The 144,179-nt window shown below is 42.7% G+C and overlaps 3 protein-coding genes across 3 annotated transcripts; 1 reads left to right on the forward strand and 2 right to left on the reverse strand.

Moving 5' to 3' along the window:
* The first annotated feature begins 14,775 nt into the window (after positions 1-14,775).
* On the forward strand, positions 14,776-18,762 carry LOC139467774 (zonadhesin-like). Its single transcript, XM_071249281.1, has 2 exons — positions 14,776-14,789; positions 17,196-18,762. The coding sequence occupies exons 1-2, from the start codon at positions 14,776-14,778 to the stop codon at positions 18,760-18,762; spliced, it is 1,581 nt and encodes a 526-aa protein (XP_071105382.1).
* Positions 18,763-18,814: 52 nt separating this feature from the next.
* Positions 18,815-44,113, reverse strand: LOC139467775 (uncharacterized). Its single transcript, XM_071249282.1, has 9 exons — positions 43,908-44,113; positions 38,893-39,033; positions 37,498-38,824; positions 36,869-37,308; positions 36,489-36,645; positions 36,193-36,368; positions 35,463-35,637; positions 19,624-21,074; positions 18,815-18,968 (listed from the first exon to the last, which is right to left on the reverse strand). The coding sequence occupies exons 1-9, from the start codon at positions 44,111-44,113 to the stop codon at positions 18,815-18,817; spliced, it is 4,227 nt and encodes a 1,408-aa protein (XP_071105383.1).
* A 272-nt stretch (positions 44,114-44,385) lies between these two features.
* LOC139469760 (neprilysin-2-like) lies at positions 44,386-63,658 on the reverse strand. Its single transcript, XM_071252042.1, has 7 exons — positions 63,563-63,658; positions 51,933-52,049; positions 51,359-51,489; positions 49,774-49,839; positions 48,766-48,861; positions 45,446-45,531; positions 44,386-44,576 (listed from the first exon to the last, which is right to left on the reverse strand). Exons 1-7 carry the CDS (start codon positions 63,633-63,635, stop codon positions 44,477-44,479), a joined length of 669 nt encoding a protein of 222 aa, XP_071108143.1. The 5' UTR covers positions 63,636-63,658; the 3' UTR covers positions 44,386-44,476.
* Between the last annotated feature and the right edge of the window lie 80,521 nt (positions 63,659-144,179).

The raw sequence follows: 144,179 nt of genomic DNA on the forward strand, positions 1-144,179 counted from the left end.
CTTGACTTCCATCGAGAGTGACGTGGCATCGACTGAAGTGTAGTGTTGTGACCTAGCGGCCCCGAGACGTTCCACAATTGAGGCATGGTTCGAATAACTTAAGTTGTGAAATTACACCACATATATGCTAATACTTCATGAAACGCTATTGTTTAAATTACTGCCATACAGTTTCAAATATGTTACAAGACATTGTTCAATATTATTTAGTTTTATCTTGTTCCAGGAACTTATTTTTGGGTGACTTGCTTTTCCCCAAAGAAGTTATTGGATTATGTCTTTATTTCACATGGCCAAGTCATAATGTATCACACAATGTTCACATTAAGTGTGAAACAATTTCCATGTGTTTGTTTTCTAAATGGAGAAAACATTTATTTGGAAATGATAAATAAAATGATTCACCACTCGTGCATATTTTTTCGAAAATATTAACCTCGTCCCGTTAATCAGACATGCATCAACCAAGTCAGGAGCCTGACCACCCGACCCCGTTAGTTGCCTCTTATGACAAGCATAGTCGCCTTTTACGGCAAGCATGGGTTGCTGAAGACCTATTCTACCCCAGATCTCCACGGGTCGTAGCCCACGTAGTGAATACGAGAACAGCTGAAGATGAGCGATGAACGGATGAGGAGATAATTCTATGTACGGGATATACTCAACCGCAGGAACATGACACGCCATCAACCAGGTCACCGGGCCACCCCACCCATTACGTCTACGCCTACGACGATCACATGTTGCCGGGGACGTCTTCCATCCCGGAATAACGCCTCCCGTTTGATATCTGTCGAAATACATTCGTTATACTAAAAGCAGGATCTAATGGGAACTCGTTTGGTAATCTATCTACTTAACTCGGTTATTTTGAGCCATTTGGACCAAAGCAAGAGGATTCGTAACGACTTCGTGTGTTCAATATTGGAAATATCATCAGTCTCGGATAATCGATCTTTGCCTATTACAACGAGACGGGGTTGATATTTCCTATGTCCAAACACACAAGTGGGGAAATCTATCATTTTCACCTTCGCGTTCCCGTATCTAGCGCTGCGACTGTCGTAAGTCATTGAGAAAGTCTGACAGTTACTATCGTCTTATCGCCATGACTATCGTAAGTCTTTGATAGAGTGTGATAGTTACTATCGTCTTATCAAACAGACATACTTTTTTCGTATAAGAGGTCATGAATCCTAGTGTACAATGTATGTATAACAGGTACAAAACATAAGTGAGCGTCATTTGTTCTAAGCTTGAAAACTTTATCTGTGTACAGAGATAAATTCAACAATGTATTTTCGTCGTTTGTGGTACACAAATGAACAATATTTCGTTGATTTGGAAAAACATAATAATAGCGGAGTATATATTTTAATCTTAAATGCACGTGTTTTGAACAGAAAGTCAAGCTATGATATTCATGTTCAAGGCATTCACTACACTGTTAAAAAGGGCATCAACTTGATTTTTTAATTTTAGAACGCCTATTTTTTTAATTTTGAGATTATTGTAACCTGTTCTAAACTGCGTAATGATAGATTGTTTATGCAATTTAGAAATAATTCCGGTTGGAGAGAGGTCTTGATGTTTCAATTTGTTTCTAAAGTAGCTCTTTTACAGATCCTGGATGTTCATTCGTGTACATTAGTATCTTGCAATCTCCGAGTAACTACAGACATGAAAACTGTAACATCACTAACTTCTTGCGCCACCCATTCAAAACCAAAGCCATACATAAACCAAGTTTATAGCCATTGTCATAAGGTTGCAACATAATGTAATACTCCTTGGTATACTGAGTCTGTGGTGATCTCCTTAACCTGATGGGTATCGACCACATTCTCCAAGGACTGCGTTGTTTGAGGCTCTATATTCAATTTTTAGTGAGAATTTACAGAATTTTGTGTTAGTACTTTCAGTTGGTTTTCTAATTATGCCACCCCAAATATCCGGGCCATATCAAAATACTCGCTATATATTGCAGTCAAAGATTTTGAAGGCCGCCTGTACAGGCATCCAGAAACGTATCCCACATGCTTTACCACAGTGAGGGCCTTTCCTGCCTGCTTTGCTAAAGTATAACAGGCTTTTGAAAGAATATTTCTATAAGAAAAGATCCTACCTAAATATTATAATACAACAAAACATCGGCCTGTTTATCATCATTTATTCATTTTTGGACACAATTTACTACCATACCTCACTCTAGCGCTACGATTGTTGTAAGTCATTGATAAAGTGTGATAGTTACTATCGTCTTGGCGCCACGACTGTCGTAAGTTATTGATGAAGTGAGATAGTTACCATCGTCTTAGCGCTACAACTGTCATAAGTCTTTGATAAAGTGTGATAGTTACCATCGTCTTAGCGCTACAACTGTCATAAGTCTTTGATAAAGTGTGATAGTTACCATCGTCTTAGCGCTACGACTGTCGTAAGTCATTGATAAAGTGTGATAGTTACCATCGTCTTGGCGCTACGACTGTCGTAAGTTATTGATAAAGTGTGATAGTTACTGTCGTCATAGCGCTACGACTGTCGTAAGTCATTTTGTATTTTTCTATAGCATTTGCACGGCTTTGCATAACAATTCATTCAAAGAAATAAAACATGACAGCTTGACCAAAGCGTATTGAAACAATCTCAATTACAATCAATGATGGAAGTATGCTTTGTCAACTTATACAATTCGGCGAGCCCCTTCTGTATAACTTGAAATCTTGATGGATAGTTATTAGTTGAAAATGATTCGTTTTGACAAATAATGAAAAGGAAAGATAGTTTTTTTTTCGACAGATAACCCAAAAGAACATTTTCTATTGATATGCTTACCGAGCTTTGCATTTCGTGTGACATCCAAGTTTCCATGTCTCGCCAGATGGAGCTCACTTTGGTGCATTCCGAGGATATATGTACACCATCTTCTGTTTCATTAAAACAGTAGCTACATCTTGTACCGTCAACGTATCTCCATCGTAAGAAGACAGTTTGTTGGCAACGTATGATGTAAAATCTGATACTGGAACCAGCGCAGTTGAGTCACGTTCGTGCAACTAAACGGAACAGAATTGATATTCTTCCTGCCATTTCCCTCAATATCGTGGCCAAGTTAGCATTCCCATTTGTCAAAATGATTATTTCTCTTACAATATGAGTATTTTATTGAGATACTGTGAACCTTTAATATTTGTTCAGATGATATGATTATATGACATGGTAAGGGGATAGGAGATTATAGGATAACGTCTAATTTTGGAAATCGTTGGCTTCGACAGTTCTGTTTAACAGCGTGAAACACGGTTTGAAAGGTTTCGAATGACCTGAATTGTTCCGCTATTTTCAATAAGATCATTTACTAAACGTATCACTTTTACAAACCATTCTTTATTCACATACTGGTATTCCCTATTTTTTATGTTCTCGTTGTACCATATATTTGGTAATAGGCTACCCTCGTCATTTATACGCTCGACATGGACATTTCCACCAGGCCTTAATAAGTATACAGTGGTATACATAACTCTAGCCGGTTCAATTCTGTCCAAACATTTGATTGTATAACTTTGTACACCACTATCCCACATGACAAACTTAAGGGAAAACTTTATTCCTTGATCCATTTGGCTGTTGTTACAAAACGTGGTGACCATAGCTTAAGTTACATATGTATCTTCAGGGGTTCAGGTAAATGTATCAAACATAAAAGAAATTGTCATCCGATGTTTCTTGAGATAACAATATGTGAAATACTGAACTTCCTCATTGATAACATCAATGTACAATTTTGGGTTGACATTTCGGCAAGAAGTAGTCATCCCATGGGCACTCGACCCTGGCTGCATGGTTAAGACTACAACATTCAAGGCCCCAGTAAAGTTTTCAAATCGTTTTGTGGTAGACATGTGGAGGACATTTCCAAATTTGACGCATCAGTGACAAAATGATGTCTGATGCAATTCCCTATTTTCACTTGTACCATATGTCCCCGTGTTTTTCAGGTGAACAATTGACTTGACTTTTCGTGTGTTTGTGACGATTGCCACCGGGGCAGGATACGTCCAGCTTTTCGCGAGCGCCTGGTGTCATGACAAATTGATATTGATTCATAAACACATGCTCATGATATAGTCAGAATCGTACATCCGACTCTGACAGATTTATTTTGGATATGGAAAGGATTTGGTGGTTTTTATTTATTATCTTGGAATTTATTTGTAATCTTAATATCTTACGAGTAATTTCGAATGGATTATAGGGTCCATAACGAGGTATTTTAAAAATGAATAATGGACACCACTTTGACAGCAGTTTTGATGCTCTACGTACCTCTGGTACATGTTGCATGTGTATTAAGTCCAGCAAATTGGGACAAGTTACACCTCCATCTGATGTTTCACATACAATTTGACTTCTCTGTACTATATCGTGTTTTTCTTCCCAAATGAATAAGAAACACCTTTTTCAAAACATTTAAGTTTAGTATATGATAGATCGGATAGAGCGCTGACAAACCTAGAAACATAATCGGGGCGAACCAGGATTCGAACCCATAATCATAGGTTTCTGGCGTGCAACACAGCCCAGCGAATCGCGGCGCCTTAGACGACTGGGCCACCCGTGCCCCCTGGCGTCGTTCTGAAGGGTCTGCAAATTGTCAGTAAATATTCAGTATTACCAATCTCAATACGTTTTATGTTATTGTTGTTTCTTATCATTATTCCTAGTATCTCAGCCCATAATATAACACGTCCCATATTAACTCTGGAAACCCAATAGTTCAGAAACTCTACGGTCTTTGCCCAGTCTCGGTCAAAGGTATTTACAAAATTAAACATTCTGTTTTCATCGGAACATACTAAGGAAGGAAATATGAAAAAAAAATTTTTCAAAAACTCAGTATTTACACTATGTCGCAGTGTTACGGGTGGTGAAGACTGGCCTATGGGTAGGCCCATGGGCGAGAATATGTTCCTTTACTTAAAACATATGTTTTTGTTTCGCAAATGAGCTTGATATAACTACAGGTAATACATAACGAAACATACTTCACATAGCAACTGATTGATTAGCAAACAATAAAAGTGAAACTTCAGTAAATAAATGAACACATATATGATTCGTAGACAAAAATGATCCGGTTATCGTAAGCAGTCTTCATCGCTTCATGAGCTAATCTATTCAATAAGCTCATTTTACACACAGGCAAAAGGTAATTACCACATCATGACATCCGGTTCCTACTTCAGCCAACTCTCTTGTGTTAGGTTTATGTTTCAGATAGCTGAGAACATGGGGAGGAAGGGCATATTTGCGTTTATAATGTTCAAATCCTGCCATCCTACGACCAAGGATTATCAAATTAACTATGCAGAATAACTCATAGATATTATATGGCACTGTGATCTGTTGTTAAAAAATGTTATAATTGTATTACATTGTTTCTGTTGAGATTCAGTAAAAAATCATAGCATTGTGCTTTGACAATAGTTAGTTGTCAGGAATGTATAACTATCTAATGGAAGCAGTGGTGTGGAAAGTCCTTTATTTAGATGCTTTTGGAGTCAGTTGTAATTTGGAATCTTCTAGAATAGCTAGACTATCCCAGCACTGTGTACAATCTTATAGGAGGTATTTAGACTATATAAGACTAAAACGAATGTGGCTCCCTCATCTCACATTACATCTCTCATTATAGCAAGACCACCGGTAGTGGTCTCACTCTGGATATCCTGATTATGTCTACTTTGGGAGCATGGCCACTGTTGCTGTGTGGTGAATATTATTATCACTGCTATTATATTTCTTACTGTCATTGTAATTGTACTGCCAATGAGGCTCATGAGGATCAATGTTACAGTTGCAATCATGCAACTAAAGAGATGACCACTGATAAACACACTAGTAGATGAAACCAAGAAACCAAGATGTGAGATGAGGTGAGTTTTACGTCACGTTCAAGATTATTAGGTACCTTGTGTGAAGCTCATTTACGGTGTGATATTGCTGGAATATTGCGTAAAGCGGCGTAAAACCATAGTCACACACGCAAGATTATTGCACCTTTAACGTACTACTCCACAATAATGCTGGTTTTATAGTATCAGACCCCTTAGACACGATGCCGCACATGACCGCCTCCGTGCTCTAGTGGTAGAGCGTCCGCCCGGAGATCGGAAGGTCCGGGGTTCGTATACGGCACAGTATACTGATTTCGTGTCGATCAGTCCCAGCTTTATCCCCCAAAATACCTAACACCAGACCAGGCAACAATAAGTAACATCTTTTGACGTCTTTTAATATGACGCGGGCGGAAATCGAACCACTGCCCTTCCGCTCTCTGGGCAGAGCCTTTATCCACTAGGCCACGGAGGCAGTTGCTAACATGGGATGACTCATGTTCGACGTAGTTTTCCGAGCCTGACATCTGAATGGATGAATGTCACCTTGAACTGTCATAAAAACTAGAGCTACACCTACTTAATCACATATAAAAAGTCAGAGAATAACAAGTCTCGATTACCTCGCGTAATTCAGTGTTATATTATACAGTGTTACGGGTGGTGACATATGGTGAGATCAATCAATAAAGTCGTTGCATAATTTTGATTATGCACTCATCTCACATTCACGTAATTAAGTTAGTATCGGACAGCCAATTTGAAAAGAAATCTGATCAGATTAGTGAAAAAGATTTACTTGTCCCCAAGAGTCACGTATGATCTACCTGATCGTGTGAATGAATAACCCTAACCGTTTTACATTTTGTCGCAAAATGATTTCAAAATGTGCGGCCACAACATCTAAACGTGAGTCAATCGTGATTTACAGTACTGAAAAGGCCATAGGCTAGAGTACATACATGCATACAGTATCAATGGGTGCAATAGGAATAAATATATCGGAAATAATATCACATCTATAATACAGAAGATCTGTTGTACATTGCATGGTATATATACACTGCAAGATATTGTATGACTATTTTATTTTTAGATGACATGAGGATATAAAATGGGCCTATTCGAGGATTCAAGTAAAAATATTTCTTTATCTATTCTTTTCTGATATCTGCATATAAATGGTTAAAGAAGCAAAAAAATGGTATTCATCTCATGACAAATACAATATTTACACAATCGGATTTTCTTTGATATCTCTAAATGTCTACCCTTTTCAATTAGGTCATGAAAACTACATCTGAAACAGGATAGCGCTGTTCAAAATGTCTTAATATTTATGACTTAAAGATATTTTTAGTAAGAATGAATACTTTAAAACACGAGTAATGGTTGTGTAAACATAGTGAAGAGTACCACTTTTGAAAATACATATCTTTTGGCCTTGGTCTTAAATTAAATAATAAATGATCTGACGCTTTTACATGTTGTTCTATCCAAATGTCATCATACCAAGATTGGAGTTTCTTTCTGACAACTGATGCCCAGTTAAGTTTACCTCCGCTATCGTAAAGAATCAACATGTTTCGGCATTTCTTTGGGATTCTTGTATTTGGCATTTTAAACAATTTTATCTCATATTTTATTACTTTTATGTAACTAAATACCTCCATATCGTATCTCCCACATTCTTCATAAACTGTAACATTTGGAGTGTTGGAATTTACGACTAAAATCTTTTACACGAAGATGTACCTTCTCTATTGTATCATAGTTTTCTAGACCCCATACTTCAGCACAATAGAGTAGAATTTCTGGGTCGAAATCCTTAAAATAGTGCTAAATTGTATCCAAGCTGTAAAATGACAATTAAAATCGTTTTGCTTCCAGAGCAGTTTTGTTGCAATGCAGTCAACAGGTTAGTCGATTTGTAATATGTACACCTAAATATTTGTAACTTCTCAACCTCAAGTATTCCACCCTTATAGGACCATTTGATGAGTTCCCTCCCTTCTTTGAAAACTGTAGACTTTGTCTTATCAATATTGCCATTATTTTTTTTTATAACAATAGCATTTAAGTTCATTTATAAACTTTTGAAGTCCAGGCACTGTGCTCGATAACAGAACTATAACATCAACACAAATAAGTAGAAAAGTTAAACAGTATATAATTTTAGTTTATAATTTTAATATATTTGTAGCGAAAGTTCATTTATGAAAAACGAAAACAAAATGAAATTAGAATACATCCTTGTCTTACCCCAATATTACAATAGAAGGAATTACAATAGAAGCGTTCGCTCGTCACGCCGAAGACCCGCGTTCGATTCTCGACATGGGTACAATGTGTGAAGCCCATTTCTGGTGTCCCCCGCCGTGATATTGCTGGAATATTGCTAAAAGCGGCGTAAAACCATACTCACTCACACACTCACATTGTGATATGTGCATCATAATAATTTACCAACCAAGGTACCGATACCTTGAGATTTACAAAGTGACCAGCATGTTTCTGTTAAAAGAGTAAAACGCTTTGACAAAATATACATATGTGGCATGCATTTTTTCTCCTTTTTGTGTCAAGTATCTCTGCACAAGTGTAGGCAATAAAAATGTATTATCAATTACAGAAACCGGCTCGTGCTTCATCTTCATACATGAGTCGCCGCCATATTGTAAGCAAATTGTTTTCAAGGTCGATTTCACATGTGGCACCTCGATTATACACGCATTATAAACATAATACAACTACTGAAAACATCAGCTTCAATTCTAAGATGATGACAGCAATACCTTTGTTTTTCCCCCTCACTGGAACTGTGAATAGTGGCACAACTATTGGTTTGCTGAAATAGTATTTTCCGTGTGTGTCCTGTACATGAGTAAGTATGTTTTTTACGCAGCTTTTAGCAATATTCCAGCAATATCACGGTGGGGGACACCAGAAATGGGTTTCACACATTGTACCCATGTCGGGAATCGAACCCTGGTCTTTGGCGTGACGAGAGAACGCTTTAACCACTAGGCTACCCGACCGCCCGTTCTGTACATGAAGCCAGCAGTCATTGTACGAGGTAACTGACAACTACGGAGACTAAGTATCACCTTGTCTGCAACCCCAAGATATTCTGAAAAATGAGGATCCAAAGTCATCAACTAGTACACAAGACTGAATTTCGTTGCAAAAGGTTTGTATCTATCTTCTTATTGAAATTCCAAAGCTAAGTGTTTCGTCTATAAATTCCAAATCAATTGTAGGAAATGCCTTTTCAAAATCTACAAGTAATAATAAACCTGGGATCTGATAGATATCGGTGTAGTCTAGTAGATCACCGATTTGTCTCGCTATTTCGCCAATGTATCCTTTTTGTTCCTTGTTGAACAGGAGGTTGAACGCAGAATGTTTATGACGCACTGGATTATCGAGGTCGCATATATAACTGCTTGTACACAAATGTGCTTGAATGCCCGGACGGAGGCTCCGGTAGTATTTATGCTGTCCACACCGTGTTCACATACATACAGGGTTCACATACTGATCATGTTCACATGGAGACCGTTTTCACAGACAAACAGTATTAACATAGGGACCATGCCATTCGTCACTACTCGGCCCTTTCCGTAACCTGCATGATGACTCGCCCCCTTATCGATGATTGTTATGTGCGAAAATACGACAAACCAATCAAAATGCGTGTATGACTGTTCTGTCAAAGAATCCCTCAGGAATATTTTTTTTATTTTAAATATACCTTGCATCTAAAATATACCCGATACAGTTAAATATGTTCAATCATACTGTAAAATACAACATGTCCCGATATGCTTTGAATATCATGTGAACTACATATAATATATGGGGAAATATACATGCCTTGTGCTTAGACGGAACCCGGTCGCAAAAATGGCCACGACCGGGTCACGAGTCGCTATTTGGCTTGTTCTGGAATAACACGAATGGAAACCTCACGCATCAATATCCTACGATGAGGAATCTGCTGTAAACAAATGCTTACAGGATCCATATCAGCATAAATATAATTGACAGCCTGAACATTCCTGAAGCTCTCGGGTCTTGCATTCGTCATCTTAATACAAGAAAGTATATCTACAGATCCTACGCCGCGCTCCCGACAGTTTGGTGTACTGATTGCTAATATGTACACCGCACAGATATCTATCTTAATTATACCTTCTATCCGAGAGAGGAGTTATGTTACTCTAGGGTTACGCTGTATCGATGGATCTTCGTCAAGGGCACTCCTTGTATACTGAACAAAACAAGTTAGGGATCGTGAATATGTTTGGGGACATTTTATGAAATTGTGTTTTTTGTCTCACTACCAAATAATTCTCCAAAATCTTCATGACACCGAACTTTTTTGTTCAGTATACATGTGCACATAACCGTATAGTGAGAGGACATGGCATCATGTGTAGACGTGTAGGCATCATGTGTAGACGTGTAGGCATCATGTGTAGACGTGTAGGCATCATGTGTAGACGTGTAGGCATCACGTGTAGACATGTTGGAATCAGGCTTAGACGTGGAGGATTCATGTGTAGACGTGTAGGCATTATATGTAGACATGTTGGAATCATGCGTAGACGTGTAGGCATCGTGTAGACATCATGTGTTGGCACGTTCGAATCGAACATAGACGTGGAGGAATCATGTGTAGACGTGTAGGCACCACGTGTAGACATGTTGGAATCATGCGTAGACGTGTAGGCATCGTGTAGACGTTAAGGCATCATGTGTTGGCACGTTCGTATCGTGCATAGACGTGGAGGAATCATGGGTAGACATGTTGGCATCATGTGTAGACGTGTAGGCATCATGTGTAGACTCGTAGGCATCATGCGTAGACGTGTAGGCATCATGCGTAGACGTGTAGGCATCATGCATAGACATGTAGGCATCATGCATAGACTTGTAGGCATCATGCGTAGACGTGTAGGCATCATGTGTAGACTTGTAGGCATCATGCGTAGACGCGTTGGAATCATGCGTAGACGTGTTGTAATCCTGCATAGACGTGCAGGAATCATGTGTAGATATGTAGGAATCATGCATAAACATGCAGGAGTCATATGTAGATATGTTGGAATCATGCGCAGACGTGTTGGAATCATGCGTAGACGTCTTGGAATCATACGTAGACGTGATGGCATCATGCGTACACGTGTTGGAATCAGGCATAGATGTGTTAGGATCATGAATAGACGATTTGGAATCATGCGAAGATGAGTTGGCATAATGCGTAGGCGTGATAGGACCGTGCACGTGCGTAGTCGTGTTGAAATAATGTGTACACAAGTTGGAATCATACATTGACGTGACGGGATAATGCGTGGACGTGTTTGAATCATGTGTAGACCTGTTGGATTCATGCAAACAAGTGTCGAGATCCTGCGTAGACGCTATCAGCCACACTGCGAAACAACTACTAGGGCACTCGACTGCACAGTTGCTGCAAATTATTCCCAATTCAATTTGCCACAATGCACTGAAGAAATGTCCCCCGTCGTACATTGCTATGAGACAGTGCCATCAGTTGTAAATTGCTTTGTGGTAAACGTATTTATAACGACGTCTCATTATCCGGAAGTGATTTGGTGTGTGAAGGACGATGGGCGAGACAGGGGCTTATCGAGACATCACTGATCCCATGGCCGACACGAGGCGAAGCTAGCCGCCTGCAGCATGTATACAGCTCATCACAAAGTGAACATCAAACTTGATTTGATAGCCCTATCCCGCAGTGTTAAAGTCCGATTCCCTTGTTCTTACACGATAGATAACTGGTTGGTGCTCGTTCCTGTCTACTCGTCGTTGATGGCATTGGCCTTTCATCACAAACACTGCACAAAGTGATGTGCAACCGCCGCCCCCGCTCTCCCCCTCGATTGTCTAATCAAGTTAGAGATAAAATATTGTTCTACGCCACTTCCTTCAATATAACATCTATTTCACGACAGCATGTGATAATGTTCCGCTACCACCAATACCACATCTATATCACGACCGAGTGTGTGCCCTTCCTGGACTCTTCTGAGTTATGTCCCCTGGAGTTCAAATCCTCAAGCTCCTCACAGCGATAGTACGTTCCCGGAGCTCTCTATACTATCGCTGCCACCAGTCAAAACTCCCCACTGCGAATAGGTGGCCATAACCATGCTTGGAGTTGAACTTGCAACCGAATGACGGTTATGTTTACAAACAAGTGACGCCGAATACACGTATAGCTGCTAAATTACTTTCTTCGTTTGTCAGTTTGAATTTCTGTTTCATTAAAACTATCGTTTTATTGATGTAGTAAGAATGTAAGGGAGAAGTTGGTTGATTTTCCGTTAGTCTGCAATCTCGAACCAATCTGATTATCAAAACAACAAAGTAAATTCATCTGTAAAACATGGTCAGTCGTAAACCTTTTCAAATTGAAATATGATGGCATTCCCAAAGACATAAACAAAAGTATAAACGTTACTACATATGGGGTTGGAGGGCAAATTTCAAGATTCTTGTAATGGCCGCGCCCACACTGGTGGCAGGGATGTTACCGAGAGTGTAACGAAGGTGTCACGCGCTGGGAAGGAGCTTGTCAAATCATTACATCGGCGTTGCGCTACTCCAGACAGTGTTTCCGGGAAGACAACTGCAGTTTGATTTATTCCCAAAGAATCCTATATTTTAAAGGACCAAAAGCCTGATTTATTTATTTTTCACCCATTATTTTCTAGTATAGTATCTTCTCTACATGGCCTCTCCCTATACACTCTCGGCTGTGAGGGTCAGACAACTCTCGGGGTTCCCAAGCCAGAAAAACCCTGCATGAACGATATCGACTGTAGCAGACCGGAGGGAAACGTAAATCTTTTCAATCTGGGATCTTCTGGAAGGGTGTTCACAACCCATGAATCTATTTTATTATCTCACCTTTGAATCGTTTTCTTTAAAAATAATAACGTTAAAGTTCCATTACCCCTGCTAGCACCTTAGGCCTAGTCCTTTTTATCCAATTACGGAAAACGCTGATTCAATATTCAGCCCGCTACCGGATTGCAACACTGACAAGGCAATTTTTACAGTTTTTCGTACCCACCCGTCAACGACGAGACCGGAGACTAGTATCATAGAGAGGCCCACAAAAAGGAAACATCTTCCAAGCGTGTGTCCTAATATAAATCTGGTACCTGAATTCAATGCCGAGGTGATTACCCGGGGCACGTGACAACAAAGCAGTATTCGTTTGTTTGTTGTTCGCCGCCGCAACAATATGATAGGGACGAGAAAAATCCAGTGATTGATATCATGAGCAACGATCCCCGCCCTCTGGGTACGATTACATACAATGAACCAAGTCACCGATCCAACAAGTCTCGCCTCTTACCACAAGCATAGGTTGCTGTGGTCCATTTCTTATCCGGAATTCTCAAACATATGGCTTTAAATATATGACCCAATATTCTCAAACAATATATAAATAACATAATTAATTTGACGTAACATATCAAAGTACGTTTCAAAGAACTTCATTCATTACTTTTGTATTTTAGTTGTAGTGTACAGAGAACGGTTGTATAAAGTGGTTGTGGATAGAGAAAGGTTGTATTGAGTGGTAGTGTATAGAGAAAGGTTTATTAAGTGACAGTGCATAGAGAAAGGTTGTATTAAGCGGGAGTGTATAGAGAAAGGTTGTATTAAGTGACAGTGTATAGAGAAAGGTTGTATTAAGCGGGAGTGTATAGAGAAAGGTTGTATTAAGTGGTAGTTTATAGAGAAAGGATATTGAGTGGTAGTGTATAGAGAAAGGCTTATTAAGTGTTAGTGTATAGAGAAAGGTTGTATTAAGCGGGAGTGTATAGAGAAAGGTTGTATTAAGTGGTAGTGTATAGAGAAAGGATATTGAGTGGTAGTGTATAGAGAAAGGCTTATTAAGTGTTAGTGTATAGAGAAAGGTTGTATTAAGTGGAAGTGTATAGAGAAAGGTTGTATTGAGTCGTAGTGTATAGAGAAAGGTTGTATTAAGTGTTAGTGTATAGAGAAAGGTTGTATTAAGTGGAAGTGTATAGAGAAAGGTTGTATTGAGTCGTAGTGTATAGAGAAAGGTTGTATTAAGTGATAGTTTATAGAGAAAGGTTGTATTAAGTGGTAGTGTATAGAGAAAGGTTGTATTGAGTGATAGTTTATAGAGAAAGGTTGTATTAAGTAGTTGTGTATAGAGAAAGGTTGTATTGAGTGATAGTTTATAGAGAAAGGTTGTATTAAGGAGTTGTGTATAGAGAAAGGTTGTATTAAGTGGTCGTGTATAGAGAAAGGTTGTATTAAGTGGCAGCAGTGTAAGAGTGTTTGTTTGTTGTTTAACGTCACTCACTGTTCTTTAAGTTTTGACGGCGGTCTGTAAATATTCGAGTCTTGACCAGGCAATCCATTCATTGACATCATGAGCATCGATCCACGCAAATGGGATATGGTGTTCATCATCCGAGCCAGTGAGCCTGACCACCTGATCCCGTTAGTCGCCTGTTACCACAAGCAGGGGTTGCTGAAAACCTATTCTAACCCGGATCCTCAAGGGTCTGCAGTGTAAGAGACAACTACTGGTACACCAGGATAAGTTCAACCAACTCACAACACCCTTTTAAGACAAGTAGGGGGCGCACAAAATTTGGGCAAATATATTTGGTCTGTTACAGGAAGAGAGGGTGTACGCATGTTGTGCACGTTCAGGTCATGATGGTGAAATTGAATACGCTTCCTTTTTTTACACACGTGTCGCTCATAAGACTATTAATAGGTCGGTGTGAAAAGTCGATACTCGAATTTCTCTAAAAGCCGTTTTATAAAATTTAATTACAAACAAATAAACATGTTAAAAGCCAGGTAGGTATATGGCCACATCATACATTCGCAGGGCCGGGAAGTGGCCTTGTATAATATAATAGTATAATTGCATGAAGAAAGAACGTACAACTAAATCACCACTTATAATGTACCCCGTGTTATACTGCTATACAACTTACTGGCAGGACAAGCAACAGGATGACCACATCATCTACGACCAAGTCGTCGGGGTATGATGCTACACCGTCCGCCCAGCCACACAACGAGCCGACCTGACTACACGTAGACATGTGCTTTTATGTAACCTCTCTGCAAACGAAGCAATCTGATTGACCCTGTGCCGATGGCAATCTCATCAGCCTTTCACCGGGAAAGCCCTTTGAAGTGTGGAGTTACGATCATTTAACGAGCAGGTTTGTGAGATCCCAGCGCAGACATTAAAGTTTCATTCCGACTTCCATTACAAATCTAATGAAATGTGAGGCTGATTCCCCCTTCCAAACATCAACATCTGAGAGCTGCAAGGGAGGTTGGGTTAGCAGAGGACCTGGGGAACTGAAGATGAGGTGTTACTTATTGCACACGAAGACAGGTGTCGTCCTCTATCCAAAAACACCATCATTACCAGTGAAACATTTTAAACTACACGGATAACCATAAATAACTGTCACTTGTTGGAGACACGCTCATACGTCACCTGTGCGCACACCGACGTACTGCAGAATACGATGTTGCTACTGATCGAGAGGTGTAGGCAGTGTTCGAAATAGCTGTTGTAGCCAAGCTGTAGTCAGGTAGCAAAGTACTGCACGATTGAGACAAATGCTTTTCATTGGCGTATTCTGATGAAGCCAAATGCTGTACACTGGCGTCTTCTGATGTATCCAATTGCTGCACAGTGGCGTATTCTAATGTAACCAATTGCTGTACATTGGCGTATTCTGATTTAGCCAATTGCTACACATTGGCGTATTCTGATTTATCCAATTGCTGCCTAGTGGCGCATTCTGATGTGGCCAACAGCTGTACAGTGGCGTATTCCGATGGAGTCAACTGCTGTATAGTGGCGTATTCTGATTTAGCCAACTGCTGTATAGTGGCGTATTCTGATGGAGCCAACTGCTGTACAGTGGCGTATTCTGATGAAGCCAATTGCTGTACAGTGGCGTATTACGATGTAACCAATTGCTGTACAGTGGCGTATTGTGATGGAGCCAACTGTTGTACAGTGGCGTATTCTGATGGAGCCAACTGCTGTACAGTGGCGTATTCTGCTTTAGCCAATTGTTGTACAGTGGCGTATTTTGATTAAGCCAGTTGCTGTACATTGGCGTATTCTGATGAAGCCAATTGCTACACAGTGGCGTATTCTGATTTATCCAATTGCTGCCTAGTGGCGCATTCTGATGTGGCCAACAGCTGTACAGTGGCGTATTCCGATGGCGTCAACTGCTGTATAGTGGCATATTCCGATGTAACCAATTGCTGTACAGTGGCGTATTCTGATGTAGCGAATAGCTGTACAGTGGCGTATTCTGATGTAGCCAATTGTTGTACAGTGGCGTATTCTGATTTATCCAATTGCTGCATAGTGGCGAATTCTGAGGTAACCAATTGCTGTACAGTGGCGTGTACCGATTTAGTCAGTTGCTGCAAAGTGATGTGTTGTTGTAGACATGTGATGTTGAGGCAGTTCTATAAGAATTCTTATGTCGAGCTAATCGATCTAAGTCTGTCAAACAACCGAACGAGAAGAAAGTGAAACATTTGACACAAGTGTTACACAGACAGAAATCTATTATCTCTTTGTCACATCATCCGATTCTTGCACCACATCGATCAACGTCTCATTTCCGCTTTACCTCCACCAGACACCGTGGTGTAGTACTTCCAGGAGGTACCTAACACTGTGTGGGACTGTTTTATGTCTCTAAGCCAACACGGTCTAACCGATTGTTTCCTTCTGTTGAAAGGTTTAATAAACATTCCTGATGATTGGACTGTAAAGTAGTGGGAACCGCTGCCCACGCGGGCATGGGAAGCCATGAGAGTCCTAAACATAGGGGAAAGGCAGTTCAATGAGAGTCATATATAGAGAGATATAGAGTCTGGGTCGGGGGGGGGGGGGGGGAGTTCGTACCATGAGATTAATATATAGCGAGATATAGAGTCTGTGGGGAAGGTAGTTCCATGAGATTAATATATAGCGAGATATAGAGTCTGGGGGGAAGATAGTTACATGAGATTTATATAGAGAGATATAGAGTCTGGGGAGAAGGTAGTTCCATGGGATTTATATAGAGAGATATAGAGTCTGGGGGTAAGGTAGTTCCATGAGATTTATATATAGAGAGATATAGAGTCTGGGGGGAAGGTAGTTCCATGAGATTTATATAGAGAGCGATATAGAGTCTGGGGGAAGGTAGTTCCATGAGATTTATATAGAGGAAAACCAAAATGCGTGTACAACATCCCTCTAGTCAAACAAGGAATACCAACATTCGTGTACAACTTCCCTCTAGTCAAACAAGGAATACCAACATTCGTGTACAACATCCCTCTAGTCAAACAAGGAATACCAAAATGCGTGTACAACACCCCTCTAGTCAAACCAGGAATACCAAAATGCGTGTACAAAATCCCTCCAGTCAAACCAGGAATACCAACATTCGTGTACAACAACCCTCTACTCAAACAAGGAAAACCAAAATGCGTGTACAACATCCCTCTAGTCAAACCAGGAATACCAAAATGCGTGTACAACTTCCCTCTAGTCCAACAAGGAATACCAACCTGCGTGTACAACACCCCTCTAGTCAAACCAGGAATACCAACCTGCGTGTACAACACCCCTCTAGTCAAACCAGGAATACCAACCTGCGTGTACAACTTCCCTCTAGTCAAACCAGGAATACCAACCTGCGTGTACAACACCCCTCTAGTCAAACAAGGAATACCAACCTGCGTGTACAACACCCCTCTAGTCAAACCAGGAATACCAACCTGCGTGTACAACTTCCCTCTAGTCAAACCAGGAATACCAACCTGCGTGTACAACACCCCTTTAGTCAAACCAGGAATACCAACCTGCGTGTACAACTTCCCTCTAGTCAAACAAGGAATACCAACATGCGTGTACAACATCCCTCTAGTCAAACAAGGAATACCAAAATGTGTGTACAACACCCCTCTAGTCAAACCAGGAATACCAACATGGGTGTACAACACCCCTCTAGTCAAACCAGGAATACCAACCTGCGTGTACAACACCCCTCTAGTCAAACAAGGAATACCAACCTGCGTGTACAACACCCCTCTAGTCAAACCAGGAATACCAACCTGCGTGTACAACTTCCCTCTAGTCAAACCAGGAATACCAACCTGCGTGTACAACACCCCTTTAGTCAAACCAGGAATACCAACATGGGTGTACAACACCCCTCTAGTCAAACCAGGAATACCAACCTGCGTGTACAACACCCCTCTAGTCAAACAAGGAATACCAACCTGCGTGTACAACACCCCTCTAGTCAAACCAGGAATACCAACCTGCGTGTACAACACCCCTCTAGTCAAACAAGGAATACCAACCTGCGTGTACAACACCCCTCTAGTCAAACCAGGAATACCAACCTGCGTGTACAACTTCCCTCTAGTCAAACCAGGAATACCAACCTGCGTGTACAACACCCCTTTAGTCAAACCAGGAATACCAACCTGCGTGTACAACTTCCCTCTAGTCAAACAAGGAATACCAACATGCGTGTACAACATCCCTCTAGTCAAACAAGGAATACCAAAATGTGTGTACAACACCCCTCTAGTCAAACCAGGAATACCAACCTGCGTGTACAACTTCCCTCTAGTCAAACCAGGAATACCAACCTGCGTGTACAACACCCCTTTAGTCAAACCAGGAATACCAACCTGCGTGCACTATATCCCTCTAGTCAAACAAGGAATACCAACACACGTGAGACTGCCATCATTGAACCGAACCGAACCGAACTGAACTTTACCTCCAATCTAAGTAACGTTGATGCGTACATGGTGTACTTATGATATCAGTACGAAGATGTTGAACTCGGCACATGCACTCGGGATTTGTCCACCGGGAGACATGGGTTGGTGTACCCGTCGGGGAACACTGCTGACAGGTGATAGGGCAGGAATGTGAGAGGATGCATCAGCCATGTCTCCCGATGGACCGGTGGACAACTTATAATATACAATATTCAAACAACGTTTCGCTTAACACAGTAAACACTGAACTCTGTTATGTGGTATAGGCTGAGGGGAAGATCCAGCCGTACTTATACCGGGTATTTATTATACATGTACAGGTGAGTAACTAACACATGAAAGTACAATTCCAAACTTTCTTTTGGGGGAGTTTTTACTTTAAAAAGTGTTGCCAGCGCAACAATACAGTGATTGATGTCATGAGCATCGATCTACGCAATTGGGAAACGATAACATGACGATGACATCAACCAAGTCAGCGAGCCTGACCCCCGACCCCGTCAGCAGCCTCTTGCGACAAGCATAGTCGCCTGTTACGGCAAGCATGGGTTGCTGGAGACCTATTCTACCCCGGATCTTCACAGGTCTCAATAATGTAAGACAAAGAGACCTCTTGTTAAAACTGCGAGCGTATGAAACAGCCCCATTGCCTCTGAAACATCCGTTCATTCATCCGGGAAACCACGTGGAAACTGATAAAACCAGACGTCGTTCGATTGTTGGGTCTGGATAGCCTCCTCGGTGTTGGTCATCACGAGGACCGGCCGCCTCAAGGTTCCTGCTACAAGATATTTCACGCGAAATTACAATGAAGGAGTGAATGGTGGTCGATGTAGGAGTGTATTGTTACCGATGAAGGAGAGAATGGTGGTCGATGTAGGAGTGTATTGTGACCGATGTAGGAGTGTATTGTGACCGATGAAGGAGAGAATGGTGGTCGATGTAGGAGTGTATTGTGACCGATGAAGGAGTGAATGGTTGTCGATGTAGGAGTGTATTGTGACCGATGAAGGAGTGAATGGTGGTCGATGAAGGAGTGTATTGTGACCGATGAAGGAGAAAATGGTGGTCGATGTAGGAGTGTATTGTGACCGATGAAGGAGTGAATGGTGGTCGATGAAGGAGTGTATTGTTACCGATGAAGGAGCGAATGGTGGTCGATGTAGGAGTGTATTGTGACCGATGTAGGAGTGTATTGTGACCGATGAAGGAGAGAATGGTGGTCGATGAAGGAGTGTATTGTGACCGATGAAGGAGTGAATGGTGGTCGATGTAGGAGTGTATTGTGACCGATGAAGGAGTGAATGGTGGTCGATGAAGGAGTGTATTGTGACCGATGAAGGAGTGAATGGTGGTCGATGTAGGAGTGTATTGCAACCGATGAAGGAGTGAATGGTGGTCGATGTAGGAGTGTATTGTGACCGATGAAGGAGTGAATGGTGGTCGATGTAAGAGTGTATTGTGACCGATGAAGGAGTGAACGGTGACTGATGAAGGAGTGAATGGCGGCCGATGAAGGAGTGAATAGTGACCGATGAAGGAGTGAATGGCGGCCGATGAAGGAGTGAATAGTGACCGATGAAGGAGTGAATGGTGGTCGATGTAGGAGTGAATGGTGACCGATGAAGGAGTGAATGGTGACCGATGAAGGAGTGAATGGTGGTCGATGTAGGAGTGTATTGCGACCGATGAAGGAGTGAACGGTGACCGATGAAGGAGTGAATGGCGGCCGATGAAGGAGTGAATAGTGACCGATGAAGGAGTGAATGGTGGTCGATGTAGGAGTGAATGGTGACCGATGAAGGAGTGAATGGTGACCGATGAAGGAGTGAATGGTGGTTGATGTAGGAGTGTATTGTGACCGATGGAGGAGTGAATGGCTGCCGATGAAGGAGTGGATGATGGCCGATGAGGGAGTGAATGGCGGCCGATGAAGGAGTGAATGATGGCCGATGAGGGAGTGAATGGCGGCCGATGAAGGAGTGAATAGTGACCGATGAAGGAGTGAATGGTGGTCGATGTAGGAGTGAATGGTGACTGATGAAGGAGTGAATAGTGACCGATGAAGGAGTGAATGGCGGCCGATGAAGGCGTGAATGGTGACCGATGAAGGAGTGAATGGCGGCCGATGAAGGAGTGAATGGCGGCCGATAAAGGAGTGAATGGTGGTTGATGTAGGAGTGTATTGTGACCGATGAAGGAGTGAATGGCGGCCGATGAAGGAGTGAATGATGGCCGATGAGGGAGTGAATGGCGGCCGATGAAGGAGTGAATGATGGCCGATGAGGGAGTGAATGGCGGCTGAGGAAAGAGTGAATGACTGCCACCGTCTCAAGGCTTATGCTGGGAACTTCGTAAACCAACTCTGTGACATCATGATTCAAACACTATTGACAATTTCAATGAATAAAGTATCTAAAGACAATTCCGTATTAAAGAGTCTATGATTGAGCTGTCCAATATCTCAACCGTGTGTTTGTATTTTGTTGTCAATTGTACAGCAAGGTGCAGCGTTTTCCTGACAGATACATTTGCACACACGTAAAACTACCTTCACGACGTACGTCATTATCTTGCGTGGTTGAAATGTTTTCCTTGTACAGAATGCGACACGTCAGGGCCATGTTTCAAAGCTTTCACTTCAATTTGTATGGGTAACACATTCATAGTAATGTACACTGACAATATAACATGTACTCGCCTGTTCCAAGTGCTCAGGCCTGGAAAACACTGTTGATTTACACAAGGAAAGAGGGCATTACTTGGTAAAACAAGTCTTTCTTTCTTGTGACATTTCAGACAAACTCATACAAAGGGATGTAATGTCGCAAGAGAATCGAAAGAAGAAAGAGTGTTGTGTGTCTGCCCCCGGACGTCTGAACACAGCGGCCGGAAGTTCAAACATCTCGGCCTGAAGGCGCGCGCATCAGTAGTGATGGTGGTTCCGGTTTGTTAGACAATGGCACACACACAATAGACCGAAGTACAACACACGTTTTCACCTTCTACTTGTGGCGCTGAACATGCAAACTGTTTTAACATACGGACTTGACCCCACGTACACGACAACGACTTCATCTACTTAATGCCCTGGTCTCAGGACAGGTCAAGATTAAACAACAGTTACTTCAGGATTCATCAAAGGGTTTGCCTCGCAAAATTATGTACATGTGCGGCCTAACGCCGCAGCTGTCGCTCTGAAACAAGCCCTTTGTGGCCATGGCGTTACACCGTCAATAACATATCTCAATGAGGTTGAGAGACTGCGCCAGAATGACCCTACAGAGCGTTGAATTGTGTGCAGCACACATCAAAGTCATATCTCACTCTTGTTACTTCAATTCAAGAACGAGGATAAAACATTTTCTCGATGGAGTAATGTTTCTCACGCCAAATCTTCAGCTGCTGAGAAAGGGATAATGATGTTTCTCCACTACTCCATCTGACAAGACTGAACTGAGGACCACCATGCAACGAGTTTTATGAACAACTTACTGGTGCTTAAGTCAAGTGTAAGTGGATGTTTGTGTTCACCTTGAGAAAGATTGGGCACTTTGTATACAAGCAGGAGAGTGTAGGAGCAGGCGCAATATTGTCATGCAGTATATTTTCCGATATGGAGCCACCAAAAAAACAGCCGCCTCAGGTGAACAGAAGTAGGTCATAACCCACAACATTTCTTTCCAATAAACTCAGTTTTATTTTTTTTCATCTACTTTACTTATTCCTTATTGTCGTAAACGTACTATAAATAAACTATATCAAAGGAGATGAGACATGAAAGGAACAATTCAATACACAGTGAAATCTTCTAATCGCCTTTTAAAATCCAAACATGACGCCAGACATGTCCAAATGACCACCGTGATTACATCAGTGAGCGAGTAAGTGTGTTGGGTTTTACGCCGCTTTTAACAGTATTCCAGTTATATCGCGCGTGTTAGTTTAATGTGGGAGGAAAGCCCGAAGTGATGCAGGTCTCAGACGTTGACCACTTCGGTGAAACCCACGAGCACGGGTATGGTGCTGACAAACCTAGAAACCGTGATTATATCAATGACTGGAAAATAAGAAGGAATGGGTAGAACAAGTGGAAATAAAATATCGGATGTATTATAATCTGTCACTTAGCTGTCAATAATATAGTTAACTTTGTTAACTTAAGTTAAAGTCAGAGCCGCCCAGATAAACTGCCGGCCAAAAGAAAGTACACACTCGCGTTTGGTGGCGGCCAAAACTGAAAGCCACAAGAAATGATTTTCCGATGGGGATGTTTTGGACCTTAAGTTTGCAGTGTTTAGACGGCTGTTTTCATCCGAGTAATAACGTGTGGAATGTTTAGGTCAAATCTAATTGTCAAGTGTATACATTCTTTTTCCAGGTATTTTCGTCCAGTACATTCAGTTTTCAGCTGTTTGTGCATGGGGGCGTGATCAAGTGTAAGTTCATGTTTCACACCGTCGGTTCAACATGACATTCCGGGCAACGAATACTCAACAACACCTGCAGATCTGAGGACACAAGATGTTTATCTCCTAATTTCATATGCCTGTTTTCCAAATTCGTTAGCAATCTTGAAAACAGCAGCCCTATTGAAACAAAATAACTAACCCCATATTCAGAAATACCCGGAAAGGTTATAAGCAGCATACTGTGGAGCCAGGCTTGGAGCCAGATCCATGCATTCCGTGGCTCCCTGTCAGGACCGGCCAAGGGCCTGGCAGCAAGCTGTGGGATCTATGAGGACAGCTGTAATGGGAGTATTGATGACATTAACGCAATCTACTTTTCAAGTCATCTATCGTTCTCTGTCTGACAATGCGACCCTGACATTTACGTGTAATTTCAACATGATTCGTCAGGTTTTATTAGATGACTACTTTGATGTCATAAATCTCTTTAATGTTTGTGGTTAATTAAATCTAGCGAAACTCCGATACGTATTCCTTTTCAGAATGTATCTGATGTCATGCCATACGTGGATTATCGTGCATCATAAGACGGAGCTGAAGTGATCGTTTGATTAGCTGGTTACGTGATCAGGACTGAGCTGACGTTTAATCAACATGTAATCAATGTCGGCATCCAGAATGACCTACAACGTCTGTTGGCATTCCCTGTAGCGTGGTCACACACACAGATGGCACTGTCATTTGTAGGAATTTATGCGAATGACTTTAAAGGTAGATGGCTGAGTATAAACATGAATTGTGCCGTGTGTAGATGGCAGGTGGACGTGGCTGTGTATATAGGCGGTTTGCTGTGTATATAGGTGGGTGGTTGTGTATATAGGCGGATGGTTGTGTATATAGATGAGTGGTGGTATATATAGATGTGTGTTTGTGTATATAGGCGGGTGGTTGTGTATATAGATGAGTGGTGGTGTATATAGGTGAGTGTTTGTGTATATAGGTGGGTGATTGTGTATATAGGTGGGTGGTTGTGTATATAGGCGGGTGGTTGTGTATATAGGTGGGTGGTTGTGTATATAGGCGGGTGGTTGTGTATATAGATGAGTGGTGGTGTATATAGGTGGGTGGCTGTGTATATAGGCGGGTGGTTGTGTATATAGATGAGTGGTGGTGTATATAGGTGAGTGTTTGTGTATATAGGTGGGTGGTTGTGTATAAAGGTAGGTGGTTGTGTATATAGGTGGGGGTTGTGTATATAGGTGGATGGTGGTGTATATAGGTAGGTGGTTGTGTATATATGTGGGGGGGGGGTTGTCTATATAGGTGGGGGTTGTGTAAATAGGTGGATGGTGGTGTATATAGGTAGGTGGTTGTGTATATATGTGGGGGTTGTGTATATAGGTGGGGGTTGTGTATATAGGTGGGGGTTGTGTATGTAGGTTGGGGTTGTGTATATAGATGAGTGGCTGTGTATATGGGTGGGTAGTTATGTATATAGGCGGATGGTTGTGTATATAGGTGGGTGGTTGTGTATATAGGCGGCTGGTTGTGTATATAGGTGGGTGATTGTGTACATAGGTGGGTGATTGTGTATATAGGGAGGTGGTTGTGTACATAGGTGGGTGGTTGTGTATATAGGTGAGTAGCTGTGTATATAAGTGGGTGGCTGTGTATATGGGCGGGTGGTTGTGAATATTGGTGGTTGGCTGGTGTATATAGGTGGGTGGCTGTGTATATGGGTGGGTGGCTGTGTATATAGGTGGGTGGTTGTGTATATAGGTAGGTAGTTGTGTATATTGGTGGGTGGCTTTGTATATAGGTGGGTGACTGTGTATAAAGGCGGGTGGTTGTGTATATAGGTAGGTAGTAGTGTATATTGGTGGTTGGCTGTGTATATAGGTTGGTGCTTGATTTTTCAGGTTGGTGGTTCTTTGTGTATATAGTCGGGTGGTTGTATATATAGGTGAGTGACTGTGTATATAGGTAGGTGGTTGTGTATATATAGGTGTGTGGTTGTGTATAAAGGCAGGTTGTTGTGTAAAAAGGTGGGTGGTTGTTGATATAGGAGGGTGGTTGTGTATATAGATGGGTGGTTGTGTATATAGGTGAGTGGTTGTGTATATGGGTGGGTGGTTGTTTTTTCCGGTGGGTGGTTGTTTATTCCGGTGGACGTTGTGTATATAGTTGACTGGTTGTGTATTTAGGCAGGTGGTTGTGTATATGGTTAGGTTGTTGTGCGTATAGGTGAGTGGTTCTGTATATAGATGAGTGGTTGTGTATTTAGGCAGGTGGTTGTGTTTATAGATGGGTGGTTGTAGTCAATCAAACTTGATAACGGTGTAAGAATTCACATCGAAAGGTCGCAAAATGCTATAAAGAGGAAGTTTTAATCCATTAAGTTTATGTTTTATGATTCATATGTATGTGGGTGGTTGAGTATATTGGGGATGGTTGTATTGGAATGCTGATGTGTGGGAGTGTTGAAGAAGCAAAATGACTTACGTGTCGGACTGGTAAGGGCCAAACGATTTTGTACAGGTCATCCAATATTTGATACAATAATGATCGTGTTTAGTCGCCGTGTGTTGACCTGTGTGTAAACGAGAGAGGCCTTCAGACAGGAAGATGCATAAGTACAAAGAGAACGCTGCTAGACAGATGAGTCTTGTCATGCTTGTTGAGACCACTAACGTTCAATGCCGAGGAAACCGATACGTTCAAGATTATTTCCGTACAAGTCGAAGCTAAACACTGGTGTTGTGTTCCGTGTGCTGGAGGGCGGGGAGGCTGCCAGACGTCTGCTGCCCGCGTACCCTGTGTGTACAGAACTGTATCGGACCGCCACACTAGACACTGTAAACATCCACACTTGAAATCAGTAGGCCACATCCATCCTCTGTCATTGTGCTGGTTGCCAGGTTGACCAAAAGGTCAGTGTAATCAAAACTTCTCTGATTTGAAATGACGCGATATCTCCAGAGGCGGTGGAATAGGGTATTGCAAAAATAAACTCATGTCAGCAAGTCCATATTATTACAAACACGTAACATGTTGTCATGTAAGGTGTCAAAAGAAGAGGTTGCACACCCCTGCTCCCACATTCACCCCGACCCCTATTTGGTACCGCCAGGGATGTCGGCGGCCTGCATCCAAGAGGTCGCCTACAGATCCATGTGGAGCGATACAAGTGATTGGTCGGCCGCTTCACCAGCTTGTCCCGATGCAACTGGAATTAATATACAATCAGAAAAGAAACAAGTGTAAGGTGAGCGTGCACGGAGAATTAAGATAACATTAAAGAATTAACGTCGAGGTCGCTAATAATAATATGCCATTTGCATTGCTCGTATTTCCACACCACTCATTCTCAGCTCCCTGGGAAGTATACAACCCATGCTGCCTGTTAGGCACTAGAAGGTTAACAACCACACTGCCAGCTCATCCTACCGGGTACCCATTCACTGCTAGGCGAACAAAGGCACATTTTGAACAAAGTCACTTACCCAAGGAGACACCACATGTGCAACAATGTGCTTCAGTGTGGGGCAGAACCGAAGCTCTAGAAACTCTCAGGAGCCAAGCTGCCGAAACACGGTCACCCATCCAAGGACTCTCCGCGACCGACCCGACGTTGCTTAACTCATCAGTGCGCTGTGGTGTAATACACCAGGAATGTTCATGACCGTATTTTGAAGTGTCGACTGGGGATTTAAGAGCAGAATAGGTCCCGAGCACCCCGGTCTTGACCAAAGGTTCCGTGGACTAGAGATCGAGTGGTGACAATGATGTCATCATGCACTTATGGCGTGGACTGTTCTCATGCTGTCAACCTCTGGTTATGCAGGTCTCCGTAATATGGCCGTACTTATGCTGACTGTTGTGTAAAACAATATACACTCCCTCAGTGTCACCCATGTGCCTAGGATGTCTCAATACATGTTCAAACATCACCGAATGGCCCAGATTATCACAAATAATAGCGGCAACATGTTTCTATAATCATAAGACATATCTACTAAAATCAGAGTTCGTTGTACGATTCCGACTATTTCTTTAAGATGTGTTTATGAAACTTTATTAAATAGTCATGATATCAGGTGTTTGCGAAAAGATGTTTATCCTGCCCCACCGGTGGCACGTGCACCCGTCACAGACACATGTAAAGACAAGTCTGTCGTATTCTATAGTCAGTATTTGTGAAGGCCAACGGCTCATTGAACAACTGATTGTACACAAACATGGCTGTATTTCTAACGACATTTCTAGGTTTGCTAAGATGACATAAGAATATTAAACTCAGATAATGTCAGGTGGAATATACTGCTGTCGAAGGTAACCATCCGTGTTATAGATTAACCCGTTTCCATATGTAAAGAATCAGCAGAATCGGGTCATTGCCATTTTTAAGTCATCTAGATTTTAAAAAAAGAAGTTTGATTCAAAAAGATCAAAATGACGCATCTATACCAACAGTTGCTTAATGTCAGCCGTGATTATAGGACGTTTGTAAACGTGTTACAAATTCAGAAACAAACAATTTATGTAAATCAGTTCTGTTACAGACCTTGTGTTCACCTAATTCTTAGTGTAACTATGACGACTAAGGATTGCTACTGCAACCCCTAGTGTAAACATGTGAACACTCAGCGTCAGTGTCACTGAAACTGTAGGGGTTGATATTGCAGCCGTTAGTGTTATCTTTTGAACACTAAGGGTTGACGATGTGCATACATCGTGTAGTTGTAACTCTTATATATCAGTGTTCACATTTATAGATGAAAATTGAAACTAGTTTTTGTGACATACGGGTCTTATAAAGCAGATTACAATTCAATAATTTTCTTTGTTGAGAAAAGTTACCAAAATATCTTGGTATTGGTATTTTTTTTTATCAATGCTCAGAATACCCAAACTATAAAACTAGTCATTTGTATGTAATATCAAATAATAAGAGTTCGATTCAAATAGCCATAATTAAACAGCCAACTGACGCCGCATTTTGTTTTGAGAATAGCTCGTCCACTTCCAGGTCTATGACTATAATATACCATGTATGAGACATATAGGTCTGGGGAATTCGTTTGACGTGTGTAATGTCTCAGTGAGGTCATGGTCAAGTTAACTCATATGATGAAAACCTCGTTACCAAGTAACCGAAAAACCCGTTAGTTCAAATTTCACGAAACTTATCTCCGCTAAGGTTGCGAGCCTAGTGACTTTTTACGGAAGGTCAAATAGAGGTCAAAACATTTGAAAAACCTTGTTACGAACTTTCCGAGTAAATTTAATTTCAAATTTCAAGAAACCCTTCATATGCCATCTCTACAATGAGGTTGCGAGCCCATCTACTTTTGACGTAAACTGTTCTGAAGGTCAAGGTCACGCAGAGTTCGAAACTGTAGGAAAATCGCTTTATTAAAAGTTTCTTTCTTTTCACTCAGATGATGTTAGTTTTGGAAGGCGTTTTTATGTATGTGCGGGTCATAGAAAGGTCCATCTAAGATGATTCTGGTAGGAAAAAACTACTGGTTATGATTTTATGACACTTGGCACAAGTCATCTCTATGCTAAAGTTGTGGGCCAAGTGACTTTTGTCGGAAAAAAAGATCACATGGTTTGAAACCTTATGGAATAAAGCTCTTTGTTCGAATTTTCTCTTTTAGCTTGTTAATCATTTAGCAACATGCAAACCGACTGAATCGAGGAAAGAGGGGTCCTGTCAGTGTTTGCCGAACAAACACCGTTTATAAGTGACGATAATTTCGAAATGTTTCCATATGTAAATGTAAATCATTTACCTTTACCAGACAAAAGCGACGGTTTCATATTCATGGTATAACAATTCGTAAAGCGTGAAAGATGCCATCATGAAAAGCTGTAAAAATATTGAATCCTTGAACATTTTGACAAGTTTTTATCGGGGTAAGTTACTTTACTTTTAAAGTTTCTGCCAAGTCTATGATATACAATAACGACTGAGCATATTACACGGATGAAAGACATTGGGGTCATCATACAGAGTATTACCAAAAAATTAAGTTTTTTAACCATTTCTCACTTGAGGCTTGGTCAAATTTTGATCTGCAATATGCTCGTTAATGTGGTTCCTGGTATGATTCCTGACACTATCATACCGAGGAAGCGGATAAGGAAAAGGTTTATCGGGAGTAGGGTTTTTGGTGTAATGGAAGGAACATCAAATAATGTGAATTTAATTTGGTTTCCAAAAAGTAGGTATACAGACTTTTGGGATGCAGCTGTCTGAGAATATATTGCCACTAATTACGGTTAGTATTTTCTAAACAAGTATTATGTTGAAAGAGGTTTTCATAAACACAACTGCATAACTTTCCATACATAGATATTACACCATGGTGGGCAAAAGGACACTAGCAATTGCAAATGTAACCCTTAGTGTCACAATATGTTTTTTGTTTTTTATTTACCGCCGCACTCAGCAATATTCCAGCTATATGGAGGAGGTCTGTAAATAATCGAATCTGGACCTGACAATCCAGTGATTGATATCATGAGCATCAATATACACAATTGGGATACGATGACATGGATCAACCAAGTCAGCGAGCCTGACCACCCTATCCCGTTAGTCGCCTCTTACGACAAGCATGGTTTGTCACCATATTAACACTAGGGTTTGCAGTATCAACAATTAGATTTAACTTTTGAAATTAATGGGTAATTACTACCTTGGCATATGATGTCATATTATCGGAACCATTCCTCATTGCGGGCTTGGCCAAATTTTCTTCTGTAAAATGTTCGTTCATGTGGTTCAAATATGACACAGGGACTATTTTACTCTCAAACTATATAAGGAAACGGCTCATCGGAAGCAAAGTTAGGATTAATCGATGAAACACCAAATATCATCAAGCTTAGGGGATGCAGTAGTAGTGGTGACTGTTGAAACGAAATGCATATTTCTGTAGATATTAATTGGTTTTGTTCCACCTTGGCATACTTGGCCTGTGGGTCACGGCGTTAGGTCTCAGATTGGTTAGCTGTATGGCTGTGATCGCACAAGGTTTTTTTCCGCACAGTAGCCGTTTAGCGTCATATTTTACTGCCAGTCTATAACTGCCGTCAACTGCCCGACGAAGGATTGCTGATAAGACCTCGGGGTTCTGCAAATAATGCCCTGGATGCCGTTGTACAAAACAACCTTAGCGCCTCGACTGTCGCAAGTCTTTGTTAAGGTATGGGAGTTACGATCACCTCAGCGTAAAGATCGCTCTGTACAACGGCACCCTGAAAAAATAACGTTAAGTCCTGTAAGAGAACTTTGTATATGACGTAAGTCACAGTACTGGATATTTCATTTAACATAGAAAAGTGTATATTGTTTATAATGACCGGTTACAAACTGGCGGTAAAAAATGTCGCTGAAGGGAAATACGGTGTGGTAAAATCTGTTCACGCTTTGGTTACGCTGTGACTTATGGCCGTGGTATGTGCGGTTACGCACGTTCCATTGCTCTGCTACTTGTTGGGGGCGGTCGGGTAGCCTAGTGGTTAAAGCGTTCGCTCGTTACGCCGAAGACCCGGGTTCGATTCCCGACATGGTTACAATGTGTGAAGCCCATTTCTTGTGTCCCCCGCCGTGATATTGCTCACTGATACTTGTTGTTTATATGTTTTATTTAACGTCGGCTTCATATATACAATGCATTTCGCCAATGTTCGCTCTGCTGCGCTGCGTGCGGTTACTGTGCAAGACAAGCGCTCATAGGCTGGTGGACAGGTCATATCCTTCCCGTATGCATACCCGCCAGGATATGTCCACATGCATACGTACCAACACAGGTAGCACACGGATAAACACCAACACGCCTACTCAGACATAAACAGACATATTTACAATCATATATAAGTTTTCTAGACAATGTTGACCTTCTTTTCATATCAATAAAAGTTGTTCACTCAGATACATGAACACTAAAAAAAAAATTAAGAATTTGACAAACGGAAACACCTCCAGTGACCTTGACCTTGTGCGGTCATATCCTAAAAGCTAACCATTCTGAGACCTGACACCGTGGCCCGTACACCAGCACGTTAGCAGGACACAGTCATTCTTACACACGTCCCCTACTACAGTGCTTTAGCTATTCACTTGGGGAATCTACCTTCTTGAAACGATGTGAAACAAAACCACAATTCAATCTATTAAACTGACGAGCAAAAGAAAGTATAGACATGTTTTATGGTAGCTAAAAATGAAATGGTTATTCGATGGTGATAGGGGTTTCGCAGTTGTGTTTTCGACCCTTTAGCTTGCAGTGTTTCAGCGACTGTTTTCGGCCCAGTAATGTTGTCATAACGTTTGTAAGTTTATGGTCAATTAGATTTTTTCAGTGTATACAATTTTTTGCTTGATAGTTTTTGTCTCCTTTCCAGCATCATGTCCTGGGGTCGTGAAAGCCAAGCCCCTCATCCCCACCCCGCAGCCTCACACGCGGAAACACAAGAAGCGCACGTACAATCCGTAGTTTGAACTGCTGGGCAGGTGAAACGACTGTTCGATAGTTCGACGAAAGGACATAAAAGTTGATGTAACACTTTCTGTCCACAATGATGATTACAGCTTTATATGTTACGTTTCGTATGGTTACGTCATCAGAAAAGTGTCTCCTGCCGTCAGCCCTCCAATGCCAGAGTTGGGATTTCACAATAACCAGTAGGGAATAAGAATAGTGTACCAGGATAGTGCGCCAGGGTAGTGTACAAGGATAGTGCACCAGAATAGTGCACCGGGGTAGTGTACCAGGATAGTGCGCCAGGATAGTGCACCAGGATAGTGTACTAGGATAGTGCACCAAGACAGTGCACCAGGGAAGTGTACCAGGATAGTGTACCAGGATAGTGCACTAGGATAGTGTAGAAGGATAGTGTACCAGGATAGTGCGCCAGGGTAGTGTACAAGGATAGTGCACCAGAATAGTGCACCGGGGTAGTGTACCAGGATAGTGCGCAAGGATAGTGCACCAGGGTAGTGTACCAGGATAGTGCACCAGAATAGTGCACCAGGGTAGTGTACCAGGATAGTGCGCCAGAATAGTGCATCAGGGTAGTGTACCAGGATAGTGCACCAGGATAGTGCACCAGGGTAGTGTACCAGGATAGTGCGCCAGGGTAGTGCACCAGGATAGTGCACCAGGGTAGTGTATCAGGGTAGTGCACCAAGGTAGTGTAGAAGGATAGTGCACCAGGGAAGTGTACCAAGATAGTGAACCAGGATAGTGCGCCAGGGTAGTGCACCAGGATAGTGCACCAGGATAGTGTATCAGGGTAGTGTACCAGGATAGTGTAGAAGGATAGTGCACCAGGGAAGTGTAGCAGGATAGTGTCCCAGGATAGTGCGCCAGGGCAGTGCACCAGGATAGTGCACCAGGGTAGTGTATCAGGGTAGTGTACCAGGATAGTGTAGAAGGAGAGTGCACCAGGGAAGTGTAGCAGGATAGTGTACCAGGGTAGTGTATCAGGGTAGTGTACCAGGGTAGTGCACCAGGATAGTGTAGAAGGATAGTGTACCACAGTAGTGCACCAGGGCAGTGTACCAGGATAGTGTACCAGGGGAGTGTAGAAGGATAGTGTACCAAGATAGTGCACCAGAATAGTGTACCAGGGTAGTGTACCAGGATAGTGTACCAGAATAGTGTATCAGGGTAGTGTACCAGGATAGTAAACCAGGATAGTGCACCAGGGAGGTGTACCAGGATAGTGTACCAGGATAGTGCACCAGGATAGTATACCAGAATAGTGTATCAGGGTAGTGTACCAGGATAGTATACCAGGATAGTGCACCAGGGAAGTGCACCAGGGAAGTGCATCAGGATAGTGTACCAGGATAGTGTATCAGGGTAGTGTACCAGGATAGTGCACCAGGATAGCGTACCAGGGTAGTGTACCAGGATAGTGTACCAGGGTAGTATACCAAGATAGTGTACCAGTGTGATAGGTCTGTTGTCTAGTGAATTTAGTTCTGTTGTGTAGTACTGCCGCTTGACTAATACTGTCTAGTGATGGTTTACTAGTACTACCGAGTGACGCTTTACTTGCACTGCTGCGTGATGTTTTACTAGTACTGCCGAGTTATGTTTTACTTGCACTGCCGAGTTATGTTTTACTTGCACTGCCGAGTGATGTTTTACTTGCACTGCTGCCTGATGTTTTATTAGTACTGCCATGTTATGTTTTACTAGTACTGCTGTGTGGTGTTTACTAGTTCTGCTGTGTGATGTTTTACCAGTACCGCTGTGTGTTGTTTTACTAGTACTGCTATGTGGTGTTTTACTAGTACAGTTGTGTGATGTTTTACTAGTACTTCTGTGTGGTGTTTTACTAGTACAGTTGTGTGATGTTTTACTAGTACTTCTGTGTGGTGTTTTACTAGTACAGTTGTGTGATGTTTTACTAGTACTGCTGTGTGGTGTTTTACTAGTACAGTTGTGTGATGTTTTACGAGTACTTCTGTGTGGTATTTTATAAACACTGCTATGTGGTGTTTCACTATTTCTGCTGTGTGGTGTTGTATTTGTACTGCTGTGTGGTGTTGTATTTGTACTGCTGTGTGGTGTTTTACTAGTACAGTTGTGTGATGTTTTACGAGTACTTCTGTGTGGTATTTTATAAACACTGCTATGTGGTGTTTCACTATTTCTGCTGTGTGGTGTTGTATTTGTACTACTGTGTGGTGTTGTATTTGTACTACTGTGTGGTGTTGTATTTGTACTACTGTGTGGTGTTGTATTTGTACTGCTGTGTGGTGTTGTATTTGTACTGCTGTGTGGTGTTGTATTTGTACTGCTGTGTGGTGTTGTATTTGTACTACTGTGTGGTGTTGTATTTGTACTGCTGTGTTGTGTTGTATTTGTACTGCTGTGTGGTGTTGTATTTGTACTGCTGTGTGGTGTTGTATTTGTACTACTCTGTGGTGTTGTATTTGTACTACTGTGTGGTGTTGTATTTGTACTGCTGTGTGGTGTTGTATTTGTACTACTGTGTGGTGTTGTATTTGTACTGCTGTGTGGTGTTGTATTTGTACTGCTGTGTGGTGTTGTATTTGTACTACTGTGTGGCGTTGTATTTGTACTGCTGTGTGGTGTTGTATTTGTACTGCGGTGTGGTGTTGTATTTGTACTGCTGTGTGGTGTTGTATTTGTACTGCTGTGTGGTGTTGTATTTGTACTACTGTGTGGTGTTGTATTTGTACTACTGTGTGGTGTTGTATTTGTACTGCTGTGTGGTGTTGTATTTGTACTACTGTGTGGTGTTGTATTTGTACTACTGTGTGGTGTTGTATTTGTACTACTGTGTGGTGTTGTATTTGTACTGCTGTGTGGTGTTGTATTTGTACTACTGTGTGGTGTTGTATTTGTACTACTCTGTGGTGTTGTATTTGTACTACTGTGTGGTGTTGTATTTGTACTGCTGTGTGGTGTTGTATTTGTACTACTGTGTGGTGTTGTATTTGTACTGCTGTGTGGTGTTGTATTTGTACTGCTGTGTGGTGTTGTATTTGTACTACTGTGTGGTGTTGTATTTGTACTACTGTGTGGTGTTGTATTTGTACTGCTGTGTGGTGTTGTATTTGTACTACTGTGTGGTGTTGTATTTGTACTGCTGTGTGGTGTTGTATTTGTACTACTGTGTGGTGTTGTATTTGTACTGCTGTGTGGTGTTGTATTTGTACTACTGTGTGGTGTTTTACTAGTATTGTTGTATGGTGTTTGACTTGCACTGCTGTGTGGTGTTTTACTAGTCCCGCTGTGTGATGTTTTACTGTTACAATATGTTAACATAAAAAAGTTTGCCAGTGTGCGCTGTAGGATTTATAGCGCGCTACTCATCTCCAATTGGCTATAAGTAATAAGTACTGTAATATTATTTAAAAACTATACCAATCTCATCCATAATCACTTCGATATACCTAGTCTTTATTTCGTCGATAACGAAAACTAAAGATGAATTTCATAAACCTGTAACGGTTCTCGTTTTTCATGCCACAGCGCACAATGTGAGACAGCCCAACACTGTGAAACAGCGCACATTGTGAGACAGCGCACATTGTGAGACAGCGCACATTGTGAGACAGCGCACATTGTGAGACAGCGCAACACTGTGAGACAGCGCACATTGTGAAACAGCGCACATTGTGAGGCAGTGCAACACTGTGAGACAGCGCACATAGTGAGACAGCGCAACACTGTGAGAGAGCGCACATTGTGAGACAGCGCAACACTGTGAAACAGCGCACATTGTGAGACAGCGCACATTGTGAGACAGTGCAACACTGTGAGACAGCGAACATTGTGAGACAGCGCAACACTGTGAGACAGCGCACATTGTGAGACAGCGCACATTGTGAGACAGCGCACATTGTGAGACAGTGCAACACTGTGAGACAGCGCACATTGTGAGACAGTGCAACACTGTGAGACAGCGCACATTGTGAGACAGTGCAACACTGTGAGACAGTGCACATTGTGAGACAGCGCACATTCTGAGACAGTGCAACACTGTCAGACAGCGCACATTGTGAGACAGTGCAACACTGTGAGACAGCGCACATTGTGAGACAGTGCAACACTGTGAGACAGTGCACATTGTGAGACAGCGCACATTGTGAGACAGCGCAACACTGTGAGACAGCGCAACACTTTGAAACAGTGCACATTGTGAGACAGTGCAACACTGTGAGACAGCGCAACACGGTGAAACAGCGCACATTGTAAGACAGCGCACATTGTGACACAGCGCACATTGTGAAACAGCGCACATTGTGAGACAGTGCAACACTGTGAGTCAGCGCACATTGTGAGACAGCGCACATTGTGAAAGAGCGCACATTGTGAGACAGCGCACATTGTGAGACAGCGCACATTCTGAGACAGTGCAACACTGTGAGACAGCGCACATTGTGAGACAGCGCAACACTGTGAGACAGCGCTCATTCTGAGACAGCGCAACACTGTGAGACAGCGCACATTGTGAGACAGCGCAACACTGTGAGATAGCGCACATTCTGAGACAGCGTGACACTGTGAGACAGCGCACATTCTGAGACAGCGCACATACTGAGACAGTGCAACACTGTGAGACAGCGCACATTGTGAGACAGCGCAACACTGTGAGACAGCGCACATTGTGAGACAGCGCAACACTGTGAATCAGCGCACATTGTGAGACAGCGCACATTGTGAGACAGCGCACATTTTGAGACAGCGCAACCCTGTGAGACAGTTCACACTGTGAGACAGCGCAACACTGTGAGACAGCGCACCTTGTGAGACAGCGCACCCTGTGAGACAGCGCACACTGTGAGACAGTGCACATTCTGAGACAGCGCAACATTGTAAGACAGCGCACATTCTGAGACAGCGCACATTCTGAGACAGTGCAACACTGTGAGACAGCGCACATTCTGAGACAGCGCAACACTGTGAGACAGTGCACATTGTGAGACAGTGCAACACTATGAAACAGCGCACATTGTGAGACAGCGCACATTGTGAGACAGTGCAACACTGTGAATCAGCGCACATTGTGAGACAGCGCACACTGTGAGACAGCGCAACACTGTGAGACAGCGGACATTGTGAGACAGCGCACATTGTGAGTCAGCGCACATTGTGAGACAGCGCACATTGTGAGACAGCGCACATTGTGAGACAGCGCAACACTGTGAGACAGCGCACATTGTGAGACAGTGCAACACTGTGAAACAGCGCACATTGTGAGACAGCGCACATTGTGAGACAGCGCAACACTGTGAGACAGCGCAACACTTTGAGACAGCGCAACACTGTGAGACAGCGCAACACTGTGAGACAGCGCAACACTGTGAGACAGCGCACACTGTGAGACAGCGCAACACTGTGAGACAGCGCACATTCTGAGACAGCGCACACTGTGAGACAGCGCAACACTGTGAGACAGCGCACATTCTGAGACAGCGCACACTGTGAGACAGCGCAACACTGTGAGACAGCGCACATTCTGAGACAGCGCACACTGTGAGACAGCGCAACACTGTGAGACAGCGCAACACTGTGAGACAGCGCAACACTGTGAGACAGCGCACATTCTGAGACAGCGCAACACTGTGAGACAGTGCACATTGTGAGACAGTGCAACACTATGAAACAGCGCACATTGTGAGACAGCGCACATTGTGAGACAGTGCAACACTGTGAATCAGCGCACATTGTGAGACAGCGCACACTGTGAGACAGCGCAACACTGTGAGACAGCGGACATTGTGAGACAGCGCACATTGTGAGTCAGCGCACATTGTGAGACAGCGCACATTGTGAGACAGCGCACATTGTGAGACAGCGCAACACTGTGAGACAGCGCACATTGTGAGACAGTGCAACACTGTGAAACAGCGCACATTGTGAGACAGCGCACATTGTGAGACAGCGCAACACTGTGAGACAGCGCAACACTTTGAGACAGCGCAACACTGTGAGACAGCGCAACACTGTGAGACAGCGCAACACTGTGAGACAGCGCACACTGTGAGACAGCGCAACACTGTGAGACAGCGCACATTCTGAGACAGCGCACACTGTGAGACAGCGCAACACTGTGAGACAGCGCACATTCTGAGACAGCGCACACTGTGAGACAGCGCAACACTGTGAGACAGCGCACATTCTGAGACAGCGCACACTGTGAGACAGCGCAACACTGTGAGACAGCGCAACACTGTGAGACAGCGCAACACTGTGAGACAGCGCACACTGTGAGACAGCGCAACACTGTGAGACAGCGCACATTCTGAGACAGCGCAACACTGTGCGACAGCGCAACACTGTGAGACAGCGCAACACTGTGAGACAGCGCAACACTGTGAGACAGCGCACACTGTGAGACAGCGCACACTGTGAGACAGTGCAACACTGTGAGACAGCGCACATTCTGAGACAGCGCACACTGTGAGACAGCGCAACACTGTGAGACAGCGCACATTGTGAGACAGTGCAACACTGTGAGACAGCGCACACTGTGAGACAGCGCACATTGTGAGACAGCGCACACTGTGAGACAGCGCAACACTGTGAGACAGCGCAACACTGTGAGACAGCGCACACTGTGAGACAGCGCACACTGTGAGACAGCGCAACACTGTGAGACAGCTTACATTGTGAGACAGCGCACATTGTGAGACAGCGCACATTGTGAGACAGCGCAACACTGTGAGAGAGCGCACATTCTGAGACAGCGCAACACTGTGAGAGAGCGCACATTCTGAGACAGCGCAAGTCTGTGAGACAGCGCACATTGTAAGACAGCGCAACACTGTGAAACAGCGCACATTGTGAGACAGTGCAACACTGTGAATCAGCGCACATTGTGAGACAGTGCAACACCTTGAAACAGCGCACATTGTGAGACAGTGACACACCTTGAAACAGCGCACATTGTGAGACAGCGCACATTGTGAGACAGCGCAACACTGTGAGACAGCGCACATTGTGAGACAGCGCACATTGTGAGACAGCGCACATTGTGAGACAGCGCAACACTGTGAGACAGCGCACATTGTGAGACAGCGCACATTGTGAGACAGCGCACACTGTGAGACAGCGCACATTGTGAGACAGCGCAACACTGTGAGACAGTGCACATTGTGAGACAGTGCAACAATGTGAATCAGCGCACATTGTGAGACAGCGCACATTGTGACACAGCGCGACACTGTGAGACAGCGCACATTGTGAGACAGCGCAACACTGTGAGACAGCGTACACTGTGAGATGGTGCACACTGTGAGACAGCGCACACTGTGAGACAGCGCAACACTGTGAGACAGCGCAACACTGTGAGACAGCGCACATTGTGAGACAGCGCGACACTGTGAGACAGCGCACATTGTGAGACAGCGCGCATTACAGGGAAACGTGCAATGTTCAGGTAATGTTTGCGAGAGATGAGAACAGGTTTTTCGACGACAGAATATAACAATGACATTATATGATAAAAAGGTTACCACGCTTGTGTGTTTTGTGATGTAAGTGTCCTGTATTAGGAATAAACAATATGTATATCTCGCCAAGCATCGCTCAATACATATATTATTTCATATATATAGGATGTATACCATCCCAAAACGCAATCACGTGATACCCTTAATAGAATTGTACAACCTGTATTGTCAGCTTTAGATGCAGTAAAACACAAACATCCTCTCTGTTTTCAGTTTGTTTTATTTGTCAAAAGTATATACAAATTGATATGTTAGCATGTACAAAATAAAAGACACGAAGTCTCTAGTCTCAAAACTATAGCCTCACTCACACGGATAGAAATGTACTCTATCTGAAACTAGTCACTTTGAAACGTCTCCAGAATGGAACGTATTGACACTTCTAACATCCAACATGGGATGTATTGATACAACTGACCTTTAACACGGGATGTATTGATACAACTACCCTTCAATGCGTGATGTATTGATACAACTACCCTTCAATGCGTGATGTATTGATACGACTACCCCCTAGCGCGGGATGCATTGATACAACTACCCTCCAGCGCGGGATGAATTGATACAACTACCCTCCAGCGCGGGATGTATTGATACAGCTGACCTCCAACGCGGGGTGTATTGATACAACTGCCCTCCAGCGCGGGATGTATTGATACAACTAGTGTGTGACGTATGGAGAAGGTGGAATACCGCGAGATGTACGCACGCCATCTTCCTCCATCATTACACCAATGACAATCTAGTAAGGCAACCAGACGTGTAATTTGGCGGACATTGAACAGTTATTACGTTAATTTCGGCTGACTGATCTGAGAGACATTCTCGTTAGGCTTTGTATTGTGATGGCGCTATCATCGTGGCGAACGGTCAGCACTTTAATGTTGCTACAAGCGCAGGGTCAACCAACCGCTAGAACAATGTCTGTAATAGCGGAAGTGACCTGTTGCATGCCGGGAGGGAACAGATTCACAACAGACATATCCAACAAACATTGACAGGACATCCTTTTTACAACTAGGCTGGTCTGTGTTGTGTCCAAACAAGTAATCAGCATCAATAATGATTGCAAATAATCACATAGTATTCATGATTGATAAGAAATCCATATTATCATGTATGTTATGGCTGTGGGGTGGCATCGACACGTATTTCTCTGGCTCTTTCATACACTATGTTATAACACATGCTATATAACGCTCTCTTCCTTCTAGTGTATAACATATAAATACAATGTTTATAACAACACGTTATTTAACGCACACTCCCTTCTATGTTACAAGTACATATAAAGTTTATTCAACATGTAACATAGCACACTCTTGCTTCTAGTGTATATGAAGGATATAAGCTTTTATAACAACCTATGTTTGATGTAACGACCTGGGAATTCTTGTCCACATTTAATTGAAAAAACAACTGTCCTGTTTGTTAAACCAACCATTTGAACTTACTCCAGCGACATGTTTTAACATTCTCTTCCTTGGACTGTATATCAAGAACATACACAGTTTATAACAACATTCGTGTAACACATTCTTCCTTCTCATGTATATCAAGGATAACCACAGTCTATAACAACATATTTAGATCTCTCCCTATTCATGAATATCAGGTACACAACATGTTTCATAACGCACATTTTCTTCTTGCATACATAGAGGGCATATAATGTTTATAACTTCATGTTTCATAAGGAACTTTTCCTCCTTGTATACAAAGAGGGTATATAATTTTATAACATGTTTCATAACGCACTTTCACTTCTTGTATATATAGAGGGTATATGATTTTATAACAACATGTTTCAAAAGGAACTTTTCCTTCTTGTATACATAGAGGGTATATAATTTATAACATGTTTCAGAGCGCACTTCTCCTTCTTGTATACGTAGCGGGTATATAATTTTTATAACAACATATTTCATAACGCACATTTTCTTCTTGTCTCGCATACATAGAGGGTATATCATTTTATAACATGGTTCATAGCGCACTTTTCCTTCTTGTTTCCATAGAGGGTATATAATTTTTTTAACAACATGTTTCATAGCGCACTTTTCCTTCTAGTGTACATGGAGTATACATACATAATATGTGGAATGCTAAACTCGCTCACGTGTTATGCCATTTTCAAATAACAGAACTATTCACGAGTTTCATAGAATTGGAATAACACGGGAACGAGTTGAGTATTTTATTTATTACTTGCCGCATATATTTTTTTGTTGAAAATTTCACTGTCGTTTATGAATAGACAGACATCTACGCGATCCACAGTATAATCCTATTGAATTTAACAGAATCCTACTTCAAACTCGTCAAACGTTGACACGTATTAATTTAATACCATCCAAAGGCCTACCTTTATACAGGTGATCCTAACTCCCATAGTTTAACTTAAACTTACGATTGTCCTTGCGCTGCAACCGCCGTGGAACGGGGCCCTGTACCACAAATTAAAGTTTACAATCACGTCACAATACCCTACGACGTAATTTGTTACAAGATCCACCGGCGAAACAATGCCATGAGACGTCAGACTCGCAACAGGGTGCTGTGATCATCGAGTGTGCATAAGCTCCTATCAGTGATCTATCATCTCTACACGCAATGTCGTTGAATAAGCTGAGAGATGTTAGGAGTTTACAATATTTGTTAGTGAAACTTCTATTCCCGTAGTATATAGTTACTGTAGTTATACAGCTGTATGTTTATTAAACGGGTGATCTCTTCACGGGCAAGTAATAAATAATGCTTAAAACAACATGTTTTTATGACGCACTTTTCCTATGTATATAGTTGGTATACAATGTTTATAACAACATATTTCAAACGCACTTTACCTTCTAGTGTACAAAGATGGTATATGATGTTTATAACAACGTGTTTCATAACGCACTTTTCCTTTTAGTGTACAAAGATGGTATATAATATAATGTTTATAAGAACGTGTTTCATAACGCACTTTTTCTTCCAGTGTACATAGATGGTATATAATGTTTATAACAACATATTTCAAACGCACTTTACCTTCTAGTGTACAAAGATGGTATATAATGTTTATAACAACGTGTTTCATAACGCACTTTTCCTTCTAGTGTACATAGATTGTATATAATGTTTATAACAACATATTTCATACGCACTTTACCTTCTAGTGTACACAGATGGTATATAATGTTTATAACAACGTGTTTCATAACGCACTTTTCCTTCTAGTGTACATAGATTGTATATAATGTTTATAACAACGTGTTTCAAACGCACTTTACCTTCTAGTGTACATAGATTGTATATAATGTTTATAACAACGTGTTTCATAACGCACTTTTCCTTCTAGTGTACATAGATTGCATATAATGTTTATAACAACGTGTTTCATAACGCACTTTTCTTTCCAGTGTACATAGATTGTATATAATGTTTATAACAACGTGTTTCATAACGCACTTTACCTTCTATTGTACATAGATGGTATATAATGTATATAACAACATGTTTCATAACACACTTTTCCTTCCAGTGTACATGGATGGTATATAATGTTTATAACAACATGTCATACGCACTTTTACCTTTTAGTGTACAAAGATGGTATATAATGTTTATAACAACATGTTTCATAGCGCACTGGTCCCTCTAGAGTACATAGAGGATATATGATGTTATATGATGTCCCTTTCAGTGTATATCCTGTATATGCTGCGTTCACACTAACATGTTGGAATCTTCATTATTGTGCATATCAAGGGTATACAATATTCATTACAACCTATTTCCGATGAAATGACCCAGTAATTCTTGTCAGCTTTGAAAAGAAAATTAATATTTTTCAAAATTCCTTTCATCAAACATTTGAAACAGCAAAATAAACAAGGAATGACAATGGATATATAATGAGGTATGTATAAAACAACTAGATACAATGAGTTAGGCATGAACTAACTAGATACAATGAGGTATGCATGAAATAACAAGATATAATGTGGTATGCATGAAACAACTTGATGCAATGTGACATGCATGAAACAACGAGATACAGTGTGTTCTGCATGAAATAACTAGAAACAATGAGGTATGCAAGAAATAACAAGATATAATGTGGTATGCATGAAACAATTCGATGCAATGTGACATGCATGAAACAACTAGATGCATTGTGATATGCATGAAATAACTAGAAACAATGAGGTATGCATGAAACAACTAGATACTGTGAGGTATGCATGAAACAACTAGATGAGGTTAGATGAGGTATGGCGATGGTGGACATTGATGTCGGGCAACTGGACGAGAAGAATATAGATGCTGTGTTGCTGGACAATGTTGGTGTACAATGAGGTATGACAAGTGTAAATATGCTATCTTATAACGAACCGTGGCCGTATAATGATATGCTGCGTTAAAACGACGAACGCTGATATCTTTTTGGACAACGAGAAATGGGCAATGTTCTTGCACAATTATAATGCGGGATCTTTGTTGTGAAATATATTAATATTTAAAACAGGGATATGAAACGGATGATGTGTGTTTGAAGTACTTGAGATATGATTAGGGTATGGGTGAGTCGGATATGATTGACACGTGCAATAAGTCCTGCACATATAGAACTGAGGTGTTCTACTTATGGGGTTTGCCGGACATTGTTATTGTTGGATGCGTGGCCATGGTTGTGCTGTGGAACCATTGATGTGAATCTACCGGCTGAAGGTATTCTCTCCACGTAGTGTTGACCTCTGACCTGGAGGTATTCCTTCACGTAGTGTTGACCTCTGACCTGAAGGTATACACTCCACGTAGTGTGTGACCTCTGACCTGAAGGCATCCCCTCTGTGGCGTTTTGACCTCCGACCTGAAGGTATTCTCTCCATGTAGTGTTGACCTCTGACTTGAAGGTATTCCTCCATGGTGTGTTGGCCTCTGCCCTGAGGGCATCCCCTCCGTAGTGTGTGACCTCTGACCTGAAGGCATCCCCTCTGTGGCGTTTTGACCTCTGACCTGAAGATATCCCTGCAAGGCGCGTTGACCTCTGACCAGAAGGTATCCCGTGAGGTGTGTTGACCTTTGACCTAAAGGTATCCCCGTGAGGTGTGTTGACCTCTGACCTGAAGGTATCCCGCGAGGTGTGTTGACCTCTGACCTAAAGGTATCCACGCGAGGTTTGTTGACCTCTGACCTGAAGGTATCCCGTGAGGTTTGTTGACCTCTGACATGAAAGAGTGGTATCATCAATGTCTTGCTAATCACGTTGTGAAAGTGGTGCAGCATCTCTAGAATATTTGGCACTTTTCTGATGGGTTCATCCGAGAGTCAGGTCGGCACTTGAAGGCAGCGGCGAATGGACGGAAGTTCATCAGCGCCCCATGGACTCTGAAACACGCATTGTACGTATATAACAATGACGATAGGTCGTGATACGGTTATGGTACTACCAAAGTGAGTGAGTATGGTTTTACGCCGCTTTTAGCAATATTACAGCAATATCACGTCGGGGGACACAAGAAATGAGCTTCACACAATGTACCCATGTCGAGAATCGAACCAGGGTCTTCGACGTCACCAGCGAGTGCTTTAACCAAGAGGCTACTTAACCGCCCCTGGTACTACAAGAGTATGTAGCGAGATGTGCAGGAGTTATAGACTGACATTTAGTTCCAGAAATATATTTACCTTATTTAAGAATATTATATCTACAAAATTCAAAAATAAGATCTAAATAGAGCGCAGAACAATAATTAATTTCAGGCTTAGACTTGTGTTGGACTCCTTTTTCAATAATTTATTCTCTTGGGTATGGGAGACAGACAAGAATAGATATTGTAGTGTGCGGGAGTGGCTCGCGAGATGTTGAAGAGTAGATAGCCAGAAGTGTAGATATTGCCCTGGGGATGAGGGGATTGGGTGGGGCGGAGTTAACGTGTTATGGGGCAGGGGTACTAGTGAAGTGTGGGGTTGTGAACACTGGAGAGGGGGGGGGGGTGTGGTAAAGGGAGGGGGTAGGGGGTAGAAGGTGGGGGTAGGGGGTAGAGGGACGGGGAGGGGGTAGAAGGTGGGGGTAGGGGGTAGAGGGATGGGGAGGGGGTAGAAGGTGGGGGTAGGGGGTAGAGGGACGGGGAGGGGCTAGAAGGTGGGGTAGGGGGTAGAGGGACGGGGAGGGGGTAGAAGGTGGGGGTAGGGGGTATAGAGGGACGGGGAGAGGGTAGAAGGTGGGGGAAGGGGGTAGAAGGTGGGGCACTCACCTGAACCTCCCTGGAGGGGTCACCTCGGAGTCGTCGTTGATGTAGTATTCTATCAACCCTCGTCGGCTGACTTTCTCACACATAGTCTGGAAGAAAACGCCATAAAGTCTATTAGCATGATATTCTGTATCAGTGTAATGCCGTCACTATTGCCATAGCTTTCTTTTAGAAATATATTTAAACAAGTAATATATGTAAATTAATATCACTATTCTTGAAAGTCAAGTTAGTGTAGATAATGCACTAACTGACCGTCGCATACCAGTAATTTATATTTCACATATACAGCAGGAGACACTGTCACTACAGCTGTGAGTGGGTGAGTGTGGTTTTACGCCGCTTTCAGCAATATTCCAGTAATATCACGGTGGGGAACACCAGAAATGGGCTTCACACTTTATACCCATTTGGGGAATCGAACACGGGCCTTCGGCGTGAAGAGCGAACGCTTTAACCACTAGGCTACCCGACCGCCCATCACTCCAGCTGTGAGCCAGAGGCCACTGCAAGTCTACCAGCCCGGACTGACACAGGGGTCACGCTCTCTCCGAGACAGTGATTAGTGTGGAAAATTCACGCTACTGGCTGTGTCCGACAGTGAGACAAGGGTCAGCTGGACCTTCCGGAACGTAATTATTAAATATTGTCGTAATCAGCCATGATTACAGTCGATAAACCGCTGACACCTACACTCAACTCCCAACAGAAACGCGGTGAGTGATGTCATAAAACTGAAGGGAGGTAAAATTATGAAATGATTCCATTTTCTTTCACATGATAACATTCCCCCAAACTCGGCTTGCAATTCCTGCTCGAAATTCTGGAAATTGCATAAAAAGTTGAACGCGCTATTACCAGAAGTTTCGACGTTTTCCTTGGATCTCTTGTCAGCTGTTGGGTTTGAAGTTTGATTTTAACTTGGACACCAAAATACCATACTCCAACTTACTCGGGAAAACAGGTTGAGACCAATCGGTCATACTGAGAGAGTGAGTGAGTGAGTTGAGTTTAGCGCCGCTTTGAACAGTATTCCAGTTGTCGCGACGTGTCAGCTTGATGTTGGAGGTAAGCCCGAAGTGATGCAGGTCTCAGACGTTTACCACTTCGGTGAAACCCACGAGCACGGGTATTGTACTGACAAACCTAGAAACATAATCGGGGTGAACCCCAACCATAGGTTTCTGGCGTACCCAAGGGACGCAACTCTGCACAGCGAATTACGTCGCCTTAGACGACTGGGCCCCCTGTGCCCCCTTAGGTCTTATTGAAGCTGACTCTTTGATGTCCATCAGTCCTCAGTGTACAGGCTTCAGGAACATCATCACTTGGCCAACAACGCAGATGATGGCCACGAACCTGTCCCATCTACGCGATAGCAACAAGAACTGCTCGAATGACGTAATGGACCACACTCCGGTGCAGTGGTGACTCAGCATAACACCACTACCGCAGACTAATTTGCACATCACGTGACCTAATGTAAGCCTTTCGGTGCGCATTACATATTGCTACTACAACTGCGACAGCGAGGTGTATAACACCATATACTAGTAATCTATACATCAAAGTGGCCGTATACATCAAAGTGGTTCAGATAAAGGCACGTGGAGCCAAACAAACAATGTAAACAAAGGATAACTACGCAAATGGAAATATTTTTCTTTATCATACAATGGGTAGGTTTCTCGGCAGGATAAAGCCAACGGATAAAAACGATATCCGTTGGGGTCATATGCGGATAGAGATGCAAATATCAAAGGTCAAGTAGGGACTACTTTCACTGTTTATAAACAAACATGGCGTCGCACTCGTCATTCGGCGATCGAGTCAGAATTAACCATCGGGAATCTGGATAAACTACAGGGATAATTGCTACAATTATCAAAAGAACAGTCTAATATACTGAAAATCAGTGTCGAACTGCGACGTAACTAAGGCATTTTATACGTTTTGGCAACTTTGGAGATATAAATTTCGAAACAATTTGGCGAGGGCACGAGGCCTAGCCAAGTGGGATCAGTAGCCATATCTGTGCTTGTAGACCTCTGCGGCTTAAAACCTCCTCCACAAATTAAAATAGTTGGATTTGGCGGAAATATGTTTGAATTGTTACCTTGTTTCGTTTTGTCGCTGTGTGTACATTTGACTACAATTCTTATCGTTATGACAGGACAGACCGACTGTCAACAACATCTGACCGTGGCCGTGACGTCTCATAGTATAGGGTTAGAGTAGCTTCCCTTTGACAAAGGACAGTTACTCTAGCGGACAGACCGATGGATTGCCGCGAAAGGCAATTAAAAAAAATTGTTGTTTTGCGTATATGTTGCTTCGCCACTGTATAAGAAACCTATTTCAGTTGGAACTATATTGGCTACTGTCACTGTCTGACAGACACATCACTTACCCTGTGAGGTAATAATTATTAATGCGCGCATTCCAGGAAAACTCGCAATGTTTCGGTTATGTTTGTGAGAGAGGGAAAGCGATTTTGAAGCACAGAATTAAAGAATGACATTATATGATAAAGAGGTTATCACGCTTGTGTGTTTGGGGATGGTAAATATCCTGTATTAGGAATAAACACTATGTATTTAGCTCGCCAAGGCTCGCTAAATACAATGTTTATTCCTAATGCAGGATATTTACCATCCCCAAACACACTCGCGTGATAACCTCTATTTACGTTTCAGGATATTTTCTTAATGAAAGTTAACCATTTTATGACATATGTTTATTATATGTGTAGACGTGTCAAAAATGAAACGGGGCGGTCAGGTAGCCTAGTGGTTATAGCACTCGCTCGTCACGCCGAAGACCCGGGTTCGATTCCCGACATGGTTACAATGTGTGAAGCCCATTTCTGGTGTCCCCCCGCCGTGATATTGCTGGAATAGTGCTAAAAGCGGCGTAAAACCATACTCACTCACTCACTCACTCAAAAATGAAACAGATGACAAACATATGCAATATCTTGAATGGACTGTGTAAGATGTGACGCGTGGTCGCATGGTGCTGAATTGTGGCAGAGGCACCGTGCTGGCTGTCGGTCTCTGGGTAGGAGATGTGACAATCAGCGGTCGACATGGCTTGCGAGGTGTCAATCGCCAGTGTCATCGACCTTACGTGGGACAACGTTTATACTACGTCACCGCCGCACACGGCGGGTAGTGGCACAATGTGATCGGATTGACAGAAGCTCAACGCTGAACACGTTCTCTGGCGTGAACTGTGCACTCCAACTGCAAGTACTTGTCCTGTGTGCATAGGTGTAATAACAACAACTTACCCTGCATCTACGTCTACTATCACTATCTCACCTGTGCATAGAGTATGAAGAAGATTTGTTCCTCGCTGTACTTGAGACCGGGAATAATCACCTCTTTTGTCTGACTGGACTTGTCATATCTCCAGTTCTGTGAACAACAAGAAAGGAATATACATCCTCATGTCATCTGCGACTGTGGGGAATACTAATACGACCGCCATCTGTTACTGAAAGGAATACATCCCTCATCTGTGACTGACAGGAACACGAATACGTCCGTCTTCTGTGACTGAGAGGAATACACACACGTCCGTCTTCTGTGACAGAGGAATACGAATAGGTCCCTCTTCTGTGACTGAGAGGAATACTAATACGTCCGTCATCTGTGACTGAGAGGAATACGTCCATCTTCCGTGACTGAGAGGAATACGATCGTCTTCTGTGACTGAGAGGAATACGAATACGTCCGTCGTCTATGACTGAGAGGAATATACACACGTCCGTCATCTGTGACTGAGACTAATACGTCCGTCATCTGTGACTGAGGGGAATACGTCTTTCTTCTGTGACTGAGAAGAATACGACCGTCGTCTGTGACTGAGAGGAATACACACACGTCCGTCATCTGTGACTGAGACTAATACGTCCGTAATCTGTGACAGAGGAATACACACACGTCCGTCAACTGTGACTGAGAGGAATGCGCATAAAGGGTAAAGGAGGCTTTGATCAGCATGTAATGTAACGCCGATTTTAGTGAAAAAACTGAAAACTGAAAACGGGTATTGGTGATCATGAATCCATAAGCATTAGTATGGTGCTGACATCTCAGCTAAAACCAAGAGAATCGGATCAAGACACTGCCAGGGGAAGCAACTCTGCGGCGCCTCAGTTCGCCAATAGATACATACAGATGCTTCTTTTATGTAAAACAGTTTTGTAATTATTGACATGTGGCGTGCGTATTCTTGTTCTTTATAATTCACTGTTCTTGTTTTATTGACATGTGGTGTTTGTGTTTGACTTTTGTCCTCGGTTGAATGTCCGGAGACACACTCACCTCGTAAGCAACTTTCAATGACAGGTGATCCTTCCAGTTCTCGTTTTTGGCAACAGCTCCTCTCACCTGTAACAGTGAGAGATGACGTCAGGTACACCAGTACACGTACATCATCACAGGTACATTACTACAGGTACATCATCACAAGTACATCACTGCAGGCATATCACTACAGGCATATCACTACAGGTACATCAGTACTGGTACATCACTACATGTAAATCACTACAGGTACATCAGTACCGGTACATCACTACAGGTAAATCACTACAGGTACATCAGTACACGTACATCATCACAGGTACATTACTACAGGTACATCATCACAGGTACATTACTACAGGTACATCATCACAAGTACATCACTACAGGTATATCACTACAGGCATATCACTACAGGTACATCAGTACCGGTACATCACTACAGGTAAATCACTACAGGTACATCAGTACTGGTACATCACTACAGGTAAATCACTACAGGTACATCAGTACTGGTACATCACCACGGGTACAGTACTACAGGTACATCATCTAGGTACATTACTACAGGTACATCATCACAAGTACATCACTACAGGTATATCACTACAGGTACATCAGTACTGGTACATCACTACAGGTACATCATCACAGGTACATTGCTACAGGTACATCATCACAAGTACATCACTACAGGTATATCACTACTGGTAAATCACTACAGGTACATCAGTACCGGTACATCACTACATGTAAATCACTACAGGTACATCAGTACTGGTACATCACTACAGGTACATCACTACAGGTACATCAGTACTGGTACATCAGTACTGTTACATCACTACAGGTACATCACTACAGGTACATCAGTACTGATACATCACTACATGTAAATCACTACAGGTACATCAGTACCGGTACATCAGTACTGGTACATCAGTACTGGTACATCACTACAGGTACATCAGTACTGGTACATCAGTACTGGTACATCACTACAGGTACATCAGTACTGGTACATCAGTACTGGTACATCACTACAGGTACATCAGTACTGGTACATCAGTACTGGTACATCACAACTGGTACATCACTACAGGTACATCACTACTGGCCATGGTACATCACAATTGGTACATCACCACAAATCAAATCATGATCACCATGTTGCCCTGTCTTACTCACCTTGGGGAGGGGGGGGGGGGGGTCGGGGGGAGGGGGGCACGGGTGGCCCAGCCGTCTAAGGCGCCGCAATTCGCTGTGCAGAGTAGCGTCCCTTGCGCATGCCAGAAACCTATGATTGTGGGTTCGAATCCCGGTTCACCCCTATTATGTTTCTAGGTTTGTCAGCACCATACCCGTGCTCGTGGGTTTCACCGAAGTGGTAAACACCGTGTTGCCCTGTCTGACTCACCTTGAACACCGTGTTGCCCTGTCTGACTCACCTTGAACACCGTGTTGCCCTGTCTGACTCACCTTGAACACCGTGTTGCCCTGTCTGACTCACCTTGAACACCGTGTTGCCCTGTCTGACTCACCTTGAACACCGTGTTGCCCTGTCTGACTCACCTTGAACACCGTGTTGCCCTGTCTGACTCACCTTGAACACCGTGTTGCCCTGTCGCAGAATTTCAAAATTGTTGTAGAGGTCGACAAGACACTGCAGCCTAATGGCGAGGTACAAAACCGCGCTGTCGTTCAGGATGTCGTCTGCGTAGTGGTCCAGCAACACTGAAGGTACAAGAAAGGTGAGGTAAGGTGAGGTGAAAGGGGTTTAACGTCGCGTTCAAGAGTATTATCATTTATATTGCGAAGTTTAACGTCGCGTTCAAGAGTATTATCATTTATATTGCGAAGTGTGTGTGTGTGTGTGTGTGTGTGTGTGTGTGTGTGTGTGTGTGTGTGTGTGTGTGTGTGTGTGTGTGTGTGTGTTAACATGACTCCAAGCCGACTAGTATTTGTTTTAGCCCTTAAATGCAGAGCGCCAGGCAAGGTAACAACATGTACCATCTTTTTACGTCTTTTGGTATGACGCGGCCGGAGATTGAAATCCCGACCTTCCGCTCTCCGGGCCACGAATGTGGTCACAAGAAAGGTGTTGTCACTGCCATCGTGGACTTAAAAACCTATAAGAACATCAATTATCCGTAACTGTCTCGCCATGTTCAACTTACCCTGGATGTCGAGCTGGTCAGAGATGTCGCGGGCGAGGTAGGTGCCGAGGGAGGCGTAGTGGATGTAGGAGGGGTTTGGGGAGGGGAACCACACGCCGCCATATGGAAACCCCAGCTCTGGAACATACAGACAAAGCATAGTTGTATATCTAAAAACCTACATAGTGAAACGTGTTCAGGGAAAGCAAACATGTGTATGTATACAGGGCTTGCATTATCGGCTTTGAAAGCTCCAGTTGTAATAAATGGACTGGAATAATAACAGTACATATCCATCACAAAGAAAATTTGAACAGTTAATGAACAGCAAAAATAGCCATATTCTTCTCAGACTTGCAGTTTGTGTTTATAAGATATTTGAAAGAAGGATAATACATCGAATATATATAAAACTGTGTACACCTATTTAGCTACAATCTAATCAGTATACAAGTGGTGCTTCACGACGAATTTTCTTACAACAAAATGACATTGTGCTCTGGCCTCATGGCCACACACACGAAATAAATCTGTCTGTCTGTATAACAGTTCTATAACTACTACTACCACTACTAGTAATAATAAATACTACTGCTACTAGTAGGCCACTTGATTGTGCCCCGTGTTAAAGGGGACTCTATTGCTACGTATAAATAGAGGTCATCACGTTGTAGAAGGGGTCGAGTATGTTCCTTGATCGCGAGACCTTCATCACAATAAGCTGACACATCGTCATATACTGCGGTGTTAAACCAAACTCCCCATATTGAAAACGAAAAAATGCCCCTATGTCATTATCAACCAACATGGGAGTTACGATCACCTCAGAGCTAAGATCACTTTGTACAACGGCACTCTGGACACTGAAACACACGATGTATATTCGGGGCTGAATGATCTTCTAGGCATGGTGATACCAGGAAACGTTCTTCAAAGAATGATTTGGAAAACAGCATGCTGTGGAAGCATGGAAGCAGAAAACGCTTACTATGGCTACACTGACACAGAAACAGAAGGATAGAAGCCAGAACACGGACGACGTTGCTCAAGGGGGTGAATACGGCTAGGACGGACACACTGTTATTCAATCACGTGCTGGAAACATACACGGATGTTGTGAGTCCGACGTCATGTAGGTTTGACGTCATGTGTTATGAAGTCCCTGAAACTACAGCAAACCAAAACACCAGCCATGTTCGCGTTATTGTGTCTGTTAACGACATTGCGAGAGATGACGATAATCTTCCAGCCACATAGGGAGTCAGGTGATTGTATCTAAGTTACCTATTTCCTATATTCCATATTTGGCTTAAACCCCAGAATTGTAAAAGGACAAACTGACAGTTAAAATTGGTTTCAGTCAGGAAATACAAAATCCTAATGAGCCCAACGGTTGGTCCGTATCGGTGCCTGTCAGATGTCTAGTGGGACTGTCTGGTGACCAAACGCGTAAACACTCGTGCAGATGCTCGCCTCCCACGCCAAGCTGAAGGCCTCATGCAGTGTCTTCCACGTCTAGCCGGGGGCCTCATGCAGAGTCTTCCACGTCAAGCTACATGCCCTATTCAGTGTCTCCAACGTCAAGCTGCAGGCCTCATGCAGTGTCTTCCTCGTCTAGCCGGGGGTCTCATGCAGTGCCTGCCACGTCAAACTGAAGGCCTCATGCAGTGTTTCCTATGTGAAGCTACATGCCTCCCGCAGTGTCTCCCATGCCAAGCTACATGCCCTATTCAGTGTCTCCAACGTCAAGCTACAGGCCTCATGCAGTGTCTTCCTCGTCTAGCCGGGGGCCTCATGCAGTGCCTGCCACGTCAAACTGAAGGCCTCATGCAGTGTTTCCTATGTGAAGCTGCATGCCTCATGCAGTGTCTCCTATGCCAAGCTACATGCCCTATTCAGTGTCTCCCACGTCAAGCTGCAGGCCTCATGCAGTGTCTCCCTCGTCTAGCCGGGGGTCTCATGCAGTGCCTGCCACGTCAAACTGAAGGCCTCATGCAGTGTTTCCTATGTGAAGCTGCATGCCTCATGCAGTGTCTCCTATGCCAAGCTACATGCCCTATTCAGTGTCTCCCACGTCAAGCTGCAGGCCTCATGCAGTGTCTCCCACGCCAAGCTACATGCCCTATGGAGTATCTCCCACGCCAAGCTACATGCCCCATAGAGTGTCTCCCACGCCAAGCTACATGCCCTATGGAGTATCTCCCACGCCAAGCTACATGCCCCATGGAGAGTCTCCCACGACAAGCTGCATGCCCTATTCAGTGTCTCCCATGTCAAGCTGCAGGCCCCATGCAGTGTCTCCCACGTCACACTGAAGGCCCCACGCAGTGTCTCCACGTCAAGCTGAAGGCCCCACGCAGCGTCTCCACGTCAAGCTACAGGCCCCATGCAGTGTCTCCACGTCAAGCTGAAGGCCCCACGCAGTGTCTCCACGTCAAGCTACAGGCCTCATGCAGTGTCTCCACGTCAAGCTGAAGGCCCCACGCAGTGTCTCCACGTTAAGCTACAGGCCCCATGCAGTGTCTCCACGTCAAGCTGAAGGCCCCACGCAGTGTCTCCACGTCAAGCTACAGGCCTCATGCAGTGTCTCCACGTCAAGCTGAAGGCCCCACGCAGTGTCTCCACGTTAAGCTACAGGCCTCACGCAGTGTCTTCCACGTCAAGCTACAGGCCCCATGCAGTGTCTCCACGTCAAGCTGAAGGCCTCATGCAGTGTCTCCACGTCAAGCTGAAGGCCTCATGCAGTGTCTCCACGTCAAGCTACAGGCCTCACGCAGTGTCTCCACGTCAAGCTGCAGGCCTCGAGCACTGATCACCACGTCATGTAGGTTTGACGTCATGTGTTATGAAGTCCCTGAAACTACAGCAAACCAAAACACCAGCCATGTTCGCGTTATTGTGTCTGTTAACGACATTGCGAGAGATGACGATAATCTTCCAGCCACATAGGGAGTCAGGTGATTGTATCTAAGTTACCTATTTCCTATATTCCATATTTGGCTTAAACCCCAGAATTGTAAAAGGACAAACTGACAGTTAAAATTGGTTTCAGTCAGGAAATACAAAATCCTAATGAGCCCAACGGTTGGTCCGTATCGGTGCCTGTCAGATGTCTAGTGGGACTGTCTGGTGACCAAACGCGTAAACACTCGTGCAGATGCTCGTCTCCCACGCCAAGCTGAAGGCCTCATGCAGTGTCTTCCACGTCTAGCCGGGGGCCTCATGCAGAGTCTTCCACGTCAAGCTACATGCCCTATTCAGTGTCTCCAACGTCAAGCTGCAGGCCTCATGCAGTGTCTTCCTCGTCTAGCCGGGGGTCTCATGCAGTGCCTGCCACGTCAAACTGAAGGCCTCATGCAGTGTTTCCTATGTGAAGCTACATGCCTCCTGCAGTGTCTCCCATGCCAAGCTACATGCCCTATTCAGTGTCTCCAACGTCAAGCTACAGGCCTCATGCAGTGTCTTCCTCGTCTAGCCGGGGGCCTCATGCAGTGCCTGCCACGTCAAACTGAAGGCCTCATGCAGTGTTTCCTATGTGAAGCTGCATGCCTCATGCAGTGTCTCCTATGCCAAGCTACATGCCCTATTCAGTGTCTCCCACGTCAAGCTGCAGGCCTCATGCAGTGTCTCCCACGCCAAGCTACATGCCCTATGGAGTATCTCCCACGCCAAGCTACATGCCCCATAGAGTGTCTCCCACGCCAAGCTACATGCCCTATGGAGTATCTCCCACGCCAAGCTACATGCCCCATGGAGAGTCTCCCACGACAAGCTGCATGCCCTATTCAGTGTCTCCCATGTCAAGCTGCAGGCCCCATGCAGTGTCTCCCACGTCACACTGAAGGCCCCACGCAGTGTCTCCACGTCAAGCTGAAGGCCCCACGCAGCGTCTCCACGTCAAGCTACAGGCCCCATGCAGTGTCTCCACGTCAAGCTGAAGGCCCCACGCAGTGTCTCCACGTCAAGCTACAGGCCTCATGCAGTGTCTCCACGTCAAGCTGAAGGCCCCACGCAGTGTCTCCACGTTAAGCTACAGGCCCCATGCAGTGTCTCCACGTCAAGCTGAAGGCCCCACGCAGTGTCTCCACGTCAAGCTACAGGCCTCATGCAGTGTCTCCACGTCAAGCTGAAGGCCCCACGCAGTGTCTCCACGTCAAGCTACAGGCCTCACGCAGTGTCTTCCACGTCAAGCTACAGGCCCCATGCAGTGTCTCCACGTCAAGCTGAAGGCCTCATGCAGTGTCTCCACGTCAAGCTGAAGGCCTCATGCAGTGTCTCCACGTCAAGCTACAGGCCTCACGCAGTGTCTCCACGTCAAGCTGCAGGCCTCGAGCACTGATCACCACACCACTTGTATTTACAACTGGCTGGCCAATATTCAATTCTTTTCTGATTAGATTTAGTAGCTATTAACGGAACATGTGTCGTCATCAAGGTCACGTGCTTCTACCCACGCGCAGAACAATCATCCCATACACATGACGTCATCATACACATTGACCAACTTTGTGCTGTGCTTGGAAACAAACACCTCGATATGATCTTTGACAGAAACTCACCATTGGCACACCATCGTAATGAACATTCTTCGGTGTTACACAACTTACACATCTGCACATGCGCAGGAAGAACGCATCAACATGCATCTAAATAAAACCCAGTTATACGAGTTACGTTAAAAGTCAACCGCCTAAGAAAAATTCTTTAAAAGTATTTGTATTCAAAGACATTCCAATAAAGAAAACGTATTTATAGTCCTTAAACTGCTCTTAAGGCATTGATCGCAAAACTTGAATGGCTCGGTAAATTGATTATTTTTGGAAAAGTACAATTTAACAACCTTTGGGAATGCTTAAGCAAGAGTTTTAAAAGCCAAAAGAAGTATCTAACTTTAGCTAATGATCCTGACATACATCGTCAAGGAACGAACAACATAAGATATGTTTTTGCACGTTAGGCGGTCCAGGTGCAGGTCACATGGTCGGCGATTGGAGAATGTATTTATCGGTGTCTGGCTCGAACTGGTTTGGATTCAGTGACGCTAACGGTACTGAAGAACTACATGTCAAACACATTCCATGATGTCAATATTTAAATACATGACAAGAACTTAATGGACGTGTTTTTTTTGGCCATTTGTAACCATTACCGCATAAAACTAAAGTGCTTATCTTTTATCCTGGAACTTGCCTGGATGTCTTCTTGAACAATCATACGTTGATAATTGCCACACAATTCCCACACAAGTGAATGTACCTCAGATACGATAAATAGAAGCAACGGTACTGGTGAAACCAAATTAATATGTTTGTGGTGATGAAGCTGTAGTGTTATGTCTGATACGCAGTGATCCTCTCGGCTCTAGGTGGTGAAGTGATCCCGCGGTGTTGGGGCATTGATCCGGCGGTCCGACACCGCTTGCCCACACAAACGCCAGTCAGATAAATAGCTTAACTAGTCAGCGCTAATCTTCAGTTACACGCCCGACATCACTACACAAACATATCAACCTCATACTCGCCTTTGAACACACACTCGCTAAATGTTAAGTCTAAATTTGTCCCGGGTTTCGCTCCAGCGCTAAAATACATGTTATCTTATTTGGTTATGTTTGAATTAGCGCTCTCGGCGACCGAACCAAAGTAACATTAGTGCGATAAGTTGTCAGGGAAATACCTGCAAGAAAAGAAGGAGAGGGGTTTTATCGCTTGAAGAATGACAAAGTAGCGTTAGTTGGACAGCGACAATCGATGCGTATTGCCAGAAAGTTTGCACAATTTATTGGTAGATTTTCTAGAGTTCGACAACGCGTGTGGGGTTCAAGAAACGTGCCTTCCCCGAAGAACATTGACAGTTACTGAGAACAGCCTTAAGTCACATTTCTAAACGCCAATAGAAGTTAGCCTCAAGTTTTCTTTTAATGTCACTATAAACTATACAATGTGCTTCTTCAAGGTGATGTTGGAAGGACAAGATGTCCATTCTGAGCAGCAGGCCTCACACGGAACCATTTTATCCTCACGAGCCGACATAACTATGAACTCATGGAATGCCCTACTCGGTCACTTTTCATTCAAACTTTGGTCAGGATAATTAATCAGAATGAAATAATTACCGATTACATGTGCGCGTGTACACATTGTTTATTGCGGACAACTCTGTTCGCCGTCAGCTCGTGATGTATGCCCGGTAATGGCGACATTTTGCGACATCAGCAGGGCAGTGAAACTGTGAGATGGACACCGAGTGAGACCAGATGTGCAGGAGATCAACTTTTTACAACTTGTACGAACCTGTACGTTTCATAAAGTATTGATATGAAAGATTATCCTAATAAGTTATACATGTATTTTTCTTATGTGTTTCTATACTTCAGAATCAACCAAAGCCGACTCAATGTTGACCAACTGTCGATACCACAAAACACGGAACCGTCTCTCACATAAATCTACAGTGTATGCAAATATAGCCATATCTATTTCGTCCAAGTCAAATAAAATAATTGATGTGCTGACAGTCTAGTTAGGTTTCTACCTGGCCTGCATGCAGACAGACAAGTATATCCCGACATATATGGAGTCTAGACAGCTGCCATGTGATATATGTACTTACATACAAGTCAGAGTTATGTTCCAGTCATATCGAGTAAAAGAATTCGAGCTATAATTGACATCGTCATTTACCGCGTGCGTAGGTTGGACCTAAATTGAGATGGACATTTCATAGTTTGTAGAAGTGATGGATGGGTCACGTGATACTTGAGGAAGTGATGGATGGGTCACGTGATACTTGTGAAAGTGATAGGTGGGTCACGTGATTCTTGTGAAAGTGATGGGTGGATCACGTGCGCAACAAGGACATGGTGTTCGATAGGTAAACGTGTCGTGACGAGGTGGGTAGGTTGATGTTTGGTGACGTGGCGATAAGGTTGGTGTTTGGTGACGAGGTGGTTAGGTTGATGTTTGGTGACATGGTGGTAAAGATGACATTTGGTGACGTGGTGTTGAGGCTGATATTTGGTGACGAGGTAAGGATGATATTTTGGTGACGACGTGGTAAGGTTGATATTTGGTGACGTGGTGTTAAGGACGATATTTGGTGACGTGGTGTTAAGGATGATGTTTGGTGATGTGACGGTGAGGTTAATAATTGATGGCAGGGTAAGGTTTATGTCTGGTGACGTGGTGTTAAGGTTGATGCTTGGTGACGTGGTAAGGTTGATATTTGGTGACGTGGTGATATGTATGTTGATATCATAACTGTGCTCGGGTGATATATACCTATGATACCCAATCACAGCGGAAGTTTTCTTCTTATTGGGGTTTACTTGTACACTCCATTATATTTTAAGTTTATTACCAAACGCAGCATACTGACTCTTAGCCGACCAGTTCTGGTTATGCCCTTAATGTCGAGTGCATAGTCGGGGAAACAACAAGTACATCTTTAAACGTCTTACGGTATGACACAGACAGAGCATCGAACCCATTACTGACATCACTAGCACCAGGTTCGGCATAACATTTTCGTCTTGAGGAAAAGAAAGATCCCCATGTTTGTAACATTCCCCGGAAATGCTTACCAAACATGACATTTCACATTGAACACATTTCAAGGGCCTACTTCAATTATTGCACAACGTTATAAGGCCAAATCTAACTGATTTGTTTTTGTTCGTAGGAGTTTCAGTGAATACATAATCAAATGATGAGTAACTGAATGCGCCATTTTACATCATGGTATAATTACTTTTCAAATTTGGAAAACAAGGAAAACAAGGTGTTACTGCGAACAAATCTATTTGTTGGGTACTTGCATTCGTTTCAAAGCGCTAATCTCCCGAAAAATATGTCTGTGGCTGGAGATGTCACGTTCACTGCATTCATCCTTGTATAGCATTAGTTCAACTTTCTAGATTGGTCAGACACTCGGCAATAATCATATATCATTAAGTGACGCGACAACCTTAAATGAAATTGACCTCGAGAACATTACCGAATGTCTAGGTCAACGTTTTCACACCTTTGCCGAAATGCGTTAACAGAATGAACCATATATCACAAATTATGTCATTTTCAGTTACTGTACGTGCCAGCTAGACCATATTATCAGTACAAATGAACTACACACTGACTGAACGCTGACTGGCTGTTTCCTCGTTACTGTTTAACACACGTGAAACGGTTGGTCGAATGGACATGTAACAACACTAAAATACAAAACATGAACATATAAAGGTTTCCACTACAATTACTAGTTTCTTATAAATCTTATATGTTATTTTTTCACATTTTCGTTCTAAAATTAGACTTCATTTTTCTCTTCCCACTCCAAGTCACTTCCTTCATATGGAATTCCACCGACCATGTTCGTGACTTTCTGCTATAAAAACTCGGCCTAGTTCAATCAATGCGCATCTGAGGTCACATTCCTCATATTGTTAGTATTTCTACCGTTTTTCCCTCATCGCAAACGTTAATTCCAACTTAGACAGCTAATCCATAACTCCTTGTACCACTTGTGTTTCTCGGCTATCGACGGTTATATATGGCGGACATGCGAGGCTAGCGTAGGTCCACTTACGCCGTCTAATGGAGGCAGTCATGTTATATATGTATGTAACAAAATAGCATATCGTCACGGTCATTTATGAATGATTGCTGTATGACACCGTAGACAACAGTATATCCTGCATAGCGTGGCAGTTGTCACGTGCAGACACATGTATATCATGTATTTCGTGGTGGTTTTGGTGGTGTAGACAGCAGTGTATGGCGGTGGTTGTGGGGTACAGACAGATGTATATGGCGGTGGTTATGGGGTGCAGACAGATGTATATGGCGGTGGTTGTGGGGTGCAGACAGGTGTATATGGCGGTGGTTGTGTGGTGCAGGCAGGTGTATATGGCGGTGGTTGTGGGGTGCAGACAGGTGTATATGGCGGTGGTTGTGGGGTGCAGACAGATGTATATGGCGGTGGTTGTGGGGTGCAGACAGGTGTATATGGTGGTGGTTGTGGGGTACAGACAGGTGTATATGGCGGTGGTTGTGGGGTGCAGACAGGTGTATATGGCCGTTGTTGTGGGGTGCAGACAGGTGTATATGGCGGTGGTTGTGGAGTTCAGGCAGGTGTATATGGCGGTGGTTGTGGGGTGCAGACAGATGTATATTGCGGTGGTTGTGTGGTGCAGACAGGTGTATATGGCGGTGGTTGTGGGGTTCAGACAGGTGTATATGGCGGTGGTTGTGGGGTGCAGACAGGTGTATATGGCGGTGGTTGTGGGGTGCAGACAGGTGTATATGGCGGTGGTTGTGGGGTGCAGACAGGTGTATATGGCGGTGGTTGTGTGGTGCAGACAGGTGTATATGGCCGTTGTTGTGGGGTGCAGACAGGTGTATATGGCGGTGGTTGTGGGGTTCAGGCAGGTGTGTATGGCGGTGGTTGTGGGGTGCAGACAGATGTATATTGCGGTGGTTGTGGAATTCAGACAGTTATATCATGTATGTCGTGGTGGTTGTGAGGTGCGCACAACAGTATATGGCGGTGGTTGGAGTGAGTGAGTGAGTATGATTTTACGCCGCTTTTAGAAATATTCCAGCAATATCACGGCGGGGGACACCAGAAATGGGCTTCACACATTGTACCCATGTCGGGAATCGAACCCGGGTCTTCGGCGTGACGTGCGAACGCTTTAACCACTAGGCTACCCGACCGCCCACGGTGGTTGGAAGATACAGACAGATGTATATGGCGGCGGTGAGTTAGGCGTTGACAGCAGAGTATCGTGTATGTCATGGTGATTGTGAGCACACTTTGTTGAACTATTTGAACAAAAGAACGTCGTCCGACACGTAACGCTCAGATGCTTGGCCGGTTAAAACAAGGCTGATCGCATCTGTGTCCAGACAAGGCGCCCGGCTCTTATGTCTTATGTAGGAGATGTTACGAATAGAAAAATTATTTGTTTTTCGCAGCTTTTCCTTTCCCTTTCATGGGATTTCAAAATTGTGAAGCTCCACCAGTCCCGAATCCTCGTCTTCCTGAGGCAAGGTAGTAAACTGACTAAAAAGGTCCAGTTTCCACCCTTGCCGAACTAGGCTGGAATATTGAGCTATATTTTGGCTGGACTGATGAGTTGATGCATAGGCCAATCAAAATCGCGTAACGAAATCGACATCCGGTTCGTAAACCGCCGTGCATGTTTCGGTCGATACAGGATTTGCAAAGAATGTGTACCGCCAACTCGTCGTCAATAGATATTTTCCAAATTTTTGTCATGTTTTAATCAAGGTGCTTACGTGATTTGATGCACTCTTCGGAATCAGAATAGATTCAATATAGATATAGATTATGGATCAGATCGTCCTGACTGGGCACGGCCATGTTTGAAGCAAATGCAAGTGACATGAGAAGAGGAATCTGATTGGTCAATAGGAAGGGAACATAGAAGGGACATAACTCGTAGCGCCCCTGTTGAAATTCAAGTCGAGGTCGACAAGAATGGAGCCGGGCTTTTACAGTCACTTAACTCCCTTGCCTCGGGAAGATGCGAACCCTTGGTTGAGACAAGCTTTCCCCTCGGTCGTCCTCCATTCAAACGATCAGGCCATCATGTGGCAACCTTACTTAATAAATGGGAGACTATGACTAACATCCTCCTCACGCATCCCGGCTGCAGACTCGTGCAGTGATCAACAGCTTGAGTTTCAATATCTTCAATAGGCATTTTCATTCATAACTACAACAAGCAGCCGTCATTTATTCTTTGCAAATATATGTGCTGTGTTGAGAATCCAAACATGAAGGCCACACTCGGATTGCTTTCGATGCTAAGCTGCTCTGTCACACAAGACGAGAAACATAAACGAACCAATTTCCTTGTTCCGTGTTCGTTTATGATAACTTGAAATTGCTTTTGTGCATATTAAATTGTATGTTGCGGTGTCTTCTTTTGGTCCTGACTTAAAGAAACACAATTGCGAAGTTGTGAGGATTTGTGAAGAAAATGCTTATTGAGTAAAAATGTTCATGTGGTACATACATGCAGACCCGTAAGTGTATCGGCAAGAGGCAGTTTAGTTATAGTGAGTGAGTGAGTGAATATGGTTTTACGCCGCTTTTAGCAATATTCCAGCAATATCACGGCGGGGGACAAGTTAAGCTATACATATTATTGACGCCTATGTCCCGCTATCCTGATTCCCAAATACATCAACCTCGGTCCGAGTGTTAACACAAATACAGGATGGAACATGCAAGAACAGATTACAACAAGCAGAAACAGGTAGGAACAGGTTAAAACAAGAAGGAACACGTAGGAAGAGGTTAAAACAGGCAGGAATAGGTTAAAACAGGTAGGAACAGGTTAAAACAAGTAGGAACTGGTAAAAACAGGTAGAAACAGGGTAAAACAAGTAGGGAACAGGTGGGAACACGTAGCAACATGTAGAACAAATAGGAAATTATCGTATGTGTGATGTATGCACATTTAGTGCACAAGTTTGTATTATAGCATGCAACATTCTGTTACTACAAAAGGTGGCTACATATCAATGAGGTTATAGGATAGACTCCTTCCCGAGACCCATTTATACAGGTAGGCGCGGGATGTCGCCTCCAGCAGACAGAAACAGATGTGAAGTGTGACCTACCCTTGCATCCCGCCAGCACCCCGAGGACGCTGGGGATAACGGGGTTGTATGGTCGTGGCGCCTCCCCCCTCATGTACCGTAGCGTCCTCAGCTTGATCAGCCCAATAAAGTTAGACAGGTACGACTGATGAGACGGCTGCTGCTGGCCGAGGCGGACATCACTCTCCTGCAAGGGCAGCACGCTCAGCCACTGGCGCGACACACTAGACACCGTCTCATTGGCAATCTTATAGGTCTCATCTGAAGTTATTCCGAACAAGATGGATAACGTCTCGGACAAGGATCTTTTCAGATTGAAAAACACAGTCTCCATGGTGTATTGGGCCTGACTAAACCGAGACGGACTTGTCTCACAAAGCAAGGAGTTCGGCAGAAGCTGCGTCAAAGTATGAACGCACTGTTCTTCTACGCTTCCTGTTTCTTGACCATATCGCCCGAACGTGCTCAGCTGCCGCCGTAAGGAGGTGGATTTGGGAAGCAGAGAGAAGACCTTGGTGTTAAGGAGTGTGTGGATGAGGATGTAGCGCTTGAGGACGTAGGACGGGGTGTTGGCGAGCAGCTCCTGCACGGCCGCACTAAGGTGGATGTGGCAGACAGTGACGGAGTTGATGTCGACACCGCCAAGTACCCGTATGAGAAAGTCCGACCACATGAGCTGGTATCCTCCAAAGTTGGTCTCCAGTGTGTGAATGGGAGACTTGTGGCCTTTCCAACAAGCTCTGACGTCATCCTCTGTCCAGTCGATGTCGTCGTCGTACAACACCTGCAACAACGTTAGAGGCGTTGTCAGTACTCGTAGCAAAATACGTGTAAACACACAGACAGTCGGAATACACACCCACACACCGCAGTCAGTACGCAGATACATAGACACACAGCCAGAACACACAGACACACAGTCAGAACACACAGACACACACTCCGAACACACAGACACTGAGTCAGAACACACAGACACAGAGTCAGAACTCACAGACACAGAGTCAGAACACACAGTCACACAGTTTCAGAAAATGCAAAATGAAAGCTCTTGCTTCACCTGGAGCACAGTTAGCACGCACACACACACACACACACACACACACACACACACACACACACACACACACACACACACACACACACACACACACACACACACACACACACACACACACACACACACACACACGACACAGTCATGGCACACACAGTTATAGTCAGAAGACACACAGACACACTCAGGACACACAGTCACGGCACACTGAGTCACAGTCAAAAGACACAGAGACACAGTCAGGACACACAGTCACGGCACACATAGTTACAGTCAGAAGACACACATATACAGTCACGGCACACAGTTACAGCCAGAAGACACACACACACACATAGTCAGGACACACAGGCACGGCACACACACATAGTCAGGACACTGAGTCACAGTCAAAAGACACAGAGACACAGTCAGGACACACAGTCACGGCACACACAGTTACAGTCAGGAGACACACAGATATAGTCATGGCACACACAGTTACAGTCAGAAGACACACACACATAGGCAGGACACACAGTCATGGCACAGATAGCTACAGTCAGAACACACACGAAGACACAGTCAGAACACACACACACACACAAAAAAAGTCAGAACAAACCGACATGCAGTCAGAACACAGGGGCACTCCTGCATAACAGTTTACGGGCTGCTGGTTCATGCGTAAACAGACCCTTGGATTCTTATCCTGTAACAAGTCCAGATCTCTGTGTGTAACTACGAGAGATTCTGACCCGCCGAGCTGCCATGTGTGTGTGTGTGTGAGAGAGAGGAACATGACGTGAAGTAATGGCCGACTATTCTCTGGAACCTACATTAGATACACACCAGGCTATACTCGAGGACAAAGTTCAACAATATAACAGTCGAAAACATATCTGACAATGTTGGTTTGCCAACGACAAGATTTTGTTCGATAAAATGATATTACATTTACACAATGAAATGAAAGTGAGTTTAATCGCGCGAAGCAAAATAGATTATTGTTGGTTTTATAGTCTTGACTGTCGAAACGTTTGTAAATTGGCCATTTGAAGGGAAGAGATGTACGTCACATGAGCCAAAATGTAATTGCAACAGAGATGGGAGCTCGTGAACAGTCCAACCCCTGGTCCGCCATTGTCATCAATCTTTATACAGTTAGACGCGGCAATCCTAGTTATGTTTTAGTTAAATAAACCCATGCTCACGTGTCCCAAAGGCCACGACCCGCCAGCGGGGTATCGGAACATGGTCCAAATGTGTTGACACCGGGGTTACCGGGGGCTGTTTCTCCACTGATAGAGATTAATCACTTGGTATCATTACTCGTCCCTCGCGGACTTGACGTCACACGGGACGCACGATCATATACGGGAATCGATCACCGCAAAGGGAGAGAACTCTCATCGCGTCAATCTCAACACCCTAACTTGGTTACTTTGAAAGCGTTTTGAGTTGTTATCTAGTTGCAGGAAATGCGCTCCCTGTCAGTGCCAATAAAAACAGTATTGATTGATGAGTCGATGCCAAGAAATGAATATTAAACCTACAGAAAGAATATCTTTGATAGATTGCTTGTCAAATGAGTGTTTAGGCATAAGCTTGTGAAGTTGGAACACTGTTAGTGTCGTATTAGGGGCGTCCAGACATGGCGGCCATGACACCCCCGAGCGCGGCCTACCTTGTTGAGCTCCAGCTGGAAATAAAACACCTCCTCAACAGCCACCCTGGCGGCGCCATCTCCTCGACTGCCCGTCAACATCGACACAACCGACCACAGTAACGTCTTGAAAGCGCTCAACTTCTTGCAAAAAACAGAAATCACATTAACAGAAAAAAAAGTTACTCATGAAGAAATGGGCATTGTTTCAGTCGATAACGATACGATTTGCCCGTCCAGAACTGTATGTAGGAACACACATAGCAATTAAACCGTTATCCCGGGGCGCAGTAAGGGCAATTGATATCTTGATTTTTTTTCTCTGATTTAATTACTTGCTTATGTTTACTGTTGATATAACTAACACGATTACCTCCAGGACACAAGGTGAAAAAGTAGGTCATGGTGGGTTTAGTTTTATATATTTTAACTTAAATAGAGAGTTTGCGTTTGGACCATGTGTGCTCATATACATTAATGTCTTAGGTAAAAAGGAGTGCCGTTTTATTTTATATCAATATTTAACGTAAGCAATAAAACTGTTTTTGCGTTTGACATTCGAAACATTCCCCCAGGAAGTCGTCCGTACATTGTTGTTGAAATCATAAAAGATAAACTTTTTCAAATAAATATCTTTCATGTAGGTCAACCTTTTAATCTGATTAAAAGCACAAAAACACCTACTTGAAACATATTGAAAGTGAGTCAGAAGTTCGTGTACCTTGCTCTTCTGAGAATATCTTGGTATGAAGTCACTCGGTCGGAGAAACTGGAAACTTCCAACATCGTCATTTAGGCCTCGCAAGAGATGTAGCATGTGGTCCGAGTAGCGATTGATAAGCTGCAAAGAGAATCATACGCAGACTTCATAGACAAGTTGAAAAGCGTTTAATTTTTCAGTGTCTACGACTATCAAATCCGTGCGTTCCCCTGTGTTGGACCAGCAGACATTACACACCAACATGATCTCGGGTTTCCATAGCGCAGGCATAACGCGTCCAATGGTCATGTTGGGTCAGATGGGATGTGGTCAGTTGGATAAGGCGCTGTCAGGGATAAGCTGTTCTGACTGTACTTTTACACAGAATGTTTTCCTGATCAATTACAAGTTGTAATAAGTTAGCTTCTAGAGACAATATTAAGAGATTAGTGGCCTGGTAGTTAGAAGTAATGGTCCATGATAGTTTCTCAGATGGCCCATCAGTCTTACACAGTGTATGGGAACAGCTGGTCGATGGCCCTTCAATGTCCACGGCGAGAACTATCACTTTGGGTAATGTCTCAATCTTCTGGTAATAAATCATCTAGCTTCTATATTTGTTCGTGTCTGTTATATCAGTACTGGAGATAGCCGCCCAGCACCGAAGGTTGGTAACTACAGGCGTGTTTCACGAACAGTCCTCACGTGCAGTCCTCACACGTGCAGTCGTCACGTGCACGTGTCCTCGACACTCTGGTGAGGACGAGCACACCAATAACACATGGTACGTGCGATGCAAGTTCAGTAAATGTTCTCTCCGAAATCAAAACCACCCAAGTTTGCACTTGAGGTCAGCACCTGGCATGCTGCCCTACCCTCAGGTGGGTACATACTGCTGCAGTCGAACTGACTCACCCAGGGGTCACTCTCAGCTTCAGAATGCCCTCCCAATGACAAGACCAAAGCTAACCACGTCTTACTCGGGGTGGGTGAGGTGGGGTGAGGTGTGTGTGAGAAAAACAAGTTATTCAAGAAACCCCAGCAACCGGAGTCAAGTTAGGAATTGTTTGTGTGTAATTATATAATAGTTATACATTAGTTCTTTTAGAGGAATATAAAACAGACAGATCTCGGAACGTGAATTACTTGTCACTGAGTTGTGTTAAATGCCACAGCGAACAGTATCCTACTTCAACCACAGTAAGTGTGGAAGTAGGTCCAATGAGACGACGCAGGTTGCAGGTTCATAGGAACGGTGCCAACAATCAATGACATTCATGGCGCATCTGGGATTTGAACCAGGTAGAGTGGATTGTGACAGCTGATGGTAGTAACTCCAGTACGACCAACTGCGACACCCTGGAAAACTGTGCCATCCATACCGCTTTGGCACTATTTGTTTGTTGTTTAACGCCGCACTCAGCAATATACCAGCTACAAGATGGCGATCTGTAAATAATCGAACCCAGTGATTGACATCATGAGCATCGATCTACGCAATTAGGATACAATGCCATGCATAAACCAAGTCAGTGAACCTGACCACCCGATCCCGTTAGTCACGTCTTACGACAAGCATAGTCATTTCTAATGACAAGCATGGTCGCCTCTAATGACAAGCATGGGTTGCTGAAGGCCCATTGTCACCCGGATAAGGCACGGGTTTCATTCCCCACGTGGGTACAACGGTGATGCACACGTGTGATATCCTCCGACGTGATACGGCTGTAATATATCTGGAAACGGAATAAAACCAACGCATGCAATCATGTTGCTTTATCAGATGCGAAGCTTCGGAGCCGACTTTGAAATAGTGTTAATTATGTTAGAGATCGTCCTGGTGGTATTGTAACGCACAATTAATGATCCCTTATTACCGATAATATCATATAAATCATTGTTCTGAATTGACGTTAAGAGATAATTTTGATCTATGGATATATTTGGATATTTGTTTTCGAGAAAAGACCCGTATATGAAGGACTATCTATTTGCAATGTCAGTGTAGGTTTGGATCAGCCTGATACTGAAATGTGTACATTGGTAAAAGAAAACACTCTACTATTGCTTTCCGAATATTGCATCCAAGCCCTCGTTTATATTACATCCCGTCTGATAATTTGAAAACGATATTTCAAAATCACAAACCCTTACGTCATTATACAGTTTACCATTACCGGTAAACATAGCGTTCGTTCATGTGACGCCCACAAGAGGAGGGGATGCATGACTTAGTGCCCTGAAGGTACTTGGTGTATAGGACTTGACAGTGACGATGTAACCCTGCCTCAACTACCCCTGGTGTCGTATCTACACATCATTGGGATCTAGCCGCTAAAGTAAAGACGATAATGGCGTGATAGATGGCCACCGTGGCATTTCCACCTATAATAAAAGTTGAAATCAATCGTAAGAATTATACCAGTTTATCAAATAATCGGGCATATAATTGACTATTATCTGTTTGGCTGGGGAGCCACGACAGTTGATTCGGCACGTATGTAAATCCCCTCCTCCAGACACTCTGTAATTTATCAGTGGTAATCGAAAAGAGATTTAGCCTTTCTGATTGCTATGACGGCCGTATCGTCCTATCTGGTGGTGTCCGGTCGGCCGGCCCTGCCGACAGCAGATAGCAGTGACCATACGGACCAGTCGGGCTTGGCAAGGCGCCAGCAGCAGGCTGCGGGTTGGTTGGATGACAACGCTGAGGCGCCGTATTAACAAACTCCAATATTACAGGGGTCCCTCTACACTGATCGCTTATACTAACTTCATTTCTTGTCAGGAACCATATATTTCTTCTATTGTTAGCTGTTTCTAAGTTGTCGCAGATTTTAATTAAGATTGATTTCTGCAACTAAACATAATTGGATGCTACTGTCTCCCCAATCCGTTCTGGCGAAGCTGATTGCATGGGGTATATGACGTGGATGCAGGCGGTCCTAGTCAGGGAAGGGGAGATTAGGACAAATTCCATGAATGGTCCTGCATATCCTGTCATGTCCGGTCCGTGACCACTGGCCGGCTGAATTAAGATGGTACTGACGAGATGTGTTCTTATGGCGCTTTAGCTCATATATCTGACCAGTGGCCATCTACGGCTTATAAACATACCAGTCTCGAGTTAATGTAGGGGATTCCCATCAGGCCATTACACATTCACTTCTTGACCAGAGGCCGGACTCACCAAGACTTTGAAGACAATGTCTGTGCAAAAAATACACATTCACTTCTTGACCAGAGGCCGGACTCACCAAGACTGCATGCATGGTCATTTCAACTGAGAGAGACACTGAAACTAGCGTGTTCGCCAAGAATGCATGGTAGTCTCAACTATGAGAGACATAGAAACTAGCGTGTTCGCCAAGAATGCATGGTCATTTCAACTATGAGAGACACTGAAACTAGCGTGTTCGCCAAGACTGCATGGTCATTTCAAATATGAGAGACATTGAAACTAGCGTGTTCGCCAAGAATGCATGGTCATTTCAACTGAGAGAGACACTGAAACTAGCGTGTTCGCCAAGAATGCATGGTCATTTCAACTATGAGAGACACTGAAACTAGCGTGTTCGCCAAGAATGCATGGTCATCTAAAAAATGAGAGGCACTGAAACTAGCGTGTTCGCCAAGAATGCACAGTCATCTAAAAAATGAGAGGCACTGAAACTAGCGTGTTCGCCAAGAATGCATGGTCATTTCAACTGTGAGAGACACTGAAACTAGCGTGTTCGCCAAGAATGCATAGTCATTTCAACTATGAGAGACACTGAAACTAGCGTGTTCGCCAAGACTGCATGGTCATTTCAACTATGAGAGACATTGAAACTAGCGTGTTCGCCAAGAATGCATGGTCATCTCAACTATGAGAGACACTGAAACTAGCGTGTTCGCCAAGAATGCATGGTCATTTCAACTGAGAGAGACACTGAAACTAGCGTGTTCGCCAAGAATGCATGGTCATCTCAACTATGAGAGACACTGAAACTAGCGTGTTCGCCAAGAATGCATGGTCATTTCAACTATGAGAGACATTGAAACTAGCGTGTTCGCCAAGACTGCATGGTCATTTCAACTATGAGAGACACTGAAACTAGCGTGTTCGCCAAGAATGCATGGTCATCTCAACTATGAGAGACATTGAAACTAGCGTGTTCGCCAAGAATGCATGGTCATTTCAACTGTGAGAGACACTGAAACTAGCGTGTTTGCCAAGAATGCATGGTCATTTCAACTGAGAGAGACACTGAAACTAGCGTGTTCGCCAAGAATGCATGGTCGTCTCAACTATGAGAGACACTGAAACTAGCGTGTTCGCCAAGAATGCATGGTCATTTCAACTATGAGAGACACTGAAACTAGCGTGTTCGCCAAGACTGCATGGTCATTTCAACTATGAGAGACACTGAAACTAGCGTGTTCGCCAAGAATGCATGGTCATCTCAACTATGAGAGACATTGAAACTAGCGTGTTCGCCAAGAATGCATGGTCATTTCAACTATGAGAGACATTGAAACTAGCGTGTTCGCCAAGACTGCATGGTCATTTCAACTATGAGAGACACTGAAACTAGCGTGTTCGCCAAGAATGCATGGTCATCTCAACTATGAGAGGCACTGAAACTAGCGTGTTCGCCAAGAATGCATGGTCATCTCAACTATGAGAGACACTGAAACTAGCGTGTTCGCCAAGAATGCATGGTCATCTCAACTGAGAGAGACACTGAAACTAGGACGTTGCATGCTCATCATTGAAACACACTGAAATTCTACAAATATACATATTAAGTGACATTTGAAAGATGAACCTATGTTGGTAGCAGCAGTTAATGTGTCTAGATCTGTCCTAGAAGACATCTGAAACTGCACGACACTCAATCATTTACTCACACTCACAGTCCTCAAATAGGGGTGTCTATCGCTTATATTAAGCACGTGGAGAATTTCGAATATTCGGGGTAAGGAATTGCAATTTTACTGCTTTTTGTGACAGTGATGAAAGGCATGTGAGGTGATTGAACGCTATCCTAACGGGCTGTCAGCTACTGCCTCCCCACATTCCAACACAGCAGCAGATGGGACAATGGTGATATTGAGAAATGGTCAAACATTTGATTAATGACACTATCATCGCCTCCACTGTTGTCTATTCAAACATTCTCGAGCCCGATGTTCGCAATTAACAGCTATCAATGGCGTGGCAGACCTATCTGCTGTGTCGTGACATGGGGTTACTGGCAAGTCTTATCTATGGACGTCAAACCGACGGGGTCAACCGCCAACAGAGAGGGGTCAACCCTGAGACCTGGTCACTGAGGTTATAAACTACCCCATCAGGCACCAGAAGCGGGGGTTTAGGAAATAAGGCCGAGGATGAGGACGGTATATTGTTTCTACATCAATGTTGTGAACACGCAACTGGTTATGTATTTGTTCTTGATCGTTATTCCGGTTCCTAGGGATAATGGATAAAAGAGTCTCGTGCCTAGCTGACACCTCAGTTATAGGCTGTTGGAGTGTGTGTGTGTGTGTGTGTGTGTGTGTGTGTGTGTGTGTGTGTGTGTGTGTGTGTGTGTGTGTGTGTGTGTGTGTGTGTGTGTGTGTGCTTGCATGTGTGTGCGCGTGGTGTAGATGTGGTGTCGAAGTGGTGAAGACGTGATATAGACGTGGTGATGACGTGGAGTAGATGTTGTGTAGACGCGGTGTAACGTGGAATAGATGTGGTGTAGACGTGGGGTAGATGTGATGTAGATGTGGTGAAGACGTGATATAGACGTAGTATAGACGTGTTGTAGACGTGGTGAAGGCGTGATATAGACGTGGTGAAGACGTGGTGTAGACGTGGTTTAGACGGGATGTAGACGTGGAGTATATGTGGAGTAGACGTGGTGTAGACATGGAATATATGTGGAGTAGACTTGGTGTAGACGTGAAGTAGACTTGGTGTGTCGTGGTGTGACGTGGAATAGACGTGGAGTAGACGTGGTGTAGACTTGGTGTAGACAGGGAGTATATGTGGAGTAGACTTGGCGTAGACGTGGAGTAGACGTGGTGTGTCGTGGTGTGACGTGGAATAGACGTGGTGTGACATGAAGTAGACGTGATAAAGACGTGGAGTAGACGTGGTGTAGACGTGGTGTAGACAGGGAGTATATATGGAGTAGACTTGGTGTAGACGTGGTGTGACGTTGTATGATGTGGTGTAGACGTGGTTTAGATGTGATGTAGACGTGGAGTAGACTTGGTGTAGACGCGAGATTGTGCCAGACATGGGTATGTTCATCTTCCCCTACCCGCGATACATAGCAATAAGGCAATATCTGTGGAGCGGGGATCAATGTAGCATCACAGAATCATCTTCACCAACACCACCGTCCCTGCCTGGAATCGTGTTGATCTAGTACCAGGCAAGGATAGTCTGGTGATTATAGCATTTACAATGCAAGTAGGCCTACAACTGATGCCAGAATATGAGATGACAGGCGAGTCACGTAACAGGGGCAGCTAACAGTAACATGCACGGTGTGGTAGCTGGACTGGGATGATATCAGCTTCGTCCTAACAATACAAATTCAAGTCTTTATGATACAAGGACACCAGTACACAAGTGGGTATGATCAAATGACACAAGGATATAAAGAACTATGTTAGTGTAAGGAGATGTTAGTCGCTATGGAGCTCATTTGACCATTTGAGCTCAATGCTTCACATTCCTGTTAATGCGAGATGTTATATTGCACCTCCAAGTTGGACAATACCACGTATATAATCTCCAAAAAAAATACGTGATGATTTAATTTATTTCAGTGGAGAGTTATTTCTACGACATAAGAACTGTCTATGAGTGTGTCGTAGACACCGCCTACGGTCGGCAGTTGGATATTGGATACTCGTGATCGGGAAAAGAACACCCCTCACATACATTACATAGTAATGCTTTGACGTCAAGTAGAACACGGGCAGCTCGACCAACATTTTAGAATCCTAATTTGTTAAACCTGCTGCAGAATGCAATATATCCATTTCAGACACTGAAGTATTACTTTGCTATTGATTGAAACAAAACTCAATTTGTATATTGATATATTGTCAGTAACAGATGTGAAGACAGCCTCTCCATGGTGATGGCTTTCTGTTGAGAACAAAGGCGTCAAAATAAAAGTGACATAAGCCATTGTCCTTTTTCGGTTTATATTTGTTTGTGTTTGGTGTAATAATTGACAGTTGTGATTACAAATAATATTTATCAGGGACTTTGAAGTTTAATATGGAAAACTTTTAGGGCCACTTGTTTTTTGTGTGTCCAAGATCCATACGTTGAAATTTAAAGTTAAATCTTAAAATTTCCCCTTATTATCTTGAAATTTCACAATCATTATCTTAAAATTTTAACTTAGTATCTTGAAATTTCAAGAAAATAATAATGTAGCAGATGGCCCTAAAAGGCTTCCATAGTTTTAGCTTCTCCACGTCTCTCGTGTTTTACAGATTCCTATTAATAAGCAAAACTTCGCAAAACTTCCCAGTGCCTCAGTGTCCCAATGTGCTAGTGCATTTACATATGTGACTGCGCTGCTACAGGGCTGACTGTGGTCTCTGGGTCACGCCGGTATGATTGTCTGACACTGTGCCCCTTCCATCCCTGGTGGAAACCCCAGTATCTTTCTTTTCTTTTCTTGACTCAACAACATGCACTTACCGATATCTTGCTAGGTCCGTGCACGAGAACTTTGAAGAAGGGCGTGGCGCCATACAGTCGCGTCACGTTAGCCAGCAATGACGTCATATCGAAACTGCTGTCACGTGTGTTGTTCGTCAGGTGGAGACCCCCCAGGGAGTGGAAGAATTCCGTCACTGTGGAAGACACAACGTCACTTCAGCATGTCTGTTTCCACTTCAACACAACTTGCGATGCTGTATCCCTGCTGATGTCTGACATAATTGTCCAAGACATATCGATACAGGACGTCTGATTATAATTCACTCAAAAACATAATACACACAATCAAATACCCGGCTGACTGAACTGAAGTGATCTTTCTTACACTCAGGCCGCTAGCAGCGACTTCAGAGATACAAGTATTGATTAAATAAACTGTATGTACAGGAAAACAGGATTACAATGTCATAAATATCTTTTCCGAGCAGTCGGATCAGGTACAGGATACAGCTGAAAATTTGTACAAACATTGATGAGATATTCCTTGATTATTTTACATAACTTAGATAATTTTCTCTATGTTCCCAATCTTCGGCTATGAAAATGATAATCAAGACCTACATATGGTTTAATATAGTAATATTTATAATCAAGACCTACATATGGTTTAATATAGTAATATTTATAATCAAGACCTACATATGGTTTAATATAGTAATATTTATAATCAAGACCTACATATGGTTTAATATAGTAATATTTATAATCAAGACCTACATATGGTTTAATATAGTAATATTTATAATCAAGACCTACATATGGTTTAATATAGTAATATTTATAATCAAGACCTACATATGGTTTAATATAGTAATATTTATAATCAAGACCTACATATGGTTTAATATAGTAATATTTATAAATGAGTTGTTTCCTCTCTTTTTCAAACAGACTCGTCACATATTTCATACAATCGGCAGAGTGGGCATTTGTTTCAGTTAATGACACAATCCAATACAATACTGCCGCATTCAAATGTACAATTCTGACGCAACCAAACACACCACTGACGCTCCATATCCTAACTTCATTTCAATTTACAGGAAAAAAGTTTTCCTTTGAAAATGAAGAAAACCAAGCATTGCATTAACTAAATTACAGTCTATAGTTAGGTAAGCCCCAGACGACACTAGGGGATGGTTGAGATAACTTAAATAGCACCTTGCTATTACGTTTAATCTTTCATTACAAATTCAAATGACACGTTTTCCTCTCAGAAAAGAAAGCATATGAACTTCGTGAAATTTACAGAAAACTTTCAACTAGTCTTCGCCCGTGTCAAAAACTTCAATAAGGAATGGAAGAAATGCTGCACCGGTTAATTCAAAGCTCTCGTGGTTAGATTGACATATTTTCATTACAAAAACAATTATAGGGCTTTCCGCATTGAGCGACGAGGTGATCAAAGTCAATTACTCTACGGTTTGAGCAAAAACTCCTTTCAAATTGTTCCAACTCTTATAATCTTAAGATCACTTAATTTCGACTTTTTGAATCGTTGAACTTTACAGAATGAGAAAAACGTGTGTCAAATTACAAAATAAATTTCAAGCGGCAAAAGGCTACACTGGGAAGAAACGGGCTCGTGCAAATAGGCTGATGTGATGGATGTAACCACGGCATATACGGACCAGGGATGTAGGGCAACACTTTTGTTTTACTTCTGTAACTACTTCCAAGATATCCTCATCGGTTGCAAAAATACGTTCCACTTCCTTTAACGACGTGAAAAGTGTTGAAGGTCGTACAGAGCCTGTCCCGTGATATCAGAGGTCCTATCATCAGCTACTTTCTTCACACAGTTATTTCACTCTCGGTGATGTAACCGCAGGCAAAAACAAAACAGTTTTACGTATTTAGCTGATATCTAACACGATTAGTTTCAGTTGATTGATTTAGATCAAAACACATGTAGTAATGTGGATGTCGGAAAGAAATTATACCGTTTGTTCATTGAAAAAACCCCTTTGTTCTCGAGTGTAGCAGCGGTGCTATCTGGACACCAGCGCTAGCACCAAGCTTGATGACCTTCTCCTTCAGATGCAGAGCCCAAGGTTACAGTGTCGTGTGTGTTGTGGTGTTGTGTGCTAGCTGTAGGCTGTGCTGTATGTTTGTGTAGAGTGGCCTGTTTGTTTTAGAGTTGTCTGTTTGTGTAGAGTTGTCTGTTTATGTAGAGTTGTCTGTTTGTGTAGAGTTGTCTGTTTGTGTAGAGTTGTCTGTTTGTGTAGAGTGGTCTGTTTGTGTAGAGTTGTCTGTTTATGTAGAGTTGTCTGTTTGTGCAGAGTTGTCTGTTTGTGTAGAGTTGTCTGTTTGTGTAGAGTTGTCTGTTTGTGTAGAGTTGTATGTTTGTGTAGAGTAGTATGTTTGTGTAGAGTGGTCTGTTTGTGTAGAGTTGTCTGTTTGTGTAGAGTTGTATGTTTGTGTAGAGTAGTATGTTTGTGTAGAGTGGTCTGTTTGTGTAGAGTTGTCTGTTTGTGTAGAGTTGTATGTTTGTGTAGAGTAGTATGTTTGTGTAGAGTAGTATGTTTGTGTAGAGTTGTCTGTTTGTGTTGAGTTGTCTGTTTGTGTAGAGTTGTCTGTCTGTGTAGAGTTGTATGTTTGTGTAGAGTAGTATGTTTGTGTAGAGTTTTCTGTTTGTTGTGTAGAGTTGTCTGTTTGTGTAGAGTTGTCTGTTTGTGTTGAGTTGTCTGTTTGTGTAGAGTTGTCTGTTTGTGTAGAGTGGTGTGTTTTGTGGAGATTTGTATGTTTGTGTAGAGTTGCATGTTTCTGTTGTGTGCTGTGATGTATGTTTGTGTTGTGTTGTGATGTGTGCACATGCAGTGTTGTATGTTTGTGTTGTGTGTTGTGTTGTATGTAAATGTAGTGTTGTATGTTTGTGTTGTGTGTTGTGTTGTATGTACATGTAGTGTTGTATGTTTGTGTTGTGTGTTGTGTTGTATGTTTGTGCCGTGTTGTGTTGTGGTGTGTGTCATGTGTTACATGTTGGTGTCGTGTTGTGTTGTGTGTTGCATGTTTGTGTCGTGATGTGTTGTGGTGTGTGTTTGTGTTGAGTTGTGGTATGTGTTTATGTTTTCTTGTGTTGTGTTGTGTGATGTGGTGTAGTTTATATTTGTGTTTTAAGAGCTTTCATTTCTACACAGTGGCCGTGGGGCAACGTTGCTAGTAGTTAAACCGCTGTTGGCTCATCACACCCAAGCCACGGGTTCCATTCCCCACATGAATACAATGTATGATGCTAGTTCTTAGCCTCCCCGCCGTGATATTGCTGGAATATCGCTTAAAAGCCAACTCAGACACGTCTACACATTCATTTTTTTTTCATCCTACTTCCAACTCTCCCCCCACACCCACTGCCTGGTCAGGAATACTATAGATAGGAGTCGGACATCTGTCACTCATCCCCGCACCCCGTTAGTATGTTTGGCAGTGACCTTTGCAGACCAGATACAAATGTAGTGGACAATATATACTTATTATACAGCCATCACAGCCTGAGCCACAGCCATTCCCAAATGTGTTTCTTCAGTCAGAGACAACATCTCCAGGCCGTATTCCATCTCGGATGAAGGACTGCTTAACCATGCTGGTCTATGTAGCATTACGGATCCCGCTTTCATTGAATGCTAGAGCTTGATTTGGATGTGTTAACGGCCTTTTGGAGGTGCAGTTTCCTGTTGTTAGGTGGCAAAACTGTGAGATAAACAGCATACCGTCAAAGGTTGACAGCAAGTCGCGGTTCACAGGCCCTACTTATTGATTCTACGATTCTGCCTCTACTCTACTGCCTTCGAAATTAGTGAGATGCTCTGCGCAACGTGTCCACAAGAAGACGCTTGCTGTCAATGCCGTTTGGGGAACTAAAAATATTTGACAGATTGGAGAAGTACCAGACAAGGGCATGTGGAAGATGTTGCCGATGAGGCAGTTGTGTGGTCGTCACGGTGTCAGCGGGACCAACCTGTCTCGCAAACAGTCATCAAGCTAACGCGGTTTCAGGTTAAACAGAGACAACGTGTAGTTTATGTAAGGTGAGTTTGTGAGTTGGGTATTACACCGCTTAAAGCAACATTCCAGCAATGTCAAGGAGGGAGACATGAGAACACGAACACGTTGACCCAGGACCCCCGAGTATGCAGCTTACAGGTCCAGTCTATATGAAATATTGTATTGAAGTAAAACAAAAGTGTCCTTCATTATTTCCAGGAGACACACGACAAGATTTCCTCCGGCAATGACGACATTAAATAAGATTCACATCTACTGGTTACACGTCTACGTTTATCTTTAATTATTTTTTTACTTTTTCGAAACATTAAAAAAGTTCAACTTCCTGCCATATTTTGAATGTCTTCTGACATTTTCAGACTTGACGTTCTGACATTTGTGCATTGATTTATGTTTTAAAGGTAATATGTATAACTCTCTCAAGACAGTCTACCGAGCTACTTCCGCCACAAGCGCATGTGTCTATTGACTTAGGGGCCTACTTGTGACTCGGGTGACGTCATCGACCCTTGATGATCTAGAGATGCATGACTTGAATACCGCTCGCAGAGCCTTCAAGGCAGGACTGTCACTGGTTTCCTGGCCACTGGACAGCGTATCTGACAACAACAATGTATAGCATCTTGTTATTCTGTCAACTAGATAGCGTATCTGACAACAAAACTATATAGCATCTCGTTACTCTGTCAACTAGATAGCGTATCTGACAACAACAATGTATAGCATCTCGTTACTCTGTCAACTAGATAGCGTATCTGACAACAACAACATATAGCATCTCGTTACTCTGTCAACTAGATAGCGTATCTGACAACAACACTATATAGCATCTCGTTACTCTGCCAACTAGATAGCGTATCTGACAACAAAACTATATAGCATCTCGTTACTCTGTCAACTAGATAGCGTATCTGACAACAACAATATATAGCATCTCGTTACTCTGTCAACTAGATAGCGTATCTGACAACAACACTATATAGCATCTCGTTACTCTGTCAACTAGATAGCGTATCTGACAACAACAATATATAGCATCTCGTTATTCTGTCAACTAGATAGCGTATCTGACAACAACAATGTATAGCATCTCGTTACTCTGTCAACTAGATAGCGTATCTGACAACAACAATGTATAGCATCTCGTTACTCTGTCAACTAGATAGCGTATCTGACAACAACAATGTATAGCATCTCGTTACTCTGTCAACTAGATAGTGTATCTGACAACAACAATGTATAGCATCTCGTTATTCTGTCAACTAGATAGCGTTTCTGACAACAACAATGTATAGCATTTTGTTATTCTGTCAACTAGATAGCGTATCTGACAACAACAATATATAGCATTTTGTTATTCTGTCAACTAGATAGCGTTTCTGACAACAACAATATATAGCATTTTGTTATTCTGTCAACTAGATAGCGTATCTGCAACAACAATATATAGCATTTTGTTATTCTGTCAACTAGATAGCGCATCTGACACACAAATAAACATGTGAGTGTGTGTCTCCTCTTGTACTACTATTACTACTACTACTGTTACTACTACTACTACTACTACTACTACTACTACTACTACTACTACTACTGCAAGTCCACTGAGATACCTTGCCATATTATACTGACACCGAGCGGATCAGTAATGCCAAGCGACAGGCAGGGTATCAACAAGTACCTTCTATTATTTTACTTTGGGACGACGCGGCCTGGGTTCGAACTACAGACCTTCCGCTCTCAGAGCAAGCGTGCAGACCGAGGCGGTCAGATGTTATTCCATCTGTAGCTGAAGCAGTGTCTAAATCGTTCCCACATGCAGATACTAGTAAATACACGCCACAAAGCCTATTTCATTAGCAAATACACGCCACAAATCCTATTTCATGATAATAAGAAAACATTCCGACTATATTATGATCATGTGTTTATGAATCACTATCAAACAGTGATGAAACCAGGATGATATCACACACACATGCAAAGGCAAGTCAATTGTTCAACTAACAAATAAACATAGGAAGACATGTCATGATGAAATGTCTTCCACATCTACCATAAAACATTTTGAAAACTTTCTCGAGGCTTTGAATGTTAAAACCTTCATTACACAACTTTTAAGCAAAAGTCGTATGATACTTTTTAAAATGCTCTTAGACGCTCGATTGTATCTTAAAAGTTGTGAAATGTGAACACCAAATTCTGAAGTTACTGTAATATTGTTCGACATGATTGGAAAGTTGACTATTGGAATGCTGTATTCATCCACCTTGTCATGACGTTTTGTCTATAGCGTTCTGTTCCTCTGAATCTTTATGTATTGATCTTCCTATGAAACAGATGGGGTGCGCTAATTGGTTTCTAGCTCAGGTGAGTAAATCAGTGGAAGGGAATTGGCTTTATGACCATTATTGAATGATATCAGATCATCTAAATACCTTGAGCTTAATCTGAACTTCTTGGACAAATTCCTGTGTTGCCTTCTTCACGTCTAGATGTTCCATCTCCAATTACGGGTACTATTTCACAGTAATGTTTACCTATGAGGTATGTCTTGTATCTGTGGGGTCTGTCTGTTGGGAACAGGTATGTGGTCAAATATTTACCTATGAGGTATGTCTTGTATCTGTGGGGTCTGTCTGTCAGGAACAGGTATGTGGTCACATATTTACCCATGAGGTATGTCTTGTATCTGTGGGGTCTGTCTGTCAGAAACAGGTATGTGGTCAAATATTTACCTTTGAGGTATGTCTTGTATCTGTGGGGTCTGTCTGTTGGGAACAAGTATGTGGTCACACATTTACCTATGAGGTATGTCTTGTATCTGTGGGGTCTGTCTGTTGGGAACAGGTATGTGGTCAAATATTTACCTATGAGGTATGTCTTGTATCTGTGGGGTCTGTCTGTTGGGAACAGGTATGTGGTCACATATTTACCTGTGAGGTATGTCTTGTATCTGTGGGGTCTGTCTGTCAGGAACAGGTATGTGTTCAAATATTTACCTATGAGGTATGTCTTGTATCTGTGGGGTCTGTCTGTCAGGAACAGGTATGTGGTCAAATATTTACCTATGAGATATGTCTTGTATCTGTGGGGTATGTCTGTCAGGAACAGGTATGTGGTCAAATATTTACCTATGAGGTATGTCTTGTATCTGTGGGGTCTGTCTGTTGGGAACAGGTATGTGGTCACATATAGACCTATGAGGTATGTCTTGTATCTGTGGGGTCTATCTGTCAGGAACAGGTATGTGGTCAAATATTTACCTATGAGGTATGTCTTATATCTGTGGGGTCTGTCTGTCAGGAACAGGTATGTGGTCAAATATTTACCTATGAGGTATGTCTTGTATCTGTGGGATCTGTCTGTTAGGACAGGTATGTGGTCAAATATTTACCTATGAGGTATGTCTTGTATCTGTGGGGTCTGTCTGTCAGGAACAGGTATGTATGAGGTATGTCTTGTATCTGTTGGGCCACTCTGTCAGGAACAGGTATGTGGTTAAATATTTACCTATGAGGTATGTCTTGTATCTGTGGGGTCTGTCTGTTAGGAACAGGTAAGTGGTCACATATATACCTATGAGGTATGTCTTGTATCTGTGGGGTCTGTCTGTTAGGAACAGGTATGTGGTCACATATAGACCTATGAGGTATGTCTTGTATCTGTGGGGTCTGTCTGTTGGGAACAGGTATGTGGTCAAATATTTACCTATGAGGTATGTCTTGTATCTGTGGGGTCTGTCTGTTGGGAACAGGTATGTGGTCAAATATTTACCTATGAGGTATGTCTTGTATCTGTGGGGTCTGTCTGTTGGGAACAGGTATGTGGTCACATATTTACCTGTGAGGTATGTCTTGTATCTGTGGGGTCTGTCTGTCAGGAACAGGTATGTGTTCAAATATTTACCTATGAGGTATGTCTTGTATCTGTGGGGTCTGTCTGTCAGGAACAGGTATGTGGTCAAATATTTACCTATGAGATATGTCTTGTATCTGTGGGGTATGTCTGTCAGGAACAGGTATGTGGTCAAATATTTACCTATGAGGTATGTCTTGTATCTGTGGGGTCTGTCTGTTGGGAACAGGTATGTGGTCACATATAGACCTATGAGGTATGTCTTGTATCTGTGGGGTCTATCTGTCAGGAACAGGTATGTGGTCAAATATTTACCTATGAGGTATGTCTTATATCTGTGGGGTCTGTCTGTCAGGAACAGGTATGTGGTCAAATATTTACCTATGAGGTATGTCTTGTATCTGTGGGATCTGTCTGTTAGGACAGGTATGTGGTCAAATATTTACCTATGAGGTATGTCTTGTATCTGTGGGGTCTGTCTGTCAGGAACAGGTATGTATGAGGTATGTCTTGTATCTGTTGGGCCACTCTGTCAGGAACAGGTATGTGGTTAAATATTTACCTATGAGGTATGTCTTGTATCTGTGGGGTCTGTCTGTTAGGAACAGGTAAGTGGTCACATATATACCTATGAGGTATGTCTTGTATCTGTGGGGTCTGTCTGTTAGGAACAGGTATGTGGTCACATATAGACCTATGAGGTATGTCTTGTATCTGTGGGGTCTGTCTGTTGGGAACAGGTATGTGGTCAAATATTTACCTATGAGGTATGTCTTGTATCTGTGGGGTCTGTCTGTTGGGAACAGGTATGTGGTCAAATATTTACCTATGAGGTATGTCTTGTATCTGTGGGGTCTGTCTGTTGGGAACAGGTATGTGGTCACATATTTACCTGTGAGGTATGTCTTGTATCTGTGGGGTCTGTCTGTCAGGAACAGGTATGTGTTCAAATATTTACCTATGAGGTATGTCTTGTATCTGTGGGGTCTGTCTGTCAGGAACAGGTATGTGGTCAAATATTTACCTATGAGGTATGTCTTGTATCTGTGGGGTCTATCTGTCAGGAACAGGTATGTGGTCAAATATTTACCTATGAGGTATGTCTTGTATCTGTGGGGTATGTCTGTCAGGAACAGGTATGTATGAGGTATGTCTTGTATCTGTTGGGCCAGTCTGTCAGGAACAGGTATGTGGTCAAATATTTACCTATGAGGTATGTCTTGTATCTGTGGGGTCTGTCTGTCAGGAACAGGTATGTGGTCAAATATTTACCTATGAGGTATGTCTTGTATCTGTGGGATCTGTCTGTTGGGAACAGGTATGTGGTCAAATATTTACCTATGAGGTATGTCTTGTATCTGTGGGGTCTGTCTGTTGGGAACAGGTAAGTGGTCAAATATTTACCTATGAGGTATGTCTTGTATCTGTGGGGTCTGTCTGTTGGGAACAGGTATGTGGTCAAATATTTACCTATGAGGTATGTCTTGTATCTGTGGGGTCTGTCTGTCAGAAACAGGTATGTGGTCACATATTCACATATGAGGTATGTCTTGTATCTGTGGGGTCTGTCTGTCAGGAACAGGTATGTGGTCACATATTCACCTATGAGGTATGTCTTGTATCTGTGGGGTCTGTCTGTCAGGAACAGGTATGTGGTCAAATATTTACCTATGAGGTATGTCTTGTATCTCTGGGGTCTGTCTGTCAGGAACAGGTATGTGGTCAAATATTTACCTATGAGGTATGTCTTGTATCTGTGGGGTCTATCTGTCAGGAACAGGTATGTGGTCAAATATTTACCTATGAGGTATGTCTTGTATCTGTGGGGTATGTCTGTCAGGAACAGGTATGTATGAGGTATGTCTTGTATCTGTTGGGCCAGTCTGTCAGGAACAGGTATGTGGTTAAATATTTACCTATGAGGTATGTCTTGTATCTGTGGGGTCTGTCTGTCAGGAACAGGTATGTGGTCAAATATTTACCTATGAGGTATGTCTTGTATCTGTGGGGTCTGTCTGTCAGGAACAGGTATGTGGTCAAATATTTACCTATGAGGTATGTCTTGTATCTGTGGGATCTGTCTGTTGGGAACAGGTATGTGGTCAAATATTTACCTATGAGGTATGTCTTGTATCTGTGGGGTCTGTCTGTCAGGAACAGGTATGTGGTCAAATATTTACCTATGATGTATGTCTTGTATCTGTGGGGTCTGTCTGTTGGGAACAGGTATGTGGTCAAATATTTACCTATGAGGTATGTCTTGTATCTGTGGGGCAGTTCATCTGGGATCTCACGGATCCTAGTTTTGTTCCACGTCAACCGTGTCCGGGCGATGTAGCCACCGCATGCAAAACTGTAGAAATTCTGCAAATACAAAAATCCAAATTTGCTCAAATAAGAACAACAACATAGTAATAATCATATTTTTTAAACACTTTCTTTCCGTCATCTTTCCAAAACCTGGCGATTATTAAGATGAGGGTGCTCCTGGAGAGAACTGGATCTCTCGTGGGTACACGACTGGTGAAACACTGGTATCTGTATCGTGTTCGTCGTGTGTCATACGTTTCGTAAATAATCGGTTTACAATTATCAAATACAGATCATTCCAAAATCAAATATTAATCACGAACGAGCACTCATCAAGTTTGCATACACGACAGGCAGCCTAATAGCGAGGCAGCGGCGTTAGATATAGCTGCACTACCAATCACTAAGGCACAGTGGGACATCCCAGGCGTGTCAAACGGTACTAGCTGTTCCCCTGTTCAATTAAAGTCCCCTAGCGGTATCAGAGCAGTTGTATAGTTCAACGAACACAAATAGATCAAGTCTCACCAACGTCTGACGCATGTAACTAATAGCATACAACGTGTTGTACCAACTAGTTGCACCATGTGAACGGGGCTTTATCATGTCCAGCACCTCAACGCTGAACCATCGGTCAGTTCTCGGGGAATATATGGAGTGTATGATTTATACACCGTGTACTAACCAAGTTATGAAGCACTCTGCCACCATGTACTCTCTATCTCATAAATATGACCATGGCAGCTCGAGTCACAAGGAAAGGTCGGAACCAATTGGTCGGGTCAAGTTTAGGCAAACAGTGGCGAGGAGAATTCATAGATCTCCCGGTTCTGCTGGAATTACAAGTTTGGATCAACTAAGTGAATTATTGGCAAACATTTGACAGTAACTACGTCGTTTTGGGCAGTAATCAGCCCTGCTTTGTCTGGCGAAACCCTTCACACCTCAAACCCCCGCCATCTTGCTGAAACATGCCGCTGATGGTCAAGTAACTCGATAACCGGAAATGACCTCAAATCCCGTTAATCCGGGGATCTAATCAAATATCTTATTTCCTCCACCTGCTTGCGATTCTTAGACACTCGATGGTTCGGAAATAATCGCATTAGGGGAGGCGATTCTTACACTCGTGAGCCAGGGGACAAATAGATACGGCAAATTGGTGGAGGTGAAGAGGCCTGAATTGATGGGACAATCTCGGAGCGTTTCTCTGCTACCATTCTCCTGGTGTTGATACAGTATGTGATGGGCTGGTCAATCTTCCAGTCTTGATGAGACCTGGCGTGGTGAAAGAAACACAACTTGTTTTGAATTGAGGGTCGGAAAATCCGAGAATGAACTTTAGTTTTACATTGTGGAAGGGAATTAGAATTTCCATCTCAGAAAACGCAAGTCAAAGCTTTTTAGCTCGAGCAAACAAGCGTGAAAGTCTCTGCATTTCCCTCAGAGCGAATGGAGATAGTTCTTTGATGGTCCTCAGACTGAAGGCTCCACACACTACTTGTGACAATGTCTCGTATAATGACCACTCAATCGGACCCGGTATCCCGTGCAAGAAGCAGTGGGAGGTTATGCAAAAGCACAACTTTGACATTGTACTCTTTGAACAACTTAGATTTCTTAATTCAGGACACAGGAAGTTTTGTGTGTGGCCGCACTTTAGGGTCCGCTTAACAATAAGCTGGTAATCTAATGAATGATAATCTTTGATTTTTCAATTTGGCCAAACTGTGATTGTTAGGACAAGATTATGATTAACAAAATATCAAATGTCGTCAGACAACTGTAGGACGGTCACTCTTCTTTCCAAACAGTCGCCACATAACTGTAGGGCGGTCACCCATCTTTCCTGACAGTCGCAAAAAACTGTAGGACAGTCACCTTTCTTTCCACACAGTCGTCACACAACTGTAGGACGGTCACTCTTCTTTCAAGAGAGTCGTTACACAACTGTAGGACAGTCACTCTTCTTTCCAGACAGTCGTCACACAACTGTAGGACGGCCACCCTTCTTTCCAGACAGGCGTCAGACAACTGTAGAACGTAGGACAGTCACCTTTCCTTTCACAGTCGCCACACAACTGTAGGACGGTCACTCTTCTTTCCAGACAGGCGTCAGACAACTGAAGGACGGCCACTCTTCTTTCCAGACAGTCGCTACACAACTGTAGGACGGTCATTCTTCCTTCCAGACAGTCGCTACACAACTGTAGGACGGCCTCTCTTCCTTCCAGACAGTCGCTACACAACTGTGGGACGGTCACTCTTCCTTCCAGACAGTCGCTACACAACTGTAGGACGGTTAATCTTCTTTCCAGGCAGTCGCCACACAACCGTAGGAAAAGACAATAGCTGCAAACTTTCTGCATTGGATTGCACTCACTCACTCACAATATTAAGCTTGAGCTATTGTTATGTCTACAACCCGCTGTGTCGACCGAGCGTTACACAGTCCGTAACATCAATATGTGTCTTTGAGGTGTTCTTGTGGTGATTAATTAAATAAACCGAATATTATTTTAATGGAGAGCATTGAAGAACAAATCTGAATATTATCGAAGTGCTGGGATACTCAAATCGTTGAGAAACAATGCCGGATTTAATGTGGAGGAGGCATATTGAACAACACGGCCTCAATAACCTCTCATCTCCTCAATAAGATGTGATAAATATTATATGTTCTGTCAATAACGGATACTTCCACTTCCCGGGAGGGCGCAAGCAGTCAATAGCCACCATTACTGCCACACACAATTCCATAGGAATGTCTCCGTCGTCTTTTCTAATAATTGAAATTCTATACTATCATAATGGATTTCGATTTTATTTAAGTATTTTGCTGATCAATTACTGAACGATATGCCGGGGGCGAGTTCACGATTGGGACTAATTTGATAAAAAAGCAAAACGATTCTTTGGACTATTTTGTGAATATTGACGTCAATACTCGTGTCCTAAGTATAATCACCGCCATATTTACACCTGATCAGTTACCAAAATAAGACGCATTGTGTGCATCCAGTAATATAATTGTATAACTGTATTCTGTGTTACTTAGTCCACCTTGAATTACCAAGTGAATGAACGTCCTACAAATTCATCGATCACTTGATTGTCTGGTTTGTTTACAGGCCGCCGTCGCATGGCAGGTGTACTTCTGGGCGGCATTAGGTAATAAATGCTTACCCTTATATGCGAACTGTGTGAATTGCGGGTTCTACCGGTAGGGCAGGACATGCCTACCCTTTTCGCAAACATCGGGCGTCATCACAGATTTTCACAGCTATTTTGCACTTTGCGACACATGAAGTCTGTTTCGGTGGTTACACACAATATACATCCTTCCAGTGTGACTCCTGTAGCGTCATATGTAATATCCGACCGTGCAGTATAACTCAAACAGTATCCAGTCTTTGAATGACATGTTGAAGTGATACACATAGGGAAGAGAATTTATGGACGTCAGCTTCTTATTATGAGGAACACAACGTAATGAAGCAGTAAGCATATACCCATACGCTGTTGACGTCCATACATTCTCTTCCTCAAAAAGTATCATATGAAATATCCGCCGCTAAAGTATACATCCTATAGTATCATATGAAATATATGCTCCTATGGTATTATTGAAAAAGTATCATACGTGATGCTCCGGGTTTGAATTGAACTTCAGCAACCCATGTGTGTCGTAAGAGGCGACAAACGGGATCGGCTCGCTGACTTGGTTGATGCATGTCATCGTATCCCAAATGCGTGTATTGATGCTCATGAGATCAATCACTGGATTGTCGGGTCCAAACTCGATTATTTACAGGCCGCCATCATATGGCTGTAATATTGCTAAGAGCGACATTAAACAAACAAACAAAATCGTATGTAATATCATGATCCATATTAATCCTGTAGTATCATATGATCTTTTATGTGTTCCTCGTTATTTGGATGGTCAGCTCAAGTGATCCTGATACCCATATCACAAGGGCAATCCCATGGTGTTATCAACTCAACATGACCCTCCAGACTGTGACCGATGGCAGGAATGTTCCTTTGTCCTGTAATCTAGCTTATTACAACCATTATGCAACGTTATGTAAAGAAACTTTGAGACATTTATATAGACAGAGCTCGCTCCCTGCTTTGCCTATTAAGCAATTATATCACAGATCAATGACCCTCTGTGTAAACGGACGCTCGCCAATTTCCATCGCAAGTTAAACCCGCTGTGGGATATTCTCAGACTATTTCATTTGAACAATATCTTGCCTTCAACAGATTAGCGTGACTGTTTCCCATAGCTCAGTCGGTAGTGTGCATTTCCGGAAGGTTTATTCCTTGCTTTGATGGCAGCATTTCCCCCGGTTCGCCTCCGTGTCAGCCCAATTAGCCGCGGTTACATGACACAAGTACCATGCGCAGATAAAACACTATGTATGCTCGATTCATCCCTCCAGCAAATTACATTTGCATACAGTTGCAATAAAGCAAACATTAGTCGAGGGTAGATAATCCTTGTGCTAACAAGAACAGTGTTTTTGTCATTCTGCGCCTGTCATGCTCACTCATTCTTTCCTGATGCGAGGCATTGTGGGTAGAGAGGCCATTTCCGGTAGCAATGGCTGCATCAGTAGTGTCATGTGCACAACAAAGATACTTATTTACTTCGTTTTATACTCATATCCACTGCCACTGAATTACCATTTATTGCCGATTCAGAAATACAAAGATGTACCGAGTGTTACCAGTGAATGGATAAGAAAATGGAAGGATTGGATGTAACATGACAATCAACAATACCTATTGGCGGTGTAGTGTTAGGGGGCAAACAACTAGGAAACAACCAAGAAACAACAGGAAACAACCAGGAAACACCTAGGAAACAACAGGAAACAACTAAGAAACAACCAGGAAACACCTAGGAAACAACTAAGAAACAACAGGAAACACCTAGGAAACAACCAAGAAACAACAGGAAACAACTAAGAAACAACCAAGAAACAACCAGGAAACACCTAGGAAACAACCAAGAAACAACAGGAAACAACTAAGAAACAACCAAGAAACAACCAGGAAACACCTAGGAAACAACCAAGAAACATCTTGATCAGTAATGGGTCATACACACCATCATTGGTAAAAAGTTCCTTTATACGTCCGAATCAAATGTTATCGAGAGGCCTTTGACGTCAGCGTCTACATTCTGATAATGTTTTGCATAGACCAGTATGGCTAGCACACGGCACAACTATTGGCGCCAGAATGTTGTCTCGGTAGTACTGGCCAGTGACCCTTCAATGGACAATATATAGTTCCATTTGACAGTCATATGGTCCCGCCCCATATCCTCAGAGACCATCCCAAAATCTGTCATGTTACCTTACGATGACCTTTGCATGACATAAGTCAGACACGTCTTCCCCCATGTCCAGAAAGTCCGGAGTGGATACATTACACGAGATCATCGGCGACACTGCCAGTTTCAACGCTCCAGACACCAGTAGTGTGTCGGTTTGTTAACGGTGGTATAACATGTGGTCGCTGAACAAGTGCGTGGCGCAAGTGAACAGAGATTTAATGGCTGTTTGGATTTCTCAAAAGCATAGTTTCTTAATAATGAACCCCAGGCTCGTGTTGTTGACCAAGGGCGCCCTGTGCGGGGCAGATCATTAACATTATATATCTGCAGAAACCTGTCCCAAAGTTTGCAAATCGCATACTGAGACACATTGAACGAATTGTGAGTTCTAGGTGAGTTCTACCAGTTTTAAGTATGACAATTACGCGTTCATCACTTTGTAGACGATGCATTCCCTATCTGATCACAAAGTCGGCATAGAGTAAGAGTGGAGAGTTAACGTGTTACTGTGGACAATAAAAATAGCAAACACTAATGGCACAGAGCGATTTGTGGACCTTTCACTGAAACATTGGGGAATAACCCCCTACTCACAGGCACGGAGGAATTGTATGGTCCACAGGCAATGAGTCGGGCGTTTTGGGGCGTGTTGGGGCGTTAGGTTTTGGTTCCGAAACCGTTCCATCTCTGGTAGAATATTTTTATAGATTACCTTTCTTCTGACGACCGATCATAACATATATATTTCATATGACCCCCAAGTTTCTTTGGAGAGTATATGTGGACTATGTCTTTTACAGCACCACCAATGACGGCAATACAGTTAAGTATGCTTACACTGGCGCTGGAACGGGAACGCCTCCATGGTCTGGTTGTAGAGCGTCCACCCCAAGAGCAGAAGGTCCGGGGTTCGATCCCCGGTCGCGTCATACCAAAAGACGTTAAAAGATGGTGCTTGTTGTTACCCTGTTTGGCGCTCGGAATTAAGGGGCTAATACGAGAAGTCGGCTCGGAGTCAGTATACTGTGTCTGTGTGGGGTGTTCATGTTAAACTGCGGCATGGTATCTCAGTGTGCTAGCACTATATAAATCGCCATCTGTCCGGACCAGTACAAGTAGCCACACACACACACACACACACACATGCATGCATGCACGTCGCTATATAAGTGCAGTAATCATGGTCGCGACGTTAAACCTAATTTCACCTCACCTCACCTCACCTCACCTCACCTCACCTCACCTCACCTCACCTCACCACACGAACGAAACTGCAGGAAACTACTGATGTGAATAAATGTTTCTTCTAGAGTTGTCTATGTTGCATCACTGATGAGTGAAATACACCATGGTGCTCACAGACCAACAAATATAAGGATTCGAACATGTCTTCTTAAAACATGTCTTCTTCTCTATGACAACAGACCATCCAGTGGTCTGTATGACAACAGACCATCCAGTCGTTTCTATGACAACAGACCATCCAGTGGTCTCTATGACAACAAAGCACATACCAGTGCATACTATGCTTAGGAAATCAGTTAAATACAGTTAAGTTCTCCCACGACCGCTCCGATTAAAATGTCAATTACTTCATTGCGGGATCGGCATCCTTGATGGCGGATAAACCTGATGGAGGAAATGTAAATTAGATGCAACCTTCTAGCGCTGCCGGGTGTCAGTGCTTCCTGTCAGTGTGGCCTATCGAGCTGACTTCAGATCCCGATATTTCCAGCACAGAACCATTCAGTTGAGGACAGCGGCAACAGGCGCGATGTACTTTGTATCATGTGTATGATACAGCTATTTACAAAAGGAGAACATTGATTGCCGTCTACAGTAACCCTGTAGAGAGTATACATCAACTGTAATTGAAGTGTTAATTAACATAGCGGCCTAGACTATGTATCACTCCACATAACCTTCCCAGATGAGGAATTAATTCGACTCCTTGTCAAGTTAACCGTGTTCTCACGTTTGGGATAATTGGCAGCAATGGCCATCGATGTCAGCGTGGCACCGGTTGTCTGAAGCCTCCACAGAGGGGGTGGGGAAGTGGGGGTTGGGCGAGGTGGGGGATGTCGGCAGTTCTCCTCACTGCGTTAATAACACGGCACTTCACACTTGCATCAACCACAGCAACCGTATGAGATACCATATGTCCATCGGATAGGTTATATGAAAGAATCTTCAGATCTTTGTATGGATTTTTACTTAGACATGTCCACCTATACAACTTATATATAGGGGCATGTACCACCTATACAACTTATATATAGGGGCATGTACCACCTATACAACTTATATATAGGGGCATGTACCACCTATACAACATATATACAGTGGTATGTACCACCTATACAACTTATATACAGTGGCATGTACCACCTATACAACATATATACAGTGGTATGTACCACCTATACAACTTATATATAGGGGCATGTACCACCTATACACCTTATATATAGGGGCATGTACCACCTATACAACTTATATATAGGGGCATGTACCACCTATACAACTTATATATAGGGGCATGTACCACCTATACAACATATATATAGTGGTATGTACCACCTATACAACATATATACAGTGGTATGTACCACCTATACAACTTATATATAGGGGCATGTACCACCTATACAACATATATACAGTGGTATGTACCACCTATACAACTTATATATAGGGGCATGTACCACCTATACAACTTATATATAGGGGCATGTACCACCTATACAACTTATATATAGGGGCATGTAACACCTATACAACTTATGTATAGGGGCATGTACCACCTATACAACTTATATATAATGGCATGTACCACCTATACAACTTATATATAGGGGCATGTACCACCTATACAACATATATACAGTGGTATATATATATATATCACCTATACAACTTATATATAAGGGCATGTACCACCTATACAACTTATATATAGGGGCATGTACCACCTATACAACATATATACAGTGGTATATATATATCACCTATATAACTTATATATAAGTGCATTTACCACCTATACAACATATATATAGGGGCATGTACCACCTATACAACATATATACAGTGGTATGTACCACCTATACAACTTATATATAGGGGCATGTACCACCTATACAACTTATATATAGGGGCATGTACCACCTATACAACTTATATATAGGGGCATGTACCACCTATACAACTTATATATAGGGGCATGTACCACCTATACAACATATATACAGTGGTATATATATGTACCACCTATACAACTTATATATAAGGGCATGTACCACCTATACAACTTATACATAGGGGCATGTACCACCTATACAACTTATATATAGGGGCATGTACCACCTATACAACATATATACAGGGGTATGTACCACCTATACAACATATATACAGGGGTATGTACCACCTATACAACATATATACAAGGTATGTACCACCTATACAACTTATATATAGGGGCATGTACCACCTATACAACATATATACAGTGGTATGTACCACCTATATAACTTATATATAAGGGTATGTACCACCTATACAACATATATGCAGGGGTATGTACTACCTATATCACATATATACAGCAACCGTAGGATATACCATATGTCCATCGGATTCCATATGTACCACCTATACAACATATATACAGGGGTATGTACCACTATACAACTTATATATAGGGGTATGTACCACCTATACAACATATATGCAGTGATATGTACCACCTATACAACTTACATATAGGGGTATGTACCACCTATGCAACATATATGCAGGGGTATGTACCATCAATATAACATATATACAGCAACCGTAGGAGATACCATATGTCCATCGGATTCCATATGATTTCCAGTACAACACCACACTGAAATTGTCCTGCTGTGAGATGCGTCGATACATATACTTGGCACCCGGGATTGTTGTTATTGTTTGTCGGTAACCGCTTCAAAATATTTGTTTTCCTTTATTAATGCACATCCGATTTCTTATTAAAAATTATTTTTTATATATTTTATTTATGCATGTGATATTTTATTAAATCCTGCAGCAAACTATTTTTTTACAGTTCATCCTAATCCATTGAATATAATCCTAAGCCTAGTGGTAAGCACTGGCCCTCGAGATAAACAATGGTTATAGTACGCTGTGACAGTCACGTGGAGGTTAACTCTTTTACAGTCACTCCAAACACGTGTATACTTGCCAATGATCTTTAATACAATGGAATCAATTAGTGATGAAGGCTATCTACCCATCCGAGATGTCGAAATCTGATATGGGGGCAAGCTTATATTGACAGGTATTATGCTATTATTATTTATTGAGCTTGACCTTTGTCCACTGGGATATATGGTCTTTGTCCACTGGGCTTTGTGCCCAGCAGGAGGATTGGTGATGGAATCAGATCAAGTCAGAGCCAAATCTCTTTCCAAGAGTCCTTCGAACACGCAATGGAGGAGCCTGGAGCCTGGAGCCTGGGGCCTGGACCCCGGAGCGCCTCTCTATGATATTGTACCTGTCGATTGTTTCGTAATAAAGCGTACACAGATGTAACATTTGCGTCCCTTAGGGGCCCCATCTATTTGTTCCCACCTACGGAGTATTGATCTATATCTTGGATGATCACTTGCATCTGAATCGACCTCACTGTACTCTAAGTGGTATATAGGTGTTCACCGCTCATTGTTTGGGGGTTTGATGTTTGTTTGTTGTTTAGCGCCAAACTCAGAATATTCCAGCCATATGACGGCGGCCTGTAAATAATTGAGTCTGGGCCAGACAATCCAATGATTGATATTATGAGGAACGAGCAGCGAGCCTCCCAACCTGATCTATGTCGCCGCTGCCAAATCTAACCCGGAATCTGCGAAAGGGGGTGGGTCGCGTGGGCGGGGGAGGGGGGGGGGGGGGGGGGGAGGGGGGGGGGAGATCAATGCAATGTCACTGACATACCAATGTGATAGGAATGCCTGGGCACTGACTTAATGATTCTTCAGTTATATATTCAGCTATTTAAAGAGATCTTCAGATACTTGTAGTGATCGCAAGCTATATGTTTGGATCGTCAGTTATATGGAGGTATAATAAGTTAAACATATATACAGGGGTATGTACCACCTATACAACATATATACATGGTATGTACCACCTATACAACATATATACAGGGGTATATACCACCTATACAACATATATACAGGGGTATATACCACCTATACAACATATATACAGAGGTATGTACCATCTATACAACATATATACAGGGGTATGTACCACCTATACAACATATATAAAGGGGTATGTACCACCTATACAACATATATACAGGGTATGTACCACCTATACAACATATATGCAGGGGTATATACCACCTATACAACATATATACATGGGTATGTACCACCTATACAACATATATACAGAGGTATGTACCATCTATACAACATATATACAGGGGTATGTACCACCTATACAACATATATACAAGGTATGTACCACCTATACAACATATATACAGGGGTATGTACCACCTATACAACATATATACAGGGGTATGTACCACCTATACAACATATATACAGGCTATGTACCACCTATACAACATATATACAGGGGTATATACCACCTATACAACATATATACAAGGGTATGTACCACCTATACAACATATATACAGGGGTATATACCACCTATACAACATATATACAAGGGTATGTACCACCTATACAACATATATACAAGGGTATGTACCACCTATACAACATATATACAGGGGTATGTACCACCTATACAACATATATACAGGGGTATGTACCACCTATACAACATATATACAGGGGTATGTACCACCTATACAACATATATACAAGGTATGTACCACCTATACAACATATATACAGGGGTATGTACCACCTATACAACATATATACAGGGGTATGTACCACCTATACAACATATATACAGGGGTATGTACCACCTATACAACATATATACAGGGGTATGTACCACCTATACAACATATATACAAGGTATGTACCACCTATACAACATATATACAGGGGTATGTACCACCTATACAACATATATACAGGGGTATGTACCACCTATACAACATATATACAGGGGTATGTACCACCTATACAACATATATACAACATATATACAGGGATATATACCACATATACAACATATATACAAGGTATGCACCACGTGTACAGAAGGGTCGGGCGGTGTTTAGAGGAGTATGTATCATGTGTTTAGGGGTTCGATAGAACGAGCCACTCCAGGTACTTATTTAATTCGCTGTGTGTTGATGGGTGATAATTTCTATATTTAACTGTCACAGTTCCATATACAAATTAGTTTTTGACAGACAACCATGTTTGTCTATCACAGCTCTAACACAATGTGCAGAAGGCAAGAGCGCACAAGTGGTTCATAGGAAACGTGCCGACTGCTGATAACGATGAATTATGCCCCTTTTAGCCCGTTCACCTCTAAGATTAATCAAAGTTAATGTGAATAAATGTTTACTCGATTGGTCAATTTCAGATGGTAACGGGCATTATTGACAGAGAGCCATCTTTTGTGGTGTGGTCGGGCCGGCTTTAACGATAGGTATTATACACACGTCTCAAGGATTTCGTCAAAATATTGGGTCTGCCCGTAACGAAATTAGCGGTCTGGTAGCCCGCTCTGCGGCAGTACTGGGAGGGTGCTCAACCATATAAGTCAATTTGTTTCCGCACATCCGGCCCAGTCAGACACTGTGCTACTTATAGGCAGCGTTAACTACACTCACACACATCTCCAGTTACTTACTTAAATCATCAATCGACCTGTTTAAGTCTACAAAGTCAGTGATGCATGAATATTCATTACTCTAAGTTACGTTCTTATTTGAAGTCAACCTTCATAGATACTTTTAATTGCATCTGGCATGATTTTCTGCTTTCGATTTTTCTGTTCAACTAAACGGCTGCCATGTTGGTAAAATGGTGAAATGTCGTGGCACTTGTCACCAACACCACATTGGTAATTCCCCTGCTTCTGCCTGCCTGGTTATCATTGCCTATGTACCAATTACCAGTCTTCACCTGCCCACGTACAAGACTAAGTGTGTTCTTCTACCGCAGTCTCCACCCCACCACCTGCTATCCTCGGGGCTTGGTCCCAAGTGGCCCCCTGTTTGTGAAGAGGGCCAGATTGAATTCAGTTTTCTAGGTCTTGTTAACGTGACCGTGGAAGTCTACGTTGCTTGAGACGATGAAGTTGCGCAGGTGGCGGCTTCTCAAAAACAGTTCATTTTCGGAACGAAAAGCAATATCGAATTATATTTATGGAATCCCGAAAACGTTCCTAATACTCAGTAATAATTAAATATGGTGGCGATTATCTGTACTGCGAGGGGGAATTACGTATCCAGGCCGCTCTAAAACACCAGTAATTGCTCCCCAACTCGGAGATCAAGCAAATCACCAAGGCAATAACTGCTAGTTAAAACATTGGACGAAATCGACAGTGGATATATTCAATGAACCAAACAAAATTTAGCTTTACATTGACCCATTGGAGAAGGTTGAGCGCGAGGCGAGCTGGTAATGAGATTACCTTCAGATGGGGAGAGAATCTTATTTACTATATAACACTAGGGAAGGATGCACGGCGGAGTTCAACATCGGGGTTCATACTCATTAACTTCTGCAGTAAATTCCTACGCTGTAAACAGTCTCAGTTCACTGAATAGAGAAGAATTATACCTTTGATTCAAGTACCTGCACTAATTCCGAATAAACATTTTCATTGGCAATACATTTCTGAGGGGTTTCAATTGGAGTGAAGAATTGTATACATATGAATCATTATAGACCGCAATGCCCTGGTATCGGGGCTCTATGTACTCAACAGCAAGACTTCCTACATGTCATAGTGCCTACACATGTCTCACTTCCTACATGTCAAAGTGCCTTTATATCTCTCACTGCCTACAGATGTCTCACTGTCTACACATGTTTTACTTCCTACATGTCAAATTGCATACATATGTCCTACTGCCTACGTCATAGTGCCTACACATGCCTTTATATCTCTCACTCCCTACAGATGTCTCACTGCATACATGTCATATTGCCTACAGATTTCTCGCTGCCTACATGTCATAGTGCCTACATATGTCTCCCTTCCTACATGTCATAGTACTTACGGATGTCTGTCAGCCTACGCCATAGTGCCTACATATGTCTCACTGCCTCCAGATGTCAGTCTGCCTACATGTCATAGTGCCTCTATATGTCTCACTGCCTACAGATTTATCACGACCTGCATGTCATAGTACCTACATGTCATAGTGAATACAGATGTCTCACTACCTACATATGTCTCACTGCCTACACCTGTTTCACTTCCTTTATGTCATATTGCCTACATATGTCCTACTGCCTACGTCATAGTGCCTGCACATGTCATAGTGCCCACATATGTCTCACTACCCACATATGTCTCACTGCCTACATCTCATAGTGCCAACTGATGTCTCACTGCCTACTGATTTCTTACGACCTGCATGTCATAGTGCCCACATATGTCTCACTGCCTACAGATTGGTTAAGACCTGCATGTCATAGTGCCTACATGTCATAGTGCCCACATATGTCTCACTGCCTACATCTCATAGTGCCAACATATGTCTCACTGCCTACTGATTTCTTACGACCTGCATGTCATAGTGCCTGCATGTCATAGTGCCCACATATGTCTCACTGCCTACATCTCATAGTGCCAACAGATGTCTCACTGCCTACTGATGTCTCACTGCCTACTGATGTCACACTGTCAATATGTCATAGCAGGGTGTCGGGGTAATGAGGTGTCTATCAGTGTCATTCCCTTTACAGGTACCCCCACATCAACAGTTCATGTTGTGTGTGCATTGCATCGGTGCAGATAACTGTACATAGTGAATGACGCATGCTTGTCATGGGTCTGATGACTCATACCATGTCAGCTCACAGACCCTTCAGTCGCCCAATACAACAAAGTAGAAGTTCAGTGAAGGGCGACTATTATTATTATTAACAGATTGACATTTTAAAAATGCAGCAAAGAGAGTTGGGTGATCCTGGCACAGTCATCAGCTGAGGGCCCTTGCCCCCTCCACACGCAGCCAGACGAATGGGACTTCTCCCAGGAAGCGCTGCCTAGTCAAATCCACCCAGACCTTTTCGGAGAATGTGAAGACTCCCCAAGACTCCAGCCTTCTGCAGTTCCCAGATTGCCAGAAGGGCTGTATTCCTGGTAGCAAACCCGGGTACTCTCCCAATGTCATTCAACAGATTGGGAGGCACCAAACCTAAGGCACCGAGAACAATGGGAAGTCAGATAACTTGATACTTGGGGTGCAAGCGTGACATTTCGAAAGCAAGGTCCGCATATTTGCCATGTATTTTCTCAATCTTGTCAATCACATTAGTGTCAAAAGAAACATTATTATCATTGGTAATGCTGTTTCGGAGAAAGTACGGCAGTTGACGTCATGACGGTTGTGTGGAGAAGTATGTTTCACGCGTGCTAGAGGCTGCAGTGTAAAAGATAAGTTTTATGTAGGAGCTTGTATAGTATAATGTAGCCTGTGACACAGAACACAAGAAGTAACACCGACCTGGCAGGGCTGTGCTGACAGGTTCATCCTGGCGAGAACGCTGCCGGCTGTCTCTATACACTCCGGACTCTTGCAAACCTAAAACAGGAAGCACACTGGTTATCTACAATGTTACATACAACAAAAATACTAACACACCCATCACACTGGTTACCACGGGCAAGAACAGCTGTCACGATCAACACACTGGTTACCTAGGGCAAGAACAGCTGACACACACAATACACTGGTTACCTGGGGCATGAACAGCTGACACGATCAACACACTGATTACCTAGGGCAAGAACAGCTGACACACAAAATACACTGGTTACCTGGGGCAAGAACAGCTGACACGATCAACACACTGGTTACCTAGGGCATGAACAGCTGACACACACAATACACTGGTTACCAAGGGCAAGAACAGCTGACACACACAATACACTGGTTACCAGGGGCAAGAACAGCTGACACACACAATACTCTGGTCACTTAGGGTAAGAAAAGCTGACACACACAATACACTGGCTACCTAGGACAAGAACAGCTGACACACACAATACACTGGTTACCTGGGGCAAGAACAGCTGACACGATCAACACACTGGTTACCTAGGGCAAGAACAGCTGACACACACAATACAATGGCTACCTAGGACAAGAACAGCTGACACACACAATACTCTGTTTACCCAGGACAAGAACAGCTGACACACACAGTACACTGGTTACCTAGGGCAAGAACATCTGACGCACACAATACACTGGTTACCTGGGGAAAGAACAGCTGACGCACACAATACACTGGTTACCCAGGACAAGAACAGCTGAGACACACAATACACTGGTCACCTAGGGCAAGAACAGTTTTCACACAATACACTGGTTACCAAGGACAAGAACAGACACACACAATACACTGGTCACCTAGGGCAAGAACAACTGACACTCACAATACTCTGGTTACCCAGGACAAGAACAGCTGACACACACAATACACTGGTTACTTAGGGCAAGAACAGCTGACACACACAATACACTGGTGACCTAGGGCAAGAACAACTGACACTCACAATACTCTGGTTACCCAGGACAAGAACAGCTGACACACACAATACACTGGTTACTTAGGGCAAGAACAGCTGACACACACAATACACTGGTGACCTAGGGCAAGAACAACTGACACTCACAATACTCTGGTTACCCAGGACAAGAACAGCTGACACACACAATACACTGGTCACCTAGGTCAAGAACAGCTGATAAACTCGATACACTGTGTACCTGGGGCAAGTTCAGCCGACACGACAAACACACTGGTTGACTCGGGCAAGATCAGCTGCCACGACCAACACACTGGTTGACTAGAGCAAGATCAGATGACACGACAAACACACTGGTTGACTCAGACAAGATCAGCCCCCACGATCAACACACTGGTTGACTAGAGCAAGAACACCTGACACACACAATACACTGGTTACCTGGGACAAGAACAGCTGACACACACAATACACTGGTTACCTAGGACAAGAACAGCTGACACACACAATACACTGGTTACCTAGGACAAGAACAGCTGACGCACACAATACACTGGTTACCTAGGACAAGAACAGCTGACGCACACAATACACTGGTGACCTAGGGCAAGAACAGCTGACAAACACAATACACTGGTGACCTAGGACAAGAACACCTGACGCACATAATACACTGGTTACCTAGGACAAAAACAGCTGACACACACAATACACTGGTGACCTAGGACAAGAACAACTGACACACACAATACACTGGTTACCTAGGACAAGAACAGCTGACACACACAATACACTGGTTACCTAGGACAAGAACAGCTGACACACACAATACACTGGTGACCTAGGGCAAGAACAGCTGACACACACAATACACTGGTTACCTAGGACAAGAACAGCTGACACACACAATACACTGGTGACCTAGGGCAAGAACAGCTGACACACACAATACACTGGTTACCTAGGAAAAGAACAGCTGACACACACAATACACTGGTGACCTAGGGCAAGAACAGCTGACAAACACAATACACTGGTGACCTAGGACAAGAACACCTGACGCACACAATACACTGGTTACCTAGGACAAGAACAGCTGACACACACAATACACTGGTGACCTAGGACAAGAACAACTGACACACACAATACACTGGTTACCTAGGACAAGAACAGCTGACACACACAATACACTGGTTACCTAGGACAAGAACAGCTGACACACACAATACACTGGTGACCTAGGGCAAGAACAGCTGACACACACAATACACTGGTTACCTAGGACAAGAACAGCTGACACACACAATACACTGGTGACCTAGGGCAAGAACAGCTGACAAACACAATACACTGGTTACCTAGGACAAGAACAGCTGACACACACAATACACTGGTTACCTAGGACAAGGACAGCTGACACACACAATACACTGGTGACCTAGGACAAGAACAACTGACACACACAATACACTGGTTACCTAGGACAAGAACAGCTGACACACACAATACACTGGTTACCTAGGGCAAGAACAGCTGACGCACACAATACACTGGTTACCTAGGACAAGAACAGCTGACACACACAATACACTGGTTACCTAGGACAAGGACAGCTGACACACACAATACACTGGTGACCTAGGACAAGAACAACTGACACACACAATACACTGGTTACCTAGGACAAGAACAGCTGACACACACAATACACAGGTGACCTAGGACAAGAACAGCTGACACACACAATACACTGGTGACCTAGGACAAGAACAGCTGACGCACACAATACACTGGTTACCTAGGACAAGAACAGCTGACACACACAACACACTGACTACCTGAATAAGAAAGAGAGATGTCATTCGCAACATACTGGTTACCTAGAGAAGATAGATACCCATAACATTATGGCTACCTAAGCCCAGAACATACCTGGAACGCGCAACGTTCTTGTTACCTAGATCCAGAACACTGCTAACACACTCAGCGTTCTGGCTAATTAAAGAAGAAAGAGACAGACAAGATTCTGGTTACCAAAACCCAGAAAACAACAGACAGACCTATCCTACTGGCTACTTCACAGCTGAAATAAAATGCAACTTTGCTGACAAGAGGTCACGAAAATAGCATTTAGCCATTTTAGAAATATTTCTAACAATATGAGGCTCCCCATGTGCACCGGTCAGATACATTATAATGCTAGTTAATCTGGCAGTGAAAACAATGGGTGCCTCTAACGTGCCATGCTTCAGAAGCAGTAATGAATTATCGACCATAACCATCTTGTCCGAATCAACTCAGATTGATTCCCTGACGTTCCCACTGAAACATGTTCAGCGCAATGTTCGGATGTAAAACACAAGAACACGGGGCTTAAGCTGGGCCTTGCTAACACGTGTTGGCATCACGAGCCTTGTTACCCAGAGATTCGCCTCCTCTACTCCTCCAGTGTAATTATCCAATGAACTTAATGGTGATACTATAACCACTATCCCCGACATTCTCTCACAGGGTGAACTGTTCTAATGATCGTTTTATTGACTTTCAAAATAACGTCAATACTTTCTCCATTCAAAGCCCTATCATCCCAGAAACGGAAATCATATACACTAACCTTTGAGGTTTACAACATAACTGGCACGTATATTGTCGATAATGTCCTTCTAACGACACATCAACTTTCTCTAATGCAGTCCGAACATCTGTTCTGCTGTATAGTACCAGAAGCTAGCCTAGCAGCACCACTATCTTGCACAGTGTTCCTAAACAGCTGGATTATATGGGGCCACTCAGTTAGTACTGTGACTATTATAAAATCGATGCTAAATCAGGCCAACGATCAATAAATCCTTGTACGTGTCTTTGAAGAATTCACGTAGTACTCTAAACCTGTCACAGTTTGTGTTTTAATTATTTGAAATATTTCTTATTGATTTGTCTGTAAGCGTATGGTATGTTCCACAAAGTGCTTCGGATTTGATTGTATATGCCTGTCTATAAATACAGGTTGCAATAAATAGAGAGAGAGAGAGAGAGAGAGAGAGAGAGAGAGAGAGAGAGAGAGAGAGAGAGAGAGAGAGAGAGAGAGAGAGAGAGAGAGAGAGATTTGAATACACTTTTCTTATATCATTTTGCAACTCTGAGTTTCACGCACCCATGGTATTGCTTACGATCATCAGGCATAATGAAACATGGTTTTTAGTTTAAACCCTTTCTTTTTTGCTCGGCTTGGGGGTTTACCATGGCGACAGGTGGAAATGAGCTCGTTTCTTTTGTTTAGCTTGTTAGATGTTAGCATGAGAATATCGAGCTTCTCTTCCATGCATAGATTGCAAATGCCTGAATCTCTTTTGTTGGTGTTTGATTTCTTGATTATGTCCCATAAAACAGTATATGAAACAGTATATGTCCACTCAAGGTCAAACCACCCACCCAAAATTATCAAAAATGTATTTATGCTCTACTTTGTATTGAGCACTCTCTTCTGCAATTAGATCATACTTATGTGTGTATATATATATATATGTGTGTGTGTGTGTGTGTGTGTGTGTGTGTGTATGTGTGTGTGTGTGTGTGTGTGTGTGTGTGTGTGTGTGTGTGTGTGTGTGTGTGTGTGTGTGTATACAGATGTATACAATATATACATATTTTTTATATAATCCATGCGTACAGATTTATGCAATATATGATGGGATACAGATTGTACATTTTTATATACTCCATGTGTACAGATTGACACAGTGCATACATATGTTTGATATTGACCATGTGTAAAGGTTTTAATAATATATACCTATGTTTGATATAGCCCATATGTACACATTTGTACCTTGTATATATTTGTGACATAGTCCATGTGTACAGATTTATACAACATATACATGTTTGATATTACCCATGTCTACAGGTTTATACAATGTATACAAATGTTTGATATGGTCCATGTGTAGAGATTTATACAATATATACATACGATTGATATAACCCATATGTACAGGTTTATACATTGTATACAAATGTTTGATATGGTCCATGTGTAGAGATTTATACAATATATACATACGATTGATATAACCCATATGTACAAGTTTATACAATGTATACAAATGTTTGATATGGTCCATGTGTAGAGATTTATGTAATGGACATAATTTTATATTGTCCATGTGTACAGATTTATACAATACAGTAAACTACGGTTATAACGAACACGCTTATAACGAACTGACGGATATAACGAACTTACTTTTTGGTCCCGACTACTTGCTGTAGTCATGCTCTATATGTACTTATAACGAACTACGGTTATAACGAACTAAAATTAGTAGTCCCTTTGAGTTCGTTATAACCGTACTTTACTGTATATACATACGTTTAATATGGCCAATGTACACTGGGTTTTCTGCACATTGTTTTGACATAGCACATGTGTACAGGTTTATACAATATCTACATATCATTTTATACAGTCCATATTTACAGATTTATGCAATAAATACAGATGTTTTGTTTTTCATACAGTGTTTTGGGATGGTTAATATCCTGGATTAGGTATAAACATACTATTTTGCGAGCTAAATCATAGTGTTTACTCCTGATATAGTTTCGCCCCGATTATGTTTCTAGGTTTGTCAGCACCATATCCGTGCTCGTGGGTTTCATCACCTAGGTAAACGTCTGAGACCTGTATCACTTCGGGCTTAGCTCCCACATTAAGCTGACACGCCGCGATAAAACTGGAATACTGTTAAAAGAAGCTCTATAATCAACTCACTCACTCACTCACTCACTCACTCTCTCACCCACTCTTATGTTTTGATATAACCCATATGTACAGGTTTATACATTGTATACAAATGTTTGATATGGTCCATGTGTAGAGATTTATACAATATATACATACGATTGATATAACCCATATGTACAAGTTTATACAATGTATACAAATGTTTGATATGGTCCATGTGTAGAGATTTATGTAATGGACATAATTTTATATTGTCCATGTGTACAGATTTATACAATACAGTAAACTACGGTTATAACGAACACGCTTATAACGAACTGACGGATATAACGAACTTACTTTTTGGTCCCGACTACTTGCTGTAGTCATGCTCTATATGTACTTATAACGAACTACGGTTATAACGAACTAAAATTAGTAGTCCCTTTGAGTTCGTTATAACCGTACTTTACTGTATATACATACGTTTAATATGGCCAATGTACACTGGGTTTTCTGCACATTGTTTTGACATAGCACATGTGTACAGGTTTATACAATATCTACATATCATTTTATACAGTCCATATTTACAGATTTATGCAATAAATACAGATGTTTTGTTTTTCATACAGTGTTTTGGGATGGTTAATATCCTGGATTAGGTATAAACATACTATTTTGCGAGCTAAATCATAGTGTTTACTCCTGATATAGTTTCGCCCCGATTATGTTTCTAGGTTTGTCAGCACCATATCCGTGCTCGTGGGTTTCATCACCTAGGTAAACGTCTGAGACCTGTATCACTTCGGGCTTAGCTCCCACATTAAGCTGACACGCCGCGATAAAACTGGAATACTGTTAAAAGAAGCTCTATAATCAACTCACTCACTCACTCACTCACTCACTCTCTCACCCACTCTTATGTTTTGATATAGCCCATGTGTAAAGGTTTATGCACTATAGATACTGTTTTCGATATAATTAAAGTCTACAGTTTTATACATCAATAAATACAGATGTTTTGTTATAAAGATGTTATCACAGTTGGGATGGTAAATATCCTGGATTAGGAATAAACATTGTATTTAGCTAGCCTTTATATATTCTATATTTACATTATGTATGCATTTGTTTGGATAAATTACAAACCTTCATTTCGTTATGCACATGCCGTGATCTATGAGTAATATATGAGTAATATATGTACAACATGTTCGCATGTGTTGTTAACCACGTGGTTTCAGAAAACTAGTTAACTAAAAAACAACATTTTCCATATCAAGAAGATATCGGGTTAATTAGTGTTGCGACTTGCTCTTGTGCCGGTGATAATTTATAACTTCACATTACACCATAAACATTACGTCAATATTTCAGAATTGAAAGTATTTTATTGTCAGCTTTCCTCTTCCCGAACTCCACCATACAAGACCCAGGGAGTGAAACACCGTGCTAGAGTCGGGGGTTAATGCAGATAGACATGCGCTCGCGAATCTCTTTTGATTGAATCGTAAAATTTGTAAAATCGTTAAAGCCTCGATGGCGACAAGGTACACGATCTTCTCATCTTTGAATTCATCATGGCAGTTACTGTAAAGATGAAAGTTTAATTTAGAAAAAATCTAATTCTGAATATTTGCGGTTAAGTAGGTTGGCATTTTAGGAGCACAATGAACATTATAAACTAAATGACAAAAAGACAACTTGATCATAATGGCAAGGCACCACATGGGTCGTAAATACATCGTCATGTGTTTCTATAATGACAGTGCTGGTATGGGCTGGGAATACATCGTCATGGGTTTCTATATTGACGATGCTGGTATGAGCTGGGAATACATCGTCGTGGGTTTCTATATTGACGATGCTGGTATGGGCTGGGAATACATCGTCGTGGGTTTCTATATTGACGGTGGTGGTACGGGCTGGGAATACATCGTCCTGGGTTTCTATATTGACGATGCTGGTATGGGCTGAGAATACATCGTCATGGGTTTTTATAATGACGGTGCTGGTATGTCCTGGGAATACATCGTCGTGGGTTTCTATATTGACGGTGCTGGTATGGGTTGGGAATACATCGTCCTGGGTTTCTATAATGACGGTGCTGGTATGGGCTGAGAATACATCGTCATGGGTTTCTATATTGACGGTGCTGGTATGGGCTGAGAATACATCGTCGTGGGTTTCTATATTGACGGTGCTGGTATGGGCTGAGAATACAACGTAACATGTTTCTATTATGACGGTGCTGGTATGGGCTGAGAATACAACGTCACATGTTTCTATGATGACGGTGCTGGTATGGGATGAGAATACAACGTCACATGTTTTTATTATGATGGTGCTGGTATGGGCTGAGAATACATCATCACATGTTTCTATTATGACGGTGCTGGTATGGGCTGAGAATACATCGTCACGTGTTTCTATATTGACGGTGCTGGTATGGGCTGAGAATACATCGTCATGGGTTTCTATTATGACGGTGCTGGTATGGGCTGCGAATACAACGTCATGGGTTTCTATTTTGACGGTGCTGGTATGAGCTGGGAATACATCGTCACATGTTTCTATGATGACGGTGCTGGTATGGGCTGAGAATACAACGTCGTGGGTTTCTATTATGACGGTGCTGGTATGGGCTGAGAATACATTGTCACGTGTTTCTATATTGACGGTGCTGGGATGGGTTGAGAATACAACGTCGTGGGTTTCTAAAATGACGGTGCTGGTATGCGCTGGTAATACATCGTCACGTGATTCTGTATGAGTTAGTGAATGAGTGAGTATGGTTTTACATCGCTTTTAGCAATTATCCAGCAATATCACGACAGGGGACACCAGAACTGGGCTTCAAACATTGTACCCATGTGGGGAATCGAACCCGGTTTCTCGGCGTGACGCGCGGACGCTTTAACCAGTAGGCTATCCCTCCGCCCCGTTTCTGCATGGGCTGGTTATTAGACAGCAGTAGGTTTTTAACTTTGAGTTATAAATGACTTATTTCTGAATGAACATATATGATATTGCGATATAACTCCAGGGTGATGTGATTACCACCTCAGCAGGCCCAGGTGGTATTGATGGTATCAGGCGCTGCTAACAATGTTCCTGGTATAGACAGGTGGTTTTATTTGTGTATTACAGAAATCAACAAATGGATGTAAAAATCATACCGATAATAAAATCACAGTGAATTTTGGCACTAAAAAGCAACGACCATAGCTGCCTGTTCTTGTCAATGTCTGTCATATGGAGCATGTCACATTGTCACCCCACAATCCCATTTCAAAACCCCAACCTCCCAGGCAGATCCTTGCCTCAAAGGACGCCACGCCAATTCTCGCCCTCTCTATCCCATCCACATCGCATCTTTCCCCCTAACATCCTTTCATCTGCCCATCCTTCCCACCTCGATTAGGAAGAACCCCTGACTGAGTGGGTGATGCAGAATTTCAGCTTCTTTGCAACAACCAACTAATGTTAAAGTCAGACTGGAGTAAATAACACGCCAGTCGTCTTCACAAAGACACAGTTGGGCTAATCTGATTCATGTGTTATTTATCTCCGAATTAGACAGTGTCGCAAGATGACAAACGTGGAGATATGTATCCACGTGTCCAAGTCCCTGGGCGGATCATTCATACAGAGGCATTTTTATTTTTGCAGCGGTGAGACACTTCCGTTCTTTCCCAGTCCCAATCACAGAGTAGGGGACATATTTCATCTGCCCGACCATCTAGAATAGCTTTTACGCCAGCTGCCGCACAGGTTAATTGTCAGTTTACGAGTGTATGCTTTCAGCACATGCTACCTCCGCGAGACTGTCTGCCTTGTACCGTAACCCTTCTCTACTTTCGTTTTACAACCCCGTCCCCAAGGTCCTCCTGTCTCGTTGTAAGTGATGAAATGAAATGAAACTGTGAAATCAATTTAGCTCAAGTTTGTTCTTAATCAGTTGAAATCTTTCTTTGATGGTTTGCCCACGCACTGCGCATGACAGACCCACCTGCTCCCCAGTTCTATATCCGTCACGTGACTTCCAACTGTCGTGATGTGTACACTTAACTGTGTCATAGAAGTGGCTTCCAACTGTCGTGATATATACACTTAACTGTGTCATAGAAGGGACTTCGAACTGTCGTGATATATTACACTTAACTGTGTCATAGTAGTGACTTCCAACTGTCGTGATATATACACTTAACTGTGTCATAGAAGTGACTTCCAACTGTCGTGATATATACACTTAACTGTGTCATAGAAGTGACTTCCAACTGTCGTGATATATACACTTAACTGTGTCATAGTAGTGACTTCCAACTGTCGTGATATATACACTTAACTGTGTCACAGTAGTGACTTCCAACTGTCGTGATATATACACTTAACTGTGTCATAGAAGGGACTTCCAACTGCGGTGAAATATACACTTAACTGTGTCATAGAAGGGACTTCGAACTGTGGTGATATATACACTTCACTGTGTCATAGAAGTGACTTCCAACTGTCGTGATATATATACTTAACTGTGTCATAGAAGTAATTTCCAACTGTCGTGATATATACACTTAACTGTGTCATACTAGTGACTTCCAACTGTCGTGATATATACACTTAACTGTGTCATAGAAGGGACTTCCAACTGCGGTGATATATACACTTAACTGTGTCAGAGAAGGGACTTCGAACTGTGGTGATATATACACTTAACTGTGTCATAGAAGTGACTTCCAACTGCGGTGATACATACACTTAACTGTGTCATATAAGTGGCTTCCAACTGTGGTGATATATACACTTAATACACTTAACTGTGTCATACACGTGACTTCCAAATGTGGTGATATATACATTTAAATGTGTCATAGAAGTGACTTCCAACTGTCGTTTATTTACACTTACCTGTGTCAAAGTAGTGACTTCCACCTGTGGTTTATATATTCCTTCCTGTGTCAAAGTAGTGACTTCCACCTTTGGTTTATATACACTTACCTGTGTCAAAGTAGTGACTTCCATCTGTGGTTTATATATTACTTCCTGTGTCAAAGTAGCGACATTCTACTGTGGTGATATGTACACGTATCTGAGTCACAGTTGGACATCCAATTGTTGTCATATATACACTTAATTGTGTCATAAAAAATGACTTCCAACAGTGGTGATACATACATCTAAATGTGTCATAGAAGTGACTTTCAACTGTGGTTTATATACACCTACCTAAGTCAAAGTATTGACTTCCACCTGTGGTTTATATACACTTACTTGTGCCAAAGTAGTGACTTCCCACTGTCGTGTTTATACGCTAATGTATTCTGAGTCTTATGTGGGCAGGTTTAGTATATGAAAAAACAAAAACACATGTAGCACCAACACCATTGTAAGGCATGTTTACACAATCCTCACAGGGATACAGATAGAGTCATTGCTTAAAAATAAACTACTAAACAAATCACTTCTACACCCACTTAGTAAATACCATGGCAACATTACAAATATATCTCGACTGGCAGTGATACGTGTCATCTGCCCAGTGTAATCCATAATAAAATAACATGTGGACCTTGACAACTGTTTGTTGAAAAAGGTAAAAACATGTTTTGGTGACCACCTACCCACGTGTAGTTCTTTACGTTAACTTCACCCTGTGCTGTAACCCCCACTCTGCAAGTTTCTGTGCTGTGCCCCACTACGTTCACTCCACCCCTGTCGACGTCCACTGATCCAATGTATGGAGTTTACAGATCGGACACATATAGTCTCCCAGGGAGTGCCATGGGGAACAAGTAATGCCTCTCCTTTGCGTAGCAGCTTCTCAGTCAGACGGTGCAATCTTACCTGCTGTGGAGGTGTAGATGAGGTTCTCTAATAACAGAGACCAGGTGTGTTAATAACGGAGACCAGGTGTGTCCAATTACAGAGACCAGGTGTAACAGAGACCAGGTGTGTCTATTAACATAGATGTCAATCATTGCATTGTCTAGTTCAAACTATATTAATTACAGACCACCGTCATATAGCTAGAATATTGTTGAGAGTAGGTTTAAACAACAAACAACCAAATAACAGAGACCAGGTGTGTCCAGTAAAAGAGACCATGTGTGTCATTCGACAGAGTAGGTGTATCCTGTGACTGTGACAAGGCGTTACACACGGATCCCGCGGCAATGTGTTTCCTTCCTCCGGCCGTGTGTTTCTACAAGACAGACACTGTTTTTGCGTTTTGTTGAACCGGACTTAATTTTATCTAGTTCAGTCTATAGGCACCGTTGTTTCCACTCTATTCTGCATAAACGTGTCAGTCATAGGCTTTATAACCAACACTATATGTAACGACATTGTCAAGTTGTTCTTCATGTTATGACATCAATATCCCCGTGGAGGTTCCCTATGAATAATAGATGGAGGTAAGCGTGTTGTCTCCGCGCATCAAAGAGATGTATTAACATTAATTGTTTTATTGAACCGGAACGTTGTTCTGGTACCAACACAGACAAAGATACCAACAGCTAACTTCCACACAGACTGAGTGGGCAGCAGACGGTCTCCCGCAAATACAAGACGTCAACTAAATAAGAGGACCTTGCATTCTGTTGGAGACGTTCCATAATGGACATTTGTTGAAGGGACATTAGTTCCAACATAGACGAAGTGGAAATTTGTTACCAACAATCACACAACGCTCCGCAAGTGAAACATTAAACTGACAAAGATCGACAGTAAGAAAGACTTGCCTTGAAAGTCCATGTCATATGCTAGACACTGAACAACTGTCATATGCTAGACACTAAACAACTGTCATATGCTAGACACTAAACAACTGTCATATGCTAGACCCTAAACAACTGTTATATGCTAGACACTAAACAACTGTCATATGCTAGACACTAAACAACTGTCATATGCTAGACACTAAACAACAGTCATATGCTATACACTAAACAACTGTCATATGCTAGACACTAAACAACTGTCATATGCTAGACACTAAACAACTGTCATATGCTAGACACTAAACAACTGTCATATGCTAGACACTAAACAACAGTCATATGCTAGACACTAAACAACTGTCATATGCTAGACACTAAACAACTGTCATATGCTAGACACTAAACAACTGTCATATGCTAGACACTAAACAACTGTCATATGCTAGACACTAAACAACAGTCGCATGTTAGACAATCTTTTCAAATACCTTGTGTGATTGACTCTAAATAGCTTGTGTGGTGAACCCTAAATAACTTGTGTGGTTGACTCTAAATAGCTTGTGTACTGAACCCTAAATAGCCTGTGTGGTGAACCCTAGATAACTTGTGTGATTGACACTAAATAGCTTGTGTGATGAACCCTAAATAACTTGTGTGGTTGACTCTAAATAGCTTGTGTACTGAACCCTAAATAGCCTGTGTGGTGAACCCTAGATAACTTGTGTGATTGACACTAAATAGCTTGTGTGATGAACCCTAAATAACTTGTGTGGTTGACTCTAAATAGCTTGTGTACTGAACCACTAAATATCTTGTGTGATGAACCCTAAATAAATTGTGTGGTTGACTCTAAATAGCTTGTGTGATGAACCCTAAATAACTTGTGTGGTTGACTCTAAATAGCTTGTGTGATGAAACTTGAATAAATTGTGTGGTTGACTCTAAATAGCTTGTGTGATGAAACTTGAATAAATTGTGTGGTTGACTCTAAATAGCTTGTGTGATGAACCCTAAATAACTTATGTGATTGACTCTAAATAGCTTGTGTGATGAACCTTAAATAAATTGTGTGATTGACTCTAAATAGCTTGTGTGTTGAACCCTAAATAACTTTTGTGGTTAACTCTAAATAACTTGTGTGATTGACACTAAATAACGTGAGTGATTGACTCTAAATAGCTTGTGTGATGAACCCTAAATAACTTGTGCGGTTGACTCTAAATAGCTTGTGTGATGAACCCTAAATAACTTGTGTGATTGACTCTAAATAACTTGTGTCATGAACCCTAAATAACTTGTGTGATTGACTCTAAATAGCTTGTGTGATGAACCACTAAATAACTTGTGTGATTGACTCTAAATAGCTTGTGTGATTGACTCTAAATAGCTTGTGTGATGAACTCTAAATAACTTGTGCGATTGACTCTAAATAGCTTGTGTGACAATCTCATTAAAATCAGATCTTAGTTTTCGCTACCGCTAAACAAAAATCTTAGGACATCCCATTACGGGTCACGTCAGAACGACTTTTTGCCAATTTTGACCGACCAATGAAATGACCGACAAGAAATTGACATTAGCCAATCAGAAGGCAGCTTTCTCGAGCTTTACGACACAAGTTTCAAACTGGTGAGTACGCTTTGAAACATATGTTGACGTATTTTCGATTAAAAAAATTTAAAACTGATAAGAAGAACATTCTGGAATAGCTTATAGATGGCCTAGAATGTATGGATATAATCATAAAACCCGTAACTGTTGTTCGGAATACTCCGTGTTAAATAGTTCGTGGTTGCATGATTAGAAAAAAACATTCCGACTGTCACTTTCATGATCTGGTAAGCGACGCTCTGATTGGTTGGATGAAAGGTCGTTCTGACGTGACCCCTTTATGGGATGTCCTCAGATCTTTGGTTAGCGACAGCGAGAACTAAGATCTGATTTCAATGAGATTGCTTGTGTGATGAACCCTAAATAACTTGTGTGATGAACCCTGAATACCTTGTGTGATTGACTCTAAATAGCTTGTGTGATGAACCCTAAATAACTTATGTGATTGACTCTAAATAGCTTGTGTGATGAACCCTAAATAACTTGTGTGATTGACACTGATTGTGTGATAGAGACTATAATGCCACAATGGTGTATGTTAGACACTAAACAACTGTTGTATGTTAAATATTAAACAACCGTCGTGCTATTGACACTAAGGAACTGTCAAACAATAGACATAACCAGCTGTCGTGTAGCATATACTGAGCAACTGTTGTGTGATGGAATTGCTGTGCTACATACACTATACGGTTATTGGAATGGACACTAAACAAATCCTGTATAATATATAGATACTTTTGCATCAAGTAATAGCGTTTCGTTCCCTATACACAATACAAATCTTATTAAACAAATGCATAGTAACATATAAACTAGGCCACACAATAAGTGTCCGCATGATACAATAAGTACGTTGAAATGAAAAATGTACGTTGAATTCTAAGATAGTCGCTAAAAGATCAAAGGCGTCGGTTGTACTTTATCCAGCGACAAAGTACACTTTTATAGTTACGTCATAATGGGCTGACGTCATGGGGCTGATCAAATTACCTCCCTCGTGATCTAACGTATCCTTGGTAACATCCTCGTTCTTTTATTACTGTCAAGCAAGATGGCGTAGCCGCATCAATTATCGGCGAAATAGTTTCTTTAAACTTGTCGATTAATTGAATGTTATTACCTGGGAGAAAATATGGCAAGATGATGACAACCATTTCTCATGCCGCGGGATTATCCCAAACATATTCAAACCACTGTCTCTTTGTCACAGTAGCCACAAAGTTGTCTGAGGCGGGCCTTGGTACCCTAGGAGTTATGGCTGTGTATGGTCACAGGCATGAGCAAACCTTGAAGACTTTCATAACCGCATGTACACCTGTTGCTCAGTGTAGGACATTTAGCTACATACTGCAGTCAAACAAGACGACCGCTGTTGCTCTTCCTCCGCCATTGTCGTCCCACGACGCCATATCACGACTCAGGCCGTCGATGCGGGTCTGTTACTGTATCCTGCAGCGCTACCAGCTCGGTGAGCACACTGTTTCATGGCTTGCAGTTGCCTCAGTCTGCTAGCAAGTTGAACATTTTACAACGGAAAATACTTGGCCCACAATAACCAGTGAACGTCCCACAATGCACTTGTGGAATTTTCGAGTCACGTGATTAAACTGAAGCAAATTGTTATGAAAGCTTAAATATAAATCCTTACTATTGCTGCGTGGGGTTATGGATAATCACACACTGAACGGATGATAAAATATGACAGTTAAACTATAAACTACCAATTTTAGTCGTGTTTTATTATGTACAAAACGTACCGTGTCTCCTAACGTAAGGGTACAGCAAATTACGTGGAACAGCCCGTCAGTGAGCCTTGTTCGTGAATTTTCAATTTACGGCACCGCTCATTACAGGTTTATTTTCAAACGCATCTCTAATAAAACACAAGGTTAGTCTTAAATTCGGCATCTTAGAAATGTAATAAAGTGTGTTCTACCCCATGTACAGTATACAAAAGTATAGATTTGCCCCCAATTATTATCGACCTTTGAGTATAATAGTTCAGAGCAAAACTGCACTTAATTACACTATACAAGGGGAAGAGCAAACTTTATTTCTTAAATACATTATGTACATTGAAGTACAATGTGTACGTTAAAATGCAATATTGACAATATGTACGTTGAAATGCAAAATGAACGTTGAAATACAATAGGAACGTTGAAATGCAATATGTGCGTTACTGCTTGATTGGCATTCTAGACGTTGGCAAATAAGTACGAAAAACGTACAACTTTATGGATAACAACTTCTGGTTTATTGCATATGGCGACGTTTCGACGTAGATTCCTACACCGTTCTCAAGCCGGCCTGACGATGTTGTATATCCTTGCTGTATATCTGGCTTCGCTCGCCGTGTGCTTCATTACCTGTGTGCTATTTGTTATTCTTAATGTACACTTGGCTTCATCCAATTATCTGTATGCTACTTGTTATCTACTACCGTTGTTGTGAATGTTTATCTACTGCTTTTCACAACATGTCATGCATTTATATATCTCAACGCTTGATCGATGTCACTCCAGCTTGATAACGGTGTAAGAATCTACATCGAAACATCGGTATGGGCAATAAACCAGAAGTTGTTATCCACAGAGTTGTACGTCTCTTTCACTTCATATGTAAGTTGAAACGCAATATTTACTTTGAAATATAATATGTACGTTAAAATAAAACATGTAAGTTGTAAAATGATGTGTACGTTAAAATTCAGCGTGTACGTTCAAATATAACATGTAACTTGAAAAATGATGTGTAAGTTGAAAAACAATGTGTACGTTGAAATATAATATGTACGTTGGAATATAACATGTAGCTTGAAAAATGATGTGTACGTTGAAAAACAATGTGTACGTTGAAATATAATATGTACGTTGAAACATAACATGTAACTTGAAAAATGATGTGTACGTTGAAAAACAATGTGTACGTTAAAATATGACATGTAACTTGAAATACAATGTGTACGTTGAAATATAATATGTACGTTAAAATATCACATGTAACTTGAAATACAATGTATACGTTGAAATATAATATGTACGTTAAATATAACATGTAACTTGAAAAATGATGTGTACATGTACGTTGAAATACAATGTGTACGTTGAAATATAACATGTAACTTGAAAAATAATGTGTACGTTGAAATACAAGGTGTACGTTGAAATATAATGTGTACTTTTCAATAAAATATGTCTATGTGGGCAATGAAAAACGATAGCTCTATCAAACATATTTTTGCACAGAAATATACACGACTTTGTTTTTAAACATCGGTCATAAATATTCTCTAGTAAAGAATTGTAGGACGTAATTGGTTCTCCGTGTTAGAAAATATTCTTATAACAAATGTCCAACTGAGTTATTTTTTATCAATAGTTTATGTATCAGGAGCTCAGAAGGATGTCCTTGATATTAACAATGTCGGGCAGGTTTTGCAGAAGGAAGGTAATCGATGCCCACAACATTGGGAAGCCGGGGTTTACAGAAGGATGTGCTATGTCTGAGAAATACAGGTTTAAACTATGTTGAGGTTAAGTTTACCAGAGCTCTGTGACATCAGGAAGTTGAATTCTGCCGCAGCTGCTGGGACAAGTAATGTCGCACAATGAGAATTCTCCAACGTCATCAAGAGAAAACGTCGTAAATATTTCATATTGCCTATGGATATAATTCCTCAACTGTAGTCGTGGTCTAAGCCTGAGACTGTTGATCCTGGGGTTATGAGAAAATTACAACTGTGTAAAATATGTTTAGAACTGTTTACTTTGGCAAACCCATTGGGATGGGGGCGGACGCCCGAGGACTTGATACACGAGCCTGGCCGAGCTCGGTCGAGACCCCGACACGCCGTGTGAAAAAACAAATGTATTGGCATCGTGTGTAAATAGCAGGGAACCGATAACTGAATCAACGCAAGAGAACATGATCTTGATCCAATGGCTCCTGTCTGACGATTGAATTCAAATTCAGTTACTTCGATATTCATACAGCCTCGGGTCCACAACAGCAGATGGTACAAATAGCTTTCTGGACATAGACTGTTTTTTGTGGCGTTGTAATCGAAGCCGAAGGTGAGGGGTCAATACGGTAGACAATATCTGTCAACGCCCTCAAGCTGAGAGACATGGTGAATGAAAAAGCCAAGAGCTCCTTACATGAATGTTATTTGTTGAAGTGAGTCTGTGATGGTATTACGTCTATTGCCGAGGCCGGCCGAGGGGGAATACTAATTTCAGGATCATCGGCCAAAGACTTCACTCCCACAGTCAACTGTGCCAAGTTGGAAGCGAGGAGACGGGATGTTATTTGATCGTAATGATTTGATATAGTTTCTTCTACAAAATCTAAATCAAATCTATCTGTTTCCTGCAGATTTAATTTTTAGTTTTGTAACTTTTAAACTCGGTTGATTCTCGTGGACATCCAACCTTTTTCACCTAGCGCAAACGCCTGAAGTTGACTTATGATTTCCCTTGTGTGCCGTGACAGTATCGCACCAGGACACTTTATACGCAGCCAGCGGATGTGTGTTGCCTCCTCTTGCTTCTTATATAGCTGTCCTGCTACTGCAGGTGATCCCTTGAGCACCGACGTGATTGAGGTAACACACCTTTTTAGAGAGGCCACATGTTTCCCTTCCTGTATGCTGGGCAGGGACCTTGTCTATACCTCAATGACCAATGAAGAAGTTATTAATTCCTCGCCCATATCTGACTTCAATGCATAAATCTGGACAGCGAGGAAGGCTAGCGGTCGATAACGAGAGATAGCCAGCAATTCAGAGGCCAGAATGGACGTTATTAGCCTGTTCTTCTCCACAGCGTCGCCAAGATCATCTTGGTCTTTGATGAGAAGACTGAGGTGACGACCGGCCGCTACGTTCATTAAAGAATATTAGGTAGCAAATCATATTATCATTTTGTAAAAGTCGACACAATTAGAGTGCCACGAAATGTCACTGTTTAATCTGCTGGTTGTCAATCACGGACGTCCGGGGGGATGTAGAGGCGTTTTGTGCCCCACATCAGGTCTACGTACAGAAACCACGCTGCCAGGTTTTCATCTCATCCCTTGTGGGACAAATACGTGCACTCAGGATGTCAAGTTTTTCATTATGGTCTGTGTTTTACCGAAGCCTTTCACTTCAAACACCAAGACAACGTTGTGCTGTAGGGGACAAACGAGGCCTTCAAACAGTAACCTCTACCCAGGGGAGACAATCCGGAGAATAGTGACTCCAGAGAAGAGAATGGGGAGGTCTGGAATATATTCTCCACGGACGGCGTCTGTAGCGTTGTTACTGCTGCCGGCGCTCACACTAACTGGGTTAGTTCCAACCCAATCATCTCAAACATAAGACACGTCTTCAAGGTTTACAAGACACTTTATATATAATATCCTATATCAATAGCATTCTCTCATCCACTTTATTCCATATGTAGATGTTTATGTTTAGGCAAAATCATAGACATAACCTGGTTAGTTTATAAAACCCTTTTGATCAGTCGAAAAACCTTGAGGTTTACACGTCTTTGATAATGTTATATTAGTGGTGGCAAATCCTCCTATACACTCTTTGACATTAGATTCTCATGCATCCATGCAATGTCAATTTCTTCCATAGAAATCTCGGCGTGGCTTTATCAAAGCATCTTCCATCAGCAGTGAGTCTGTAAGTACCAAATGAGGGAGAAACTCAGGCTATAGAAGTTTACTCCTCGGTGTAAATTAGTCTTAATGCTCGCTGATCGATTTAACTTTAAAGTTACATCCTGTGATGCTTTTTTCCAATTTTAACCAACTGATCGGTAAAACTGGATCTCCTCCCTGAAAAATAACCCGCTTCATTCGACTTGATCCCACGTGAGCGTTCCCCCGAGACAGGGTATCGAACATTGATCCTCCCCTCCTCGTCCAACACGTGTTCCCTCCGCTCTAACCTTCTCCATGGGACTTACTGCCTTACGATGGAGATAACAGGTGCTTAGTAAAATGCATGTTTGTGGAAACGGCTTCATTGTGTGGAAATCTGGATGGTTTTGTGAATCAATGAGACATGATTCTGCTGGCCGGTGTCTGTGACCGTTGCGGCAAGATGCCACCCTCCTGTCCATGCATCACAGGCCGTGTAGTTATGTTTTCTATCATAACAGTACAGTTGATGTTGTGAATATTCATCACCTGGTGGAACAAGCTTCATTAAATCTCATTGCATCTGGTTCATGGCAACAGCACGGCGTTTTGACAACGTTGGGGATTAACACCGTGTTAAGTGCATATCGGTTGTAGTTTTTGTACTGGATTGTCTTTTAGCATATGTACTTGGTGTGCAACGTTTATGCGTTGTCAGTTACAAACATACACTCTGTGTACAACGTCCAAGAGCTGTCAATACGTTTAAATATCTGTATCTTGTGTACAACGTCCAAGAACTGTCAATACGTTCAAATATCTGCATCTCGTGTACAACGTCCAAGAACTGTCAATACGTTTAAATATCTGTATCTCGTTTACAACGTCCAAGAACTGTCAATACGTTCAAATATCTGCATCTCGTGTACAACGTCCAAGAACTGTCATTACGTTTAACTATCTGTATCTCGTGTACAACGTCCAAGAATTGTCATTACGTTTTAAATATCTGCATCTCGTGTACAACGTCCAAGAACTGTCATTACGTTTAAATATCTGCATCTCGTGTACAACGTCCAAGAACTGTCATTCCGTTTAAATATCTGCATCTCGTGTACAACGTCCAAGAATTGTCAATACGTTTAAAAACCTGTATCTTGTGTACAACGTCCAAGAACTGTCAATACGTTTAAATATCTGCATCTCGTGTACAACGTCCAAGAACTGTTAATATGTTTGAATATCTGCATCTCGTGTACAACGTCCAAGAACTGTTAATATGTTTAAAAACCTGCATCTCGTGTACAACGTCCAAGAACTGTCAATACGTTTAAATATCTGCATCTCGTGTACAACCTCGTACTCTTTCAGAGTATATATGTTGTAAATGTTTCAGAGTGTATATGTCGTTCTTGTTTCAGTATATATGTTGTACGTGTTTCAGAGTATATGTCATACATGTATCAGAGCATATGTCATACATGTTTAAGAACATATATGTCGTACATGTTTCAGAGTATATATGTCGTACATGTTTCAGAGCATATATGTCGTAAATGTTTCAGAGCATATATGTCGTACATGTTTCAGAGCATAAATATCGTACATGTTTCAGAGCATATATGTCGTACATGTTTCAGAGCATATATGTCGTACATGTTTCAGAGCATATATGTCGTAAATGTTTCAGAGCATAAATATCGTACATGTTTCAGAGCATATATGTCGTACATGTTTCAGAGTATATATGTCGTACATGTTTCAGAGTATATATGTCGTACAAGTTTGAGATTATATGATTTTCATTAGACCCATTTTAAATACGCATGCGAGCTTTGGGATGAATGTACAATAGATCAGAGTGATTGCAAGGAAGATTGCATGTGGGAGCAGCCGGGATCATTACTGGGCTACCAAAATCTTTATTATATTTCAAAACTGGTTGGAAAACTTTGACGGAAACGAAAATTGTTTCTTTTATGTACAAAATATTACATCGTAGCCCCATCTTACTTAAAAGATACTTTACCCAATTCGGCATCTTCCACAAATACATTTACCCTCAGAAATTCGGAAAATATCCAAATTCCCCTCACGAGACTAAAACCTTCATCTGATTCTTCTGTCCTATCTACTGTCAAACTGTGGAGTGAGATACCATTAAATGAAAGAACTTTAAGTTCAACTCAACATTTAAGACACTTATAAGTCAAAATCAGCCAAAGACCCCATCGCATGTGCCCTTTGGACATAGAAAACATAATATTATACACACTGAGCTAAGACATGAAGTTGGTCAGTTAAATAATGATTTACGAAGACTTGGAATTGAAGCCACAGTACAATGTTTTTATGGTAGTAAATGTGAAAATGCGTATACCAACTGATCTCAATTTGATATTCAATGGAAATTGGACTTACAGAACAAGATAACATAATCATCTATCATCTATTTACAGAGTTATATACGTAATACACAGAGATTTATGAAAATCGTATTTTCTCAGTGTTCACTTATCTTTCTTATTCTTTTCTCTACTTCTGCTCTGTTCATGTTTCGTACAAATTGTAAATCAATTGTGTAAATATCTGGGAGAATGTTCCTAAGTTGGAGGACTTGGGGGGGGGGGGGGGGGGGGGGGGCGAAGATGAGGGAGGGAGAGAGTGAGTTTGGGAGTGAGTGGAGAAAGTAGGAATGAGAGGTGTTGGGGAAAAGAATGATTTAGGGAAAGAATTCCAACAAATTTTGCTAAACATAGACCTAACTGGAGGCTGTAGCTTGCTATTCATTTGATGAATTAGGTGATCAATATGATCTTTTTCAAGTGTAATGATTGTCAATTATTGGCCCCCTCCCCGCCTGTGTTGCGTGTAGTGACGTGTGCACAATCCCCTCACGCCCTATCCATGTTCCCAACGCCAACATCAACATCATCATCACCAACTATTGTAGTCAACACTTTGTCAGCGGAAATTGATTCCCAACTAGCTGTAAGAAAAATTAATTCAATTCTCTTTTGAGAAATGCAAGATGAATAGAGAAAGTATTGATGAACACACATAAACAATCCTCTTTCAGTTGATTTCCTTAAACGTGGATAAATAATATCCACACGTGACGTCTACACCTGGCAATATGACGTGAAGCAGCCTGCCCCGCTATACAAATACTTAACAAGCATCCACATTAAGTTGTAATGGTTCATGATTGCGGTATATGACTCAAGTGTTTGACTCTCAACAGGCTGAAAGTATTTTCCACCACGTAATGTAATCCCAAGTGGAACAATTAGTAGCTATGCGCTCGGCGTGAACAATCGCCCTTCTCTGATCCGGGCACTTAACATGGAGAGCGGTGTGGGGAATGTGCACCTTCATTGATGTGGAGAAACTGTGAATTTATCTGTATTACCTAACGAATCCTGATACAGGATATTAGATTAAGCCCTGGCATATTCAACACATTGATGAAGAGGGGATTATGTACATTCAGTATCGGCAGTGGAGAAAGTAAACTAGCATGGTGGAAGTTCACTGCCTGTTTCCGCCGATCAGGTGGCGAAGCGTGCACTGCATAACTTCTAGCAGCATGTTAAATCATCCACGGAATATTGACGAGAAATTGATTGACGTGTTATGGAATACAGCTCTTATATTGAATGTATCTATTCTTGTCTCGATCAATCTTTATATTTCAAATATTTCAGCAGTTCAAACAGATCAATTAGGTGCGAAAAAATGTTTGAATTCGTCAAAGCACATCTCATAACAAATGTCAATACAGTTTTGTGTCTGGCCATCGGGTGTTTGAACACAACCAAATAGAGTAATTCTTTAAACTTTTATACACTTCACGAGCTTTGCCAACTCTATCATTTACTTTGTCACTATCGACAGACACAGAGTGTCGATCACTTAAGAGGCGACCGGGAATCTAATGAATGGTTTAGTCTGGTTGTGCCAACCACCCCGTTTTCTAAAACAAATTGAAAAGCGATAACGTGATCATCGGCTTACCTGAGGCGCTTTCTTGGCGAGACCTTCCCCTAAGTACGTAACGTTAAGAGACGACGATCCAGGGGGCCCGTTAGCCGAAGGCCGGTCGAGGTGGTCACTTAGACTGAAGTGACCAGTGTACAAAAGGAGTACCAGAGCGGTCAGACTGGCCGTGGACAGGAGGAAGAAGCAGAAAAGACAACACAAACACCTCTCTCTGGTCTCCCGTTGTTTCTCATGAACCTTCCCGAACTCATGGGATTCCCTCCAGTGGGACGGGGAGGGGAGCGAGTCCGGGCTCTCCGACCCCCCGTGAACAGTCCGGGAAGTCTCCGTAAGGTTTGGGTCCCTGAACGTTATACACGTCTCCTCCTGACTGTCACATGTATCATCTCCCGCCACTGTAAAAACCACCCCGTATTTCTCCGATGTCCGTCTGGTCATAACGGCTACTTACAAGTGTAGACAGACCACGATACCAAACAGACGTGTTGGCTAGCAGACGTCAATGTTTGACTACCACCGAGCTCCCTCGCCCGCTGCCCACTGATCGAAGACGCCCATATGACAGAACTGTTTGAGTAGCAGAAGATAACAGTAACTTTGCGACTCAAGACCAAAGTTACACTTCCCGGGGACCGTCATGCAATGCGGAGCTAGTGATCTCGTCTCAAGTTGGCAGCATTCAATACCGAGCAGACGATGAACCAGTGGCGGCTGACAGACACCCGCGCGCTCTCGGCGACCGGGGGAGCCTCTCGCAGGTTCCTGTGCTGGAAATCACAGATCGGTGTGAGGCTGTTTGATTATCGGACCTGATCAACAGCCTTCTGAATTGGGTATTGAAGGGCCCGATGGAAATATTTTCATGCTACGGATGTCCCTGGTAAGACTGAAAGAGCAATCAATTCAGCTCACGAGCTAACACATTTGCCAATCGAAACGCACACATGGTGAAAAGAACATCGCGCGAAACGCGCTTTTGGTAAGATTTGGGGAAATATTTTTCTTTTGAGGCAAAGATTTGCCGCATGCGCATCTTGATGCAGGAACAGGTCCCAAAGTCAATTACAGCCAAAGCGCAGCATTGTTACAGTCCCCGTGTCATGCCTCGTGAAAACAAGGCAGAATATTATCAGAGAGAAGATCTATTTAGAACGATACTCCGTCTCACTTCATGTAATTGAATTGATTTCAAAGGGTATTTTCACTGGCTTTTCTACACGATTTAAAATCGGATCTTTTGGACTCGAACGTTGGAGTGTGTGTCCAGATAAAGCTTATGAATGATTAAATTAGCCCCTCGATATGTCACTGATTAATAGAATACTATTTCAACGATAGGATCTATCGATTTTTCTGTTATTTTCTAAGCTGACTGCTGCCTTGAAGGTAGCGGTACGGAGGTGTTGATCCGGCCAGGAAAGTACATTCATATTTCACCCATACTTGATCAGACATGCTACCAGACGTTTTTGTCGACTCATCTTTTGGAGTGTTTTTAAAGAATAATTACGCCCATTCCAAGTTAGCATTTTGAGCATTTGTGTTTTCTTTTGGTCTTGAATCGGAAGTATCTTTCCAACTACATCACTGAAAACTTTTCAAGTTTTTCAAAATTCTTTGATGTCGGTTCATGGTTCTGAGAGATTTCAAGACATTTCACTCTGACGATGATTCTCCCGAAACGCTCTGACAGGACAAAGCGTCATCACATCGATTCGCCAGGGGTGCTTGTAGCTTTGTTCTTCTACTAGGTTCAAGCACTTGTCGAGGACCGGAGAGGGACTGAAAGCATTTTGCTTAAATATTTGTCCGATCAATGACGCTTTGGTTCTTAATGGGCCCTAACAAAAGTTATTTGATGGCGGATTCATACAGGTATCATACATTATATTGATTAGGCTGTCCCTCTCCTCTCTCACTAATAGGTCTCGTCATTTGTTTTACGCTCGGCTTATCCGCCTTGAGCGTAGTTCCCGATGTCTTCTATGTGGGCAATTACAAACTTGCATCTCCATCCCTTCTTGTAGAAACACACCAGGCTAGTCGACTGCTTCTGTTGTAGTCCTGGTGTACCTGTGTGCTATTCAATTATGGCCACAGTGGATGGTGATTAGACGACTGCGTGCTAATCACTATTGCTGAGAGGGAGAACATGTCCTGTGCTGGCGCTGGAACAGCGTACATCCCCGCCACCAGGGGGCGCCAAGGGAAGGAAATAGAAACAACACAGCAGTGACATACACTTCACTCGAAATGTCAACTTTAACTCAAAATGTCAACTTTAACTCAAAATACCATTTCTATCACACACCTATTTGCGATTGCTCCAACAACGCAATGTTACGGTCACAATTACACGCCCTGATAATGACAGGTATCACGCACGGTCAGTGATAAATGCTTTCATTGTTGTGGACAAAGTGTTCATCGTCATCGTCAAACAGTACTCATAGCGCGAATTGCAACCTCCAAACTACACTGACACATTCATAAAATACACATCAACCTTCATATGCTACATACCAACCTTTATATACTACATACCAACCTCCATGTACCACATACCAACCTTCATTTAGTACACACCGAACTTCATATACTACACATCAACCTTCATTTTCTACACTCCATACTTTATATACTACACACCAACCTTCATATACTACACACCAAGCTTCATATACTACACACAACCTTCATATAATGCATACCAACCTTCATATACTACACACCAACCTTCATATACTACACACCAACCTTCATATACTACACACAACCTTCATATAATACATACCAACCTTCATATACTCCACATCAACCTTCATTTAGTACACACCAAGCTTCATATACTACATTCCAACCTTCATATACTACACACCAACCTTCATATACTACATACCAACCTTCATATACTACACATCAACCTTCATTTACTACATACTAACCTTCATATACTGCACATAAACCTTCATATACTACACATCAAGCACCATATACTCCACATCAACTTTCCTACATTGCACATATAACCCCGCATTAACGCCACACCAGCAGAACCAGCTACGTCATTAAGTCAACTCAGTTTTAGTCGTGAATCTTCATTAACAGACTAGGGAGCTAAACAAAGCGTCCCTGTGTACAACGTCAACCCTGATATACCGGTTATGCGTTCAATATAATTAAACCAAAACCTCTTCACGTGTCAACATCTCGAATTTCAAGCACGACAAAACGGGCATACTATACTTAAACGGAGCTTTGCAAAACATGTTTGTACTCTATCTAAAATAGGCAGTAATTTGCAATCAATAATTAACAACGCCACCAAAGTATGACCTGCGTGCAATGGGACGATCAGGCACTCCTGGCACTGTCCATCTGAACGACGCAGCCACTTTGAACTGACGGAAATACATGTCAGTGCCGTACAATAACGCTTCCTTTCATAAAACACTAAGTCTCCATTAAGTAATACGTTGTTATTCCTCCAATAAACCTCACTGAGGACTCCGACCGGGTTGTAATAATAGACAAATGGAAGCGATCATCCGCACTTCCTTCTCCAGAACGTACGGCTGTTTAGAGGAAACAATGACATGTCTTGCAAAACCTAAGCTGCTTCAAATCTTCTTTCCTCTTTTATGAGAATTCCGAATGAGTCCGCCGTGCAGATGAAAGAGGAACATCGAGTTAGATCATCAAAGATCAACGGCATCACAAGTAAGTCTGCTGACGAAGGGGGTGCATACAACAGCTCAGATGACGTCGGATACTGCGTTTCATGAACACTCGTGTTACCGACGGGGTTCCAAATTTGTCCTAATTATTGAAATTGGTTTGTCATGATTAATTATACTGCAGGCAATAAGTGCATCTTCATCATGCTTATATTGGACCTGCTTGAATATAACCATAAAACAGGCTACAGGAGTGAGGCTCTGTTCCTAAAACTTGTGAGTGAAGCTTCAGGCAAGATGTCAGCGGAGTCTCCTGGAGATCACAGTCGCCATTCGGGAACAGGAGGTAGTGGTGTGTGTGGCGTGTGTGGGTGGCAGGGGTGGGGGGGGGATAGGTGGGATGGGGAGAGTGTATGTGTGTTGGGGGAGAGGGGAGATTTGAGACGACAACAACACCAGACAGATGCAGAGATGTGACCCGTTACAACAGCAGACACAGGCAGGGATGTGGCACTACGACAACAGACAGAGGCAAGATGTGTCACACAACAACACAAGACCGAGGCAATGATGTGACACACTACAACAGCAGACAGAGACAAGATGTGTCACACTACAACAGTACACACAGGCAGGGATGTGGCACTACGACAACAGACAGAGGCAAGATGTGTCACACAACACAAGACCGAGGCAATGATGTGACACACTACAACAGCAGACACAGGCAGGGATGTGGCACTGCGACAACAGACAGAGGCAAGATGTGTCACACAACACAAGACCGAGGCAATGATGTGACACACTACAACAGCAGACACAGGCAGGGATGTGGCACTACGACAACAGACAGAGGCAAGATGTGTCACACAACAACACAAGACCGAGGCAGTGATGTGACACACTACAACAGTACACACAGGCAGGGATGTAATACACTACACTAGCAGACAGAGGCAGGGATGTGGCACTGCGACAGTAGAAACAGGCAGGAATGTGGCACTACGACAGTAGACAGAGGAATCGTGTGTCACACTACAACAGTAGTCAGAAGCAGGGATGTGACACGCTGCAACAGTAGACAGAGGCATAGATGTGACACACAGCAGCAGGCATAGGTAGGGGTGTGACTCGTTACAACAGCAGGCACAGACAGGGGATATGACACTCTATAACAGAAGACAAAGGTAGGGATGTGAGGAGTTTGGGAAGTTGATCTGGAGACAAGCGGAGGAATAGTGGTGGGTTGGGGAGTGGTGAGTAGGTGATGAGGCGAGGTGCGGGGACAGGTGATGAGATGAGAAGCGGGGACAGGTGATGGGAGGATGGCGGTCGGGGATGGTTAGATTACAGTTGTGACACGTATCCCTTGAAAGAAAGACAGAAACATAGTTACCATAGCGTCACATTTATATACAATGCAATAACTTTAAAATGAGACACTCAAGTCACATATAGAATGCGCAAGCAGATATATGTTCACCCTTGGGGTTACATGAATGCATACAGAGAGGGGTAAGGTACAGTTATGCAACACACATTTCTTCAGTTTGTTGATGTGATCATGACGTACTTAGAGAGGGTAGGAGTGACGTATGGTACATGGTCGATACTATGAATCTATGGCGTACTGCAAAAGAGGCTGGGAGACTGTCGGGATTGAATCTATGGCGAAGATCCTCGTAGGCTGTAGGGAGTGCATCAATGTGAAGAGGCTCGGAGACTGCCGGGAGTGCATCGAGAGTGAAGAGGCTCGAAGACTCCTGGGAGTGCATCAAGTGTGAAGAGGACGGGAGACTGCCGGGAGTGCATCGAGTGTGAAGAGGCTCGAAGACTCCTGGGAGTGCATCAAGTGTAAAGAGGACGGGAGACTGCCGGGAGTGCATCGAGTGTGAAGAGGCTCGAAGACTGCCGGGAGTGCATCACGTGTGAAGAGGACGGGAGACTGCCGGGGGTGCATCACGTGTGAAGAGGACGGGAGACTGCGGGGAGTGCATCACGTGTGAAGAGGACGGGAGACTGCCGGGAGTGCATCAAGTGTGAAGAGGACGGGAGACTGCGGGGAGTGCATCACGTGTGAAGAGGACGGGAGACTGCCGGGAGTGCATCGAGGGTGAAGAGGCTCGAAGACTCCTGGGAGTGCATCACGTGTGAAGAGGACGGGAGACTGCCGGCAGTGCATCACGTGTGAAGAGGCTCGAAGACTGCCGGGAGTGCATCACGTGTGAAGAGGCTCGAAGACTCCTGGGAGTGCATCACGTGTGAAGAGGCTCGAAGACTGCCGGCAGTGCATCACGTGTGGAGAGGCTCGAAGACTGCCGGGAGAGCATCACGTGTGAAGAGGCTCGAAGACTGCCGGGAGTGCATCACGTGTGAAGAGGCTCGAAGACTGCCGGGAGTGCATCACGTGTGAAGAGGCTCGAAGACTCCCGGGAGTGCATCACGTGTGAAGAGGCTCGAGTAATACACACGTAACTATCACCATACGGTGGGGGTGAGTATGACTTGCGATGTGTGTCCCTCGTCACTAACAAATTTTCAAAATTACAACAACACACAACATAGCGCTATGATTGTTGAAAATCTTGTCTTATATGTTGGAACAGTCACTGTTTCAATGGCTGTGAGAAATGTAGTCCATACGAAACACTTGTTTTGCGAGAAAGAAGTAAGTCCATCAACACGACCTGGGCTAGGCTTCACAAAACGGTCACAGCACAACGACTGAGGTGAGGCAGGTTTAATTGTGGGACTTCAACAGTCGTCGTGCAACGATTGCTGTGTGAAACTCAGCCTGGTGAGCAGAAAGTTGGTCTGAGCTTATTAATTTATTTATTATGTAAGCTGAATCTGGTGAAGGGTGTTTTCTGTTGTTGGTTGGTAGCACAGCTTTGGCCGCCGCTGCGCCTGATAACAACTGTATTGCCAGTCAGACGTAAAATGCATGGTGTCCGCTATGGGACTGAACCAGCCAGACGGGAGAGTGGATTCTTGTAGACAAGAGGTGAGGTCAGGTGTAATAGGGTTTAACGTCGCGTCAGAGATTATTGCACTTATATAGCGACGTGCATGTACGTGTGTGTGTTTGTGGCTGCTTGTACTAGTCCGGACTGATGCCGATTTATAGTGCTAGCTCACTGGGATACCATGCCGCAGTTTAACAATCATAAATACCCCACTGAGACACAGTATACTGACTCCGAGCCGACCAGTCCTTGTTTTAGCCCCTTAATGCCGAGCGCCAGACAGGGTAACAACAAGTACCATAATTTAACGTCTTTTGGTATGACGCGGCCAGGAATCGAACCCCGGACCTTCCGCTCTCCTGCTACCATGGCTGTTCCTTGTTACCTTGCTACCATGACTGCACCTTGTTACCTTGCTACCATGACAGCTCCTTGTTACCTTGCTACCATGACTGCTCCTTGTTACCTTGCTACCATGACTGCTCCTTGTTACCTTGCCACCATGGCTGCTCCTTGTTACCTTGCTACCATGACTGCTCCTTGTTACATTGCTACCATGACTGCTCCTTGTTACCTTGCTACCATGACTGCTCCTTGTTACCTTGCTACCATGGCTGCTCCTTGTTACCTTGCTACCATGACTGCTCCTTGTTACCTTGCTACCATGACTGCTCCTTGTTACCTTGCTACCATGACTGCTCCTTGTTACCTTGCTACCATGACTGCTCCTTGTTACCTTGCTACCATGACTGCTCCTTGTTACCTTGCTACCATGACTGCTCCTTGTTACCTTGCTACCATGGCTGCTCCTTGTTACCTTGCTACCATGGCTGCTCCTTGTTACCTTGCTACCATAAATGCTCCTTGTTACCTTGCTACCATGGCTGCTCCTTGTTACCTTGCTACCATGGCTGTTCCTTGTTACCTTGCTACCATGGCTGCTCCTTGTTACCCTGCTACCATAAATGCTCCTTGTTACCTTGCTACCATGGCTGCTCCTTGTTACCTTGCTACCATGACTGCTCCTTGTTACCTTGCTACCATGGCTGCTCCTTGTTACCTTGCTACCATGGCTGCTCCTTGTTACCTTGCTACCATGACTGCTCCTTGTTACCTTGCTACCGTGCTGCGTTTTCATTAAGGACTGCATTGCTAATCTACAAGGAATTCTTTTGGGGGAATATCGATGTGAATAAACAGAATTATTGACTGCACCGTTGTTGTAAATATAAGATTGCAGCAAGATAAGACATGTAACGTTCGTACACAACTATCCATCAACTCGTCAGTAAACCTGTAGCAGTTCGGCACATCCGTCTCATAGTCACACCAAATCATTATTTCCATAAATGATATACCAGAGTCATTACAATGATTGGGTGGAATATCATAGCTTAACAAATCCTATACGTGTCATCTAAACCCCACCCTAGTATCGAGGCCAGTAGTCAGTGATATATCATCTGAACAACACTTCAGTAACGAGGCCTGCCGCCAATGATACATCATCTGAACACAACTTCAGTACCGAGACCAGTAGCCACGGATACACCATCTGAACAACACTTCAGTAACGAAGTCTGGCGCGAATTGATATATCATCTAAACACAACTTCAGTACCGAGACCATTAGTCAGTGATACACCATCTGAACAACACTTCAGTAACGAAGTCTGGCGCCAATGACACATCATCTAAACACAACTTCAGTACCGAGACCATTAGTCAGTGATACACCATCTGAACAACACTTCAGTAACGAAGCCTGGCGCGAATTGATATATCATCTAAACACAACTTCAGTACCGAGACCATTAGTCAGTGATACACCATCTGAACAACACTTCAGTAACGAAGTCTGGCGCCAATGACACATCATCTAAACACAACTTCAGTACCGAGACCATTAGTCAGTGATACACCATCTGAACAACACTTCAGTAACGAAGTCTGGCGCCAATGATATATCATCTAAACACAGCTTCAGTACCGAGACCATTAGTCAGTGATACACCATCTGAACAACACTTCAGTAACGAAGTCTGGCGCCAATGATACATCATCTAAACACAACTTCAGTACCGAGACCATTAGTCAGTGATACACCATCTGAACAACACTTCAGTAACGAAGTTTGGCGCCAATGATACATCATCTAAACACAACTTCAGTACCGAGACCATTAGTCAGTGATACACCATCTGAACAACACTTCAGTAACGAAGTCTGGCGCCAATGATACATCATCTAAACACAACTTCAGTACCGAGACTATTAGTCAGTGATACACCATCTGAAAAACACTTCAGTGACGAAGCCTGGCGCCAATGATATATCATCTAAACACCACTCCAGTATGGACACCAGTAGTCAGTGATACACCATCTAAACAATACTTCAGTACCGAGAACAGCCGTCAATGATATATCAACTAAACAACACTTCAGTACCGAGAACTGCCGTCAATGATATATCATCTACACAACATCAGTATCAAGACCGTTAACTGATAGCGTCCCCATAACTGACATACTCTATTAGACAAATTAGGTGCACACGGTCTATTCTAAAACCACTTATCAGATATATATATCTAAATACGCAGGAATAACGATTACCTATCCAGGCCTACAGAAGCTATTGTTCTGCAGGCCAACTCCTCGAGCAGAGATCGACGCACTCGCAGGGGCAGGAAATCCGCTTAGGTTGTCAACACGCTGACCAGCTCACTGCAACAAACACGACAATTATTGATGAAGGTCTTACACAGAAACAACCGACATAGATTCGACTGCAGTGTCCTGGGGTCGGTCCCCAAAAAGCGAGCTAAGGATATAGATTTACGAAAGTCTTAGCGCTAAGATCGCTTTATGAAACGGGCTCCAGGTCCCTGACAGCGTCGTAAGAGGCGTAAATAAGGAAATACCTTCATCAATGAGTATCGTTATGTTCTCATACTGACTTGTAGTTGGTTTGTTTGTTGTTTAACGCCGCACTCAGTAATATTCCAGCTATATGACGGCGGTCTGTAAATAATCGAGTCTGGACCAGACAATCCAGTGATTATATCATGAACATCGATCCACGCAATTGGGATCAATGACATGCATCAACCAAGTCAGCGAGCCTGACCACCCGATCCCGTTAGTCGCCTTTTACGACAAGCATAGTCACCTTTTAAGGCAAGCATAGTCACCTTTTACGGCAAGCATATACGTGTTGTAAACAAGGCTGGTGTGACGTGATTGTGCGAAGCAGACATAATACACTGTAAATAACAGACAACTTATTTGGTCGCCAGGTTTAATCGTATTTCCATGTTTACTGTAATGGCGAGTTGGAGTGTGGGACTTTTGTTTGGAAGAGAATGGTTCATATGGCTTTGCTTCAAGGTAAACATCGTTTCACTCTGAACGGCGAAACCAAACAAATTGTTTGGGGCCATATGTTGTGAACAAAACGAACAAATGAACAATTTTCTTGATGTAAATTTGGGTAAAATACGTTTCCGTCATTTTCTGGAACAATTATAAGAACAAACAAACAAACAAATCCAAAAGTGTTTTCAAGAACATGCATTTTGTACCTAATTTTAAGTCCATGCATAAAGACGAAGAATAAGTTTATTATACATATATACAAAAAGCACATATTCACAGCAAGTGCGAACTTGATATCATACATAAATACAAATTACATCAATACAAACACGCAAAGACTTTGGCAGTTTCTTATAACCGTTTTTTTCAGATGCATTTAATGATACAAGACGTCAATGACAGAGAATAACCAGTCTCCATTGTCCACCGAAGCAGATTCCATTGGGAGCAAAAGGCAAAATAGGGGTGAAACTTATATGAATGGATCACTGAAAACAGAGTGAGTGAGTATGGTTTTACGCCGCTTTTAGCAATATTCCAGCAATATCATGGCGGGGAACACCAGAAACGGGCTTCACACATTGTACCCATGTCGGGAATCGAACCCGGGTCTTTGGCGTGACGAGCGAACGCTTTAACCACTAGGCTACACTGAACATGACATCAGGTGTTCACGAAAATGGTGAGCATGTCCTTCCCAGCCATGAGCACCCGGTACTCACACAATCTGCACAAAAGAGTGTATTTGTTTGTAGCCTGACATTGCACAGCAGGACTCCTGCCATGCGACCGCGGCCTGTAAACAAATATGATAAATGTTGTAATAAACGTTGTGTTTAGTGATCGAAAATGTTTTGATGGTATTTAAGCTAGGATATTTCTCAATTTATGGCGAAAGTATTTTTTTCTGAAATCTTCGTAATATATTCAAATAGATTGGAAGTGGAACCGTCATTGCAAACTGGACATAGAGATCTTGAGATAGAGATAGAGATAGAGATAAAGTCGATATATTTAATTTGATATCATAGATACAAATATGAAATTATGGAGCTCGATAGTCACATGTTGTCGTTGTACAAACGGATTTAAAACTGTTCGTTGTTCTGACGTTGACGTACACGTCGATCGAGTTCATCCAAGAGGTGATCTGGAGATCTTGACGGCCAGGGCAAGGCGTTGATGTTCCACTTATCGGTATGAGTTTTAATCATATTAATTGCGTCCGTAACTCATTGGCGCTGTCTAATACTAAAATAGCGTCTCCAGCAAGTAGCAGTAACATTCTCTCTAATATATCAGGAAATAACTGAATAACATGTCTGTCATTAGAAATAACTCCATTTGAAGTTAACTTATGAACAATGAGAAGAGTAGTGGGCTTAAAACTATACCCTTAAAACTATAAGCTTAAAACTAAACCCTTAACACTATACCCTTAAAACTAAACCCTTAACACTATACCCTTAAAACTAAATCCAAAACACTATACCCTTAAAACTAAACCCTTAACACTATACCCTTAAAACTAAACCCTTAACACTATACCCTTAAAACTAAACCCTTAACACTATACCCATTTGGTCAGTCAGAATAACTTGTCACACTCATGTTTATTCTCACACGAGATTTAACACTAACTTGGTGAACTATGGAATTCAGCTTTCTCTGTACACTCAACACACATCACAACACCACAGTCGATATCATTCATCACCTCTACCCGTTTTACACCCGACAGAGCTCCCTCACACAACACACAGTGACATCGTCCATCACCTGTACCCGTTACACACCCAACACAGCTCCCTCATACAACACACAGTGACATCGTCCATCACCTCTACCCGTTATACACCCGACGCAACACAGTGACATCGTCCATCACCTGTACCCGTTATACACCCGACACAGCTCCCTCATACAACACACAGTGACATCGTCCATCACCTCTACCCGTTACACACCCAACACAGCTCCCTCACATAACACACAGTGACATCGTCCATCACCTGTACCCGTTATACACCCAACACAGCTCCCTCATACAACACACAGTGACATCGTCCATCACCTGTACCCGTTACACACCCAACACAGCTCCCTCATACAACACACAGTGACAACGTCCATCACCTCTACCCGTAATACACCCGACGCAACACAGTGACATCGTCCATCACCTGTACCCGTTACACACCCAACACAGCTCCCTCATACAACACACAGTGACATCGTCCATCATCTCTACCCGTAATACACCCGACGGAACTCCCTCATACAACACACAGTGACAACGTCCATCACCTCTACCCGTTATACACCCGACGCAACACAGTGACATCGTCCATCACCTGTACCCGTTACACACCCAACACAGCTCCCTCATACAACACACAGTGACATCGTCCATCACCTGTACCCGTTATACACCCGACGCAACACAGTGACATCGTCCATCACCTGTACCCGTTATACACCCGACGCAACACAGTGACATCGTCCATCACCTGTACCCGTTACACACCCAACACAGCTCCCTCATACAACACACAGTGACAACGTCCATCACCTCTACCCGTTATACACCCGACGCAACACAGTGACATCGTCCATCACCTGTACCCGTTGCACACCCAACACAGCTCCCTCATACAACACACAGTGACATCGTCCATCACCTGTACCCGTTACACACCCAACACAGCTCCCTCATACAACACACAGTGACATCGTCCATCACCTGTACCCGTTATACACCCGACGCAACACAGTGACAACGTCCATCACCTCTACCCGTTGCACACCCAACACTGCTCCCTCATACAACACACAGTGACATCGTCCATCACCTCTACCCGTTGCACACCCAACACAGCTCCCTCACATAACACACAGTGACAACGTCCATCACCTCTACCCGTTATACACCCGACGCAACACAGTGACATCGTCCATCACCTGTACCCGTTACACACCAAACACAGCTCCCTCATACAACACACAGTGACATCGTCCATCACCTCTACCCGTTGCACACCCAACACAGCTCCCTCACATAACACACAGTGACAACGTCCATCACCTCTACCCGTTATACACCCGACGCAACACAGTGACATCGTCCATCACCTGTACCCGTTACACACCCAACACAGCTCCCTCATACAACACACAGTGACATCGTCCATCACCTGTACCCGTTATACACCCGACGCAACACAGTGACATCGTCCATCACCTGTACCCGTTACACACCCAACACAGCTCCCTCATACAACACACAGTGACATCGTCCATCACCTCTACCCGTTATACACCCAACACAGCTCCCTCATACAACACACAGTGACATCGTCCATCACCTCTACCCGTTATACACCCGACGCAACACAGTGACATCGTCCATCACCTCTACCCGTTATACACCCAACACAGCTCCCTCATACAACACACAGTGGCATCATCCATCACCTGTACCCGTAATACACCCGACGGAACTCCCTCATACATCCATCACGTGTACCCGTCACACGCCGGACAGGGCTCCACCCCCTCCTACAACACTTCTGGAGCTGTGATATGGAGCCACGGTAGAGATTACTTGATGGAATGAGATGAGGAAGTTGGGTGAGAGTTGGCAACCCTGGGTTGAGAGAGGAGAGGAGGTCAAGGTGATATTGATGTTACTATACGCGGGGTGTCATCAATTTACCGTATATCATGCTACATCACCGCGAGTGCTTCCTCCCGCATCCTCTACACGCTTGATGTATGCTTCAAGTATCCAGATTTATTCTGAGTGCATATTGTCTTTTTAAATCGACAGAAACCACTCATATTTCACTCGCGAGTGCAAAGAACAGAACAAAACTGCAACAGACCCCATTAGCCTCAAAGAATTATCCGCGTAATAAATTTTATAAATTCTATCGTTTTTGTTGAAAGGTGAAATATATTCAAAATTGAAGACTTTAAAAGACTATGCCACGTTGCTGTGTAAATAGATCCGCAGGTGATTGATGAGAATATTTCTTTGCGAATGTAAGTATTGGTCGACTGTAAAACCTGATCGAGTTTGTGAACGAAGATATTCTCTATGACACACGAGTGGTATGAAACGGGCGTTTAGCTGTTTAGAGCTCGGCGGCCGATGTGTTGACCTGCATATCCCTGTCTCCAGGTCGAGGGAAGGGGGGGCGGGGGAGGGGGGGGGGGGGGTGAAGCGTGTCCCAGCAGCACAGGGTGTTTCATTATTTTATTTTTTTAAATACAAGCTGTGCCCCATGTCAGACGAAGCAACAAGGAAATGGCGGCGAAGAGCCCGGCTTAGCCTCCCACTGACTTCGCATCATCGGAAGGAAATGAGAAGCGATTTCTTAAATTGACCCTAAATGTGTTTTTGCACATATGGCGCGTCTTGTCACGCCTTCACGTGTATGTGATGACGTCATGTCGCTGAAGTGGGGCAGGTATCCAAACTGACAAGACTTCTCGATACAGTACCTGATACCACTGAAATCAGTTCACGAAAGACGTACATTTATTATGAGGGAAATCCACTGATAAATCTATGTCCAACAATGTTAATAGAAACGACAAATCCCTTTCCTTATTCATAAGAAATCTCTGCCCAAAGCAGAGTCGATTGTACGATTTCGACTATATTATTACCATGTGTTCAAGATTCACCATGAAACAGTAATCATGCCAGGTGATCGCGAAAAGCGGAGCGTATCCTGCCCCAACAACGGTACTCGTCACAAACAGAGCAGGAACATACACTGTATGGTACAAACAAAATAGGGAGATGTATCGGACATCATTTTTGTCACTGATGCGTCAAATGTAGAAATGTCTGCCTTACAACTTTTTGAAAGCTTTACTGAGACATTAAAGTTTGTGAATGTGAGCAAACCACTTCTGAGCAAGAGTATGACGCTTTTTGAAATCTTGGTAGAAAGATTATAGGCTGGAGCTGCAAGAATATTGCTCGACATGAAGGGAAAGTTGACAATTGGAAAGTTGAAGTCATCGTTATCTTGTGGAGGTGTTTTGTCACTTTGAATCTTTATGCATACAACTAAAATTGAAATAGATGAGGCGGTCTCACTGGTCTCCTTTATTTCTACTTCAGATGGGTAAATCAGTGGAAGGGAATTGGTTATTTGACCATTATTGAACAGTATCAGATCATCGATATAGTGAAGGATTAAGTTAGAATTCTTGGCCACATTACCTTCTTTTGACTTAGCAAATCCGAGCAGAAACCAAGATTCATATGCATAAAGAATCGGATGAGGAAGAAGGGGAGAACCATTCGTGCTCATGGGGATGCCTACTTCTTGCCTAAATGTCTTTTCCAATATTATAACATAGACGTTAGCAATGAGGAAGTCCAGCATTTCACATAGTGTTTTCTTAATACCCTTTAGATGGCATTAGCTTTCATTTTTGATAAATTGACCTGAACCTCGGAAGACAGATATGTAACTGTATCTGAGGTCACCATGACTAGTACCAAATGGCCCATCGACCAAGGAGGAAGTTTTTCTAGTTTGTCATGTGAGATAGCGATGTGCAAATTTGGTAAAAAAAACTCATGTTTTGAAAGAAATGAACTTGTTTTATTCTGAGAAAAGAAAAGTCAAGCAAATCCTTTGAGATTATGAGAATCCACATGGTATTAATTCTACTTGCCAAAATACTTTCTGTGAATATAAAGAAAGTCCTTCCTTGATTGTGTTAAGGATTATGGCACATTTGTGAGACAAGGATTTGGTGGAACATTTGCTGGACCCAGCAATATATCTCTCTCTCAATGGATACTTGTGGACCTTTCGAATCAAGTACGAAGGGAGCATGGGCATGTATCCAGTTTTCCGAGTCAAGCTATACGTTGATAGTAGTGATGCAGGGTTTGGGCCGATTTCTTCCTTAGTTAACATGCTGGCCTTATGTGGCATTAATTGGTAGTCGCTTATGCCAAGTGCTCCGATCAAACAAGTAACGTAGTGATTCTTGCATATAATGGTTAAGCTATTTGATGCCTTGTCGGTGGGAACAACTACAAACAGCCAGACGGCTGGCTGGGACAGGATGGGTTTAATCCAAATCTGTTTCCCATTTTTAAGTTTGTGCGCTCTACCAATGGCCACACCACACACTGACCCACTCTGCAAGACATCAAATAGGCTCCTTGTCTCTTTCGGCCCATGTTTTGACCTTTGCTTCGATATAATCCATAATGGCGTTGCGATACATATTGGTAAGTGTCTGCTCACGGTGTTTTCATCCATATTTGAACAACTGTCGAAGGTTGTTATTGTCAACACTAGAGAAGTAATCTTTGAGTATATGACCTACAGGTTGGTAGCTGTGTGATGAGTCTTGACAGCCACAAGAAGTGGAATTTACATCTCGAGCCAACAAGTCCACGTTTGCAACACGTTCCTATAACTGAACATCCTGGATGAAATCATTGTCACATAGGAGAATGAAATTGTTGGTGACTCTTGTAATTTAGAAAATATTGTAGGGAAACCGAGTAACTAGGGATTATTAGTTTAACGTTAAAAACATCAATTACAAATGTAGTAACAGACTCCTTTTTATGATTTAGTGGAGTCTATCGTTGCAGGCACTATACTCTCTAGTCGATACTGTGGCCTCCCGCTGTTGGTACCCATCAATCAGCAAAAGTTACTGGCATGGTTTGACTTCTTTCACTGACATAGAGTATAGCCCTGTTCATACATTGTGCAGTCCCAATGGTTCCTGAAGGAGAGGCAACAAATCTTCCAAATCAATGATATCATTTGGCCCTCGTGATTTCTAGTGACGATGGCTGTTACTACGTCTTTGGAATGCCTGAAATAGACTCAATACATTGACTTTGGCTGTTCCTTGGTTATAAAGCGGAGTGCGTGAGTTTATTTTAACGCCGCTTTTAACAGTATTCCAGATATATCACGACGTGTCAGTTTAATGTGGGAAGAAAACCCGAAGTTATGCATGTCTCAGACATTTACCACTTTGGTGAAACCCAAGAGGACGGGAATGCTGCTGGCCATCCTAGAAACATAATCTGACCGAAACAGGATTCCAACCCTCAATCATCGGTTTCTGGCATGCCCAAGGAATGCGAATTGCGGCGCCTTTGACGACTGGGCTACCCGTTCCTCCGGTTTTAAGGACTGACAACGTCTTTTGTTTTGTCATTGCATCCATACGGCATTGCTGTACACAACAGTCAAATCCAATAGTTTTGTCTGGAGATCCTTCTAGTCGACTTCATGAGGGTTATTAGATGGATGGTGTATTTGCTTCAATATCCTAACCTTCATACAAAGAGAGAGTGATTTCAGAATTGAAATGTAGGCAGACACAATTTGAAGCATTTGTCAATAATTTCGGTTGTCTCACTAACACACCCGACACAAATCAATCTGCACTGGCTACTTCAATGACACAGATGCCGGTTTTAGTTTGACAAGGCAGGTCTTCAAATGTTTTGATGAACAAAGTTGATGTTTGTGCGATTATTCTGCTTTTTAGTAAAGAATATCGTTTATGAAATATATTCCAGTTCAGGCTTAATTTCGGTACGGTGTATTATGTTAATGCCCAGAGTATATTACCAGATGTGCGCACAATCAGTGGTTAAGTAGAAGTAGCATTAATGGGACTGAATAAAGGTGCTCTCATAGTAAGACGTTATGACTGGGATAATGTAAAGGTTAAGTGATAGTAAGTTGTTATGTCTGAGATTAAATAAACATGTTCAATTTTATGTCCGACACTTAGCCCATGTTAATTGATCACAAATTCATTTTTCGTTACCGACACAATGTGTGTTCAAGACATAGATTATACGCCAACCCCACCCCTATTGGAACCCCTACTAAACAGCACCCGAAGAACCAATTCACCATTAACCAAACAGCTAACTTACCTTCCCGGAAGTCCAAGGCTACAAGCCAGATAAGAAACTCGCAAATAAAGTCCCATGCAAGCCAATACATAGCGCACAAGACCACGATTGCCACCACAGCCACCCTCACCAGAAGAGTATCCGCTCAACGCCTGAATCACTCAAACAGGAATTAGATCTCCGTAGACATTTTCAACAGCATGTAACGAATACCCAGCCACAGTCGACACAGAACCATCAAATCCACACTGGAACCCCCCAGAACCAGACCACAGAGACAGCAGACAGCACCATTCACTTGTATGCTTCCAATACATCACAGAGCAAGCCAGTCAGAACATAAGAACAGACAAACAATTCAACATTAACATCAGCTAAACCAGCCACAATAACAGCCACAGTAACAGCCACAGCTAGAGCAACAGCAACAGCAACAGCCACAGCAACAGCCACAGCAACAGCCACGAGGCAGTCTACAATATCAGGAGAGAGAAACTTACATTGAAGAAAGAGCAGGACTCCCTCCAAATCCGCAACGCGGAACACCACAGATCAACCGATACACAAGACTCCAACTCCGCCATCTCAGATCACATTCAGCAAAACACAGATCCAGTGAACCAGTCCCATTACCCTTGCCTCCAGGCTAAAACAATATCACCATCAGTAAACTTACAGAAGGCAGATTCAAGCCGACCATCAAGAGAGACCCAGATTTCTGCATCCCACCCGCACCACCCTCTTATCAACTTGAGACACTGTAACAAAATACTGCATCCTCCACTTTGTTGCAGTTCTACAGGCTTCCTCCTTATCTTTATTTGGTCATCGTTGTTAGAATACCTTTTTTTGTTAATCTCTGTACATGTAAATCTTAGTTATACAGCCATGTCTTACCAGTTGTTGATCTCTTGCTTGATAGATATACCTGCATCTGCAGCGAGACAAAGAATATCTTTGAAATCCACGTAAACTCAGTCGTCATTGTTACAACAGCTTTTACCACTTACCGATAAAACACATTTGTTTTTTAAAAGGAAGCAACTTTGAAACTTCAAATTGAATCTTATATCAGCAGTGTGTTTCTGTGACATGTGCTCTCATTATCTGGAGACGGTTCAGGAGCCTGGGGCGATGCATGACGTATATCAATACCCAATAGATGATTTTTTCGTAACTTATATACTATTTTGGAGTTACACGCGTATGTGTGTCCACAATTAAATGTTGTGATGTCATTTTGGGTAATCAATAACCGGCCATGACAACACGAACGATGCTAATAATAACTTATTGTCCGGTTAGATATTGACTTTTCCCAGCGATGTTGTATCAGACCTCACCAGGCTCACATGAACTGCTTCATGTATTCACAATAAGCATCATTGTACATGTGATGAAGTTACTGTTTACAACGCTATTTTTACACAATGCAGAGAGTGCAACCAATCACAACAATCTTTTTTTTCAAATTGTTCACACATTTATTATCATACTATTTGCAGTTGACTTGACACAACGAGATGGTTCTACCCTGGTCAGTCAAACACCTGACATAATAAGGGGCTTCTATTCTGGCCAGTCAACACCTGACATAACAAGGGGGTTGTAGTCTGGTCAGTCAACACCCGACAAAACAAGGGGGTTCTATTCTGGTCGGTCAACACCTGACATAACAAGGGGTTTCTATTCTGGCCAGTCAACACCTGACATAACAAGGGGGTTGTAGTCTGGTCAGTCAACACATGACATAACAAGGGGGTTCTATTCTGGTCGGTCAACACCTGACATAACAAGGGGGTTCTATTCTGGTCAGTCAACACCTGACATAACACGGGGGTTCTATTCTGGTCAGTCAACACCTGACATAACAAGGGGGTTCTATTCTGGTCAGTCAACACCTGACACAACGAGATGGTTCTACCCTGGTCAGTCAACACCTGACATTACAAGGGGGTTCTATTCTGGTCGGTCAACACCTAACATAACAAGGGGGTTCTATTCAGGTCAGTCAACACCTGACATAACAAGGGGGTTCTATTCTGGTCAGTCAACACCTAACATAACAAGGGGGTTCTATTCTGGTCAGTCAAACACCTGACGCAACAGGATGGTCCTATTGTGGTCGGTCAAACACCTGACACAACGTGGTGGTGCTGTTCTGCTGCCAAACATCTGACAGAACGAGCGGTTGCTATTCTGGTCAGTCAGTTTAATATGTATATAATTTCATATAAATCACTGCTTGTGAAAATAGTTCGATGTTAAATCTTGAGTATACTTCTCGGCTTCTGTGTTCAATGTAGCAGCTGTGTGTTCGCGCGGTAGACGCATGTCAGTGTACAATATGCTTGTCGGCGTGGATGATGTCCTCAGCTTTGAGGCTGTATGTCGGCGTGGACGCTGTACCTTCCGTTCGGGACGTTCGTGTAACTTAATGACTTGGTAATGAATTTCTACATTCTGTCACCTTCAAGACGCACGGCGGAGTGAAGATTGACAAATTAATTTTGCGTGATATAAATCTGTCGATATGATCAATAAGGAACTGACGCCCGGTTTACACCGCCATAGATGCAATAGAGGTCACACTCCACTTCTGAAGACAGAGGGT

The sequence above is a fragment of the Haliotis cracherodii genome, unplaced genomic scaffold (genome assembly GCF_022045235.1).
Source record: "Haliotis cracherodii isolate W230 unplaced genomic scaffold, xgHalCrac1.p SCAF_2, whole genome shotgun sequence".
NCBI classification, from domain to species: domain Eukaryota; kingdom Metazoa; phylum Mollusca; class Gastropoda; order Lepetellida; family Haliotidae; genus Haliotis; species Haliotis cracherodii.

What these genes read in the sequence shown, in the direction of transcription:
- LOC139467775 (XM_071249282.1), bottom strand. Translation starts at nt 44,113, where the DNA reads ATGGAGGAATACCTTCAAGTCAGAGGTCAACACTACATGGAGAGAATA. An exon ending in AATGTGCGCTGTCTCACAAT is followed by an intron (nt 37,309 to 37,497) that starts GTGCGCTGACTC and finishes ACTGTCTCACAG; the next exon opens with TGTTGCGCTGTCTCAGAATG. An exon ending in GTGTTGCGCTGTCTCACAAT is followed by an intron (nt 35,638 to 36,192) that starts GTGCGCTGTCTC and finishes GCTGTCTCACAG; the next exon opens with TGTTGCACTGTCTCACAATG.
- LOC139469760 (XM_071252042.1), bottom strand. Translation starts at nt 63,635, where the DNA reads ATGAGGGGGGAGGCGCCACGACCATACAACCCCGTTATCCCCAGCGTC. An exon ending in GGTGCTGGCGGGATGCAAGG is followed by an intron (nt 52,050 to 63,562) that starts GTAGGTCACACT and finishes TGTATGTTCCAG; the next exon opens with AGCTGGGGTTTCCATATGGC. An exon ending in AGGGCAACACGGTGTTCAAG is followed by an intron (nt 49,840 to 51,358) that starts GTGAGTCAGACA and finishes TCACTGTTACAG; the next exon opens with GTGAGAGGAGCTGTTGCCAA.